This window comes from Adiantum capillus-veneris, chromosome 7 (assembly GCF_014529385.1).
Source record: "Adiantum capillus-veneris isolate H3 chromosome 7, ASM1452938v2, whole genome shotgun sequence".
NCBI classification, from domain to species: domain Eukaryota; kingdom Viridiplantae; phylum Streptophyta; class Polypodiopsida; order Polypodiales; family Pteridaceae; genus Adiantum; species Adiantum capillus-veneris.
In genome coordinates, this window is record NC_140937.1 from 18,331,239 (window position 1) to 18,475,417 (window position 144,179).

Consider the following 144,179-nt stretch of genomic DNA (forward strand, 5'->3'; position numbering starts at 1 on the left):
GGCCCTCCATAACTCCCACATATTATCTCTTATTTGAGTGGAGATCATATATCTGCAATTTGCATGTCGAGCTCTTTCCATAGATATGCTACATGATATGTTTTTTTTTCCCAAGAAAAAGATCCTTCTATTAGTTACTGAAAGCTACCTGTAGGGCTACAACCACCTTTGCAAGAGAGGGCTACAACAAACATGATGGGGAGACTCTCCCAATGAAAGAACAACATATATACAATGAGGCTAAGTCAAGGGATGGGAGGAGGGAAGAGCCACACAGGTGGTTGGTAGTGCCATCTGAGCACACCCTGGACAATGGTGTAGAAAGGCCCAGGACGCCAGAGTCGCAAAAAAGCCTCGCGGCCCTCCCGCATGCGGTCGGAGCTGCCCTGTAGTCCCTCAAGCTGTCCTCTGAGAGTATGGATCATCTCTAGCCAAAAGTCACGAACAGTCTCTGTTGGTGGCACAGAGCAAGCCTCAAAAATGCGAAAACAGCGGGCCCGCCAGATGAACCAAAGTGTCAGGCCACTGATGAGCTCCCAACACTCCTCTCTCTCACTGTACCACTCCTGTGGAGTAAGCTCTATAGCAGGCTGGAGTGTAGGTCGCCCCCCCTGTATCACTATCATCTTGCTGGTGGAAGATAGCTCAAACTGAAGTGCCGGGCTCGTGAGAGTGGACCAAGCCGCTACCCCCCAAGTGTACTGTCTAGCCGTGGAGAGAGTAGGCATTAGCCGAAGAACTCCTAGCCACACCTGCTGGGCCGAGGGACAGTCCCAAAGACAATGACGCTGACTCTCCACCAACTGGTCACAGGCTGCACATGTGGCCGAGAGACCACTATGCACAAGCCAGCTCCCTACTGCTGTAGCTCTGTGTGCAACCAGCCACTGAAACAAAGTGACGCACCTCGGCTGTCTGGAGTCCCACAGCCTTTGCCAAAAGGCTGCCAAGAACTCGACTGTGAGGCCCTCCTCCTGCCAATGACGTGCTGCAGCGGAGCGGGCCTCTCTCTGTGTTGCAAGTATATGACGTCCAAGCCGAACAGTGTACTGAAAGAAGGGGACTCCTGGGTGGTCTGCAGAAGAGAAGGGGTCCCTCCATAGCCACTCACCAGGGTCCCACTATACTCGTGCCAATGGACAACACTCCCAAGCCCATAGCCTCCAGTGTCCAGTCTCAAGAGTTGCTGGGTCAAGGTCTATGACGCAAGTCCTCCTACAGATGCCCACAACTCGGATCCTCTGGAGAAAGCACTTTGCTACCTGCGGGGCCTCTACTGCAACTTGTTGTAATCGTCCCCCACCCTGAAGCTCGAAGAACAGGGCTGGGACAGTCTTTGAGCAGGCCCTGACTGAAATGAGAACCTCCAGTCGTGTGAAGGCTCCCATCCACCGGGGTGCTACTGGCTCGAGAGATGTGACCCACTCAGCTGGAACTGACTCTGAGATGTCCTGACACATGCTCTGCACCCCTCTCATGCCCTATAGGGCTGGAAACCCTGCAACTCCTCTCAGAAACCTGTGAACTCTAGCCAGTCACCTAGAGAGCGCGCTGGACCTGCTGCCATGGGACCCCAGGAAACATGAGGCCGAATAGCAACCAAGTGGCCTCTCTGAGTGCTAACCATGAGGTTCCAGACGAGGGGCTGCCGTAGGCACTCCTCCGTGCACATCGACTGTCTCTGCTCCAGGCCACGCCGTAAGAGCTCCCAAGAACGAAGCAAACTCACAGTGAAGCGGTCCTCTAGTCTCCTGCTCAAACCAACTCGGCGCATCTCTGTAAAGATCCATTTGTCTGGTCGAAGGTTGACAAGGGCCTCCTGACTGAGGCACCCTGGCACGAAGCCTTTGCAGCAAGAACTCCTTCCAGGGCTCCTCACCTGGAAGAAGTCCTCTGACTATGAACTTCCCAAGAAGGGCTCTGCTATGCTGTGTTGGATCAATGATCCCAAGCCCTCCCTGAGAACAAGGAAGCGTGATGACCGACCAAGCCACCTTGTCTCGGGCCATCTGCGTGTCACGTCCTGACCAAAGGAAGTTCCTGATCAGCCTCTCTACCCGTCTGATACAAGAACTCGAGAAGATCCAGCAGGAAGTGATGTACACATAGTCGCCAACAGCACCTGGTTGGCAACTACTACTCTACCAGCCAGCGAAAGTCGTGTTGAGCTTCAATGTAACAGCTTTCTCCTGATGGACAGGAGAAGAGGAGCAATCTGCTACTGGGGAGACAAGTACAAACCAACCTGACAACCCAAGTACCGAATTGCAGTCCCTAGGGGAATCCACCTGAAACCCTCTCCTGGCATCCAATCTGGCACAGGAGCACTACCAACCGAGAAAGCCACTGTCTTTCTCCAGTTGATCAGTGCGCCCGATGCACAACAGAAGGTCTCCACAACTTGCTCACATCTGTGGAGATTGGCCTCCTGGCCATCTAAGTACAAGGCTGAGTCATCGGCAAACTCAGTGTCCAGTAGCTCATCTCCCCAAATAAGGAGTGCTAAGCCCCGAAGACCCAACCTGCTGTGACACCAAAAATCTGCTCATCGCCTCCGCATAGAAGAGAAAGAGAAAGGGGGCAAGAGGACAATCCTATCTGACCGAGTGTGTGAACATGAAGCGCTCACCTCTCCCTCCTGCCAAAAGCACCTGACTGTGAGCCTATCTGCACAAAGCTGACACCCCTCTAATCCAAGCATTTGAGAAGCCCATCCTGCGGAGAGTGCCCTCTAGAAAGTCCCAGTCAGCTCGGTCGTATGGTTGCTGAAAGTCAAGAAGAAGAATCACAAGGTCCTCACCATGGTGTCGTGCCAGGGCAGAAGCCTCCCAGAAAGTAAAGATGTTGTCAAGGATACTGCATTCCTTGACAAAACCTGTCCGAGTCCCATGTATAAGGCTCTCTAAAAGTGGTTGAATCCTCAAACTCAGAGCCTTGGCAAGAATTTTGTAGGCTGGGTTGAGGATGGTGATGGGGCGCCATTGTCGAATCTCATCCAAGGAGCCACTCTCCTTGGGAATGAGGTAGATCAGGCCCTCACTCATGCTGTCAGGCATCACTCTTGTGTGCAAAATGTACTGAAAAGCACTACAAAGATCTAGGCTAAGCAGGTCCCATTACTCCAAGAAAAATCTGGGAGTCAACCCGTCCTCACCTGGACAGCTACCACGAGGGAGGTCCCTAAGAGCCGTGTGCAGCTCCTCAAGCTGAAGTGGCATCTCTAGCCTCTGGCGCATCTCCTCTGTCACAAGACATGGCATCTGTGCCCAAACCTGCTCCCTGCATGCATCCTTCCGCTCTAACTGAGGCTCAGCTGACAATAACTCACGGTAAAAGTCAGTAGCAAATGCATGCATATCCTCGGGCTTACACGCAACTGACCCATCGGGCCTCCTCAACTGAATGACCTTGGCATGCGAGTGCCGAGGTCCCACTGTCTCAAAAAAAGCACCAGTCACTCTACCACCCACCTGAGTCCACTGAGATGCCTGTCCTCGGTGAAAGGCAAACTCATGATGCCTTTCCTCTGTGCTAGCAAGCTCCTGTCGAGCCTGCTGTAACTGCTCCTCCAACCATGGACTGTCTGGATGCTGCTCATGCATCCTCTGTAGTGAAGCAATGCCTCGTCTGAGACGCTGCTCCGCCTCTCTCGTTGCAGTCCGATGAGCCAGAGACTCCTGAAGAAAAAAGTGGCTAAGCTGAGCTAGGCTTGATGCCACTCTGTTTGCAGGTGAAACTTGGCCTCTACCCTCTCTTTGAGTGTTGAGTCCAACAAGACCCTCTCTAGGATGCGAAGCATCGTGCTCCCACTCCTCTGCCTATCTGCCACTGTGAGGATCACTGGTGCATGGTCCGAGAAGGATGTCCCTACCAGGATGCCCACTAATCTCCCCAAGTCACTGAAGTGGTCACTAGTGTAGAAGCGATCTATCCACGATAGATTCACTCCTCCCACTCTACGGTCCCATCTAGAGAAGGCAAGACTGTCTGGGGGGCCTCACAAAACCAGATTGCGGCCATGTATCCGAGACCCTCAAAGTCATACACAACCTCTCCCAAGTTTCCAACTCGACTCCTGCACAGTAGCATGGCTGCCACCAATCCTGTCAGAAGGGTCCTCCAACATGTTGAAGTCCCCTCCTATACACCAACGATCGGTCTGCCGCAAAGACTCAACAATCTGTGACGAAAACTCTGCACGAGCACTCACCACATTGTGCGCATAGATGTTCAGGAAGCCCACAAGGCCACCCTGAACCTGCATAGTAATCCACTAAGCCCTACCTGGCACAATAATCCCTCTACCCACAATGGCCTGCTGCAATGAGTCCCCAATAGTCATACATACCCCACCCTAGACGCCTCCAGGTCCAAAAGCAGTTGACCAAAAGGTATCATATCGTCCACGCAAAATCTGGCCACATTGCCAAATGCGTCTCTCACATAGATGGTGCTCCTGAAGCATAAGGAGATCAATCTCTCCTCCCACAAGGCAACGCTGAAGCTCCAGGTGACGCAATCGGCCCCGCTATCGCTGAAAGTGGGGCCCACCTAGTCCGTGCACGTTCCATGAGACCATCCTCATAGGGAGAGAGAGAGAGAGAGCAGATGCTGCCGCAGCAGCAAGACGGGCTATCTTCGAGGCTGGCTTGGATGGGGAGTAATCCGCATCCGAGCGTCCTCTAGATAGGCGTGACTGCAGTGAGTGCCTATCCCAAGCCCAACCAGAGCGATCCATGCGTAAAGCAACCTCCTCTGTCCAGGAGTCCTCATGAATGTATACATAGCAAGGCAAAACACTGCGTATCAGCAAAGAAGTACACCACAATGTGCCTACATCTTGCTGAGTCTAGGGGTGTCACCACAAACTTGGCCAATGGCCACAAAGTCTGCAACATATCTGTAACTCCAAGTTCTCCCATGTGGTGAGAGAACTCTAGGACCTATGTATGCAACCATCCCACCACTGAGTCGAGGGACCACTCTATATCGGCCCTAACACAGAGGGGGAAGGAGAAACCAACTGCTGAGTCCAAGGCCTCTGTCCCCCTAGCGGCAAGGAACAAAACATGGACCCTGAAGCAGGTTGCCTCATGGTTTTTTGCGGAATCGCCGAGAAAACGAGTGAACCCGTAGTCATAGAAGTCCCAGCGGCGTCAGATATCAATGCTCGTCAGCCCATGAGGGATAGCTGCAAGGGAAGATGTCTGAATCTGCAAAGGGGCCCGCAAGAAAGGCTGACTGTCTCTCGCTAGGCAACTCATGGAAACGGCGCTGCCAAGAGATATCCTAGCTGTCGGAGAGGGACCTGACTCCTAAGCCGACTGTGAAGATGGAGCAGGAGGGGGGGGGGAGAAGGAGGTGGGGGGAGCGGAGGAGAAGAGGGGCGCAATGGGGCGACAGAGGTAGAGGGGCGAGGTGGAGAGGCGACGGGAGCAGAAGGCGGGGAGGATGAGGAAGAGGGGGGGAACTCTCGGGGGGGAGCGGCTGTCGAGGGTGAAGCGGAGGTGGGGGCTAGTGCAGGGATCTCCTCCTACTCAAGAGGACCAAAGCGGTTCCCCGTGGGAACCCACTGATGTTGAGTAGGCACTTGAGGGCCACTCTGAGTGCCAGGCTGACGCGTGGCCCCTAGCGTCATCGGCTGCGGGCCTGTTGCCACCCCTCCTCCGCTGGAGCCCTAGGCTCGGAGGGTGGCTCTGTATGTGTGCGCTGTGCCGCTGGATGTGGCTGCGGGCCAGCCTTGGCAGGCTGGGGCTGAGGCTTTGGTGCAGGTCGCGGCCTCCTCCGTGGACAAGCCTTCGCTAGATGGCCCATGTGTCGGCAAATGAAGCACTGGTTCGGGAGGCCCGAGTACTCCACACTCTGTCTAAACCAACCCCCACTCACCCGAGGCAGAAGGATAACCTTCAGGAGTGTGTGGGTATCTCTGACCAAAACTCAAACTGAGGGGATGCCTGCCACCTTGGCAACTACTGATGCTGCCATACGAGGTGTCTCTAGGACAGTCCCAATGGTGGAGCCAATCCTAGAAAGAAGTGGTAAGTACTCCCGCCGTAAACCGGAAAGCAGACTGAGATGGGGATGTCTGCCTCCTCTACTAGAACATCTGAAGCCGGGTCAAAACCATGTCGCCCTATCGAAAGTGGACGCGTGATGCTCGGATGGCTAGTGGACTCATAGCTATGACCTTGGATGCCATCTCGGAGGTCTCTAACTCGATCTGATAATAACCCCGTCCGAGAATCTGGACATCCAATATCTTCCCCACCTCTGCCAGAAGGCGGGCCTGGAGAAGGTCTCGCAGCTCTCCTCTGCTAGGTCGGGTACCGAGAATCTTGCAGATGACCGAGTCGCCTGCAATCGCTCTACCTTTGCGGCAAGGCTCGCTTGCTCTGTCGTCGAGAGAGCAAGTCAAATGGTGGGCTCAGCGGGGTCGAGCGAGGGGGCTTCTGACGAGTCCCTCTGTGGCAAAGCTGGAGCCTCCATCTGTGTCTACTGCTATGGCGTGAGAAGAGGGCGACGCGAGGATGCTGCAATGAGGCGCACTAAGCACTGCCCCAATGACTGACGCAGTGCTGGAGGGTCCAAATTGCAAGGAGCTCCTTGGAGGGAGAAAAAAACACAGTGGGCAACGGGTGGGAGGGGGGGGGGGGGGGGGGGGGGGGGGGCGGGGAGGGGGGCTAAAGCGTTAACACTGGCAGCAGCGTGAGGGAATGGAGGGGGCGGCCACGATGGGTAGTCAACGCGGGTGGGTAGACAGGGCAGGCAATGGCGGGTAGGAGGCAGCAAAGCAGGGCAGCGGGTGGGTGGACAGCGAGCAGCGCTGGGGGAGGGGGGGGGGAGCAATGGCGTAGCGAGGGGGGCAGCAACAGTGAACGCAGGTGAGGATGATAGTTTGACATAAAGATTTTTTTTTTATCGAAGAGTAAGATCACATGATATGGTTTTACCCACTAGATTTCAAATTCCATTTTGGGGGAAACTTTGAATTCAAATAAACTAGCCGTTTTTCCTGTTTAAATTCAAAAACTATCCTTTGATTACTTTCTTACTACTAAAGGTTTGACTTCCTTAAACTGCCAAATAAAGAGGCCCTCCTATACCCATTCTCTTCCTAATGGCAGCATGACAGTGCACGGAAGGAATGTGTAGCAAATCACTGGTGATGTCCCGCGCAAGCAGAGTGGGGAGGAAAGAAGGTGTGCGTCGAGGGAACATGTAGTGGATGACACGCGTGTGGGTGCAGGAGGCTCGCGAGGGCCAAGTAGGGGACCAGGGTCAGAGGTGAATATTTTTTTTAACAAGGCCGCACCGATGCAATAGAAACGGTTAGTGGCCTTACTAGTCAGTTCACCTCCCAGAGAGGCAATTGCTACGGTGATCAAGTTCAAATCATCATGCCATTCAACTTTTGATTACATCATTCCAAGGTGAGATCTATGGGTAATGTGTGTGGTAATTTGTAGAGATTCTCCATAGTATAAGTGAAGAGATGTCAGTATGGGGTACCAACTAGGAAACAAGCCGAGAAGTGAAGTTTAACTTCACAAGGGCCTTCCATGTGTCAGTGGTAAGATAATGTAAGTGATGGAATGATCATACCAATAGCAATAGTTGTCCCGCATGAGAATTCGTTTACACTTGAGTTGATCCAAATGTGATCCAACGTTGAGTAATTTATTGTTGTTGGTTCTTTGATTATTTGTCTGAATCCATACAGTGCCATGTAATGTTGTAGAGAGATAAAGCACTTATTGATACTTCTTACATCTATGTTGAAATCTCCTGCGATTATGGTTTTTGTGGTCATGTCTAATGCATGCAAAGTTTTCTTTAGTGCTTCATAAAGGGACAAGAGTTTTGACAAAGGATGTCTGTATAATGAAACAACGTTTAATTTCTTGTTGCTCGTAATAGACATGTTCGACAAAACAATTTTGATCCCATCTGATATTAATTTATATGTGTCTATTGGATAGAAATGGCCACGAATGTGACTAATAAGGGGCTCGTTTGACTAGAGCAATTCTGGGATGGCAATAGTAAGTGCTAGAAAACTACTGACTCTTTAGCCATCCAATTTGAAATGAATGGCGTTGAGATCTTACTAGTCTACAGGGTGATGAAAGAGCTTGATAAGGTTCTGATGCCAATTTGTGAATCCAACTTTTAATGGGACGCTTGAAAATGGCCCAGGAGTAGCCTCTTTTGGAAACCACATTCTAAAGGCATTTACCATGCATTAATGCACGAGGAGAATTGGTGTAGCCCCCTCAACAAATTATGGAAGAGGTAGTGGACGGAAAAACGGTGGGAGGGAGTCATGGAGAACATCTGGAAGCCAAGGTGGTCTCAGTATATGAAGATATTTCTATGGAAAGTGATTCTGGGTGCTCTGCCGACGGACGTAAAGATACAAGAAAGAGGAATTGGGTCCGATCGTTGCTCGGGGTGCAGAATAGCTAGTGAAGACCTAGCCCACATTTTCATGGGATGCCAGGAAATTAGTGGCATGGATGGGAAAATATGCAAGTGGACTCAAAGGACATGGCGAATGAAGTTCTTCAAGATTGATTTGTTCTTTTGTAGTAAGAGGTTGGGAAGTCCTACTCTTCTTGCCTGCACTCAAATAATCAGGTACTACTTCGTTCACCATATTTGGCAAGCAAGGAACCGCCGCGTGTTTGAGGGGGATCTGGCTATGGCAAGCTTTTGTGAAATCATACAAGAGAGCAGAGTGACGATCCACATGATCGGAGGTAAACAAGCCTCAGAGGCCTGGTCTAGAACAATACATGTCATGATGACATCTTGTAATAAGTAAAGCCTTGAAGTAGTTGTGGTTTCTTTGTCAAGCAGAAAACTTGTAATCCTTGGACCCTCAAGGCTCGGTCTGAGCTCGAGGTTGGTGTATATTTTTGATGTTCTTGATACTATCCACTCACAATTGTGAGTTTTACAAAAACAAAAAAGAATACCTGCTGATCCTTCAGAGGATATATAATCAAATCTGGGAAATCTATTTCTTGATTTTTTTTTGTGCATTTTTTGGATACACAGAATGTCCGATGACATAAGGCTAGTGTCTTTCATAATGTCATAGTAATGCGCAGGTATGGACACTGTTTATGGATTGAATGATGATATTGTTCTCTGCAAAGACTATCAAGTTTTTGTTTAGAGTTTTCCATGTTGCTTCTTGCTTCTGGCGTTCTATTTCTTGTAGAACTATCTTATTTGTTTTTTTTTTTTGGATCAATTCTGGAGAGGAGAAACAGGTTTTGGGGATTTTTAATTCGCGACAACGCTGTATATATCAATCCATGGTTTTTTATTTTTAAAGGGTGGAAGACCAATGTGTGAAGTGTCAATCCTTAAGATCTATGAATAGTTTGAGTTGATGCATGATGGAAAGGATATTGTGTTCTTGATACGATATTCAAGAGATTTTTTCTGACTTGAAACTCTCTTGTGATTTTTCTTATGGGAGTCCATTTTCATGATATAGATTTTGCAAAGAGATGTTGGTTCTCAAATCTTGTACATTGACCTACTATGACGTTGTAAAATTAAATCCAAATTATTTTTCGTTTGCCGATGTCTGTGAATGGCTCTTGTAAAGTCCATCAACTCCATTTACAAGTCCATCTGTAACGTTTAAGTTTCTGGCACATAGTTCCACGACTAGGTTTGGCTTCAAATGCAAGGTTTTTTGTAGGCCTCCGCATTGTTCGAATCTTTTGGAATCTTTATATATTTGTGACAACTTTTGGATTTTTTGTCAGTAGCTTCAAATATAATTGGTATTCCTTGTGTGATTTTGAATATGTATTTGTTGTACGCGTCTTTGCTTTTATTATCGTAAAATAAATAAGAAAGTTATTCAATGGAGGTGGTTCACGGCAATAAGAATCATTCAAGTGTTTGATACTTCCTTTGTGTGCTGACTTTTATGTATTCGATTTAAAATTTCAATGAATCTTATACTTTCTTGTTGCATTTGCTGTGTTAGTTCGTAGCATTTGATATGTGAGTGCCAAAAAAAAACTAGCAATGTGTCGAATATGTTTTTGTGGTATGAGAAGATCTAGTTGTCACGAATAGGACTCGCTTGATAAAGATCTCCACAAAGGATAACATCTATGCCTGCAAATGGTTTATCATGTATTCTTTTTATAGTGCGAAGTCGTGCATTAGCTTGTTGGAAAAGACTTTATCCAACAAGGGAGATCTCATCAATAACCACTTATTGTAAATTCGTATATTGTGAAGAGAGTTCATCTAATTTTTCTACACTCAACGAGGTTTGGTCGCTCGCTATCAGTGGGAGACGGAGAGCAAAATGTATTGTGGTTCCATCAATATTGAATGTTTCTTTTCGAGTGTACGCTATTAACAAAATTTTAGTAGATTCAATGTTTGTAGGAAATTTAAAATTGTAGTGTCGCAGTAAGCCTTGAACCAATAGTAACAGTAGAAATATTTTACCAGTTCCAACACCGCTAGTAAGAAATAGGTGTATTGCTTTGTCTGATTTTTTTTTGTTTTCTCAGCATGATATCATCGAACAAAAGACGTTGCTAGATATTAGCATTCGTAAGGCTTCATGAAATTGTTTATTTGAAATCACGATTAGCTTTGTTATTGCTAGCTTTCTATTGTCGGTAGTGTTCAAGTCTGAAAGATTTGAAGCGATGTTGTCGTGCATGTTTTCATGTGAAGAAGCAAAGGAATGTGATATCGATGTTATTGTAGTTTGCGAGATACTATTTTTGTCTACAATGTCTTCGTTGAATGTTTTCTCGTTGTAGGACACAAGATCTAGATGATGTTTATATATATCTTCCCATGTTTGAGAGCAATGAAGATGCTGGTTCTCATTGTTGTGCCAAGTTAAATATAACAAGCATTGTTCTCGGTAAAAGTTGTCAAGATCTTTATGCTTGTCGTATCGGACATAACGAATGATTCGATTATCTCTCAATGAAACAATTTTATGTCCACAGTACTTGTAGCATGAGAAAAATTTTGCCAAGCAGATATTGAGCAAGTACCTTGGTCTTTTGCTATATTTGTCAACGATGTTCTCAAAAACAAATGTTTGTACTATTTGGATCTAATTGTTTGAGTGTTTCTTTTCTTTTCAAAGTGAGTGAACGTTGGTCTGGAGGAATTGTGTTGATGAAAATAAATTCTTTAGTAGAACTGCGTAAAGGCGAAGAAAAAACAATATAAGCAGCTTGTTGTGCACTTAATTGATACATGTTTAAGATTGTGTTTCCAATGCGTAGTAATCTTTCAACAATGTTGGCATTATTGGTGATACAAATATCTATCTCAGCTTTAATCTGTTATTAATATGCTATCCATTTTTGTTATGATGAGTAGTATGCAGCAGCTCCGTACGCGTTCACTATGTATTGGATGTCAGTGTTAGCGTTCCATAATTCTCAAATTTTTGGATTGAAAGTGTTTGTAAAAATGTCTTCTGTTCTTTGTCTCATTAGCACGGTTGGTGTTGCAATTCTCGATCGAATTGCCAATATGTAATCGTCAAAAGGAAGATCTAATTTTTTGAGTTAATCCTTAAAATCAGTTGGTAATTCTTCGGCTTTGGTTGTTTCGAGGAATTCTGTGATTTTCTTAAGATTTCTTTTGTGTTGTTTGTTATTCTTTTCTTCTTCTTGCAATGGTCTAAATATACAAGTATAAGGCATCGAATATCGGGGAAAATTAGAGTGACATCTGTTTCTTTTTTCAAGCAAGTTTTTCGATGTGAGTGTTGTTGAACATCTCTCAAATCTTCCCGAAGAAGGTTCTTGTCAGTGCTAATGCATTTGTCAATGAATGTCGTTACGCTATTTGCTTCTATATCAATTAGCTGAGATGCATTTTCAATCCATATTAGACCATGATCGTGTTGACTACCATGACTTTGGAATTCGGTTACGAAAAAGTAGTCTTTCACTTTTCCTCCTAGTATGTTGTTGTCTTTGTTGAGTAATTTTTTCAAGCTTCAAAATGTGTGCAATAATATCTGGAACATGTTATTGGGTCCGATCGCATGAGACGTCTAATGTAAGAATTTTTTGTTTTGTTGTCATCTTTGGTTATAGGAGTGAGTTCTTCTAATCAGTTAATTAGTTATTTCCAGCATCTCTCTGCAGCCAAGAAAGTGACAAAGAAGGTAGGAGGACCTAGCTGTCTTATCATTGCGAAGATATTTTTCTTTATTTTTTGTTTATAATCCAGAGAAGTTCTCAAAGATTCGTAGTCTCTGTAACCTATCCTTGATCAAATAATTATATCAATGTTTGTATTGTGCAACACATCTCAGGCATAAAGAATGGTCCCTTCGAGCTTGGCCTTTCTTAGACATTATTTTCATCTCTTTAAAGAATAAGTTTTCTATATCAATGTTTGTATTGTGAAACACATCTCAGGCGTAAAGAATGGTCCCTTCGAGCTTGACCTTTCTTAGACATTATTTTCATCTCTTTAAAGAATAAGTTTTCTATATCCAATGAAAATCATCTATCACCATGAAGTAATTTCCATTTTGTAATTTTATGGTAGTTTTTAACTAGTAGATCATGATACTTACGTGGTTCGCTGAAGAATATCCTTAGAAAAACTAGTTCTTCATAGAATGTGTCTTTTAATAAACCAAGTGGATGATTTCATTCACAAGGTGCAATGTGTAGGATCTTATCGTTGTGGTCAATGATTTGTTGTGCTGATGTGAACTGGTGAATGAGAATATCGTGATAATTCTCGTCATCTTCGTCCTGTCATTGCGCATTGCAAGATGCATGGAATGTGCCTTTTGCAAGAGGGTAATATATTGCAACCAATCTTTATTTAAACTTATGCTCTCTTTTGAGTAAAGATCGGAATGTAAAAGCTCTTTCAGCGCTTCAAGAGTGAGCAGTGGGCATACTAGCTCGCTCAAAGAACAATGGTTGTATTCTAGTTTTCTCTTTAAACCTATAAGAATCGTGTTTTCCTCATTGATGAATCGTGGCAAGCTTCTTTGTGTTTCGATAACGTTCGCCAGTACATTCACAATGCTTCCACGTAAACCATATTGTCCGTCATATGTCAACTCTTGTATTTTTAGAACAGTATTTGAGGTGTGATTAGATTTTCTTCTAACTTGTTTAGTTCTTGTACAATTTTGTTCTTGTCATTCAATCCATTTTCTTGTAAAGATTTGTAAGTTACTGCTAGTTTTCTTCTCTTTCTTTTGCAAGCTTCACAAATTTGCATAACAGTGTTACTAGCTTTCTTTCGTTTTGTTAACGTTATTTGGTAATTGAAAAGCGGTCTATTGCAATGCTCGCACAAGGTTGAAGGACTATCCTGTATTTTCTTTAAATATATTTCTATAGATGTATCACTGGAATGTAATCTCTTTCTCGTATGATTCGTTTTCTCAGGGAGGAATATTTTGATGTGATTATCTTAAGAGTTTTCTTTTTGTTGTTATCGTTGTTTTCGTACGAGCTGTGTTGGTTTCTTGACACAAATACTCTTCGGTGACACGTTTGTTACTATCATTAGGATACAAAATCAACAGTTTGTGAAGTTTTGAAACCTCCGAAGGTGTTCAAATTTCAAAACTTTTTGAGCCTGATGCAAATTTGCACATAGGAAACATGTATAAAGTTCCATCAATGTGTGATCATTATTCACTGTTTCATACCAGCATTGCTGCATGCACTGACAATAAATTTCTTTTTCTTCTTCCACTGTACACTTTGTAAAGTCACTTGAATGCACAAGTGATTCGCTCCACAAAAAAGCTTGATCATCTCAATAGTCAATGTCAATGAATTGCAAGAGGTTTTTAGCAACCTGTAGACTCTATCGTAAGCTATTTCGTTTGCACTAGTGTTATTCCTAAGAGAGTGTTAATTACGTTTGTCGATGTGGTTTGTAGTCCCATTTGAAACAAGGTATAAGCAACTAAGTTTGCCAGAAGATCTGTTGGTGCAAGTGTTGTTTCTGAAATGTATTGAAAAACAATGAATATATCAACATCTAGACCGTATGTACGCAATAAATATTCATTGGCACCAAGGTTTTTTAAATTGTCAACAACGGAAGCATGCATTGTTTGAGTGAATTGAACGAGCAGAGAGAGAGAGAGAGAGAGAGAGAGAGAGAGAGAGAGAGAGAGAGAGAGAGAGAGAGAGAGAGAGAGAGAGAGAGAGAGAGAGAGAGAGAGAGATGCAAGAAGGAAACCTTTAAAACCTTATAATGCTGTTGCAAGTGTTTTTACATAAGTTTTGTTTACAAGGCTTTTTTTGCAGGTTGTTTTGATACATTCAAGACTCTACTTTATGCAAACCAGGAAAACTAGCTTGTGACTCTTCAAGAGCTTTACCAGTATTATTTATATATAATGGTAGACCCCTATTCTGCTTCCAAGACCTTTACCCTAGGTAAATAGCAGTCAGGTTTCGTGCAAGATTGATTTTGAATGTGCCGGTGCGTGTTGTCGATGCCAAGATCTCTCTTGCAACAACTATTGGACTTTTAGAATACAAGCTTTGAAAAGTCTTTCCCAAAGCCAAGACCTCATAGAAAATGAGACCAACTAGTTGTGCAGAAATGACAGGGCCTTCGCTTGGCTTGATCTTTACTTGAAGTTTGGGAATCTTGTAGCTTGTAGTCGTCTTTTGGCAAGTGATATAGAATAAACCCTCTGTGGTTTTATGAACCTTATTCGATTTGCAAATGGCACACAATGTCTCCAAGAGAACACCATTTATGTTAGAGAAATGCAAGACACTAAACACTTGCAAGTCAAAAGTACAATTAAGAAACACAAAGGAAGTCAACAACACAGTTTCTTGGTAACTAAGTTACCTAACATTACCTGCTTCCCATAACCGAGACTCTCAATTTGTGTCTTGTAAGTCTGTAAGAGATCAGATTGCAGACGCTTGCTGTGGACAGGCACCAAGATTGTAAGATCGAAGACAGATAGCGTATTCTCATGACCTAAAAAAGCCCCGACATTCCTTGCAACAAAAGTTTCACTTCTCCATTGTCAATATCCCTTTTGATAGACTTGTACTCTTCTTTGTGATCATTGACAAAAGTCGACTGAAACAAGCACATGTTAAATGTTGCATTTTTTTTTTAACCCTAAAAAGTGCGAAGGGTTTTAATATGTGAGGCTTACAATTGCTCAATCCTTGGGAGTAGAACTGCCAGCCACTAGTAGCTCTCCACGTGTGGAGTTGGCGTAGATTTCAAAATTCTCACTCTTAATAACAACAAAAGCAAGCATACCCAAGTAATTTTTTGCACCACCTAGACCCTCACTTGCCGCCTCATCTAAGAAATTTCTTATCTTTGTTTCCAGGTAAAAGCTCAAGTGGATTGGAAATGAAGCAATGCAAGTGACGATCGAGGTAGCATCCAAGTAAAGAGAGAAAGGTGATGTTCCACCATCTGCCTCGTCCTTTGTTTTGATTGTAGAACCCTCTATCCGCGAAAAACTACCAACACTTAGAAAGGAAGCAAATTGACTTATTAGAGATGAACCAATGACGACAGTGAGACTATGTTGGAGTTATGTGAATCCACAGGGTGAAAGCATAAATAGGTGGAAAGCTATATATGTGATATAATTAAATAGCATAGCATGACATTGGGGGTGTGGTCACTGGTGCCATATTTCAGACGTCCAAATTTATATTCTAAAAAATGTTATACTTAAAAATTCACCCTTTACACACCCACTTTCTTTCTTGAGTAGTTGGCAGTTTCAAACACCGTGCCCCCCCCCCCCCCCTCTCTCTCTTGCGCACGTGCGTCCTCAAGGTCTACTATGCTTAGAGCTTCTATTGTGCAAGCTTGGCTGCTTCAAGGACGATTGCAGTAACCGCCCTCTTCTCTTCGAGGTATGTCTCTTCCATTGAACATGTACACTCTCTACTGCTTGAGCACGTGCCCCCCACCTAGGATAATTTAGCTACATGAAGCTGCATTTGGAGCTGCATGAGTGCCACACCTTGCTCATTTGCAATAAGAGGCGAGAAAAACCTAATTCTGTTGCTGGCTGCATGAGAGGACATAGACTCCCGAGGTAATTTGCTAGTCCACAAGCTGCATGCAATCTTGGGGCAAATCCCATAGCACATCACTTTGAATGCCCTGCTTACAAGAGTAGGCCCATGAAGTTCTTGTTTCTTTTTAGCAGGGATGATAAGCGAGGGCACACCACGTCTCATGAGTTCATTGGATGATGTGCAAGTATATTACTTGAGACTACATCATGGCACCTTCCTCAAAGCATCCGATTCAAGCAAGCAACAGTCTAGTTAGGAACATCAAACCACCTCTACAGACGAAGTTTTGTCGTCTTGCCGAGGAATTTCATATGGAGCGTGGATTGCCATTGGAGGGAGTTGATCCACATAGGTTGACAGGAAACAATGACATCTCTGAGGAGGACTGGGAAGATATCTTTATATGCCCAAAGCCTGTTCCGGGTAGCCAGAAGAAAGTGAAGGCATACCATGCTCGGACGGAGTTCTTACAAAATCTTGTGTGGAGACACTAGGATGTCTACCAGGAGGGTCCCTTGATGTATGAAGTAGGGACTCAATTTGCAAAGGCCTTTGCATTGGAAAACTGTAGTGAATCTGGGACATCAAAATTCTTGGGCTATCTTTGCAGAGAGGGCGATGAGAGCCTCAGAAGAAAGACACAACTTGCAAAACAAGATCAAGAGGTGGGAAGAGCAGATGAGTGGTAGAGGGAGAGGTTCCAAAACCACAGCTGTCTCTACCAGATCATCATTGAAATCAGAAAGTACGTCTGTACCATTGTCAAGCGTGCCTATAGGAGGATGCCTCGTACAATTGGAAGAGGAGGATAGCAGGGCACTTGCAGAAATGAATAATATTGCAGAGGACAGATTTTAAGACTATAAGTCAAGACTAGTGAAGGAGTACGAGCGGAAGTGAGACGCGAGAGAGAGAGTGCGAGAAGACGAGCACGACGATATGGTGAACTCGCTCTACTGTAATGTGTAGAGCATAGTGAGTTCTTATTAGGTTTTTACAGAAGAATATGTGTACATACCTGGCGGCCCGCCCACTTACCTGGGTGACCACATTGGGCTTTATACCCCAACAAACTCCCACTTAAAGTCCAATGTGGTACTTTAAGTGTGAGAGAAGCTACTATACAAGCTAATATACAAGAGATGTAGAGAAGTGATGTACTACCCTACACGCCCTCACACCCCCGAGGGTTTTCATCATTTGCAAGTATTCTCTCTCTCTCTCTCTCTCTCTCTCTCTCTCTCTCTCTCTCTCTCTCTCTCTCGGTGTGTAGGCTTGCGGTGTCTATATCATCCTGGGTTTTGCGCCCTAGCCGCTCAAAGCTAGGTGGTGCCCCGTGTTCGCTTTACCGTGGCAGGCTCGAGGCGCGCCATTCGGCCTCCGACGTTTTAGAGGCCGTCGGGGTTCGGGGACGCTTTGCGTCCAGCTTTTGGTGGCCCCACGGAGGAGGGCTTTTCTAAGACCCTTCAGTTTACAATGTTGAAAGTGACGCCCACTATCAATCATGGATGAGTGGCTGAAGGAATTTTCTAACTGGAGGACGGAAGAAGAGGAGCGGAAGGAGGCACTAGCTGCCTTTATTGAGGTGCTATTGCCAGGCTGCAATGTCATCAGCGTTCAAGAGGTAAATTCTCCATCTCGTGTCGCTCGTTCTAACTATAAATCGAAAGCATCAGGTGGGAGATTGGTGAAGTGCCATCACTATTGTCAACCAAGGCACACGGTTGATGAGTTCCAGCAACAAAGGCAGCGGAAGAGCTGAAGTCATCTACATCGACATTCATCTCAAAGAAGTCATTCACGTCAAGGAAGGGAAGCAAACGGTGAGGCCTCTTTTCCCTAAAGAAACTGCAGACAAAGATATCACTCCAAAGTGGACTAAAGGGTCTGCTCGAGCCAAGGGAAGGGAGAAGATAGGCTAGCCTGGAAACACATGACCCCGAAGGGAGAGGCATCTGGCCAAGCAAGTGCTTCAAGCTCAGAGAGCCGGGTTGTACCCACTTTTTCAAAGAAGAAGTCATCCGAAGCTAAGCGGTGGAAGGTCGCCTACCGATTTGCACGACGCATGCGAGCGCTACCAATCCACTTCGACAATCCAGAAGAAGAAGTGGTGAGAAGATTCCCATGTCCTAGGGAAGAGTGGTTCGGCTACTGCTCTCGCTGTTTTGGGAAGCGAGTGGAGGACCTTCCTCCTCTCCCTGTACAACTTATCTTGAAGAAGCTCTCTACCACGGGAGAGACCCAGTGGGCTGGAGACGAGCTGCAGCTAAATGGAGTAGAATTCATGCAACACGCCGATTACAGAAATTACTTACAATTGCTGTTGGCCAAAAGGCTGGGAGTGGTCAGACGGGTCGCCATCACCCCGTACGTGCTAAGCAATGAAGGAAAGGTAGAGCCCATGAAAGGCGACGACCTCTTGTGGATGTGCCGACTCATCAACACTGGCACGGTAAGAGTATAAGTAAGTATTCCACCCTCTGTGCATGATGGAAAATGGGCCGACATCATTCCCGTTCAGATTCCTGCAACATATGCATGTGAATATCTATGTAGATAGGAAAGTCTTCTACCAACAGAAGATCGTTTACCTATTCGGTGCGGCGGTACTAGGAGAAATCCTCAGTTCCCCGAACCCTATCATTCTCCGCATATTAGATTACCATCATTCCTTTAATATCTCTATTTTTATCCTGTTTTAACCTATCCATCCACCCCTGTAAAAAGCCGCTATGAGTCGCTGCTATTGATGTAAAAAAAAAAGGAAAAAAAGAGAAAAAGAAAAAGGTTTGTAATTTCTCGAGTCACCACCATGGCAAGTGTTTCTTTCCCCATGTTCAGTGGAAAGAAGGGAGAGGATCTCACCACCAACTTTTTGGATGATTTCGACATTGCTTGTGTCGTCTCCAACAAAGATGACGACGCTTCATGACTTAAATTTTTTCCTCTATTAATGAAAGTAGAGGCCAAGTCCTGGTATAATGCATTGCCCCAGGCTACCACTATGAGAGATCGTGGTGTTTACCGCGGGCCATTACCGCAAAACAAGAGAGAGGAATTCAAAATGAGGAGAGAGAATCGTTTTGATGCAGAAGCGGCACTTTACCGCACATATTACCGCACAAATATCCGCGATTATTGCCGCAAACATTACCGCTAAGACAGGCTAGACTCCCTTCCCCCTTCCTCTCCCGCGGGTTTCCATTTAAATCCAATACAACTCCTACACTCTCCAAAATGCTTGCTCACTTCACTTAATCTCTCTTTCACTCTAAAAATTCTATACATAAATCATTGAACTCACAACAAAACCATTACAAATACTATTCATAAGCACATCACGAAACATTTGCAAATTAATCATATACTACACCAAGTGAAAGAATGGAGAGTTTTTTTAATTCTCATCTTTTATAAGATCTCTACAAGCACTAGGATCCATATTTAGACCCATAGTATTCAAATCAATAAACAAATTTAGAGATTCTTCCTCCTCTCCATCACCTCCTGTAGAATCATCATCGCTTTCTCCCTCTTCCTCCTCCTCAAGATGACTATTTGCAAGGCTTGGCTGACCTTCTTCAACTTCTACTACATCTTCCTCTGCATCTTGTGGTGATGGTATGATGGGATCAATTACTGGCTCAATGTCTGTCTCTGCAAAGATAGATCTACCCCGCGGCGTGACTGGAATGACATACCAAAGTCTTCTTTGAAATATACATGGCACATAAAAGACCTGTACGTCACACACTAAGAATAAGCTGATATACATAACTTAAATGTTTAATTTAAGTTAATTGCACATAGCCTAAATTACCTGCTCGCAACTACTAGGATACACCAAGTTGTCAGTTTTTCCCCGATGGAATTGGGTGGAATCCACCATAATGAGCCCATTTTCATGTCTTTTGACCTCACCCGCAAACCATCGACACTCAAAGAGGATTTTGTGAAAAGATCTGAAATCCACTTTGATTATTCTCTCTATAGTACCACAATATCTGACCTCATCTGTTGTTGTGTCAAAGTTTCCCATCACGCCATAATCATTAGTGGTCCGATGCTCATCTATCTTGTGGGTGCGAAAATGTCGGCCTTCGGACCAAATGGAGTTGAAAATGAGACCCTACAATCACAATGCATAAGAGGTTACATCGCATTTCATTAAGTGATTTTCATACATGCATACATAACATATACACACTCACCTTGCGCAAGCATCCTCGCGCATACTCCCATTCTTTAGGGCTTATTTGTTCTCCTTGTGCTTTGGCATTGGTCATGGCATTATGGATCCACTCTACTTGAATCAAGTCAGGATATTTTGCAAGCTCTTTAGGAAAAGGAGGTGCATGTCTACCTCCATGGGACCTCTTCCATGCATCTCTATCCCTTTCTCTAGCTGCGCGGGCTTCCAAGTACATATTGACCCATTTGGTCATGATAGTGGCATTGAGTAAAGAGTAGTTTTTGACTATGGCATGAAACTCTCTATCCATGACCAAGAGTGAGCCTTTTCCACTGGGAATGGTTGAGTGCTTCCTAGGATCCTGTTCTTCACTCCACAGACGAGGCAATGATGGATCCACTGTGATGAGATACTGTGAGACATACACAAATGCCTCTTGCACCACCCAACCTTCTGCCATGCTTGCCTGAAAACATTAAAACCACATATTTTTATTAGTAACTTCATAGCGTTTAAATGCTATCTATATTGTATTTATTTTGCATACCTCCGGTTGTGACCTCAATCTAACAAAATCCTTTAAAGTCTTCAAGAATCTCTCCAAGAAGAACATCCATCTAGAGTGAACCACCCCACAAATGGCAATCTCCTCAACAAGGCGAAGCAATAGGTGTATTTGGCTAACAAGGATTGTACGTGGGAATGCATCCTTAATAGCACACACTGCCTCTACTGCTAGCTGATGGGCTACTGGTATGGCTTCTACTTCTATCTCCTTGGAGCTCAAAAATCTACAGGGCAAACGTTATATAGTAGATGAAAAAAAAATCCAAAGTTCATGCATGCACAACATGATATAGTACTTGAAAAAAACCCATTACCTCACAATCTCACCCACTTTGAATATTGCAGCCTTCACCTTAGTGTCCCCATAACCACTAATAGTTATGGGAAGTACAAACTACAAGCAATAAAACATCTTAGTGAATGTCAACCTATATATAAGGACACATAGACACCACAAATTGTTCTACTCTTACCTGAAGGATTTTATGCCAATCATGAGATTTCAATCCATACAATTGAGTGGAGCCACCCTTTTTGCTTTTTGTGAAAGCACCTTTGAGTGACCGCATATATCCCGTTGGAGTTCTGATCGATGCAATAACTTGCTTTGTCCGCTCTTGGTCTGCCTTTGACATTATCCACGGTGCTTTTGGGAGAATCATCTTTCCCCGCTCCCCCATGCGGGGCGTGGCTGAAGGGGGGAGACATCTAATGGCTCTTAGATCTTCCCTAGCACCCAATGAATCCTTCTTGCCAATTATGTGATCCCATATAGCTTGCCCAACATTTTTGAATACATGCATAGGGTCCAATAAGTGTTGAATTTTCAACGAAGCCCAATAGGGGAGCGACAAGAAGATGGAGTACCTCGACATACCCTTTGGCAACCCATTGGGAGGCGGTGAGGTACCATGATGCTCCTCCCAATGCTTCGCCCAATCAGCCATGTTCTAATGGAACGGCTACACTCCATTGATAGGGGGAGCATATCTACGATGTGAAGGAGGTAGGAAGCGATGGTGGTTGGGATAGATCACCTTCCCAATAAGAGGAGGTCTCTCTGTCACAAGGGAAGGGCCACAAGTGGGACACGTACTATGTCCAGATGTTGCCAATCCTGCCAAGAGGTAAACAAACGTTACACATGAGATGATAAACCTAAAGCAAAGAGTACAATTAACATGTGCATACTTACCAGATACCTCTCCAAATCCTGGGTAATCATGCATGGTCCACATGAGGATGCACTTGATGACGGCATTGCGGTCTCGTGGTGGCCGTGAAATGTCAATGACATCTATGCCTCTCCATAGTTCTTGAAGCTCATCAATAAGAGACTGCAGATATACATCCATGTTTTTTACCTTGTGCTTTCCTGGAATGAGAAGTGATAGTAAAATGTTTCCCTTTTTTGTTGCCTCCCAAGGCGGAATATTGTAGTTTACAACAACCACCGGCCAAGTGCTCCATGAAGTAGAGCGGTGCCCAAATGGATTCACTCCATCACTAGCTAACCCAATCCTCAAGTGACGAGGCTCATCTCTGAACTCTGGCCATGTGTCCTCTATGTGCTTCCACGCTGGTGAGTCAGCTGGCACTCTCATAATACCATCTGTGGAGCGGTTTTTTGCATGCCAACTCAAAAGCTCGCTCGTACCCTTCGATCTAAACATGTGTTGGATGCGAGGGATGAGTGGAAAATGCCTCAAAACTTTACGTGGAATTCTGTTGCTCTGCATTCCTTCTTTGAACCTAGGCTCCCCGCACGATGGACATGTGTCACAATCGGCATGCTCATTACGAAAGAGCACACAATCATTCACGCAAGCATGAATGCGATCATAATCCATCCCTAATGCAGTCACCACTTCGCGGGCTTTTTGTATGTTCTCTGGCATGTGATTGCCAGCTGGCAGCATCTTTCCTAGCAACCTATCACAAGAAGAAAGTACATTAGAAGCTAATGTATGCACTCCACAAGCATCCTTCACAATCTGTAAACATACCTCAAAAGTGCGTCGACACTAGCATTGCTCCATCCAAACATCGCCTAAAGGTTAAGGACTTCGAGAGAAGCCCTTAAAATGGAGTAAGAGCATCTATCATATAGTGCGGTGTGTGCCGAATCGAGTAGCTCACTCCTCGTTCGCTCGGAAGCTTCTTCGCATGCACACTCTGGTTCATGCTCCTCCTCTCGTGCAAAGAGATCCTCAACCATTCTATGCAAATAGTCGTCTTCTGCATCCACGTAAGGAGATGGGATGTGGTCACTCGCATAAGAGGGAGCAACAATACTTGGCTGATTTGATGTGCCTCCTCCCTCTCTAATGGATTCCTGGCGCATGCGCTCTTCCACCCTCCTTTCCCCTCCTCCACAAACCACACGCCAATGTGGGGTGATGTCAATAGCCGCAACAATTCGCGGATCGTTTGTTTCCATCCGTGCACGCTTGCGAGGATCGTCCCATAGTCCATAATCTTCTACATGGCTCAAGCATATCCGTCGAAGTCGAGCAATGGCGCATTTGCATCGCACGCATGGGCATGGTAATCGCTCGGCCAACCACCGTGATCTATCCAGTTCAATGGACGGGCCAAAATCATCCCAAGCAACCTACATTAATAAATTACATACACTAATTAAAATCAAATTACCAAAGAATGGTAATAAAATATCAGTAAAAAGTAAAAATTAACCATTTAGGTAAAAATGTCAATTTCAAAGTACTAGAAATACTTTCATTTTATATATATTTTATAAAAAACATAGTACCAATATATTGTGAGGATCAATAGTAATAATGTCAGAACGTGGCCATCTGTTTATTTGGTCCGAATTTGCGCCGCGGTAATAGGTGCGGTAATAAGCGCGGTAAGGCACGCGGTAATGCTCACGGTAATAGGAGCAAAAAATCAAATTTCAATTTTTTTTATAAATAGGGGCACCCGCGTTCCACGCGAAGTTCAAAACCCTAAAATTTGAATTTCATCGTCTTCTCCACAGAAGCCAAGATCGCGAACCTCACAACTTTGAGCTCTACCTCCATCTCTACTCTTCTACTCTCCATCATCTCTACTCTTCCACTCTCTTACCCTCTCCCAACAAGCGCTTCAATTCCATGTAAGTTTTGTTGTTATGTTTTTTGATTTTTTCACACGCATACACACACACGCATACACACATGCATACACTCATACACACGCATGCACACACATGCATACACATGCATACACATACACTAATTACACACACTAATTAGTGTATGTGTACGTTATTTACACACTAATTACACACACTAATTAGTGCAGGTGTACGTTCTTTACACACTAATTACACACACTAATTAGTGTAAGTAAAGACACACCAAAACTTAAATTTGTTAATTATTAGTTACTTTCAAAATCTAAACTTGTTAGATTTTATTACTTGCATAACCTAATATGTTAAATTTGGGATTGGCCATGCACACACTAATTAGTGTGTGATTAGTGTGTGCATTGACCAATGTGATTGGTCAATGCACACACTAATTAGTGTGTTATTAGTGTGTGCATTGGCCGATGTGATTGGTCAATGCACACACTAATTAGTGTGTTATTAGTGTGTGCATTGGCCAATGTGATTGGTCAATGCACACACTAATTAGTGCTCATTAACACACACTAATTTGTGTGTGATTAGTGTGTGCATTGACCAATGTGATTGGTCAATGTACACACTAATTAGTGTGCTATTAGTGTGTGCATTGGCCAATGTGATTGGTCAATGCACACACTAATTAGTGTGTTATTAGTGTGTGCATTGGCCAATAGGGTTGTCCGATTCACACACTAATTAGTGTGTGCATTGACCAATGTGATTGGTCAATGTACACACTAATTAGTGTGCTATTAATGTGTGCATTGGCCAATGTGATTGGTCAATGCACACACTAATTAGTGTGTTATTAGTGTGTGCATTGGCCAATGTGATTGGTCAATGCACACACTAATTAGTGTGTGCATTGGTCAATGTGATTGGTCAATGCACACACTAATTAGTGCTCATTAACACACACTAATTTGTGTGTGATTAGTGTGTGCATTGACCAATGTGATTGGTCAATGTACACACTAATTAGTGTGTGCATTGGCCAATGTGATTGGTCAATGCACACACTAATTAGTGTGTTATTAGTGTGTGCATTGGCCAATGGGGTTGGCCAATTCACACACTAATTAGTGTGTGATTAGTGTGTGCATTGATCAATGTGATTGGTCAATGCACACACTAATTAGTGTGCTATTAGTGTGTGCATTGGCCAATGCACACACTAATTAGTGTGTGCATTGGCCAATGTGATTGGTTAATGCACACACTAATTAGTGTGTGATTAGTGTGTGCATTGGCCAATGTGATTGGTCAATGCACACACTAATTAGTGCTCATTAACACACACTAATTTGTGTGTGATTAGTGTGTGCATTGACCAATGTGATTGGTCAATGTACACACTATTTAGTGTGCTATTAGTGTGTGCATTGGCCAATGTGATTGATCAATGCACACATTAATTAGTTTTGGATTAGTGTGTGCATTGGTCAATTGGATTGGCCAATACACACATTATTTAGTGTATGTGATTAGTGTGTGCATTGGCCAATGTGATTGGTCAATACACACACTATTTAGTGTGTGATTAGTGTGTGCATTGACCAATGGAATTGGCCAATGCACACACTAATTAGTGTGTGCACAATCTAATGCACACACTAATTAGTGTATGTTAAAACACACTAATTAGTGTGTGCACAAGCCAATTACACAATCCAATGCACACACTAATTAGTGTATGTTATAACACACACACTAATTAGTGTGTGCACAAGCCAATTACACAAGCCAACACTAAAACACACACTAATTATGTTAAATTAAACAACAATCAACACAAAAACAAAAACATACCTCCATGATTAAGTCGTAGGTGACATATTAGGCCCCAATGACTGTCCAAGTGATCACGCAATCGATCACACTAATCATAAACACAATAATCTCTTATTAGTCAATACACACACTAATATCTTATTAGCACTCGAGGCTTTGCAAGACTCTTTTATAGGTTGTAGACACACATTGGATTCTTTCAACATTGGATACTATAGAGAATCCAATGTTAAAAAATCCAATGTTTGAAAAAAATCAATGTGAATTTTTAATCATATATTCAAATTTTATACCCTAGTTTAATCTTTGTCGTAATAAATGCAGACCATGTCTTCTTCTTCCACACCACGCTTTCGCAGCATTGAGGATTTCATGGCAGACGAGATGTCATATCCCGACGCTCTCTTTGCCTATCATTCACAGCCGTCGCCTCAGCAGTCATCATCAGGGTTCGGCTGGTTTCGAGACGCTCTAAGTGGGTCCACTGCCGTATCTATGACCGATCCAGATGTGGAGAGGGCATTGCGTCTTCGGGCTGAGTGGTTAGGCTCACAGCAGACCCTTACACAGCGCTATTCATCGGCGCAGCTAGCAGCTTTTGGATTATCAGAGGTCTCTACTCCGACTGGTGGCACTCCATACCTGCAGAGTTTTCCAACTACAGCTCCAGGTTCAACTTTTCCTTCACAGGGTCCAACGCCCCAGGGTCCGACGCCGTTGGGTGCGACGCCACAGGGTCCGACGCCACGGGCGTCCACCTATCCATCACCTATCCCACCTTCTGTCCCAGATTCACGTCGGCGCTCTTCTGGCAGTCAGCGTCAGGGCAGCTCGCGCGCTAGCGCCGGTCGATCTCGACGAGGGAGCGGAGCTAGTTGTTGTTTTTTGGGGGGGGGAAGTACTACAGATTCTCCTCCATAGTCACCGCTCCCTACTCCAACAGAAGATGAGGACCATGACATGCCTTTACCAGATGCTCGCGGATTATACTACCAGGTTCATAGAGGAGGTATGGTGGATCTCGGGACAGCACAGGGCAGGAGATTCCGCACACACGTCAACCAATTAATCCACTCCACATATATCAATTGTTTTCTCAAATTTGATCAGCAAGATCCCTACAACCTCACATATATAGAGACAACCATGCACATGCGTTTCCCCAACCCTGAGGGGCAACAATTCTCAAGGCAATGGTTGCAAGAGCATGTCAAAACATTTCTGAAGAACAAAAAATCTAGTGTGAAGAGAGCGGCAAAGAAGACAATGGAGTCTCCACGGCATAGCTATCGGCCAGGAAATGTCCATGATGTGGAGTGGGAGACCGCTATGGGCGAGAAAGAGGACGAAAGGGCAACCGGTGCGAGGATGTATACGCGTCAAGTTGAGGCCAGATCCCATCAGACTCCTACGTATTATGGTTCGGGAGGAAAAACGGCTTGGAAAGACAAATATGTAAGTAAAAATATTAGTTTTATTGTAAAAAATCTAATGTTTTTCATTTAATTAATTGGTTGCTATTTTTTGTCAGTATAACATTACCATGAGTCGCCTGACCAGAGAAGTGCAGAGATATAGAGAGAACCATACCGAGTATCAAACTTGGTGTTGGTTGTTTGAAAATCAAATGATCTCTCGAGAGGAGTTCAAAAATGCGTGCAGAAGTCTGCAACATGTAAGTTTAATCTTATCTAAATAATCAAATTGTTCCACGTGAAATGCCGCCAACTCCCCCATGAGCATCCTCTATTTTGTATACGCGGGCCCCGTTTGCCCTATCCCACATGACCATACTCTATTTTGTACACGCGGGCTTTTTTTGCCCTTTATGTAAATGCAATACCTATCATTTTTTGGCTCAATACCTCCCCCAATTGTAATTCCACTTATGTAAATGAAATTATCAATCTTTTTTTGGCTCAATGTATTGTCCAATTGTCATATTTTGTTGTAATTAATAATAATTTTGTAAAATAACTAAAATAAATAAAAAAATAGATGACCTTTTGGATGGTCCTACAAAGGCCAATCCAAACGGTCATCTGTTTTTTTATAATAAATCCCTTCGCGGTAATGCTCGCGATAAGCATGACGCGGTAATATGTGAGGGTACTGTTGCAGCAAAGCACGCGATAATATTGGCGGAAATATTTCCGCATCCATTACCGCATCAGTTACCGCTAGACCATTACCGCCAGCTTTGCCGCAGTATTTGCCGCGTACGAGAATTTTTATATTTCAAGTTTGTTTGTTTTTTGCGGTAATGTGAGCGATAATACCGCGCATATGTTATAGTGTACCAAGAATGCATGGGATGTGTTAAGGACTTCTTTTGTAAAGAGGTTTGGTGGAGGCACAACCTCGGAGAAGCTATGGCAGCTATTGACAGAATTAAAGCAGGGAGGCCTGCTGGAGTATGCCACCTATGAGTCAAAGTTTGTGGATTTATCGGAGATATGGGTTGCCACACTGGAGGAAGGCGAAGGAGCGCCTAATTTCCTAAAGAAGGACCGTTTCATTGCTGGTCTATGGTCTCCGCTTAGAGAGAAGATGAAGGGAAGGTTTCCTGCAACATATGAGTTGGCAGTCGAAGTAGCCTGCCTTAAAGACAAGAAGCTTTTCATGCAAGCAAGAGTAAACGAGTCAGAGGAAACAAGCTCAGATGACCAACCCCATTGGCTGCAACAATGAATCATAGAGTCCAACCACAGGAGGCATCAGAAGAACAACAAGACCTGCTGAGTTGCATCACCACCCGCATCACCACCCAAGTAGAGAGTTTATCTGTGCATCTGGTGTAGCAAGGGCATGCATCTGGCAGAAACCTAGAAGAAGGAAGGGGACAACGAAGGCAGAATCCAGAGTACCACTGTTACAACTCGGGAGAAGACGGCCATGGAATGTACTACTGCCCACACCCAAGGAGGCAGAATTTCAATAGAGGGGGGAGACAAAATCAGATCTCTCCGCCAAGAGCAAGACCACCACCACCTAGGCAGCCGGGACCAATTCCACCGGTCCAAATCCTGCAACCACCTGTACAATAGCAACCAGCACCCCAACCTCTCATTCCTTCACTACCCCCACCACCTGCTGTGAACCAAGCGGTGAGTGTTATTAGCTTAGAGGCTAAAGGGAAGGCGAAGGTAGAAGAGTCAGCTCGAGAGAAGCACAAAGGAAAAGCGAAGATAGAAGAATTGGATGCTATGGGAGTGAAGCGTGCGAGGCACGAGGAGGCATCTCAAAAAGAAGAGAAGATGAAAGGGAAGGCCAAGTCTAGCAAGCAAGCAGCTAAACTACGGTGGAAGATAGACATCGTGGAATTCTCACTAGGTGAGGATGCACAACCCTATGACTAAGTTATGGATGTGTTAATGTAGGGCCCAAAGATAACTTGGCCCCAATTACTCAACCTTGCACCCAGAATGAGGAGGCAATGGACGAAAATGGTAAGTACCAGGAAATTAGGATCATGGATAGCTGGGGCTATCTCTGGGAGGGATCTTGACGACATCCTGCCAACCACGCACGCTCACATCAAAGGGCAGCGGATTTCAAACGTCTACATAGATGGTGGCGCAAAAATATGCGTCATGAGTGAAAAGATGATGCACCATCTAGGTCTAGAGGTAAGTAGGCCGGCACCCTGCCGAGCCAAGATGGCAAACAATGTAAGAGTAAAATGCGTAGGCATTGTAAATGCGGTCAAAGTAAAATCATTCAATACAGAAGTGGAGGTAGACATCTTTGTCATGCCACACAAAGGGGAGGGCTACCCCATCATTCTTGGAAGGCCTTGGCTTAAGGCTATGGAAGCTAAACAAGACTGGAGCACCGGGATGATCCATATGAAGGATGCCAAAAGGAATGTCCATATTTTACGACATGAGGACTGGAAAGTAGCGCAATATGATCTTGGAGGCTTCAGAAGACGAGTCCACCAGCGACTACTCATCTACCTCAGGAGAAGACACAACCACCACCGACAGGAGTGACAGTAGCATGGAAGTAATGGGATTCATTCTTAAAAACCCAGACAGATTAGCACAATCTGAAGCAACCTCGGAAAACCAAGAGGGATCACCAGGTATGCAGTCATTGGAGGATGCAGGTGAGCTACAAAAAATGCTCTCAAATGAGTTAACCAATGAAGAAAGGAAGGAGTACGTCTCCATGTTAGGTAACTTCACTACTTTGTTCATTGATGGCTATGATAAGATCACAGGAATTACAGTAGTGCAACACCACATAAAGCTCAAGGAAGGTAGTAAACCCGTAGTACAAAAGCTCAGAAGACTTGGAGTAATCCAACAAGAGGCATTGCTTAAAGAAGTAAGAAGTTTGCTACAAGCAGGTTTCATCTACCCTGTCGAAGACTCAGAATGGGTCTCCCCAGTAGTAGTCACACCAAAAAAAAATGGTAAGTGGAGAGTCTGTGTCGATTACAAACCTCTCAATGCAGCCACGAAGAGAGACCATTTTCCCCTCCCATTCCAGGATGAAATACTCAATGAAGTGGCAGGTCACGAATGCTACACAGTATGCGATGGCTACTCAGGATACTTCCAGATTAGCATTGCGGAGGAGGATCAGAAGAAGACAACTTTCATCACCCCTTGGGGATGTTTTGCCTACAGAGTGATGCCGTTTGGCCTCACTAACGCCCCAGCCACATTTCAATGCTATGTGACTTTTGTTTTCCAGCCTTAATTTGGAGCATCAATACGGGTTTTCATAGATGATTTTTGCATCTATAGCTCACGAGCCCTTCATTTAAGCAAAGTCTATGATGGCTTAACCAGGCTGCAAACCTTGGGTGGCCAACTCAACGTGGACAAGTGTCACATTGGTGAGAGAAAATTCACTCTCCTTGGTCATGTAATTTCAGAAAAAGGGATCGAGGCTGACCCTAGCAAGATTCAGGCTCTGATATCTTTATCATCACCCACCACTGCCAAGCAGCTGGTTTCTTTCCTTCAGAAGGTAAGATACTTAAGCAGGTTCTCAGTACCCCCCCCCCCCCCCCCCCCCCCCCGCCCTACGAGCATTGGATAAAACCCCCTCTCTCTCTCTCTCTCTCTCTCTCTCTCTCTCTCTCTCTCTCTCTCTCTCTCTCTCTCTCTCTCTCTCTCTCTCTCTCTCTCTCTCTCCCTCTCCCATTTTCCCTACATACCCCTTCCCTAATATCTCTCTCTCTCCCAATTTACCCTCCCCGGCCAGGAAGAGGCTCTGAAAAAAATCCCCGACCCCTCTCTCCTGCTCCCTCTGTGTGAGCCGCATGGAACCCCCCCCCCCCCCCCCCCCCCCCCTTCCGCTCTCCATATTCTTACACTCACACCCTCACCCTTACATTCCCCCTCACATTACCCCCCCCCTACCACTTTTCCCCACCTCCCTTTGGCCCGCTAATATTCCTCCCTCTCCCCCACCCTCCCTCGACCTCATTACCCTCCCCTCGGCCTCATTCCCCCCCCCCCCCCCCCTTGGCCCGCAGATATATTCCTTCACTCCCCCCCCCATTGACTTATCTCCCCTTCCTCGTCCTCAAGATCCCATGCAAGACAAACCCCCCCCTCTCCCTCTCACCCACACATCTCCCATACCCCACAACCCCCCCCCTCACCCTTTCCCTCACACACACTCGCTCTCTCTCTCTCTTATCCCAAATCCTCACCCCTCCCTCTCCCTCACACTCTCCCTCTCAAAGCTCCGCGCGGACTCTCTCTCTCTCTCTCTCTCATCCGGGCACTCAAGCCACGCAAGCAAGGAATCCACTCTCCCTCTCCCTCTCACGGGCAGCGCCTCACACACCATACCCACACACCCACAATCACCCCCCCCCCCCCCCCCCCCCCCCCCCCCCCCCCCCTCCTCTCCCCTCTCTCCCCTCGTGGTGTGCGCAGTAGTATCACACACTCACCCACCCATTTCACCCATTCACTGTGCGTAGCTGTCCACAGTCCACGCACACACACACACACACACGCCCTCAAGGGCAGCGTAGTCCGCAATACACAAATACATACACACACAAACACACACACCCTACCTACATGCACACACACACACACACACACACACACACACCACACACACACTCTCTACCTCTATTCTACCCCCCCCCCCCCCCCCCCCCCCCATCCGCCTTGCGCAGAAAAATAGGCCGCTGGCAATCCGCTAGAAGAAAAAAGAAAAAACAAAAACTATATATACATTATATATATATATAGCCCCCCCTTCCCATGCACGTTTTCGCACACACATGCCTATACAAGACACACACACCCGCCCTCATGCACGAATATATACACACACACACGCATATACGCACCGCACCGCAAATACGAAGAAAACGGCTACGACATCAATAAATAAAAGAAGAAGGATCCAAAGCACGCGCCGCCAACAACAAAAAAGAGAAAATGCGCCGAAGGCATGCCCCGGCCGACTCCGAAAAGAAGTACGCTCGACACCGACGCACTCGCAACACACAACCACGACGCCATCCCAGTAATTTATAAGTTATTTTCATCATTATCTGCAGTTTTCACCCGAGCCATTGTAAATTTCCATTCTTTGTAAATATCCTCTCTCTAGGTGATGGTCACAAAGGCCCACCTAGAGATTCCCCTCTTTTAATAACCTCCCCAAAACAAAGCAAGGGTCAACCACACCGGGCCCACCACTTGCTTTGTCTCCCCGATTAAGATTACCCTAACCACACTGGGATTACCATAATCCAAGCAGCGAACACCTATAAATTGGCACTGAGAGGTCACTATCGGGGGGGGGACAATTCATGAGGAACCAAGCATTTGGTAGAGTGTAGTAGGAAGGATTGACACTATCACCATCACGGGGAGGGGGCTTGTGTGTTGGGTTTGCCTTGGGATTTGCACCATGCGAAGGGAACCACATCCATCTCTCGACTCCAATGGTGGTCGATGCACACACGTATGCACGCTCTTGGTGGTGAGTATTCACAATCATTGAGACGCCTTAGAGAACGCACCAAGTAGGTTGCACTACCTCCTCCCCCTACCTCTCTACCACCACGGCATGCCGCCTTGTAAATATTGCAGAAATAATTCGCCCTCACACTCCCGAGGGTTTTCATCATTTGCAAGTATTCTCTCTCTCTCTCTCTCTCTCTCTCTCTCTCTCTCTCTCTCTCTCTCTCTCTCTCTCTCTCTCTCTCTCTCTCTCTCTCTCTCTCTCTCGGTGTGTAGGCTTGCGGTGTTCGTATCATCCTGGGTTCTGCGTCCTAGCCGCTCAAAGCTAGGTGGTGCCCCGTGTTCGCTTTATCGTGGCAGGCTCGAGGCGCGCCATTCGGCCCCCGGCGTTTTAGAGGCCGTCGGGGTTCGGGGTCCGCTTTTCCTCCGTCAATGCAGAGGAGGCAAAGGATACACATGCCGCTCTTGAAGATATGGGAGGCTTGGGTGAGGAGGACCTCACTAAGAGAGTACCTGGAATAGGCTCAACAGTGGGTAACGGTGATGTCGCGGCTTCTGCCGACATGGCTGAGGTAGGTGATAGAGCAGTTCAATCGGGAGAGGCAATGGGAGAAGTTTTCGTGGCTGCTACGGACATGAAATAAGAAAATACACATAATACAACTGGCATGTATAGAGCAAAAAAATGAGGCAGGGAAAGGCACAAAGGTGCCCACTAATAGAGCAGCTCAATTGGGAGAGGCAATGGGAGAACATTTCATGGTTGCTGTGGACACGAAAGAGGCAGTTACACATGATACAACTGAGTCTTGTATAGATCCCACTGTTGGGAATACCAAAGATAAAAGTCCCTATGGGTCAAGCGGTTGCTACTACACATACAAATGAGGCAGGTACAAAGAATACTGATAAAGAGGCCAAAAATGGACATGAATATGAGAGGCAAGAGAGGCCACAGTGTCTTGTGGTAATGCCAGTACAGATTGTTGCACTGCCTCCCGCGTCTTGTGAGGACAAGAAGAGAAGGGACAATTTATGCATCATACTGGATGTGAATGGGCTTCTCATAAGGAGGTATAAGGTCTCCTTCTACAAAGGAATAGTGAGAAGCAGTACTCCTGATTGGGCAAGATCAAGGTATCAGGTAGTCACTGGGCCAAATGATACAGGAAATATGCAATTTTAATATGTGGTCAGGCCCAATGCATCAATCTTTTTGCATTCACTGCTGCAAAGAGCACAAGTTGCACTATGGAGCTGCATGACCCAGGATAATCTAGCACTTTCTTTGAGTGCATGCTTTCCTAGGCTGAACAAACAACTTTTCCTCGATATTATCGGGGTCAAGAGGGGTGTAGAGAGGCAAGCTTCAAGATAAATGAAGTTCCTAGGATCCCTCCATCTAGAGATAATGCAAAGTCCATATTTTTCAAGTGTTTGAAAGACTTTTGGAAGCACTATCCTAAGTTCAACTGTGATAATACACTGGTGGTGGATGACACACTCTACAAGTGTCTTCTCAACCCTCCTGGGACTTGGGTCTGTCCTGCTTCTTTTGAAGCAGCAGAGATTTGTCAATCCCCAATTTACCTGGTTAGCACATTGTTCCCTTGGTTAGTCAATTGGACAGTCTCACCCAGCCCTAATGCTTATGCAAAGATGAACCAGTTTGAAAATCCTTCAGACATAGTGTCTGCTCGTGTCATCAACCACTATATAAGTCAATGAGAAGTATGTAGGGAAGGCTGATTGTGATTATGGAATCATGTATATAGCATTTTGCGCACTGAATGTACTTGCGATTACTATACAAAAAACCGACCTGCTCAAAGTTCTCTAAACTTAATGATTGAATGATGTAATTTTATTTTGGTGATATAAAGTAATTTTATTTTGGTGATATGATGTTGTCATACTCTGATAGATTCCTGTTACATGGCACACGTAATAGCATAGACATGACCATCGGGCTATTATTACACATAATTACGCTATATAGCACTCATATTGCAAGAAATACTATGACATAATTATGCTATATAGCACTCATACTGCAAGAAATACTATGAAATAATAGCATAGATAGGGAGATTGGCCTCTTATTACACACACTTATGCTATATGGCACACATAGTGCTCTCAATATGTAATATAGCTCTTTCACATACCACACATCATATCATAGATAGGAACATTGTGCTATGTGATACACAGACTTTTACTATATAGCACACATGTTGCTATCTTACTACAATAGAGTCCTTTTACATGGCACACTTATAGCGTAGACAGGGACATTGGGCTACACTTGTGCAATATAGCACAAATAATAGCCTAGGTAGAGACAATGGACTATCTTGACACATTATTTGGCTACATATCACATATAGTAGCATGTACACAACTCCATAGAACCCAATGCCTAAAAACTTGTGCGTAGTGGAAATTAGCATGAACATAGTGGGAATTTCATTAGAATAGAATCCTAATGAGAATTACAAGAGTGCTTGGGTGGAGAGAGCAACAAAAAGCATAACACCTAGTTAGATAGCATGAACGATACTTTCAAAAGAGAGAGAAATTAAGCTATTGACAACAGTTGAGGACCGGATTTACATGGAGCCGGTCCCCCCTCCAAAAGTCTTTGTATTATGGTTTCTCCCATCAAGAGAGACATTGTAAAATACAATTCTTTGTGTTCCTTCAAGACTAGCTAGTGCAATGAAGATGAAAGCTTCATGCACTAAGCAAAACACTTATCAAACACAACATCAATTATCTCCGATCTCCGACCCAAGACCTCACACACCTTTGAAGATGGCGAGAGCTAGCGGGGTATGAGAGTAGATTGAGAGGAAGAAGGAGTATTCTTATGAGAAATATGTACATCTCCTCACATAATCACTCATATTAGCATAGCTTAGCTTAGTAATTAGCATGCTAGAGGAGATGAGCATGCATTGGCTCTTGGTTGGATTTGCATCACAAAGCCAAGAGTTGTTGGTGTAGGCCTCCCTTCTCACAAGCTTGGAGTAGGTGGTAAGCTTTCCATTAAAGCTTGAGGAGGAGAGAGAGTCTTCTTTACTTCACACATGAGATTGTGTGAGTGTGTGTGTGATAATGCCTTGCAAAAATCAGCCCCCTCTCTCTCTTGGTCGACCGCTCTTGCTATTTGCTCATGCTACCCTCTCATTGGACCTCCCTAGGGCTAGCCAATGACAACTAAGCAGCATAAGTGATAGCCTTATGACATGTATCCCCCTTTCCCCTTTTGTGAGAGCTTTAGGTAATTTAATAATTCAACTCTCATTGGACCCCTTTGCCTCCTGGCCAATAGGAATCAGGCAAGCCATTGGGCTGCTGAATGCTCATTGGACCCCTTAGGAGACTGTCCAATAGTCTTCTAGAGGGCTTAATTCTCATTGGTTCTTTTATTAAGTGTTTTTTAATTAATTACACTAGATTTACACTAGACTAATTCTCATTGGTCCACCTCCAAGGCCATCCAATAGGAATTGGGTACACCTTGTGGGCATCTGGTCTAGGGAGCTGACATGTGTCCCTCATTCCCTTTGTGTAAAGGGAGCTTGTGTGTGTGTGTGTGTGTGTGTGTGTGTGACTTTATCTCTAATCCCCTACAAGCAAGGCTCGCCCCTCCTATGTAGGGATTCATAAAGACTTTTGGGACACACACAAAGCATCCAATTCCCCCCATGGTTGACCTTTGGACACAACCTTTGAATTTTGGAACCTTAGCATTTTGGAAGTCTTAATGGGCTGAACCTTAGGGTCTTTTTAGCCCATTGTTGCACATGGATCTTTTGTAGATGGCCCCCCCTTTGGATCCCTATTTTCCCTCCTATGGATCCCTACTGTTTGGCAGATCTGCTAGCTTAACCAATATTCTAGCTTTTTCTCCCCTAGCACTTCCCCATATTAAATGATCAGTTTAACATGAGAAAATCATTTAGGAGAATTAGATATTGATTATTATGACAGATGTAACCTGTCATCCATTTTCTCTCTGTACATCTCAAAAGAAAGAACTCTACACCTTCTGCATTGCCAGCGTCTGCATTGACTGCAAAGTTATCACCTTCAATGAGATACTCACTCAGCATATCATGGGATCCCTCAAACATTGCAGCTTCATCTTCTGGTACCTCAAAGAGTGGTTTCAATGACTTATGTGTCTACTTTCCTGCATATGATTTGCTGGAACAAGTCCTCCAATGGCCCTTCATGCAAGCATCACAAAAACAAGAAAGCCGCTTCGTCCTTAATTTAGTAGGATCATGACGACAAAAGCCTGAAATGAAATGGAATGATCGAGATCCTGATACTCTCTCACAACCCCATAGATTAGACCTGTCCACTTTTGTCTCTTTTACTAGCCAAAATTTCTTGTTTATAGTAGGACCTACTCTAGTGGATTGTGCATAAGAGCTACATGAAGCATTGGACATTGTTCTCGTAAAAAATGCAACCACATCTACAGCTTGCCTAAGAAAAACTCCATTACTCTTGAGTTGTTCATGTGTAAGGGCTTTCTTTATCACAGCGCCAGCGTGATAATGCTCCCCCTTGCCATGGCCAGAGCCAAAAAACTTCCATGTCATCTCTGTATCCGTTAGTTGGTAATATCTAGCAGCAAAGTAAAATGGCCTTGCAGCCTTGAATTGCGAGGCTACACCGTCTGACCACACCCAGTGCTTCTTGAAATTCAGCCCCTGGTCTTTAAGCCATTGATCACAAAGAAGAAAAAAATGTTGACAAATAGCGTATCGTGTTGCCTATCATCGGAGATGTAGAAATGCATATGCTTGATAATACTGTCATCTTCATTGTCACGCATGTACGTTATGTGAACAAGGATGTTGAATTGATCTGTATTCCAATGCATGGATTGTACTTCATTTTGCTCTTTGAACGAGTAATTTTCAGCAAAGTCTAAGTTGCAGATATGATGGTATCTGAAGGAAACACCTTCAAACATTCTCTGTATTGATGTGACTTCCATCTGTAAGTGAAATTGTGTTGGATGAAGATTCTGATGTCATCTTTTATCCTCCCTGTCAGCTCACTTAAAGCCACTTGTTTGAGTGACAACATCTTTCTCTTACTTAGACCATGCTTAGTTTGAACTTTAATGTACTCAAAGACTTGCAGTGGAGCTATCTTTGTCATTTCTGCACGTTCTCATGGACAAAGGCTAAGCTTTTCCACACCACAGTTTTTGCATTGGCCCATCGAGCAGGTGTGTTTATGGAACATATCCCCCTCAGCCTTTGTACATACGCATGATTCCCACAACTTCGTGATCCTTGAAAAGGAGTGCTCAACAGCAAGACATTCTGTATTCACCCCATCTGATTTGCAAACATTGCATTTACATGTACATGACCTCCCATGAAAACCAAAAGCAAATGAGCGCATAACATTAAACACATCTTTGAGATACATCAGTCGTATATGATAAACACAACAGCAAGTATTTCGATCTTTCAACTTTCACACAAACCAAGGCTTCAATTTCTCAAAGGACCGTTGCCCAATTGTCACATGTAGGTGGCTATCTTTAAACTTCAAGAAATACTTTGTCTGCTTGAAAGAGAAATGCATTAGAATTACATTTTTCTATATATCACACATAATAGCATAGCTACAGATGCATTGGTATCAATACATATATCTATGCTACATAGCACAGATAATAGCATAGATAGATAAGTTAGCTTTCATTAGATGCTCAATTTTGCTATATAACACATAATAGCATAGCTACAAATGCAATGGTATAAATACATATATCTATGCTACATAGCATAGATAAATAACTCAACTTTCATTACATGCTCAATTTTGCTATATAACACATAATAGCATAGATAGGGATTTTTAGCTGTTATTACACACACATCACACACGTCTGCTATATAGCACACATAATGCTCTCATATTATAACACAGTTCTTCTACATAACACACAAAAGAGCATAGACAGGGATATTGTGCTATTATTACACATATCACACTTTGCATAGCACACATAATAGCATAGACATGGATACCGTGCTACTATTACACTAACATCTGCTATGTAGCACACATAGTGCTCTCATAATATTATATAATCTGATAGCACACATAATACCATAGATAGATATATTGTGCTATTATACACACATGTCTGCTATATAGCAGACATGATGTCATAATAATCAATATCTAATTCTCCTAAATGATTTTCTCATATTAAACTGATCATTTAATGTGGAGAAGGCCAGGGGAGAAAAAGCTAGAATATTGGTTAAGCCAGCAGACCGGCCACAGTAGGGATCCAAAGGAGGGAAAATAGGGATCCAAAGGGGGCGGCATGTGGATGCAAATCCAACCAAGAGCCAAGATTCAATGCATGCTCATCTCCTCTACCAAGCTAATTACTAAGCTAAGCTATGCTACATATGAGTGATTATGTGAGGAGATGTACATCTTTCTCGTAAGATACTCCTTCTTCCTCTCAATCTACTCTCATACCCTGCTAGCTCTCACCATCTTCGAAGGTGTGTGAGGTCTTGGGTCTGAGAACGGGGATAATTCAAGTTGTGTTTGTTAAGTGTTTTGCTTAGTGCATGAAGTTTCCATCTTCATTGCACTAGCTAGTCTTGAAGGAACACAAAGAATTGTATTGTACAATGTCTCTCTTGATGGGAGAAACCATAATACAAAGCCTTTTGGAGGGGGGACCGGCTCCATGAAAATCCAGTCCTCAACTGTTGTCAATAGCTTAATTTCTCTCTCTTTTGAAAGTATTGTTGATGCTATCTAACTAGGTGTTATGCTTTTTGTTGCTCGCTGCACCCAAGCACTCTTGTAATTCTCATTAGGAATCTATTCTAATGAAATGCCCACTATGTTCATGCTAATTTTCGCTACACATAAGTTATTAGGCCATCAAATGTTACATTGGTATCAAAGCTCAAGGTTTCTCTTTTCTTGCTCAAGAAGGGAGGTCCTCAAGCTAGCTACAAATGGTTGGTATTATTAATTGCCTGTGAGTAAGTAGAATAGGGATTTTTCAGCCTTGCAGTGCGCCTGCCTTCGTGCAGTTAACGGGGCATCACCGTCGAGAGCTATGGTCTTAATAGTGGAGTCCTACGGGGCTTGCCTACGGCTTAACCACTATTGAGCTATTAGAAGCTTGACAGGAGTCGGTGCTGTTTTGGTGTCGAAAGACCCTCTCTTCTATTCCTTGCAATTAATGGTATTCGAGCCGCGGGTACAGTAGCTTGAGTGCTTTTTCTAAAGGGGTAAAGAGGAGTAGCAACTAGGGCTTGAAGTGCCAAAGTACACTTAAAAAGTTTACACCTAAAAGTTGTTAGAATGGCTAACAATAGTAAAGAGAGTGAAATTAATGTTGATAACTTTGATTTTTCTCATGAGCAAGCTACTAATGATGCTTCAATGCTTGTTAACTATCTTGTTTCTAGGCTTCAACAAGCCATGGGAAATCCATCTCTCCAAAGTGAAGTGCAACGGCAGCTCCGTGCTCACAGGATTCTCCAAGCTCATCACCATGACGAGAGAACACCTAGGAAGCCTCCTTGTGAGACTACCAAAAGAGGTCTCTCTCCGATTCGGGAACAAGAAGAGAATCCATATGAAGGGCTCAAGAATTTACTTCTTGATGATGCATCTCCTTCCCAAAGGAGAACTCAAGAGCCTCCACCGAAGGAACGAGAAAGAAGCGAGTCTCCGGCCACCTCCGCGGAGATGGCTCCACGAAGACGGCGGGGTAAACGCTCTTCATCACCACCAAAGAGGAGAAGACCATCACACTCTTCTCCATGCCATAATTCAAAGAGGGATGATAAAAAGCAAGAGAAGAAAAAGGCAAGAAAGAGGACACCCTCTTCTCCATCTTCTTCATCCTCTTCCTCTTATGAAAGCTATGGTGAAGACAACAAAGATCAAGACAAGAAAAAGGTGAGAAAGAGGTCACCCTCTTCTCCACCTTCTTCAAATTCTTCACCTTCTGAAGAAAGTGATGGTGCAACCTTTGAACCATCAAAAAGAAGAGGCCATAGGAAACCCTATGCCGCATGGAAGAGGTCGTCCAAGTTGAAGAAATTCAAAGAGGGAGGGAAGAGCATCTCTTTCCTTACCTATGATGGTACCTTTGGTGCTACGGACAAAGTCTTGGCCTTTATCCAACAATTCGATGCGGCGTTTGGAGATGAGGGCTTCACAGAGTCCTCTAAGCTACGCCATGTAGCTATGCACTTTCAAAAGTCCGCTAAACAATGGTGGTCTAGCCTACGAGCCAACAATGAAGCTCCACGAACATGGAAAGCTTTAAGAGCTTCCATTATGAAGCAGTTTTTGGCCACCGATGCCAAAGACAAAGTACTCACCGAATGGCGAAGCTTAAAGCTCTCTCCCAATGAATCTATCCACAAATATGTAGACAAGTTTTGGGACCTACAACTCAAAGCCACTGTCTTCAAAAAGTTGGATTTTGGAGAGCAAAAGCAACAATTTTGTGCGGGCTTAACCGAAGAAATGGCGGAGTATGTCAACTCCCAAAGACCACGTACCATATCGGCGGTAATACACCACACTATGGTCGCCTCTCGAATCAATTTCCAAACGGGGGCAAAAAGAAATAATAAGCCCTCGGAAAACAAGGGTTCCAATGAGCCTAAAGGGAAGGACAATGTCCAAAAGTCTCCTAAGGGAAACTCCAACAAAGCTAAAGAGAAGGGAGTTTACAAAGGTAAGAATAAACTCTCTCTTGAAGAGCTTGAGCGTTATCGTAAGGATAACCGGTGTTTCAAGTGCGGCGAACAAGGGCATGCATACCGCGCTTGTCCCCAAAAGAATAACCGCCAAGATCCTCCTACAGCTTCCTTGGTCGAAATCCAAGAGGAGGAGACTCACCAAACTCACCACAAAGGATCTCTTCTATGCCATGCTTGGGGAAAGGTAAGAGAACATGATGCTTTTATTCTCTTTGACCCTGGTTCTACTCACAATTTTATATCTATAGAGTTGGCCACCAAGCTAGGGAGAGTCGAATGCTCGACCCTGTTGAGCAAGCTCTAGGCATATACGAAAAGGAACTCCTTGCAGTTCTACATGCCTTAGACTCATGGAAGCACTATTTATTGGGGACTCCTTTCATTCTGCGAACGGATCACCAAAGTCTTAAGTACTTCATGACGCATATATAGCAGACATGATGTCATAATAATCAATATCTAATTCTCCTAAATGATTTTCTCATATTAAACTGATCATTTAATGTGGAGAAGGCCAGGGGAGAAAAACCTAGAATATTGGTTAAGCCAGCAGACCGGCCACAGTAGGGATCCAAAGGAGGGAAAATAGGGATCCAAAGGGGGCGGCATCTGCAAAAGAGCCATGTGCAACAATGGGCTAAAAAGACCCTAAGGTTCAGCCCATTAATACTTCCAAAATGCTAAGGTTCCAAAATTCAAAGGTTGTGTCCAAAGGTCAACCCTAGGGAAAATTGGATGCTTTGTGTGTGCCCTAAAAGTCTTTGCACATCCCTACATGGGAGGGGGCGAGCCCTAAAGGTAGGGGATGAGAGAGAAAGCCACACACACACACAGAAGCTCCCTTTACACAAAGGGAATGAGGGACACATGTCAACTCCCTAGGCCAGATGCCCACAAGGTGTGCCCAATTTCTATGGGATGACCCTTGAAGTGGACCAATGAGAATTAAGATAGAGTAAATCTAGTTTAATTAATTTAAAAACATTTAATAAAAGAAGCCAATGAGAATTAAGTCTCCTAGAAGACTATTGGGCAGTCTCCCAAGGGGTCCAATGAGCATTCAGGAGCCTCATGGCTTGCCTGATTCCTATTGGCCAGGAGGCAAAGGGGTCCAATGAGAGTTTAGTTTAATTATTTAATTACCTAAAGCTCTCACAAAAGGGGAAAGGGGGACACATGTCAGAAGGCTATCACTTATGCTGCTTAATTGTAATTGGCTTGACTTGGGGAGGGCCAATGAGGCTTCAACAAGAGCAATTAGCAAGAGGGCTCGCCCAAGAGAGAGAGGGGGCTGATTTTTGGCAAGGCATTATCACACACACACACTCACACAAGCTCATGTGTGAAGAAAGAGAAGACTATCTCTTCCCAAGCTTTAATGGAGAACTCATCACCTTCTCCAAGCTTGTGAGATAGAAGCCTACATCAACACTCTCTTGGCATGTGGATGCAAATCCAACCAAGAGCCAAGATTCAATGCATGCTCATCTCCTCTACCAAGCTAATTACTAAGCTAAGCTATGCTACATATGAGTGATTATGTGAGGAGATGTACATCTTTCTCGTAAGATACTCCTTCTTCCTCTCAATCTACTCTCATACCCTGCTAGCTCTCACCATCTTCGAAGGTGTGTGAGGTCTTGGGTCTGAGAACGGGGATAATTCAAGTTGTGTTTGTTAAGTGTTTTGCTTAGTGCATGAAGTTTCCATCTTCATTACACTAGCTAGTCTTGAAGGAACACAAAGAATTGTATTGTACAATGTCTCTCTTGATGGAAGAAACCATAATACAAAGCCTTTTGGAGGGGGGACCGGCTCCATGAAAATCCGGTCCTCAACTGTTGTCAATAGCTTAATTTCTCTCTCTTTTGAAAGTATTGTTGATGCTATCTAACTAGGTGTTATGCTTTTTGTTGCTCTCTCCACCCAAGCACTCTTGTAATTCTCATTAGGAATCTATTCTAATGAAATGCCCACTATGTTCATGCTAATTTCCGCTACACATAAGTTATTAGGCCATCAAATGTTACACATGATGTTGTCATACTCTGATAGAGTCCGGCTACATGGCACACATAATAGCATAGACAGACCATCGGGCTATTATTGCACATAGTTATGCTATATAGCACTCATACTGCAAGAAATACTATGACATAATAGCATAGATAGGGACATTGGCCTCTTATTACACACACTAACGCTATATGGCACGCATAGTGCTCTCAATATGTAATATATCTCTTTCACATACTACACATCATATCATAGACAAGAACATTGTGCTATTCTTAAACACACGTTTACTGTATAGCACACATGTTGCTATCTTACTACAATAGAGTCCTTTTACATGGCACACTTATAGCATAGTCAGGGACATTGGGCTACACTTGTGAAATATAGCACACATAATAGCCTAGGTAGAGACAATGGACTATCTTGACACATTACTTGGCTACATATCACATATAGTAGCATGTACACAACTCCATAGCACCCAATGGGTAGCTATTCATAAGAGTGATATGTTTCACTTGAGAGTTATTCATTGTAAGAATGAGACATGTTTACCTGAGATTCATCAAGTAAGTGTATGGGATGCTCTTGATAATTTTTTCTTCCCAATCGTTTCCGGCAAATATCTTTCTTGTTTGGAGACACCCTACTGTGCTCTATCCATAATGTAATAATTGTCTGCTTCAATTCCTCCGATAAGGACCCATCATTTCCAGACTTCCTTTTGCATAAGTCAAACCTCAGCGTACTTGATATAGGATCGCTGTCAAGTCTACTCAAAGCTGAATATAAATTCCTTGGATGCACATTTAATAGATTTTCCACTTTATGTAGAGTAACACCTCTACCTTGGCTCCCATTATCATGCAGTAATCCATTCACTAGCATGCTGAATGTGCTTCGTTTTAAAAACATCTCGTCAGCTGATTTTGGAATCTTTAATTCTTGTAAGGAGACCTTGAGTGCAGAAATAAGGCCATTGCAGGAAGATACAAATCTTCACAGAATGGCAAGATTCTATCATCATTGAAAACACCTTGAAGAATTGCATTCTTATCTTCTTTCCCGTAACTATGCAACTGTCTCACAATGTGTTGAACAGTATGTTGCTTATTGTCTTCCTTTGTGTGTACATCGACATCCTCCCTATGACAATCTTCCCTATGACAATCTTCCGCTCCAATGTTGACGCTTGGTTGTACTTTCTTTCTTGCACGACATCGCTTTCTATACTCACGTTTAGCCTGTGCTTCATACTTCCTCACTGCAATAATTTCATCCTCATTTAGACAAGCCTTTCTCTTGGAGTGCACCTGCGTATTAACTATATCTATTCCATGTGCCTCATCATAAAATCCTTCGTCCACCATCCTGGAACAGTCTGCAGTAGTTTGAAATGAATGAAGTCGTACAAAACTTCCTGATTGTAATAGTGAACTGAAATCCATTTGTGTTGCATTGTTGAGTTCAAGAAGCTCCATTGCTGCTTGTGAGGAGGTATGAGCTGGAACCAAAGCGAGAGGAAAAGAGTCTCCATCATCCATATTCTGAACACGAGAGTAGGAGAGATAAAGAGAGAGATGGAGATGGGCATTGGAGGCCATCTGAGAGAGAGAGAGAGAGAGAGAGAGAGAGAGAGAGAGAGAGAGAGAGAGAGAGAGAGAGAGAGAGAGGTCCATGCGTGCTAACCGCTCCATGTCTTTCAATCCGAGTAGTGGAGTCGTGAAGTCATTTACTTTACCTATATTCTTTTACCAATATTCTTTTAAGAGAGAGAGAGAGAGGGAGAGGTTCACGCGTGCTAACGCTCCATGTCTTTCAATCCGAGTAGTGGAGTCGTGAAGTCATTTATCTTATCTATATTCTTTTACCAATATTCTTATAAAAATTATTGACTTAAAAGCCCAGCTATGTTGCCATCCATAGCATCATACTTGATGTCCATGGACACCAAGTATTTAGACACCATTCTATGCTTTCACCCCACAAGATTGAAAAACTACACAATTTTGGGATATAAAATCTTGTATGTACCATAATTGTTTAGCACATAACCCTCAATTGCAAATCTATGAGTGATGTCAGAGAGGCCTATTATATGCAAAAAAGGCACATTAAGTTCTTCAGTAGGAGGTTCTTGTTGTGAAAAAGGGTTGACTTTCACTTCATCGTCTTCAATATCAATTAAAACATCTAGAAAACAATATATAAGAACATGACAATCTATTCACATCAAAAGATAGAGGTAGATAGTTAATGTTTTTGGTTTCATAAATACCGTGCCTCTCAATCTTAACAATAGCCATCTTTGCTTTTTGCGCTTTGGAGCATCCAACTTGAGCACCTATTATAAAAGATGGGGAGTTATAAACTTGCGAGCTTGTGATTTCGAGCCTTACAATTCCTAGTTAGAGCTTTTGCATATTTCATCATATATAATGAGCTTTTCATCACTTAGTGTAAGGTATTAAAAAAACACTAACCACAAAATATGGATATAATACCCAACATTAATGGTTCAAGATAGAACCGTTGTTGCTAATAAGGCCACAAATACAAAGAGTCCTTCAATACATTTATTAAAATTATTTTAATTAGTAATAAGAATAAAACATGCTTTATAAATGTGATCCGAAAATTAGTAGAGACAACTAAAATGCCAAAACACTTTGTAGTGAAATAAACCACCACTAAACCATGTGCCCAACACATGGACCTGCCAATGTGGACACAGTACCTTAATTTAATACTTCATTTCTCTCAGACAAATAGAGCTCAAAAAAATCTTTCTTGTTAAAATTTCACCGGATATCATAATGGGTTTCACAAAAAAGTTACAACAAATTAGAATTTACAATGCAGTTTGGTAATTAGTAGGGGAATCCAAGTTGCCAAAATACTTTTTGATGGGATAACTTTGAGCATCTGTTTGAGATCGCATAGCTATTCACTATCTTGAAACTGGAGTTAGAAGACGAGGTTGAGCAAGTATGAAGGCTAAATCTTGCTTAGAGAGCAGTGGTTGATGCATTGCCATGTGTTGATTGCGCTCCAAACCCAGGACATATATATAAACATAGTAAATATGCTTACATGCTAGAAATGCCTTCTTATCTTTCTCCCTCTTTTGAAAATCTAAACAAGTGCATGTAGGATCTTCTCGTATATGGACATCATAGCATTCACTAGTAAGAAGACGAAAAACCACATGATTGTGTGCTACCATTTCTTTTTCCTCTATCAATGTTGCACTTAGACTCTCAGCTGCAGCCAACCGCTTTTCAGCTTCTTTTGAGATTCCATGCCTCCATTTTTTACTCCTCTTACATGATGGAGAAGTGGTTATACATTCACCCTCTCTTGGCACTATTACACACCGTAGTTGAAAACCTGCCTTTGAAAGGCCTGCATACTCCTCCTTTGAAATCATGGTACCAAGTTGAATTGGCCATGTTGTAGGTGTATCTGGCTTGTGTTTGACTTGTTTGTCAACATTCCAAGTGTGTTCAACATTGTGGTTACAAAACAACATCCATTGAGCAAATGTTTTTCCATCGTATGTGCGCTTTGACCAAAATGATGGTGCGACCAACCCAGGACTTCGACTCTCAATTACATTCATACATTTTTTTCCTTTTTCTCTTCCAAAGCATTTTCTACGACAATGAATTGGCATGCGCCTAAGGGCCCACATTGATCTGTGTATATCCTCTTCCAAAATTTGAGCTGCACTGTCCACACCACCACCATGACCATCTTTATTACCAATGCTATGATATTTTGTACTTTCATTGTAAGTTGGTCCTTCTTCTTCGACAAAAGTTTCCTGCAATCTAGCTGACTTATCCACAGTCACATTGTTCATATTTGTGAAGTTAATTTTTCATGGTCGTCCGCGTTGGCAGCGATCTCGTGACTCCATGATATACCCTAGTCTGTGTGAGCTATTGCCAAGGTTTGACCTCTTCTTTCTTTGCACCGATTCTTTGTCGCCATGTAAAATTGGATCTTGGAAGTTAGTTTCATTATCATTCATCCCATGCAGCACACGAGTCACCGTAGCCGGGGTTGGAGTCAACCTTGATTGTGCTCTATTCAAGAGATAGTGTATGTCTCGTCCAGTACCTATGTATCGTCCAGTCAAGTATCCCAACTGCTTTGCACATTGAAGATAGGAGTTGATGACATCTGTAACACAAGCATCATACAATGTGATGTTTTTTTTCCTCCCTCTCCAGAAAGCCAACTTGCATGTATACTCTCTTGTGCGCTCCTTGTCGCACTGTCGAAGCAAGGGACTTGCCAATACACCGTATGCGAGCCACAAACGGCTCCAAGCACACAACAAGCCTAAACTAGCAAGCTCAAGAAAACAAAGGGTGTGTCACTCACCGCTCTACGCTCGCCTTCGTGGTGGATTCCTCGCCGCGATGAAGAAGAAGCTGCAGTCGTGCCGCGCTCAACCGCTTCGCCGCCGTCGTGCCTTTGTAATGCTCAATCGCACACACACTCTCCCTCTCTCTCTCTCTCACACACACACACACAAGGAGGTGAAGAAGAAGAAGATGGAGATGGAGCAAGAGCACTCTTCAATTGCACAAATGAGAGAATGAGTAAAAATTAGGTTTAGTTGGCTTTTATAGGAGCTCACCCCATTCACACTTGGGCGCCCATGCTTAACCAACTAATCCCTTGAATGTCCAAGTTAAAGTGCGCCTCTCATTGGCGATCACTCTACCTTTCCCTATTGGACCGACAAGCCCGGTACCTGACTCTAAATAATACAACGTTTATAGATCATAGGGTGTCCGTGTGCCGTGAGGGTTAACATGCCCCCCTTCCTGATGTAGATTCCGTCCTCGGAAGCTATTGAGTTGAAGCTGGGTCGTCGAGGTGGAAGAGCATTTGAGATGAATGTCCTTAGCCTTCTTCATTCACTGCAAAATCAAACAACATTGGCACAGTAATTGCATTCTCTTAAAAAGCATATGCAGTTTTAGGTAGACACATTGATTGGTAAAAGAATTTCAAACAATTTGTTAGCAATGAACATTAAATTGCAATGTAATCAAATGCATAAACAGATGTAAAGGCAAAAAATTAAACAAGTCTGGGGTCGCTAATTTGACGGTCGAAAAGCACTAGAGATCAAATATTAATACCATGGGTAAGCTTCTTAATTTTCTGTGGTCAATTAAGTTGTTTAATCGCGAGAGCCAAGTATTCATGTTCGAGGGCTGACTAGAGGCTATACCTAGAAAACCTTGTAGTTAAGCTACCATAAAAGGAATTTCTCATGAAATCATCACCTGACTGATTACTTTTTCTTTGACCCCCCAAGGTCTTTTCACAGTGATTCAATTATGATGTGTGTGCTTATTTTGTATGCCTTGGGTTTTTTGCTTTTCAAGGAAAAGCGCCCACACTGGGAACCTCTAGGGCTCTAGTACCATAGGCGATACATGTGAGTGAAGTACCAAATCAAGCTGAGATTTCTCTTCCAGCTTAAAATTTTACATTGTGGCACTTTGATTTTTTGTTTGTTCATTTTCATCATTTTAATTTTGTAACTTTGGGAGGTCATATAACACTGATACACTCCCCAGGCTCATCACATTAGTAAACTCCCTTTATAATACTTAAGCTAAAGGTCGATAGGGTTAAGCCCACTAGAAAGCCCTAGTACATTTCATACAATGCTGCCTAAATCGGATTAAGAACCTAAGTAACCATTGTTTATTAGGAAGGCATTCCCCATGGTATTAAGAGAAGATCTCTAACACCTAGCTTGGTCAAACTAGCTTAGTCGGACTGCTTGATTTTTACACCTAAACAAGTGATTATGACAAAACATTACATTGAATTAAATGTTCGATACCAAGCAAATGCACTGAATATTATGCTACCAATCACAATCAAAGCGGACAATCATAGATGCACAAAAGATAAGGGCAATGCTAATGGACAAGAAACACCTGTTTGTGTTGATGGTCGCGCTTGATTTGAAGGTTCCATGAAGGTCCAAATCCTATCAATAGCAACACGCTCCTGTACACACTAGGAAACAAAAAGAATACCTCCAGGAGGCACATCAGTGGGAAAAGAGAACTTTTCTAATCACTCAACTCTAAAACAGAAACACTCCTATCGTACTAATCTTACCTACCCTCCATCACTCAAGTGATGAGGATCAAAGGTGTTTTATGGCATAGGTTTCCGTTTCACTGTACCAGATGTGACATGTGTAGGTCTGAGTCAATGTTTTGACTTTAATGTGCATACTCGTTTGCTAATTGCTCTTGCTCTTTTTTTTTAAAATTGTTTTGTGAGTATAAAGCTTTATATGTACATTCCCTAAGATTGGAATTGAGAGGTCAGGGAAAAAGGTTGAGAGGGAAACAAATGAATGATGACTGTCAGCAAACACTCCCCCCTTCCTTGGGTAGATCATACCGTTTGAAATGAGCTTGTCACCCTTTGAAACCAATTATTCCAATTGGTAATAGGTGAGGATTTTTGCCAGTAGTTTGTTATTACCCTAGGTGCCTCGTCAAGTTGCAAGGGTGGTAAGGTACTCTCCCAGGATCGAACTTGAAGTGGTTCATTAGGTGATTCTTGAACACTGGGAGGGGTGGATTCTTTTGTAGCTTCATGGAGGTCCACTACTATAGATGGAGGCTGTGTAGAAGCTTTTACCTCTATGGATGTCTTACATGAGGAGCTAGAATCTTCATGGGACTCCCCCCTTCCTGAGCTAGGTGGAACAAATCGTTCTTTCTTTGGTACCCAAACTAGCTCGGGAGCGGGTGTGTAGCATTCTGTGATTTTTTTCTTTCCATGATCATTGATTCGTTTTGGAGCTACGGGATTGGGCTCACTTGGGTCAGGTGATAGGTAAGAGCACAATCTACGTTTTGGCACCCAGATTTGATCATTTCCTTGATAGTAGCCTTGGGCTTCCAATAGTCGTTTAGGAATCCAACGCAGCGTTTCTTTACATTTCTTGGAGTGAGTGGTACGGTTCTTACTAGGTTTCCGTTTTTTTGCACTAGCTATGGTCACTAAAGAAGCTTTAGGGACCCACTTGTATGTTTTCTCTGTTACATTAGGATGAGTCTTGTCGGAAGCGATATGCATTGCTTGTAGCATATTTAAGGGTATAGGCATTTCATCCCCCTCAGGTGTTATCCAGGTCGTCCCCCTATTTCCCCAAGTGTCTATGGTTGATGCTAGGTGGACCCAATCTACGTTGTCTGATTCTGTCATACCCGGTAACACATCCATGTAAGGAGAATCTTGGCCAATGTCTGTATCCTTCTTACAAGTGTAACAATATTGTAGTGGGGCCGAGTGAACTGTGGTGTCAGAGCGATGATCAATAATGGTTTTACTCCCTAAGGGGTGTACCTTACCAGTCACCAAATCCACTCTAAGGACAGAGTCTTGGAATTGCAAATAGACATGATTTTTAGACCAATCGTGAACCATTTGTGCTTCCCTCATGAATGGTCGTCCTAAAATCATTTCATATGACATAAGGTGTTTAGAGAAATCCATTACAATGAACGTATGTCGCACCTTGTATCCTAGAACTTTGATCTTAAGATCCTTGAGCATCCCCATAGGTTTGGCTATGGTACCATTTGCCATCTTTACCACAATGTTAGTAACACTGAGGCGGGGTTTTCCCATGGATTCCCAACAATCTTTTGTAACGATGCTAACTCCCGCACCACCATCAAGAATTCCCTTTATAGTTAATCCCTTGGTAGTGATGGGTAGGGTCGCATTAGACTCGTCGCCTTCAAAATACTGCCCTAATTCGTTAATGGGTACCTCAATCACAGACTCGTGTCCATCTAAGTCAAGTGATTGCACATGATTTTCCTCATCAATCATAATCGAGTCAGGCCTATTTGGTTGCGCAAACTGCGGTAATCCCGTTCGTAGCTCTCCGTTAAGGAATGCTCGAAGTGCAAGGAATAACTCAGGATCTCCATACAGCTTTGCTATGATCGTGGTTCGGACCTCAGAAGACATGAAGTCCACTAGTTTGGCAACATTCATTGGCGTTTTGCAGGGTGTAGGTCCTTGACTAGGAACTGGTGAGGATGGAATCTCATATTCCTCAATGGGATCAGGTATTCCTTCGTGAAACATCCTTTCCAACAAGAAAGGTGTATGCTCACTTTCTGATGTCCTGTCCTCACTCCCTTCTTGGATGATACTAGATATGGCTAACGGTCTATGGTTCATGTGGGGTGGATGAACTTGCGTGGGAAACACTATGTCATGAATTTTGACCTGCATGGGTTCTAGTTCTAGTTTCCTTTGAGTCTCCTCCACTAAACCTCTTAGATGTTTCACCTGCTTAATCTCGTCTACTGGGTTTGGGTACGTCCCAATCTTCTTTTTACGATTCTTCCCTTTTTGCCCCTGCGATTTATCTTGGGGGTCTTGGATTGGATTTGGAAACACTTGTGGAGTTTTCAGAGGCTCTTTATGATTGTCTCTTATTCGGTTTTCATTTGGTTCCATGTTACGGTTTTCTTTGTCGGTCTTTCCCTTTGTGGTATTGGTTCTAGTCTCCATTGTCTCGACTGAATCTGAATCATCCTCGAGGTCATTCATATACACGGGGTCATCTCCTGTTCCTATGTTTGTTTTGGAACTTGGCTTTGAATTTTCCGTATTCTGCGACTTCTTCCTTCGTGTCTTCTTTTTCTTTGCTTGGATAACTGACGCGGTATCTCTCTCTTCGAGGATATGTCCTGGCCCTTGAAGCATGGACCGTGTAATCGCATAAGCGGGTGCGACGGGTGGCATTGGTGATGTCACACTAGCAATTTCGACCAAATTCAGGGGTGTGATTTTAGGTGCATTTGGGTTATAGGGGCATTGGGCAATCAAGTGATCTATGCCACAACGATTACATGTGAGTATTGGCATTGCAGACGTGCTCCCTTGATTCACTTGCATCTGTGCAGCATTCTTTTGCAGCCTAATAGGGCACTCCGCTACTCGATGTGGTCCACCACACTCGTAGCATTGAAGAGGTGGCCTCCTAGCCTGGGTGTTGATATTTTGACCTCTGGATGCGAGAGCAGCAGCTTGATAAACCGGCTTGACTTGTCCCCAACAATCTTCCATGTAGTATATAGGACTCTCTTCCAATGTATCAAGTCCATAGGCAATACTAGTGTCTATTTCCTCCTCACAACCATCTGCATAAGCATTAGATGGCTCGCAACCCACTTGGTTCATAGGGGCGACTCTTGGATGCGGGTGCTGCGGTCCTAGCACAGGAGGTGGTAGCGGTGTAGCTTGTACAACATTTTGAGATCTAGGGACCATGTGTTGCGGTAGTTGCTCAACAGGTGGAGTAGGCATCAATACAGGAGCTCGAGGCGCATCCGTCCAGGCTACAGGTGGTCTATTTGCCATCATACGTTTGATCATTAAACAATCCTTAGCTTGGTGACCATACCTACCACATGCGTTGCAAGTTCCATTAAATTTTACTCTAAACGTAGGGCACTCACTAGTGCTATGTGGACCTAAGCAAATGGAACACCATTGTTGCTCCCTTCTTGGATACATGTGACTATTTTGAGGGGGTCGATTATCCTTAAGAGACTCTTGGATTGCCTTGGTGAGGTCTGTCAAGAATGTCTCAAATACCTTTGGCTCATTGGCAATGGGCTTTGCAGTCATGGGTTCATACTCAATGGCTTGTGAGCTAGTGGATCTCGTGTCAGTAGACACCCTCATGCCTGCTATCATCAAGTTGTCCTCTAATTGGATTGCGTTGGCAGTGACATCTTCCCAGGTTGTGATACCTCTAATCACTAGTCCATTATAGATTCCTTCATTCCTCAACCCTCGAATGAATCGATCAAGCAGTTGGTTATTGTTGAAGCGCTCATTTACAGGGCAACGAGAGTTTAAGTGCTTTAGACGACTAATGAAGTCCCTTACTGACTCTCCTTCCTTACGTTCGGCCTTCTGTAGCTGAGATGCTACACCCCAAAGCACACCTTCTCGTATGTACTCCTTTAGAAACAACCTTCGAAGGGTAGGGTAGATTGTTTTCTCGTCCACCCTTAGGGTCCTATACCAATCTCCAGCCTTCCCACTTAATGTCAAGCTTAAGGCATTGCACTTATGTAGTTCGTTGCGTTCCCCTAAGGAATCACATACTTGTTCAAACACTTCAATGTGTTTCCTAGCATCTTCGTCCCCATTGAATTTTTGCGTGAGTTTGGCAATTTGTACTGCCTTACTTCTAGGCTCTCTATCAGATGCATGACGCATATTTTCCGCGATAGATCGACCTATGGTTTGAGCAAACGCTGCCAAGTCACCTATGTGAGGAGGTAGGGCCGGTGGAGGTACTCTTGGAATCATATGTGGGAGAGGAACGGGTACCGGTCTTGGCATATGTGTGGATGATGCAGGATATGGAACATAACCGGGCATAGGTCCACTCGGATAAGAGCTAGGGAGCGGCACTCGAGGAGCATAAGCAAGTGGTACAATTGGAGGTGTGGGGGCCATGTGTGCATAAGGGGCTAGAGGCACATATGGTCGAGGCCCCATATTAGGTACTACGACACTAGGTAGTGGCACTGCGCTAACCGTAGATGTCATCGGTACATTCTCTGTAAGGCTTATCCCTGGAGTGAGCACTGTGTTTTCCTTGATAGAGGGTTGAGCCAAGTTAGGGAAGCTAAAGTTTTCGCTCGGAGGCTCAGATTGCATAGAGACCCCAGGTGAAATGACGTAAGATGGGTCCATGGGGCTCATTAGAGGAGTCTCCATTTGAGATAGAGTAGGCTGTTGAGCCTTGCTCGTATCCAGAAATCTCATGGGGCCAGTTGAGAGTATATTTACCCCTCGGTTTTGCCTTTTTGATTGAATAATGCCATGGATAACATTACAGATCATTTTCTGTTGATCTTCGATGCTCGTGGCACTAGAGGTGGATTGTACAATCTCTATCCATCCTACATGGTAGGCGTGGCCAGAGTGTAGATCCGTCAACACCTCAGTGTGGAGGTCGTATGTCCAATGATCATTAATGAACAATCCTTCTAGAGTCGACGTGTTAACGGTTTCTTGTGAGGTAGAAGCAATGTTGCTCCCCGTGGTTTTACTTGTCACCAACGGTACTCTAGAGGGAACTTCTGAAGGAGGCAGCTCAACAGGGCCTTCTTGGTAAGAAGTTGGTAGGATATCCACATGGACACTCTTTGGGGGTGTGGGGTCCACGTGCGATGTGAAAGGAGATTCCACTTCCCCACCCCCTTCGTGTGCTTCATTTGCATCAGGTTCCGAGCGAGTAGCTCTACCTAATGTTTCCATGAAACGGCTAAACATACTAGTACTAGGCTGTGGAGCTTCGGGAGGTGCATGTCCTTCTCTCTCAGTGTTTTGGGTAGGGTATGCTTCCATGATTTTTGAGTCGGAGGAGGAATCACTAGCGGCTATTTTAGGGTCTTGGGTGGTGCTACCTTGTGTCCCCGCTGAGGGTCTAGAGCTTATCGTGGATGGGTAATGGGTGTCCGTATGAACAGAGGCACCCTCAATATGCTCGTGTTCTAGCACCCGCCCAGAGCGTAAGTGCATGTGCTTTTGATACCCTAAGGTGTCAAAAAGCTGCTCTAGGAGGCCTTGTGACTAGTTTTTAGCGTGTTTTTTGTTTGTTTTTTTTGCTAGATTTTTTAGAGCGTGTCGTGGAATGGGCCGTGTGATAGCTCGAAACGAGCGTATCGGTCAGAGGGTCGTGCCGTGCTTTACAGCCCTCCGTTTGGTCACTCTATGCCCTCGGAATCCCTAAAACTGTCAATTTCGAGTAGGGAACTAGGCCCAAACTAGAAAGTCTAAGGGTGCAAGTGGGAAGAGAAAGGAGGAGAGTGGAGGACTTGTCCCACATGCTCTCATTCTCTCTTGAGGGAGTAGGGTATATATATAAGAGTGAGTCTAGTATATATCATAAGACTGAGGACTGAGGCCTGGGCCTGGGCTTGGGCTTGGGCTTGGGCTTGGGCTTGGGAAAATGATCCCGATCTACCTTTTATACAAACCAACCCGTCCGTTTTAAGAGTCACGTTTTTTATTTTCGAAAAATATCGCCGCCCGCTCGCTCGCGTTTTTAATTTCCGATTTTTTTCCTTTTAAATATTTTTTTTTCAAAAAAAAAATTTTTCCTCAAAAAACTTTTTTTTTTTTTTCTTGTTGATGCAGAAAATACAGAAATTGAAAAAAATGCAGAAAAACGCAGAAAATGCAGAAATTGCAGAAATTGCAGAAAAAACGCAGAAATTGCAGAAAATGCAGAAATTGAAAACGCCGAACTTGAAAATGCAGAAATTGCAGAAATTGAAAAAACGCAGACAATAGCAGAAATTGAAACTTGACAGCAATTGCAGAAAACGCAAAAAACAGAAATCTTCCACACACTCCTTCCTTGCCTTTCCTATGATAGAAATTGCACCACAAGGAAGCGTAAAGTGCTAACCGAGCTTAGTGTAGGGCATATCCCCGGCAACGGCGCCAAAAATGTGCGCTCCTTGTCGCACTGTCGAAGCAAGGGACTTGCCAATACACCGTATGCGAGCCACAAACGGCTCCAAGCACACAACAAGCCTAAACTAGCAAGCTCAAGAAAACAAAGGGTGTGTCACTCACCGCTCTACGCTCGCCTTCGTGGTGGATTCCTCGCCGCGATGAAGAAGAAGCTGCAGTCGTGCCGCGCTCAACCGCTTCGCCGCCGTCGTGCCTTTGTAATGCTCGATCGCACACACACTCTCCCTCTCTCTCTCTCTCTCTCACACACACACACAAGGAGGTGAAGAAGAAGAAGATGGAGATGGAGCAAGAGCACTCTTCAATTGCACAAATGAGAGAATGAGTAAAAATTAGGTTTAGTTGGCTTTTATAGGAGCTCACCCCATTCACACTTGGGCGCCCATGCTTAACCAACTAATCCCTTGAATGTCCAAGTTAAAGTGCGCCTCTCATTGGCGATCACTCTACCTTTCCCTATTGGACCGACAAGCCCGGTACCTGACTCTAAATAATACAACGTTTATAGATCATAGGGTGTCCGTGTGCCGTGAGGGTTAACATCTCTCATAAGTTTGTAGTAGGGATATCAACACGACCCCATGGGCTCAAGTCATCCTGAAAGATTAGAAACATTAGTTCACAACATTAGCTCACAATATTTACTACATAATTGTGAGATTTATACAAAAAAAAAAACTCACATTTATGGCAATGCCCCCCCAATGTGATATTCTATCTTCCCACCAAGAGAACCAATTTTTCAAAGGCACCGAATTCTCTATTGGAACACCATTCTCATACCACCATCTCTTTATTGACCTAGCTTGCATTTGTGCTTCCAAGAAGTGTTACTTGTTCGCCATTTTCCACACAAAGAAATATGCTCCATTTTTTTTTTCATTTGGAATGAGTGCTCTTGTTTTCTTTTGGAGACTTTGCTCCCAATGGAACAAGCATGATCTTTCACGACCTTCCATTACATTGTCTGCTCCTCCATTGTAGACTGCTCGAATAGCATTCCAATTGGCACCTGCCTCATCTGCCATAAACCCAGTGAAATTTGCAATTGAATATCCATTCTCAACCATAACAGAATTGAGACTTTTCCAAAATAATATTTGTGACTCTGTATCTTCCTCCTTGGTCTCACATATTGCAATAACCATCAAGCTCTTCATGCTGAGGCAAAAAGTATGCATGGTAAGACATATTAGTCAATGATTAAATTATCACTTTTATATACATCTAGAAATTTATCACCTTGGGTCATAAACTGAGCATGACATGGTTGACCATCCTTCAACACGATGCGTATAGTCAAAATGGACCCAAGCATTATGTAGATCTCCATGACCAGAACGATCCATGCGTCTTATTAAATCAACTCCTGAACTAGGACCTTTGGTGGACATCTTAAAAACAAAACATTTATCATGAAGTCCTCCTTGGCCAGGAAAACGACTCCCATGAAAAAATGGGAACAAGCATTTTTTCTTCAGTAAGAGAATATTGTCAAATCCATCTCCCACTACAACTGACCCTTGTTGTTTTTCTGAAGCAATGATACTCTTTAATCTGTTATGCATTAGAAAAAATAATTTTAAGTACTATACTGATAAATATTAACAAAAATAATGTTTCCTTACCTTTGGTTTTGCACAAGTGGCATCATCTCTTCTAGAAAGTTTTTAAGTTCTGCATCTCCCATAGAATGTCCCTTGTCAAGAATGAGTGAATCCATCAGAACTTGACAAGCCACAAGCATTTGAATTTTTCGAGGACCACTAGACCTATCAATCTTCAACACTGTTTGGACTAATCCTCGTATTTTTTCTATGGCAGCACGAGATGTACCTTTCTGCACATCATGCTCATGGTGGCCTACATGCACTACCAATCTTGACATGTTTCAATCCCTTGGCAGAACATAGTAAATTATGCATGGACATATAGCTTGACAAGTGACAACCTTGTCGCAATAATGACATGTAATCGTTGTCTTGTCTTGCTGAGCACGGTAACCTTTTCCTATTGGTTTATCTAAATATCCATGAAAATATGCATTATTGAATTCTTTATTGTTTAAATAGTACTGAAAAACATTTCTATGACATTCCAAGGAGCCCAAACAATAACTCATCTGAACTGGACACGCAATGGACATGTTGGTTGTTTGGGGGCGCGTCCATGTATGTCCATCAAATTTCTGCTCCATGCCACTCATTGACTTACATTTGCCAAAAGTTGATGGAAGTTCAAACACAAGATTCCCGTTGTATTCTCTAGGTAGTTCTTCCACTTTCACAGGCCCATGAGATTGTTTCATTAGGTCTTTCAATTGGTGAGATGTTGAAAAGGATAATATCCAGTCCACCACACTCTTAACCTTTTTTGACAGTTTCTCATCACCGCTGCTGCTATCGAGGACAATATAATTCTCCTGCTGTTTTTGCAAATTTGTGTGCAAATATCCTTGGGTTGGTATCTTGATAGCTTCAACATAGAAAGCGCTTGCATTCAGTAAGTTTGTATCCTCTGAGTCTTCCACATCATTGGTTTCCTTCTCTGTATGCATCATAGCATATCTTTTTGATAAAGAGGCATCAAGAATGAAATGCTGATGGCCATCCATATCAAAGTGAGATGGTGTTTCAACAAGGGTGACTTCAGATCCAAACTGTATTAGTGCATTCAATGTTTGAAATTTTCTGTGAGGTGGTAGTAGACTTTGCAAGAAATATGCACTAAGGAGGAGCTTTCCATCTCTAAGTTGAACCTCTCGTTCAAGTTCTTGATCACCTATTGTCCAGGTGATGATGGATGCTCTTTCATCCATGCTAACAAGGTGGAGAAGACAGAGAGAAATAAGCAGTTAGTAAAGAGGTCAATATCTAGAGACGGACGTGGACAAATGGTTTTTAAGTAAGTTTTTATGCAAGTGGCATAATTGTTCATTATTATGTTTTTTTATTTGTTAAAAAAAAAAGTGGGCCGAAAAAACCCACAGTCGAGATTGTCAAGCAGTGGTTATAGAGCTCGCCTCCTTATGAGTGGTGTATAAAGAAACCACAATGTTCGATAATATTTGGCACAAATCTCAAGTTTTTTAGTTAATGAGTTCATCTTCTTATGAGTAGGTCAAAAGACAGTGTATTTTAAGCGTGTGAAATTGTAAAAATACCCCTTGGATTTTGAACACTGAAATTTTTAGATTTTAAAATGTCGTTAATCATCGAAAAATTTACACAATATTTTAGTGTGATCACCGACAAAAGCTTCAAATTTTGACCTGAAAGCCGGGAGAATATCAAGTTTGCCCTTATTTTCACAGATTAGGTGCAATGTTCGGAAAAAGTGTGCCTTATCAAAGTAGCCAGTTGAGGGGAGTGCAAGAAGGAGAAAATTTCGCTTAAAATACATGGAAAATAGTGTAATTTTGCAAAAACACTGGCTAGTAATGTAAAATTTCCGGTTCAGATTTGTCTTGGAGGGATTTTTATATGTTTGTGAAAATGAAAATTTTTAGATTTTAAAATGTCGTTAATCATAGAAAAATTTACACAATATTTTAGTGTGATCACCGGTTCAGATTTGTCTTGGAGGGATTTTTGTATGTTTGTGAAAACCGAAAATTTTAGATTTTAAAATGTCGTTAATCATCAAAAAATTTACACAATATTTTAGTGTGATCACCGACAAAAGCTTCAAATTTTGACCTGAAAGCCAGGAGAATATCAAGTTTGCCCTTATTTTTCACTGATTAGGTGCAATGTTCGGAAAAGTGTGCCTTATCAAAGTAGCCGGCTGAGGGGAGTGCAAGAAGGAGAAAATTTCGCTTAAAATACATGGAAAATAGTGTAATTTTACAAAAACACTGACTGGCTAGTGATGTGAAATTTCCTTGGTAGATTTGTCTTGGAGGGATTTTTGTATGTTTGTGAAAATGATTTTTTCCGAACACTGATTAGGTGTAATGTATTTTTCTAGCTCACATAATTGAAGTAATTTTTAATACAAAAGGGCAACTTTTGTGTGCTGTGCTTTTCTTGGAGCTCCTGCTTGGTGGTCTTGCTGCATCTCCTGCGTGAAGTGAAGCCGTGAAACAAGGTACGATCCCCTCCTCCTCCCCCGCACCCATGCTCCCACAACTCGATAACCGTTAGCGTGCGCGCTGACGGTTACCGAGTTGTGGGAGCATGGGTGCGGGGGAGGAGGAGGGGAAAAATAATATATTGTGAGCTACTCATGCGTGAGCTCCCCAATCGTAAGCACGTGCGCTAACGGTTGAGGAGCTTCACTTGGTTGACGCTTAATCCCTCCAGCGGCAGCATTTAACAGGCGCACCTTTTACCACATTTGACAGGCGGACCAGTGCGCAGTATTCAACATAGGCAGTATTCAACAAAGGCCACCATCGAACAGCAGACCTGCGAAGTTCAACACCGCGGACAGCGGACAACGTACCTGCAAACCTGCGAAGTGGAGGTATTTTGGCAATTATTTGGCTAAATTTTGAGTTATAGAAGGGCTTGGGATTCATGTTAAGAGCATATTGGTAGACATTTAATGCAATGAAAGTATACTGCTCAGTTTTATTTGCTCTTCTAAGTGCCGTAAACAGAGATTAGAGGCTGATAGTTAGCATCTTGTGAGTAACCTTGACAAAGAGGTCAAGGTCATGCTCAAAATTGGCATTTTTCAGCCTGCACACACATGACCAGTTCTGTGCTGTATTCTTATAGAACAACCCATCAAATACAGTCTCCACCTCCAAGATGCTCCCACATTTACTGTACATATCCACAAGGATACTACCCACAAAGGGATCACAGTGCACACCATGGAGTTTGGCATCAACATGTAATGCTCTCCCAACTTTGAGAGGAGTCTCTTTGACTACAAAGCCCTCAACAAATGCGGCCTGTTGCTTCTCTGCAAGTATGGAACATACTTGACATGCAACTACAAATGTTATGTTATTGGGCCTCACAGTTGGTTCCTCGTGCATCTTGCTTCTTCCTGCTCAACATTTGCAGAAAGCATGGCATTCCATGAGACAACATCCTGATGGTACATCTTACAAAAGACGCCGCTTCAGCAAGATCCCCGAACATAGCATACACGGTCACGAGGGCACTACTCACATAGACACTTGTGTGGCCACTCCTCAAGATATCATCATGTAATGCCCGGGCAATTTCCAACGACAACGTTCTTGAGGATATTCCATAATTGAAACTAGGCTCTTCTTGCTCCATAAGGGTGCAGCAAGCTTGGATCATGATTGAAAAGGTCCAATCACATGGAGCAATGCCATGTTCTAGCATTAGCTTAAATACGTGCCAAGCTGTTTGCCTTTAACTGTGCTCAACATTCACCGCCCTCAGAATTTGTCTTACTCAACATCCAAGGTGCGCGGTCTCATCCAGTCTATCATCCCAGCACAGTAGCACAAATGACGCAATCTACTTGCCTACAAGAGCTAGATTACGTGTGTGTGTGTGTGAGAGACAGTAGACATATTTGGACAGCGGACCAGTGTTCGATTTTTTTTTTCAAAATCTTGGCAAACTAGAAACAATAGAGGTACATTGACAAAAATTTGAAGGTTTTTACATCAAATTACACTAATTTTTTCAGCATTTTGTAGGTTTTCTCATCTTCAGATATAAACTTTAGAGGTAAATTTCAAAATTTGTAGGTGGGATTACACTAAACTTAGGTTTTTTATTAGCACTGCAACAGACAAATCCGAAGAGCGGGCAGCAAATTTGGAGATCGACATTTGGAGCAAATTTGGTACACTCTATCAAGTTCAAACAAATTTAGGCCGGAGCTTTTCAAATGCAATGGAAGTTCACTTAAATGCGTGTTATTATGGTGTTTGGCATGAAATGTAGCGGCATTAACAAGTGGTGCAGATTGTAGCTATTGTTTGAATGATGATGATGTATAATGCTTTTTCAAATCTTTATTGATGTAGACATTTATGGCTCCCAAAAGACGAGGCAGCAAGTCAATCAAGAGAACGTTTGATTCTCCATGCATGACCTTGAGATCTGGTCCTTCCAAGAGAAGGCATCCACTCGATCAAGAGGCATCTTCTCATGCAATTGCTACTCGTAGTCCTCATTTCAAACGAGGGGGAAAGAGACGTAGGAAATGCATCTTTGTTGATGATGAAGCTGCCGTGGAGGAAGGTTCTAACCATTTTGAGAGTGGGGATGATATAAAAGGAGATGAGTCTCGAGAGCTGACAGTGGAGGTTGAAACAGGTGAGGATGTTGAAGATGAAGATTTAATAGAGTCTGATGGGATAGGTGAGGATGATGTGGCCCAACATTCTGGACACTTGGGGAAAAAAATCCCGTTGGGGATTATGAAGGATGTGTTAAGTCAATTTTACTTGAAACGAAGAAGCAACCCTCCACTTATACCTTTATGTCATTTGGTTGCTCATGAAGCTGTACGAGTGGCTACAGATTCTGCATCTTGGTTGATTACTAGTTTTGACAATGTTGCTTACTTGGATACAATGGGATCTTTTTTGGTGTCGGTGAAAGATTCCTTCGGCTCTTACATGCCTATCACTCCTCTTGTGGAAGGTAGTTGGGATCCTATTTGGCTAGCTAAGAGTGTTTCATTTGATAATCAGCTCAATAAGGAGTGGCAAGAGCTTCGAGGGCGTCTGTTTTTGGTATGGGATGGAAACCATCGGCTGAAAACATGGATGCGACGCATAAAAGAAGGTAAGAATTAACATCGATGCACTAATTGTTTGCTAGATTTAGCTGTACCTTCTTTTTGGCTAATTTGGTGTTCTTTTGTCAAGTAAGGCATGATAATGAGGAATATCATGTGAGTGTGAGATGCCAATTTTTCGAAGTAGAAAAAAAAAAGAGGCCAATCTATTGCTTGCTCTTGACACCACTAATGTGTAAGTTGTAAATTTGTGGTCTTTTTGTATTTCTAAATTAATCTCTCTTTAAACTATTATTTTTCATTTGTTTATATATTTATTATAGCATTTCACGATCAAGAGTGAAACCAAATCTTGGGCATGAGATTTGGTATCGCCAAAATTTGGTATCGCCAATAAAGAGAGAATTCTTGCACGTCTCACTCAAGAGGACAAAAAGTGGGCTGAGATAGAGATGGCAGTTAAGAGTAGATTATATCAAGGAGTTCCTCCTTGGTATAATTCTCCTTGTGTGTTGATTTCTCAACTAGTTTGGAAGGTGAATTGTTGAATTGAGTATTAACTATATATATATTTTAAGATTGTTTATGATTCATTCATTGAATGTAGTTGTGGTTATGAAGGATGATTTTAATTAATGCATTTATTTCAAAGGAAACTGCAAAATTGAAAGCTCTTGGATTAGATAAGGTGGAGTTTGAAAGGCGATTGCAAAAGGCAACTAAACAAGAAGAAGCTCGATTGAAGGATAGAGATTATAAGTTTTTGACAATTGCCAATCCAGTTCATGGAGAGGAATTTTTTGAGTTGCTCTTTGATGTGAAGTGGGATGATCCATCCATGGTAAAAATCACATGAGACAAGTTAAATGCATTGTGCTCCTCAAAACTACCTTCTGAAAGGTATCACACTTTTCATTACTTTTTTACTAGTTTTTTGTTTATGTTTTTCAATTCTAATGAAAATAGTGACATTAAAAGAGAGTTAAATTTCTACTTGAGCAAAAAATTTCTACATGAATGGTATATGAATATACTTATATAAGATGGTGTTTAAGTTTTTAATATATTTTTGGTCTATAATGAAGGAAAAAATATATATTGGAGATGATGAGTCTTACAAAGGCCAAAGATCAAGTCTTTTCCACTTTGGTGATGTGAAGCACTTTAGGGCTTACATTAGAAAAGAATTTTATTGGGCTCACATGCATGATGAAGCTTTGTTGATAATAAGAAGGTTGGAGGTTGAAGAGTTCAAATTGCGAGATGGATTTGAAGCTTTTTTCAAGGTTGTTTTCTAAACTGGTCACTTTTTCCTAATAAATGTGGATTTTATTGCATTGTTTTATGATTTGAATGACTACCATAGGTGCAATTAAGAAATCATGGCTTGCAAGCTTTTCCTCAACTTTTAGGAGATATTAAAAGTGCCGGGGACTCGTCCAAAATGCCTGAGCTACAAGAGTCTTGTAAAAGGATTTTATACAGGTGCAATTACATGATCCAACAAAGTCTTTGGCTCTTATTAAAATTATTTTTCTCAAGAGATTAAATGTTGTTATGGTGTAGATGGATGTGTGAATGTGTTTTAAATGGTACACTTGCTACTATGCCTATGGTTACTGAAGATTGGTCAAAGCTAGAGGATGAAAATACCATGTATCCCGGTTCTATGGTAGAAAAGGGTATTTCTATGTGGGAGTGCAGAATTTGCCCATGGTGGTTGGACTACCCTTTGGGGGTGATCCCAAAGCAAGAACTAGACTTACATGCAAGTAAGTATAATACTTTTTCTTTTTACATGAAGTTAATTCTCATATTATTATTATTATATTATTCTATTATGATATTCAATTTTCCTATTATCATTTAAATCCACCAGCCTTGAACTCGTTAGCATTTGATCTCTCTCTCTCTCTCTCTCTCTCTCTCTCTCTCTCTCTCTCTCTCTCTCTCTCTCTCTCTCTCTCTCTCTCTCTCTTTCTCATGCATGAAAAAATGCATAAGAAAGTATGTTCTAGTTTTTTATAAATGACTGAGTTTGTAAATGCTAAATTAATTTTCATTATATCATTAAAATTTTCTTGTGGTAGAGTTTTTGGAAGAGAATAAAGACAACGATAAAAACCAATCTGCTTCTTTAAAGAACTTAGAAGACATGGATCACAATCATGACTTGACCATGGATGGGGGCTCACAAAGAACACAAGAAAGAAATCACTCACTACCTCTTCAAAGAGAGCACCAAAATCATGCGAGTGGGTCAAACATGGGTGACCACAACAAAACAACCTATCCATTAGGAGGGCTAAAGATTGACATGCCTAAAGAAAGAAGTGAAAAAAGCCTTTCAATAGTGGTTGAGTCAGTTATGGAGCGACCAACTTCATCAAGGCGACCAACCTCATGGAATACCGGTAAGTTTCTACTGGTAAATATTTATTTTTTTGATAGTGCAAAACAATTCTATATTACTTGTAATTAAGATAAATTTTTAATGAAAAATTGTAGGCTTTCAATTTTTGACTGTGGTAGATGCTCTTCTAGTTGATATGGCTAATGTTGATGATTTTTCCATTCAAAGGTAAAAAAAAGGTTTTGTGGCTTGTGTTATCAACATCAATAGAATGTTCAAGGTGGATGGTGTACTAAGCAACAAACGTTTTGTGTGTAGCATTAAAAAAATTTTGAGCACTCAAAGTCTTGGCTTGTATCACCATTGTGGAGCACCTTGTCGTGAGGTGTTTCGTCTTATCTTTGCCTATTTCCCTACTTCTTTGTTGGTGGATTTTTTAGTCCCAATTCGAGCAGGTTACTCAAAGTTTTTGTTTTGATCCATATCACTTGAAAAACTCATTCTAAACATCTTTTCAAAGGTGGATTAAGCAAAAAGATTCCATAATGGAATATATTTTTGCCTTCTCTTGTGCAAGGTGTGATGGATGTAGCAGAACCTTTCTTGGCAGATGAAGGTTTTTTCGTGACTCTATGTCTTGCAATACATATTGGAGAGATTATTACCCATGCTATAAAGGCTGGGTTACGACTTCATCGCACATGGACTCTCATATGTAATGGGGGATATAGACACCCAGATACCCTAGAGGAGGTGAATCAAAATACCATGTTGTTGTGAAAGATTGCATTATTAACTTGATTTTGATTCAAATGTGTACAATGTATGCTTATATGTAGGTAATTGATCTCACGGTGGGAGTTTTTTGTCGAGTGGATGTTGCTATACCCACATACAATAGGGAGGCAGGGGAGAAAGTCTCTCCTCGCATGTTTCCTGCATCACGAAGCTTTTTAATGGAGGAGCATCAAGAACGCACCATTGTTCTTGATATGCCTATCAGAGGTGGAGCAGAGAGGTCACCCGACTTCTACAGGTGAGAAGACAATCATTTTAATGTAAATTGAGCTTTAATTTATAGTTTAAAAATGACTTACATATTTTAAATTTTCATGTGTAGATGGCTCCTTGCAACCTTCACGGATGACTCAGATTATGTACTAGATGTGTTTTCAGGATGTGGAGGTCTTGGCAAGGCATGTGGTGAGGTTTATGGATATTGTTTGTGCTTGGAGGGGGATGACATAGTCTATGAGGAGTGTCTCAAAAAGGTGGTTTGTGGTCCATATGTGGAAAAGAGAGTTTAGTATCACATCCATAGTTTTTTGAAACAATTATTGAACACGCTCTCTATTTTTTGTTTCAAGAATGTTGACATAGGACATCTAGGGTTTTATTGTGCATGTTCTTGAAGTGATCTTGATTGCAATGCTTTTGTGAACTATCTACTCTTTCTAACATCCATACCAAACACTAATGCAGACACCTTGTTAAGCTTTGTTTTGAATAGGGATTTCTTTGAATGCTCTCTCTCTCTCTCTCTCTCTCTCTCTCTCTCTCTACACTAGCATATTTAAAGAGACTAAGTCTGAATAAGGATTTCTTTGAATGCTCTCGCTCTCTCTCTCTCTCTCTCTCTCTCTCTCTCTCTCTCTCTCTCCTTTCTATAGCCTAGCATATTTAAAGAGAGTAAGTTTGAATACGGACTTCTCTGAATGTTCTCTCTCTCTCTCTCTCTCTCTCTCTAGCCTAGCATATTTAAAGAGAGTAAGTTTGAGGCATTTAATTATTCAATGTGAGGTGATATTGTTCTATTGAATATTTCTAAGTGAATTGCAAGAATGTAAAAGATGTTGAAACAAAATGGAAAAATGCTTTAAATAAAGCAAAAAGCTCAAAATAGTTTAACATTTCATGAAAAAGCTCGAAATGAAAAGCTCGCAAAAAAAAAGCACTCTAAAAGATGGGACATTTCAAAATACAAAAGATAAACCAATCTTGTATAGGCTTTCAAAGAAGGTAGAATTTAATGTACTGCAAGCTTGCCCTTTGCCTTTTGAGAGAGATGGTTGGTCGATAATGAAGTTCGGTTCACTGTACACACTACGCTTGCAAGAAGTTCTCGGCGTGCTTGCAGATGACTCACTCACATCAATCCGTACACATTTACATTTGTAAGTTCCACTTTTTGGATGTACAAAATGTGCAAGGCTAACATTTTTTCTTGGCTCTACGAAACGAATATGTTCAAGTAAGAACACCAAAAGCACGAAGAACACCATAACACCCATACTCCATACCGTCAATCTCCATGCTTTGTACGCCACCACGGCTATAGGCCATATTTCAGCACGCTTATTTGCTTTGTCTACATGACACAAACAAATATTAAGACTGAGAACATTTTGCAACTATGATTCTATCACCAATCATCCAAACTAAATTTACAAAGAAAAGGGGATCAGAAAAGGGAGAGGGGGGGGGGGGGGGGGGGGGGGGGGGATTCAATGAAATTTTGAAGCAATAAGAAACTATATTGCAGCACCGATCCAACATAGAGTAGTGACACATGAGACAAATAGTAATGGAGAGAGCACGGAAAGTGAATGTCATTTTCTTTTAGCAGACTGGCTATATTGCACCACCAACCCACCATAAAGCACGAGACTATAAAGAAAACCAATGATGCACAATTTACATCTTTTAAGATCAAACGGAGTTAACAAGGAGAGAGAGAGAGAGAGAGAGAGAGAGAGAGAGAGAGAGAGAGAGAGAGAGAGAGAGAGAGAGAGAGAGAGAGAGAGAGAGAGAGAGATGGAGATGGGGGGAGGGGTGGCAGAAGAGGGAGGGAGGGGGGAGAAAGAGCGAGGACAGGGGAAGACCAGTGCAAGATGTAAGGTTGCAATGCTAAAGGCACCGAGGTAGAGGAGAGAAAATTTCACTTAACACACACACACACACACACACACACACAGAGCGGGGAAGAAAAAGGTGGGGGGTGGGGGATCGACACTGGGAATGCCTCAAGAGGCTCGTGACACACGGTGAACCAACATTTTTGAATCACACGAACATTTTTTAGACAGAGAAGAAGGAAAGAAGAGGGACAAGCAGAAAGAAAAAGGGGGAAGGGAGTGCTCAATGTGAGCTGAGCATGTTCACACATAGCGTACATGACAAAACCCCACCCTCAAAGTCCCTTAAACAAAAAACACTAAGCATTGCACACGTAAAAGATCATGCACAAACGAAGGGACACAAACCAAGCGGACACACAATAAACAATGTCCCGCAAAAGAAAACACATGACTAGAAGTCCTTCAATCCACAATTGCTGCATATCTCAACCAGCCCGCCTTTAGATCCCTTTACCACCCACTCAATTGTCAATGGCCACATAAGCAACATATGCAAGTGATAACGTGAGACAGAGTAAAACCTAACGATACAACCATCAGCAACAAACCTCTCCAAACACGACAATAAATGAAAGAAGAAGCCCCAAAAGCCGAGATGGACCACGTGCCCATGCATCGAAGTAGTGGACACAAGAAGTACTAGCCTACAAAAGCAAGAAACTTATCACAACATACCAAAGTTAGGATGTCCACATGTCCCTATTAAAATCCAAAACAGAAAAGCACATTCGTGCCATCTATAAATCTTTAAGCATGCTTCAAAAACTATTAGAATGCAATCAACAGCATGGAATCACACTGAGATTTTTATAATAGACTATCTATACACATAAATATATAAGCATTGTATGCATCTTTCTGTGTAAAACATTTTCATGTATTTGTACAAGTAAATGCACCTCATCGTCAGCAAAAGAACACATTCCTGCCATCTACAAATCTTTGAGCATGCTTTAAAAAAAAAAACAGAACACAGCAAACAATATGATTCAAAACGTAGTCAACAGCATGGAATCACACTGAGGCCTTCGGCAAACCTTTCACGTAGCAATGCACCTAACCACCAGCAAAAGAAAAAGGGCAAATGCATTACGAGCACAAGCTCGACTGTAGGTTGTCCCACTAGAGAAATAAGAACCATGGGACCGCCGTTCATGCTGCACTTGAAGTGTAGCTTACAAAGAAATCCCGATCGTCCACCCCTTCCTTCTCTAAGTGGACTATGTAGCCTACAATGCTACTTGAATGACAACAACTTTGACACCATTCCGTGGGATTTCTTCAGCAATCTACCAAGTGTCAAGTAGTTGTGCATGCACAAAAACCTGCTTCTCAATTCCTCATCTGCCGAAGGAGGTTGGTCTCTTCCTACACAGTTGCGAGCATCGATTTTCCTCACTAATCTTGCCCTCACTCATACAAGCTTGGTGGGTAAGATGTCTTTATTTCTAGGTAGCATGAGTAGCTTGAGTGTGTTGAGCCTTGCCTATAACAAGCTAGGAGGTGGAATTCCGAGTGCCTTAGGCCCATCGAGCTTGCAACGATTCCAAGCAAATAATCAATTTGGATCGAGGCTCTCAGACAATCTGAATGACGTTGGAAACATGATATCAAGTATTATTCCTCCAAATTTGACAAAATGAATCCCATCGAGTGATCTCATATTGAGCGACAAAAATTTAGTGGGTCCCATCCCCCCTTCATATATACGACACTACCCCTCATCATTTTTGATGTGGAGAACAATTAGCTTGATGTTACGCTACCGCACATAGGGGCCAAGTTCACATTCCACAACAATCTGTTTTGCCAAGAGACGATGGGGGTGGAATTCCTAGGTTTTCACATTTCTTGATTTCATTGGTTCTATTAGTTACCCAAATAGGTAAGCTCTTGGAGTGGTGATAATCCATGTGCATCCTAGATCAACATTTTATGCAACTCTAAGGGCAATGTTGTGGTTATTAACCTGGCCAATTCTGATGTAATTAACCCAATCATTGCATAGCTAACATCCCTCACCACTTTGAAGCTGAATGATAACCACCTCGTTGGTGCGGTGCCGTCGGCTCTTGCTAGCCTTTCTTTCTTGAAAACCTGGACGTGAGCAACAATAACCTCACTGGTCCATTACCAAAATTCACTCACAATGTTGCCATTAATACTGTAGGGAATCCATCCATCAACATGTCCATTTCTTCTTCATCTAATGGACCTGCAAGTAGCAACAAAGGCAAAGGAAAAAAACATGGTTGCCCAATGCCATACCCATCGCAATTGCTATTATCATGACCCTTATTTCTCTAGCCTCTATGATGGTCTGCTACCATTGCAAAAGAGGAAATGATGATGAAAAGAGGCCCACAAACTCCAAATGGAAATCATCAATTTTAGCACAGAATTTTACTTGGGAAGGGGAGGCTTTGGCTCTGTGTACAAGGGGCGTCTTGATGTCGGCACGGTGAAGAGAATGGAGATAAGTGTGATGGCTTGTAAGGGGCAAAGGGAGTTCCAGTCAGAGGTGAATTTGTTGTCTAAGCTATAGCACCGGCATATCGTTGCAATACTTGACTATGAAGGGCCATGGAGACCAAGGGCCATGAACTTTCTAAAACAAGCGGTGGGTAGCTAGATAGAAGGAAAAACCCTAGCTCTTTCTAAAACAGCTCATGCAATGTTATTTGGAGAAAAAAGAGATTGTAAAAAGGCCCCTTGATGGCGGGCCAAAAACCATGAGATGGCACCTCGAAAATACAAAAAAAAAAACCTTATGGCCATTAACTCGTGCCAGCCACCTCAATTTACGACCGTGAGGTGGAGGTCCTCAATGGAGTGTTAAGTGGATGAGGGGTAGAAGCATAATACACAGGAATGGTCTCTATTGAACTTTAACTACACGTCAAGTATTCATTGGGCAATCCCCTTATAGCCATGGGTGCAAAACTCCTCCCCATAGTCCTTGCCTTAACGACAGTGCCAATAAGGGCGGGTTCAGACAGCAACAACGGAAAGCGCTCCCTTTTTTCCACGCTACTGGGAGTTTGTCCACAATAGGTAGACAAAGACAATGTAGCATCAAATGAGTTACAACGTGAAGGTTTGATGCGGGCCTTTCACGTCGTTGATGCGGGTTCAAGCTCTAATCTCTAAATCTATGCTGAAAAGTGTGCCCAATGCGCATGTGACACGTGGAACCACGCCCCTTTGGAGATGCCTTTTGTCGGATCATCTAAACCCATCCTAAGGACAAAATGCATGTTCCTGTAAAACTTGAAGAATTTTGTCTATTCTTCTTCAAAGAAAGATCAAAATCCAGCCAAAAACTTTCAATTTTAGTTGGTTAAAAACACATTAAACCTAGTGTCTTGAACTACTCATGCTTGGTTGGCCTTGTCGTAGCAAAAAACAATTAATTGGTTTGCATGCTTCACTTGGCATAATTCCAATCATCCATCAAAAGAGGCTCGGACGATGCAAATGCATGCCATGCTTTTTTTCATTGCAAGTGTCCATTGTCCAGTGTGTAAAAAGCTTTTTAAATCTTGGGCTAAATATTGCACAAACAGAACGGCCTTCCCTATGCTTTCAATCCGTGATGACAATGGCAGAGTCAAATATATACAAAAGGAGCTTGGCTATGAAGCTAAGTTGAAAGAATATAAACAACAAAGAAGTGGTAATGGTAGACATGATAACAGAACTAAACACGACAAGTGACACGAAGGAGCTTGGCTATGAAGCTAAGTTGAAAGAAGATAAACAACAAAGAAGTGGTAATGGTAGACATGATAACAGAACTAAACACGACAAGTGACACGATGGTAGAAGTTGTTGTGAAGAGATGTTGATCAAAACGATAATGGATATTGCAGTAGACATGATCCACATGAGAGAAGGTATAAATGACTAAGATACTATGATAGAGAGGATGAATATAAGGGTTCCTAACCACTAAAGAGAATGGGTTCACTTGAGAGGTGGGAAGCTAAGTAGCTAATAGCGCAAGGGGTCTTGGATGATGCAAGCTTTTCTCTTGAAGCATTGCTATACCATTGAAACCATAGCTTGGTACATAGCATAGGACACTACTTGTTGTATTTGAAAGTGGAACAATAATGTTAGCAACTGATTGTGAATTAAGGTTTATAGACATCTCCATATCTTAAACAATGAGTAAATCTTGTTCCATTTCCATTTTAATAATCTACACCATGTAGCACCAAAGGAACAAGGTTGCAACACATAATTACTCTTTGTGCCTCACACATGTAAATATTGTTAAAACATGTTGAGGGGTTATAATTTATAGTTGTCTGTAGCATGAATTCATATTTTTGAAATTTAACTCGGATCTTGAGTCATTGGAGGATATAGATAAAGAAAAGAAACAATACTTTTAATATTGTTAGAGATTTGAAGGATCTTTAAAGGTGATTATGAACTTCAAAACCAACAAAAACCAAGGTACTAAATAGTCACCCAATGGAACTTTGGTATAATGACTGTAGAACATGCACTCTAAAAGCTCACTCACATCTTTGATTGAACTCGAGATCAATAACATCCATTTGAGTCCAAATGAGGCCCAGCTGAGTGAAATTGAAAGCAATTGTATCCAACTAAGTGTTATTGAGTATTTTGGTGGATTTGGGAACAATTAAGCACAAACAAACCAATGTGGATGACAAGTAGATCTAACTAGATGAGTCTAACTAAGTATTGTTAGAAAAATGAGTGCATTTTAATTCAGTTTTGTGTAATTGAGGTCTTATAAAATGTAAATTAAGTCTTGGTTTTAGTGTGCTCAAATGCGGTTGGGCCTAGTTGAGTCTATCTAGGTCCATACCATGTCAACATTGACTCAATTGCACCCAAATTAATGCAATTGAGCTATGTTGGACCACACACTTGCAATTTTGTCAACCAAGGCAATATCTTCCTCCCATTTACATCAAGGCAGTGAAATTGAGTCCAATTTCCACATTTTGGCTCATTTACTGCAATCGAGTACAACATTTGGGTGTAAATTGACTTCTTGAGAAAAATAGAGTGGGGTGCAATGAAATCTAGCTAAGTGCAACTAGATTCCATTGAATTGAGCATTGAATGAAACTTACTACATTACGGTGATCCATTTGCATGCAATTGATTGAAGTGATTACATCGGTGCAATATCCAATTGCAATAGTGTGTAGCTAAGGTTGCATCTAGTATCATTGAGGGTGAATGATGTTTTATCAAGTGTAATCAAAATCTAGCAAAGTACATCATGTATTTGATAAATTGTATTATTTTGAGTATCGGTCATTTGAGAGAATTGGATCCACTTGATTACCATTGGCTCAATTTAAGTCTATTTGGTCATTGATAAAGTACATCAAAAGCTAACTTATAACCACACAAAATATTTCTTTTAACACTATTTGTTTCCAAGACAAACAAATCGTCTCACTTTGTAAGAAGTCAGTAAGTGGCTTTTGGCACTGCTCAAACAACATTATTCTTGAGACATTGTCACCCATTGTCCTTGACGTTAAGACCCTAAATACAATTGAGTCCAATTTGGTGCAGTAAATTCTATTTGGATTCTTCTAAAGGGAGTTGTATATATTACTCATTAGATTCGCTTAACACACAAGATAAAGGTAAGTTTTATGTAATGAACACTCTAGAATTATCCAATTTGGTACATCAAGAAGAAATTCGACTGCAATGGTTTGCAATTATCTACATTTTCACCTAAATAAGTACAATGGTTTGGTATTGGATCCAACTTGAGTTGATTCTATTGCAAATGGGCCAATTTGAGTGTGATTGTGTGACATTATGCCCAATTGGGTACATCTTTAGGAAATTTGTATCCTATGTGGTCAGTATGATGCAATTCAATGCAATCACACGTAATTGATATGATTTAGTGCTATTAAGGCTATTAAAGCCCATAGGTATATGTATGATGTAGATGTATGAGTATCGTGATTCATGACTCGTGATTTGATTTAATTAACAATGACCATATCCAAACAATTGTAATCAAGTGCCATTCAATCCAAACTTGTCTTTTTGATAGAAATTGATTTTAGAATTAAATCAATTTTGATGTGAATATAGTTAATGTGTACCACTTCGAGACTCAATTGGACCAATCTGATATGTAATTTCGGGACTAATTATCACAATGACTCACAAATGTGTGCAAGTGGGATTTATTTGTAGTAAATTGAATTCAATGCAAAATGAAATCAATAATTCAAAAAGTAGGCACCAAGTTCACTTCAAAAAGGCCCTCAATTGGATCAAAGTGCAACAACTTAGAAACAAGAAAGTCTCATTATCATCAAATGGGCACAAACAAGGGCAATGAAGGAAAAATTGATTGAAATAGTGCTTGTATGCAAGTTGGATCACAATATTTCATCTTATTAATGTGCACCATTTTCACTCATTTCATCAGTTTGAGAACAACTCGGCCAATCATTTGAGGAAAAATATTGGGGGAAATAAGGGGAAACAAAGTCCGAGAGAGGTGCGCAAAAAAGGTAATATGGTAAAAAAACTTTAGTTGCCTAAAACTTATAGATTTCATGCATCAATGGCACAAATTATAACATTGAAGTTGATTGCTATGAGTCATGGCTTGATGCAAGTGAGATTCATTTTTAGTGAATTGAACTTGATGCAAAATGAAATGCTATTAAGGTCAATTTGCACTTAATTGTGCTCAATGCACAAAACGGATACAATTAAGCGTACTTACATCCATTTTGCACTTGATTGCATTTAACTGGATCTGACAAAAGTTCCGCTTTTATACCATCTAATTTTTTTTTGCATGGAGTGTAAGTGGGTGTGGAATTACACCCAATATAGTCAACATTGAGAAGATTTGGGACCATGTGGTGTGCATTTGTATCTTGTTTAACTTTGTCACACTAAAACAAAATCAATATAATCGATTTGTATCAATCATATGTATATTGAGTCATTCAAGACTTCAAATAGAATCCAATTGGAGGAAAAAGTATTAATATATGATAGAATTCTCTAAATTGGATGAACTTAAGTAGAAGCAAGCCATTTTTATAGCAATTTCATCATTTTCAACTTGTACCATTCTTTTTTCTTGAGCCTAAACCTTGTATATGTCTTGTTCATGGACTAATTTCGCTAACAATCTTTAATTGGTTCAACCATATTTACTGATCATAATTGGAATACCTTCTCAATATTAGTGTATTGATGGTATTAAACTGCTTTATGGTAAGTGCATGGCATCTGAGACTCAACTAGTTTCAAATAGCAATGAAAGTGATTGGAAAAAACAATATCGCTACTTCCACCTAGCTACTACACTTAGCTACCATATGGTAACTCCATAGGGAGGATGAACTTGCTACTTCCACCTACCAACTATGCTTAGTGTTGGAATTAGGGTTGCAGAGAAACGCACACATCTTGGAGAAGACAAAGGAAGTTCAAGGCACACAATAGAGAGTGTGTTACTTAGTGTGCAATGGAAAGATAGATAGCCCTAGAGTGATGGGCGTATAAACAATGCTCGGGGGGAAAAACCTCCTAAAGAGGGAAAAAAATGCCCCGGCAGTCCTAGTGTGTTCACACACATCACTACCACATGTATATGGTAACAAATCTCCCCTGAAGTGATGCAGTGAACGAGAGCTGGCACATGAGTAAAGGGAAGTGCCATGCCCTGAGGACATGATCATCCCACACAGGGGAGTAAGCCCAAAGCTTTGCGGAAAGCTTCAAGCTTCTCACGAGACAATGCCTTTGTGAAAATATCTGCAAGGTTGTCCTGTGTTGGAACATAAGCCAAGCTGATCTCTCCTGTTGAGAGCCTCTCCCTGACATAGTGGTAATGCACCTTAATGTGCTTTGTGTGAGCATGAAAAATTGGGCTCCTTGCAACTGTCAATGCGCTCTGACTGTCAGTGTAGATAGTGTTGGCAGTGTCCTGTCCAACACCCAAATCATCCATAAGGCGTCTGAGAAATACACACTCAACCGTAGCTGTGAAGACTGCCCTGTACTCAACCTCACAACTCAAAGTGGCCACAGTAGGTTGCTTCTAGCTCATCCATTATATGCATGAACTGTTGAGCATGAAATAAAAAACAGTCGTGGACACTCGTGTATCAAAACAACTAGCCCAATCTGAGTCCCAAAAAAGCATGTAGATCTAGTGGCAATGATCCCCCCTTGGGATAAAACAAGCCAAGATGTAAAGTTTCACTCAAGTAGCAAAAAATTCATGTTGGCAATCTGCCAATGCTTAGACCCTGGGCTATGCATAAATCTACTGACATGTGAGACTGTAAACTGAATATATGGCCTTGTGTTCCATACAGAAATAAGGCATCCAATAGCAGTTTGGTAAAGAGTGACATCAGCATCATGAATACTTGATTTCAAACCTATTTCCATGGGAGTGGCAATAGGTTTGCAATCCTGAAGTCCAAACTTACATAGCAATGTCTGTATGTAACTTTTCTGACACAAGGTAATACCACCATCACACTGCTTAAACTGTATACCCAAGTAATGATGCAACAGCCCCAAATCTTTCATCTTGAAAGTAGCATTCAAATCAGCCTTAAAGTCAGCAATATGTCTCTCATTTGGTCTAGTGATCAGCAAATCATCGACATAAAGAACCACAATGAGAAGTACATCACCCTCACGCTTTACATACAATGTGATTTCTGTTGGACTGTTACGAAAGCCTCGTTTGACCAAATGAGTGTCAGCTTTCTCATACCAAGCACAAGGAGATTGCTTCAACCCATACAAAGCCTTCTTACATTTGCACACTTTGTCCTCTTGTCCTTTTATGACAAAACCGCGAGGCTGCGTTACATAAACTTCCTCAAATATGTCACCATCCAAGAAAGCAGTAACAATGTTTGATTGATGTACATCCCAACCAAAATGAGCTGCCAATGCACATAGAAAACGCACAGTAGTCATACGACAAGTGGGAGCAAAAGTCTCTTCATAATCTATGCCTTTTTGTTGTGCATAACCCTTTGCAACAAGTCAAGCCTTATGGCGGATCGATCTCACCATCCGGCTTGCATTTGAATTTGTAAACCCACTTCATACCAATGGCCTTCTTGCCACGAGGCAAATCACATAAAGTCCATGTGTCATTTTCTATAAGTGCATCATATTCTGATTGCATGGCAGCCATCCAATTTTCTGAATTCTATGCTTCATAAACAAACAGAGGTTCCTCAACATCATGTAAGCTAGACACAGCCAAAGCATAACAATCTAATGCATAAGATGCATGGCGAGAGCCTGAATGAGTACGACTAGACGAAGGTGCATCCAATTTACTGTCACACAAAGTGTGCACCAGCCATTTTGGCATACCTCTAGCCTGCTCATTTTTCAGCCCTTTCCTCATCAAGTACATCATGTACATCTGCATCAGTATGTGCCCACGATTTCTTAAAAATCGTGGATTAACTGGAATCAAAAGAGATCGCAAGCAGCGCAGCAAAAGAAAGAGATCGCAGGCAGCGCAACAAAAAGTAAATGACTGGTAGTGATTCAGGTAGCACAACAAAAAATCGATGTGACTTCCAGTGATTGCATGGAAGCTTTGTGGTGTCTGGCATCTCAAGTACATTACAAATGAAATACAAATCGTAGGTTTGCAGGTCAAAGGCAACGGTGACAGTAGTGCAGCCATCGCCAAGCTCTCTCTCTCTCTCTCTCTCTCTCTCTCTCTCTCTCTCTCTCTCTCTCTCTCTCTCTCTCTCTCTCTCTCTCTCTCTCTCTCTCTCTCTCTCTCACACACACACACACACACACACACACACACACACACACACACACACACACACACACACACACACACAGGGTGGTATGTACCTACGATCGAGAGATGTAGGGTTTTATATTTTCTTGTTGAACAGAAATTTGCAGCACCTATGATTGATTTCTGCAGTTTTCCATGTGTGCAGAGAATGTGTGTGTATGTGTTAGTGAGAGAGAGAGAGGGAGAGATCAAATTTTACTCGCAGAGTATGCGTATGATTGATTTTTGCAGTTCGTCCTGTGTGCAGAGTGGGTGTGTGTGTGTGTTAGTGACAGAGAGAGAGGGAGAAATCAAATTTTACTCGCAGTGTGTGTGTGTGTGTGTGTGTGTGTGTGTGTGTGTGTGTGTGTGTGTGTGTGTGTGTGTGTGTGAGAGAGAGAGAGAGAGAGAGAGAGAGAGAGGGAGAAATCGATTTTTACACCAGCGGTACTGTGTGCAGAGTGGGTGTGTGTGTGTGTGTGTTAGTGAGAGAGAGAGATAGTTTGAGAAATCAATTTTTACAGCAACGGTACCATCGCAGAGTGTGTGTGTGTGTGCGTTAGTGAGAGAGAGAGAGAGAGAGAGACAAATTGGTTTTTACATCAGCAGCTCCGTAAAAAGCTTTATGTGTGTGCTTGCTTAAAGCTTTATGTTCTTTTTTTGCTTTAGTTAGAGAGAGCACGCATACACGATGGCTTCGTTGAAAAAGAGTGCGAGAGGTGCGTCCAATAGCGTGGGTGAAGAAGGCGTCCCCGTTAAGAGGAGGGGGCGTCCTCGAATGACCGCAGAGGAGAGGTCCTCAAACGAGTCGAAGAGGCCGAAGAAGTTAATGGAGGCGAGTGTGACAATCTCTGTGACAAGGGAGGACATAGATACATGTCTTCTTCCACGTGTTGACGAATTCTTGTAGAAGGAGACATTAGCGGGGATGTGCGCAGTGGAAAGAGGAGGCAGTGTATTCCATTTGCATTTTCAGATGGTGGTTCGTATGCTGTCGTCATCTCTTATTGCCATCAACAAGAAGCTGAAGTCATACTTGGGTTGGGACAAGGAAGGTTCGGCAGGTGCGAACATCCTATGCAGAGCTCTAAAGCAGAAAAATATGCATACCTTCCAGGGGATGGTAGGCTATTGCATGAAGGATGAAGGTGAGCCGCACTTCCAGAAGCTGACTCACAATGTCACTGTTGATGATATCAACAAGGGCGTAGAGTTGTATACCCTTTACGGTGTAGACGACCTCACGAACAGGGTATGCCTAACTTCAAACAATATTTTTGACCGTGCTGCAATGTATTGGAAGTTCAAAATGCGGCACCCTCTAGGGAACGATTTCTTGTCCACCTTGCACATTATGGTGCGTACCGGAAAATACTACCCTTCATCGTCATGGATCATTCCTTACCAAGGCCGAGGAATGTACCTGAAAAAGATAAGAGTGATGTGGTGTTGCATGGCTTTTCCCTCAACCGTGACTTACCAGGACATAGTGAGCATTTTTGTGGCCAATGACTTGTACGCCAATGCACAACCACGAGCCGATTGGTTTAGGTCCCAATGGGAGGCTATAGAAAGGTTAGCATCATATTATTCTGCTTTCTTTTCCATGCGTTCATTGCTTTAGGTACTTGTCAGTGTCTGTGATTAACAAGGAGCTTACCGATACGACCGCATTTAAAGAGACCAACGTGGACGATCCAAAAGCAAATGTTGTTATCATTGATGACAGTGATGATGACGACGAGGGCACACAGATAGGCGATGATTTCATGCCTCTCGTGCATCGCACAGAGGCAATACTTGTTGCATCTTGAACGTTTATAATTCATGACTGTTTCTTTTCGTTGAACCACATTTTTTTGCCGTTGGATTCTAACTTGTTGGGCTCATTCTTTGTTATGCAGATCGTAATGGAGGAGGGGGGTCATTTGAATGCTGTGGAGGCCACTGACACGCAGGACACGTTCGAGGGAGTAGAGGAAGATCTTGTTGAAAGATTAAAGGAAATCCTGCTACAGATTTGGACTGAGGTCCATGGCCATGACAATGGCACCCTTAAGTTCTTCATAAAAGAGTCTGTAAAGTCAATAAAAAACGTAGTTCAAGATTGTCAAGTAAATGTAGCGGATATCAAGGTAGCTGACCTAGAGGAGCAAATAGTGGCATTGCGGGAGGTTTCATCTTTAAAAGTGCAATTGAATAAACTGAATGCACTTGTGATAAGACTGAATAATGTAATCGGACGTTTCCGTTCATGAATTTAATGTCATTGCTTATCCTTATCTATAGGATGCGTAATTGTCTTTTCTGTTTACTTGTCATTACAAATGAACTTCAATTTATGCCTTACCAGTTTTTATGAATTGTTGTTTGTTATGGTGTTCCTTCATAAGGTTGGATCTCATGTATCTGCTCCATGTGAAATTGTCGCAAATCTCGAATGACTAGTTTTAATGCCTACTAATATATACTCTTGTGTAAATTGAATGGATTGTCACAAGCCCACTCTCTCTCTCTCTCTCTCTCTCTCTCTCTCTCTCTCTCTCTCTCTCTCTCTCTCTTCACCTTCAAGATTCCTTGGCATCTCCAAAGAAATGAACTCTTTTACAAGTCTACCAGTATGTACCAGTAATAGGCTAATTTGTAACATTTTCAGAAACCCCCATAGGCTGTACATTTGCCTCATTGGAACTTACATTCGTATTTCCACCACTAGAAAGAGGCAACATTAAAGTGCCATAAATGTCCTGTGAGCTTACATTACTGTCTCTAGTACATGAGAGCAAGGGCTAAACAGAATCTTCCACAAACACTACATCCCGTGAAACCAGAATACGCTTTGTTTACGGATGATATAACCTGTAACCTTTGCTTTCAACAGTATAACAAAAAAAAATACATTTGACAGCCTTATCATCCAACTTTCTGCGATGTGTTTGTGGCACCAAAGCATTTGCCAAACAGCCAAAAACACGCATGTGCTCAATACAAGGCTTTCTATCGTGCCATGCTTCATATGGAGTAATAGACTGCAAAGCTTTCGTAGGACACCTGTTTAGTACATAAGTGGCACACATGATGGCCTCAAGCCAAAAAGAATGCGACAAAGCTTGACTTTTGACCATACATTGTGCCATTTCCGTAAGTGACCTATTTTTCCTCTCAGCAACACCATTTTGTTGAGGTGTATAAGGCACTGCACATTGGTGTTTTATCCCATGACTAGCCAGAAATGCATTAAATTCATGAGACATATACTCTCCCCCCCTCGATTGGAACGGAGGGTGCCCATACTACATTTCGATACATTTTCAGCCATAGCCAGAAATTTTTTGAAGCACATAAAAACTTTGGACTTATCTTTAAGCGGAAATACCCATGCATGCCTGGAGTAATCATCAATGAAAGTCACGAAGTACAGGTAATTACCCAAGGATGGAGTTTGCATGGGCCCACAAACATCACTATGCACAAGCTGTAACCTGCATGTGGCCCGAAATGAACCATCCTTTGGAAACTTAGAAAGTGCGGCATCTTACCTAAAATACAGCCTTCACAAACATGTTTGACAGGTGCTTCAAGAGGCGGCAAAGAAGCAACCATATCAGATTTTTGCAAACGCAGCAAACTGGCAAAATTCAGATGACCAAAACGTGCATACCAAAGTTTTACATCTGAAATAGCCCTTGAATATGCAATAGCATTTGCAAAATTTTGTCCACACTTGCCATACAAAGTGAGCTTATACAGCCCACGGCACAAAAGGCCAGATGCAACAATTTCATCACCAAAACTGAGATCATGAACTGTACATCTGTCATCCACAAATTTGACTACAAGTCCAAGTCTAGAAAGTGTGGATACAGACAAGAGATTCTTCTTGATCCCAGGTACATAAAGAGCATCAACAAGTGTGAAGGAACTGCCATTTGCAGCAGTAAGCACAATCTTTCCAACTCCCTGAACCAGATAAGAGACATTGTTGGCACAAGTGACTGAATTCCCATGAGGGACAGACTCGAGAGATGTAAACAATTCACAATGTGAGGTAATGTGCTTTGTAGCACCACAGCTGAAATACCACATATGTGAATTTGCAGCAACTGACAAGTATGCATCATGGACAACAGGATTGTAAGTGCACTCTATGTTAAAAGCCCATGCAGCATCAACATCAGCAACACAGTCTCCTTTCATAGAAGACTCAACAATGGCTGCTTTTATAGTGGAACCAACATTTGCAGTGGAACCACCCTCTCTCTTCTTAGCCTCTTTGGCCTTCAACTTAGGACACGACTTGATCAAGTGATCATTAGCTTTACAATAATGGCAACGCATCTTCTTTTTGCTCTTATCACCAGAATTGCCAGACGAAGTGTGCCAGCAGAAGCATTGGGAACAGAAGTTTTTCCACTCGCAACAGAACCATAAGAAGTGGCTGCATTGCTGTTACCACCCTTTCTTTGACAAGCAATAAAAGCCTATTCAACTGCACGCTGTCTAGTCCTGTTTTTTCTGGAAAGTGACTCTTGCAATAGCAATGTGCATAATGCATCAAACTTGACAACTTCTAGATTTCCTTGGGTCATAAGTCTCCAAGTACTAGCAAAAGTCTGGTAAGAATCTGGTAAGGCATCAAGAACAGTCTGCACAAGGGAACTGTCTAAAATAACTTCACCTACAGAAATAAGCTGCTCATTGATATCCTTGACACTAGCAAGGAAAGTTTCCATATCATCTTCCTCGTGCATAATCTTCGACTCCAGCTCTTTACGCAGCAAAGCAATTTTAGCCTCATTGCGACTTGCATAAAGACCAGTCAAAATATCCCAAGCTTGTTTTGCAGATTTTGTTGAACAAATGTCAGGAACAATGGTGCGCTTCACAGACAACACAATCAATGCATGAGCTTGCATATCCTTTACATCCCAACGAGCTTGTTCTGTTGTAGGCAAAACAACTCTAATAGCAGCAATCCTTGCAGCAAGACCTGCAACATCCTCAACATCGACTACATCCTCAGAACCAGGACGTACATCAATGCCCTGCACAATATTCTAGACACCCTTTGACACAAGAACGTGTTGCATCATATAAGCCCACATAGGGTAATTGTCCCCATCCAACCTGTCCTCAGTAGCAAACATCTTGAAGACGTCTGTGTTATTGTCAGCCATGGTAAATGTGGTACCTGATGTGAAAACTGCTCGAAAATAGGAGAAACGGAGCGGGAACAACACGTGCTATATAGCACAAACCGTAAAGACTATGAGGCACCTGTTATGCAGAAAACGGCACTGACACAAATTCTGCACAAAATGACAAAATAGCTTGTGCATAACTACTTGTAGTGGAAATGGAGGCCGAAATGGGCCCGAATTTAAAAAAAATTGTCGACCTGCGAATGCTTGCCACAGCTCACTGAAATCGGAGAAAGTGAGCAGGCGTGTGCTAGAGCAGTTGGCGACTAAGCCCGGGAGGACGCAAGCTACTCTGATACCAATTGTTGGAATTAGGGTTGGAGAGAAACGCACATAGCTTGGAGAAGACGAAGGAAGCTCAAGGCACACAATAGAGAGTGTGTTACTTAGTGTGCAATGGAAAGATAGATAGCCCTAGAGTGATTGGCGATATACAATGCTTGGGGAAAAAAACATCCTAAAGATAGAAAAAATGCCCCGGCCTTTGCCTGCATATCAGTTCAGAAGAAGTTTAAGAACTTTTTCCAATTATCTTTCACACATGGTAATGTCAATTTTAGGAGGGTATTCTATTAATTCCATGTGGGAGAAAGACAGACAACATGGCACATCTTCACCTGCATATGCTTGCAATGTCTCTACATAAGCCTCCATACTTCCCGTCATTATGGAGAGCACATACTTGCATCTAGGCCACAATTTCTTGATAATGCCATTCCAAGCACATTGCTGGCTTGCCGCTTCACATATGGCCGCTACTTGGTTGGCGCGACGGGCATTCCGGCACATTAAAACTTTGTCCTTCATGATGGCTCGAAGAGAAGGGTCGATCACTTTGCTTTGATTTAGGTGGCCGAATTTGATATCATGGCAAAGGTTCTTCCAGTCAACCTCAAGCATTCTAAGGGCCTCCACTAGTGTATATGCAAAAATGGCAGTCAATACCTCCACATCATCTCTATGCACAAGGGCACACAAAAGGTGGCAATACACGCCTACACCAACATTGTAAACAGTTGACATTAGCACAAAAGCTTCAAGTACCATGAAAGACATGACTGCGTGCTAAAATTATACAAATTGTAATGACCAAGTCGTGCTCTTGAATGATGAGTGTTTCCTTGAATGTATAACAAGAAATGGTAGAAACTCATAGAATTTCTCTAGAAAAGAGCTGCCACCCTCACAAACTAAAGGCATCATGGGGATAGCAATGAGAGCATTGTGAATGGGAACATCTTCTTACTTTTGATGGGTCACTTGGGATGACTAGCAGGTAGAATAAAGGCAATGAGTGTGACCCCTAGATTCTACAACTAAAAATAGTAGAAACTCATAGATTGGCCATGAAAAAGAGCTATCACCCTCCTACACTATAAGATGTCATGCGGATATCTATGTCAGTAGACTTGGTGAAAAATTATCGGGTATCATTTGGATATAACACAAGAAGATTTAGAAATTTTCTCATGTAGGAAAAGGGAGCCTTTTTCAGTGTTTTCCATATAATGCATAACATCATGAGCTTTTGCTTAGGAGGCACCGCATACCTAGCCAGGTACGGTTGGGGGCAGGGGACCGCTGGCCCCCCACCGGTGCCGATGGTCCCCTAACCCCAATCGTACCTAGTTAGGTATGCCTCCCTCCCTCCCAAAAGCTCGTGATGTTGAGTTAAGTCATAGTGTGGGAATTATTGTGAGGGTCTGTCCAAAACTTCTTGTGTATAACAAGAGAGTAATTGTTACCTAGGTTCGAAGTTGAGTATTAGCTTAAACATTAATTACGTGCCTTGCTCAAAGCTACTTGCAAAGACCACCTCATCTGGGCAGCATGAAATTAAGCCACGTATCTGTTGTCGCATCTGGTAGGCATCATCATAAATAAGGTGTGTGGTGGCAGTTGCCAATTGAAGGCCGCCTTTGGTGGTGCTCAGTTTGCAGCTGAGCTTATAAGTGGGTAGGCCCTAAATTTATACAGAATTGCAAGTGTTGGATCAATAACTAGAATTTGAAGGGCCAACAAGCTGTAATAGAAGGCATATTAAACAAATTTGAAGCTATGAGAAAACGGATGATTAATTACCGATTTAGATATGTACTCGCAATGTGTGCCACCTCCAAGGTGCCAGTTTTGAGACCGTCAAAGTAAGAAATGTACTTTTCAAGACCTTCGCTGGTTCCGGAGCTGCATTCCACACTTGCATATCAGCTTTGCTTGTGTGTGTGCATGCACGCACGTGTGTGTGTGTGTGTGTGTGTGTGTGTGTGTGTGTGTGTGTGTGGAGCGGGGCCGGGAGAGCTGGAATTTAGTGAAGTTCAGAGTAAGGAAAGACATAATAAGCACATTGACGTGAAAAAACACAGAAGTTTGACAGAACAAGATCACGGTTGCGATGTTCGCCATCGCTGATTAGACACGTGAATTGGGGGCCATTGCTGGTTGTGGCGAGTATGAGGCTGCACCTTATTGCTGCTTTCTCATCATCACCTCCATGGCGTCTCTCTCCCTCCGCATGCCTGGCCCTACCTCACGCACTGCACACTGGCAGAATAAAGCATCCTTTGCTTGCTCAACCAACAACCTCTCTCATCTGCTGACGTTGCCCGCTGACGTAGAGCAGGACTTTGCTCCACGTCTCGCGTGCCATCATCAAATCATTTTCAGAATGCTCGCGCGCGCGCGCGCGCACACACACACACACAGAGAGAGAGAGAGAGAGAGAGAGAGAGAGAGAGAGAGAACATGAAAGTGGTCGCTCGCATGCAGCATATCTATAGAGAGAGAGAGAGAGAGAGAGAGAGGCACTTTAACCTTTGCTTCCGAGTCCTTGCATGATTCTGAAATCTTTTATTTTTTGAAATGGGTGCCACATATTGGCTTTAAAAAATGAAAAGGTATTCCTAATTCACACCCTTCACTTATGCATTTAATATGTTTTGAGAATTTTTATTTTTTTAAGATTGGGGAGACCTAATGGTACTTTGTTGAAAATGGCTTAAAATAGTTTAAAAATAATACCATAAGTTTTTGCATACTATAGATTATTTCATTGAAGGATGAACAACTCCACCCCCCCTAAAAAAAAAAAGTTTCCACGGTTTTTTACCAAAAGAAGGCGGTGATTATATTAAAAAAGGACACACTTTACATCAACATGTTCAAGGAAGGAGGATGAGGATTACCTAGTCTCAAAACATCCCTCGATTGAGAAAATGTTCACAACGATTACTAGAAGAAATCTTGATTTTTGGCTGAGAAAAAGGTAAGGTGCCAAGGTCTCGTATGCCCAAAAAGCCATTTTGCATCTATACTACTTATAATGGGGGGAGGTGTCATAATAACTAATATCTAATTCTCCTAAATGATTTTCTCATGTGAAACTGATCATTTAATATGGGGAAGTACCAGGGAGAAAAAGCTAGATTATTTGTAAAGCTAGCAGACTGGTCACAATAGGGGGCCCAGAGTAGGGATCCAAAGGAGTACCATCTGTACAAGAGCAATGTGCAATGTGCAATGAATGAGCTCCAAAGACCTTAGGGTTCAGCCCATTAAGACTTCAAAAAGGTTAAGTTCCAAAATTTCAAAGTGTAAAGTCCAATGGTCAATTGTAAATGGAATTGGATGCTTTGTGTGTGTGCAAAAGGCCAAGAGGACAAAAGCAAAAACGTTTTGGGAAGATGACAAAGCTTAATAAGGACTAGACATACATACACACTATACACCTAAGCTTACCCTTTACACAAAGTAAAGAGGACACATGTCAGGCATGCAAAGAAACCTCCAATTCTTGTCTGAATCCTATTGGATGGGCACAGAGGTGGACCAATGAGAAGTTAGCTAGTGTAAACTAAAATTTTATTTTTATAAATGCTCAAAAAATAACCAATAAGAAATAGTCTCCCTAAAAGACTATTGTACAGTCAAAAGGTCCAATGATAATTAAGGAGTTTCTAAAATTGCTTAATTCCTGTTGGCCAAATGACTAAAAGGTCCAATAGCAAAGCAGATAATTAAATTAATTATTTGGCATTTACAAAATGGAAAAAAGGATGGACACTTGTCATAAAGCTCTTGACTGGGCCTCTCAAAGGCTTTTGGCTAAATTATTTACGGGCCAATAGGAAGCCAGCAAGAGTAAAACTCATACTCAAATACTATTGGCTAGGCTTTTCAAGGGCCAATAGGAATGCAGCATGAGTAATTGGCAAGGGGGGTCAACCAAAAGGAGAGAGGGGGCTGTTTTGGAAGGGCATTCTTCCACACACACTCACACACCTCATGTGTAGAGCAAGAAAATCATCTCCTTCTCCAAGCTTTAATGGAAAGCTCATTATCTTCTCCAAGTTTGAGAATGGAGGCCTACACCAACAACGCTTGGATATGGAATGAAAATCCAACCAAGAGCTAAGCTTCAATGTCATGCTTCTCTCCTCTATTATCTAATTACTAAGCTAAGCAAAGCCACAAGAGTAATTAACACTAGGTTGGTAACCTAACAAGACATAAAAGTGTCTTTTCAGGGTTTTGAAAAAAACCTCCAAAAGCATAGTAGATCCCCTCATTTTGTAAAATCCATTCATGAGGTTATAGTTCAAGGCCTCCTACACATGGAAAAAATAAGAAACTTGTAAATACTTTAATAAATATGCCAAGCGTGCGTAGCACTTGAATTTTAGCACAAGGTAAAGAGGTTAAGGATGGGGCTATGTTAAAGGTTGAGAGGGAAACCAGGCTACTTTTTTTTGGGGAGAGACCTCTCCCTTAATACTAGCCTCTACCCTCACCCCCTTCCCCTTAACCTCTCTACAATTATTCTAAAATACAAAAACCTGTAGACACAATTTCCCAAACAAACACCCACCCCCCTCCCCCCCCCCCCCCCCCCCCCCCTCTCCTTGTCATTCCCCAAACCACCTCCTATATAAACTCCCCCTCCCTCTTTTGAACTCCCTTTTAAAACCTACTACCACCTCCTACCACTGATGAGCTCCTCACGGAGCGAAACGCGTTTGGTTTCGCTCTCAACCTTTAGCATAGCCCCATCCTTAACCTCTTTACCTTGTGCTAAAATTCAAGTGCTACGCACGCTTGGCATATTTATTATAAAAGCCTTTGGTCACACCAAGCCTCCAAAGTTGATGGACCAGTACATTTTCATCAAAACAATCATTTCGTACGTTTTGTTACATAGAAATAAGATTAGGGATTTTTGTAGGACTTGAGATAAATTCACTAGTTAACTTCAATGGGTTGGTGATCAGAACATATGATTGCTTCTCACTCACTATTTTTTGTATTGCCAAAAAAAATAGGTACAAAAAAGTTGAATTTGTACCATTCTGCAAACCTATCATCAAAGTTTCTATAGCCACGCTCAATACAAATAATATATGCATGTTTTCTTAGTTCCCTATTGTCCTTTAGGTTCATAAGGAGCCATGGAGCATGTCAAAAGAATAATACATCTCTTACCAAGGGGAATCTTGGGGACAAAGATGAAGTGCTAAATACAGCAAACATGAAAAAATTGGGTTCAACATTATGAGTTGTAGAATCCCATAGAAACTATTCAATATCTAGCCAAATTTGATCCTTATGACTAGATATGGTTACTACCTACAAAATGCATGTAGTTGTCACAAGAAACTAACAATATTGAAAAAGCTATACTTGATATACTAGAATGTTTCGTTTTCTTCTATAATTAAAAAAATCAACCATCGTTGTCTACTATGCAAAATAGGGTATTAGGTGCCCCAAAACTCAAGGAATATTAGCTTTATGTTACAATATGCGACATAGAAAATCAAAACTGCATTTGGATATCATGAAAGCCACCAAAAAAATCATAGAAGAGCTAAAATTGGCTAAAAAACAGAATTTGACAATTTTTGTAATCTGGTCATAACATACAACTTTAACATTTATTTCTCCCTAGAAGCATCACGACATGTTGAGGACTACTAAAGATAGTTCCTTAGCATTATAGACCTCACAAACATGAATTCTAGAGTGGTATAGTTGCAAAAAGTTGAAAAAAGCCAAAAACAGGTACCGTTTTTTCACACAGTTTAGGTTGTGAAATGTTGTGCAAGGACAAGGTTAAAGATGGAATTGATATTCCAAAAAAATGTCGAGTTTTTTTCAGCTCATGAGACAACTTTCTAGACAGATAGCACCTCAAAATCCATTTTGAAACTCTTGACATAATTCAAGGAAAATGGTCACTTAACAGGACATAAAAGTGTCCCATTACCAACCTAGTGTTAATTAAGTGAGGAAATACTTCTTTCTTGTAAGAATACTCCTTCTTTCTCCAGATCTACTCTCATACCCCACTAGCTCTTAACATCTTCGAAGGTGTGTGAGGTCTTGGGTCTGACACCAACGAGTAACTTATGTTATGAGTTATCGCATGTAAGTTTGGTGCATGAAGCTTCCATCTTCATAGCACCGACGAGTTTTTACCAAGGAACACAAAGAATTGTATGTTAGGAAATAAGACGTAGCTAAATAGATAATTGAGTAGATTACTTAATGGAGAGAGATTGATTTACATACACTAGATTATAGAGTAGAGAGAGAGAGAGAGAGAGAGAGAGTACACACGATATACGTGGTTCACCCAATGTGGGCTACGTCCACGGGAAAGCAGCCACTCAATGGCTTTAGTACTTCAAAACAAAAAGTAGTTTACAAAGGGATTATACCCTTAATGGAGCTCCCGCCTTGCTTCACTCTCACCACCTCACACTCACCTTGTTGCATCAACTTCACACTATAAAATGTGTGTAGAAATGTCCTTCTTTTATAGGCCAATAGGGTTGCCCTCTCTTATGAGAGGCAGCCGTGTGTAGCCGCCCTTGTGTGAATAAGTCCAAATCGGACCCTCCAATCCGCCCATGTGTGGCTGCCCTTGAGAAGACAAATCCGCTTTTGAATTCGGCCACCGGCCATTGACTACCGGCCACACCGGCCAACCGACGGTTGTTTTCCGACCACTTTCCGTCTGTCGTCCGGCCATAATATTCCGACGAAAAGGAATATTCCGATGAGGCCTCTAAAGTTGCCCCTGCTTTTTGACTGTGAAATTTTTGGTTTCCGGTAAGTGATTTACCTTCACGCACGATTGCTTCTCCTCATAATGGGGGCCTTACAAATGTGCACTTTTACCACAGAAAATTACAAGGGTAAATTAGGCTCCATACTTAACAATCTCCCACTTGGAGAGTGATCTCCAAACCAAACCTGTGACTGCTTTCCATCTTGGCTTCTTATCCTTGAATGCCGATTGAAGATGAGCAAAAGCTCAACTTCTCCTTGTTGACCACCTTTGTAAACATGTTTGCAGGATTTTCACTCGTATGCACCTTTCTTAGCTTTAGTTGTCCCTCTTCCAAAGCAGTGCGTATGAAGTGATATCTCACTTCAATGTGCTTTGTCCTTGAATGAAAGGCTGAGCATTTGTTGTTGTCCCTTTTAGATACCTAAGTATCCACTTCACAGCTTGCCAGTGCTCTTTACCTGGGTTATCCATGAACCTACTCACAACTCCCACTGCATGTGCAATGTCTGGCCTTGTCCAGACCATAGCATACATTAGAGAACCTACCGCTGCAGCATATGGAACTTTAGACATATAAGCTATCTCCTCTTGTGTCTTTGGACACATATCCTTCGTTAGTTTAAAATGACCAGCCAAAGGTGTAGAACTGGTTTTGCATTTTGCATTGCAAACCTTTCTAGTACCTTCTTGATGTAATCTTCTTGAGATAGCTTTATTGTCTTCTTCGTTCTGTCCCTTGATATTTTCATACCAAGTATCCTCTTTGCAGCACCTAAATCTTTCATTGAAAAATATTTAGACAGTTCCTCTTTTAAGTCTTTGATGTCCTGCATATTAGCACTTGCAATCAACGTGTCATCAACATACAACATTAGGATGATAAATTTCCCATCTCCCAAATTCTTCGTGTAGACGCAGTGATCCGAGTTGCATCTTGTGAGTCCATGATCCAACATCCATCAATCAAACTTCAAGTACCATTGTCTTGATACTTGCTTTAAACCAGACAAGCTCTTCTTTAATTTGCAAACCATTTTCTCCTTACCTTTTACTTCATACCCCTTTGGTTGAAGCATGTAGATTTCCTCCTCTAAGTCACCGTGAGGGAATGCCGTATTTACATCCATTTGCTCGAGATTTAGATCATGAGCATCCACAAGGCTTAAGACAAGCCTAATTGAGTTCATTTTTACAACAGGAGAAAATATTTCATTGAAGTGAATACCTTTCTTTTGAGAAAAACCTTTTACCACAAGCCTAGACTTGTACCTTTTCTTCCCACCTTCTTCTTCCTTTAGCCTGTACACCCATTTGTTTTGAAGTGTCCACTTACCTTTAGGCAACTCAACCAACTCCCATGTTTGGTTGCGATGTAGTGAGTCCATCTCCACTTGCATGCTCTTCGTCCATTCTTCTTTGGATTCATGTTGCATAGCTTCTTCGTATGATTCTGGCTCTCCAGAATCTGAGATCAAGAGATGGTTGAAGAAAGGAACAAACCTTTCTGGAGGTCTACTTGCTCTTGTAGATCTTAGGGGAATAGATTGAAGCTCCTCATTTGGTTGACGTTGTTGCACATTGTCACCGTTTGCAGTCCTTGAGTCTTCACCGTCCTCGAGCTCCATGTACTCATCACCCATTTCTTTTGTTTGTTTTCTTTCCAAGTAATCTTTGTATATATTTTGTTCGTTAAAAATTACATCCCTACTCCTTAAGATTTTACCATCTTCAGGATTCCATAGGCGATATCCAAAGTCACCTTCTCCATAGCCAATGAAGAAACACTTTTTGGACTTTGCATCTAGCTTTGATTTTAGGCTTCTATCTATGTGCATGAAAGCCTCGCACCCAAACACTTTGAGAAATGCATAATTCACCGGTTTACCTGTCCATGCCTCTTCTGGAACTCCCCCATCCAATGTCGTTGAGGGTGACCGATTGATTAAGTACACAGACGTACTTACAGCTTCCGCCCAAAGCTCAAGCGGTAGGCCTGCATGTAGCTTCATGCTTCGTGCTCGCTCCATGATTTTCCTGTTCATCCTTTCCGAAATAACATTTTGTTGAGGTGTCCTTGGGGTTGTCCTTTGCCTCCGAATGCCATTGCTAGCACAAAAGCTTTAAAAGCTTGGCTGCAATATTCACCTCCATTGTCGGATCTGAGGCATTTAACCTTGGTACCTGTTTCATTCTCCACAAAGGCTTTCCACCTTTGAAATATGGAAAATACATCGGATTTATTCTTCATGACATAAACCCATGTTTTTCTAGTCGCATCGTCTATGAATGTTACATAGTACAATGAGCCACCAAGTGATGGTGTACTTGCAGGACCCCAAACATTAGAATGAACCAACTCAAGTTTTTTATTTTTTCTTTCATTTCCTGATTTTTGAAATTTTACCCTCTTTTGTTTACCATAAACACAATCTTCACAGAACTCTAAGTCCACTTCTTTCAAACCTGGTAGAAGCTTCTTTGTTTGAAGGATTTGCATTCCTTTGGCACTCATATGCCCAAGTCGGTAGTGCCACACCGCACTGTCAACTTCTGTAGTTGCTGCACAAGCTGAAGGTTGTGTGCTAACAGTACACAAGTAAAGTGTACCAACCTTTTCTCCCTTGGCAACCACCAAAGATCCCTTTGAGATCTTCCACCGTTTGTTTCTGAATGCAATGTTGTGACCTTCATCGTCCAATTGTCCTGTAGAGATTAAATTTTTGCGAAGAGAAGGAACATGCCTAACATCTTTAAGCTTCCATTCATTTCGGTTAGCAGTTTTGACAGAAATTGTACCTTTGCCGACAATCTCACAAGCTTCATCATCTCCCAAGTATACATACCCAAAATTACCTTTGGTATAGTCTTGGAAATGTTGCTTGTGTGGTGTCGCATGGAATGAAGCCCCGGAATCTACTATCCAGGAATTAGACACATTGTCTAATGAGAGAATTAGAGCATCTTGCTCTACTTTACCTGCCACACTGGCCTCCGATGTTGGCTTGTTGTCTTGAGACTCTGCCTCCTTCTTCTTCTTGGACCAGCAATCCTTCTTGACGTGGACCTTCTTGCCGCAGTTCCAACATTCAAGAACTAACTTTGTGCGTGACTTGCTCCGCCTTGAGCGATCACGACCCTTTTGGTTTTTGAACCTCTCCTTAGGCCTTCCTCTTGTTTCCACTGACAATGCAGCACTTGATGATTCTCCTGTGCTTCTCCTTCGTATTTCCTCGCTTAGGAGAACACCCACAACATCATCAAACTTAAGAGTATTTGTGCCAGAAATAGAATTACTTACAGCCATCACAAGGCTGTCCCAACTATCCGGTAGAGATAATAGTATAAGGAGAGCTCGCACTTCCTCATCGAAATTTATTTTCACCGATCAAAGTTGACTTATGTTTGTGTTAAAGTCATTTAGGTGTTCTGCAAACTGAACCATTCTCTGTCATCTTTAGATTGAACAAGCGCTTCATAAGAAATACCTTATTGGATGCTGATGGTTTCTTGTATAAGTCGTCAAGTGACTTCATCAAGTCCTTCGTGGTCTTCATCTCCGAAACATTGAAGGCCACCGTTGACGCCAAGCTTAACCGGATTGTTCCCAGTGCCTTTCGATCAAGGACAATCCATGCTTCATCTGCCATTGTTGCGGGCTTCTTTGCAAGACCGCCTAGTGGCAAATAGAGGTCCTTCTAGTAGAGATAGTCTTCAATCTACATCTTCCAATGTTGGTAGTTTTTGCCGTTGAACTTCTCAATCTTGAGCTTCCCTTCCTCCGCCATAACTCCCACTCAATTCAAGGAATCCTTTCCTTGAGATAATTTAGCTACGAGCAAACCTTGCTCTGATACCAGTTGTTAGGAAATAAGACGTAGCTAAATAGATAATTGAGTAGATTACTTAATGGAGAGAGACAGATTTACATACACTAGATTATAGAGTAGAGAGAGAGAGAGAGAGAGAGTACACACGATATACGTGGTTCACCCAATGTGGGCTACGTCCACGGGAAAGCAGCCACTGGCTTTAGTACTTCAAAACAAGAAGTAGTTTACAAAGGGATTATACCCTTAATGGAGCTCCCGCCTTGCTTCACTCTCACCGCCTCACACTCACCTTGTTGCATCAACTTCACACTATAAAATGTGTGTAGAAATGTCCTTCTTTTATAGGCCAAAAGGGCTGCCCTCTCTTATGAGAGGCAGCCATGTGTAGCCACCCTTGTGTGAATAAGTCCAAATCGGACCCTCCAATCCGCCCATGTGTGGCCGCCCTTGAGAAGATAAGTCCGCTTTTGAATTCGGCCACCGGCCATTGACTACCGGCCAACCGACGGTTGTTTTCCGACCACTTTCCGGACGCCGTCCGGCCATAATATTCCGGCGAAAAGGAATATTCCGGCGAGGGAAAAAAAAGTATCGGGGGATTCCGTCCCCGAGGCCCCTAAAGTTGCCCCTGCTTTTTGACTGTGAAATTTTTGGTTTCCGGTAAGTGATTTACCTTCACGCACGATGGCTTCTCCTCATAATAGGGGCCTTACAAATGTGCGCTTTTACCACAGAAAATTACAAGGGTAAATCAGGCTCCGTACATAACATTGTATTGTATAAAGTCTCTCTTGATGGGAGAAGTTATAATACAAATGCCTAATGGAGGGGGGACCGGTCCATGTAAATCCGGTCCTCAATAGTTGCCAATTGTTCTATTTCTCTCTCTCTTTCAAGTATTGTTATGCCAAACTAATTAGGTGTTATGCTAATGTTGTTATCTCCAACCAAGCACTCTTGTATGCTCATTAGGAATTTGCTCTTAATGAAATTCTCACTATGTTAAGTTATTTTTCGCTATTTACAAGCTTTATAGACCAGTAATTGTTACATAGGTATCAGAGCTATCGGTTTCTCTTTTCTTAATCAAGAAGAGAGGTCCTCAAGCTTGCTACAAACGGTTGGAATTATTAATTGCATGAGGGTAAGGAGAACAGGGATTTATTATCCTTGAGGTGCGCCTGCTTCGTACAGTTAACGGGGTATCACCGTCGAGAGCTATGGTCTTAATAAGGGAGTCCCAAGGGGCTTGCCTACGGCTTAACCATTATTGAGCTATTAAACGCTTGACAGGAACCGGTGCCGACTGGGCTATGATAAACCCTCTCTTCTATTCCTTGCAATTAATGATATTCCGAGCCACGGGTATAGATGCTTGAGTGCTTATCTTTGAAAGTAAAGAGGAGTAGCAACTAGGGCTTGAAGTGCCAAAGTACAAGTAAAAATTTACACCTAAAACTTAGTTATAATGGTTGACAATAGTAGAGAAAGTGAAATTAATGTTGATGGCTTTGATTTTGCTAATGGTCAAGCTACTAATGATGCCCCTATGCTTGTGAACTATCTTGTTACTAGGCTTCAACAAGCCATGGGCAACCCATCCCTCCAAGGTGAAGTACAACAACAATTATGCATCCATGGGATTCTCCAATCTCCTCACCTAGAAGAGGGAGTGCCTATGAAAGCTCCTAGTGAGATTTCTAAAAGAGGGCTCTCTACGATGAGAGAAGAGGAGGACCCATATGAAGGACCCAAAAGCTTACAAGTTGATGGGGAAACTCCCTCACCAAGGAGAGCCCAAATCTCAACGGTAGAGCCCCCACCGAAAGAACGAGAAAGAAGTGAATCTCCCGCCACCTCGGCGGAGATGGCACCACGAAGAAGGCGGGCAAAACGCTCTCCAACACCCCCTAAACGGAGAAGACCATCGGATAGTCCTTCTCACCATAATTCAAAGAAGGAAGAAAGGAAGTATGAGAAGAAAAAGGCGAGAAAGAGGTCACCCTCTTCTCCATCTTCATCATCCTCCTCCTCTTCTGAAGGAAGTGATGGTGCGGCTCCCAAAGAATTCAAAAGGAGAGGCCATAGGAAATCCTATGCCACTTGGAAGAGGTCATCCAAGCTCAAACAGTTCAAGGAGGGAGGAAAGAGTATCTCTTTTCTTACCTACGATGGCACCTTTGGTGCCACGGACAAAGTCTTGGCCTTTATTCAACAATTTGATGCGGCATTTGGAGATGAGGACTTCACGGAGTCCTCTAAGATATTTCATGTAGCCATTCATCTCCAAAAGTCTGCCAGGCAATGGTGGTCTAGCCTACGAGCAAATGGTGAAGCTCCACAAACATGGAAAGCTTTAAGAGCTTCCATTATGAAGCAGTTTTTGGCTAGCGATGCCAAAGACAAAGTGCTCACCGAATGGCAAAGCTTGAAGCTCTCTCCCTACGAATCTATTCACAAATACGTAGACAAGTTTTGGGATTTACATCTCAAAGCCACTGTCTACAAAAAGATAGATTTTAGAGAGCAAAAAAAACAATTTTGTGCGGATTTATCTGAAGATATGGCGGAGTATGTCAACTCCCAAAGGCCTCGCACTATTTCAGCGGTCATACACCATACTATGGTGGCTTCACGAATCCACTTCCAACAAGGGGCTAAGAATCGAAAAATCTTAAACCCATGGAAAGCAAAGACCGTAATGAGCCTAAGGGGAAGGACCATGTCCAAAAGTTTCCCAAGGGCAACTTCAACAACAACAAATAAGGAGAAGGGAGTCTACAAAGGCAAAAATAAACTCTCTCCTGAAGAGCTAGAGCGTAATCGCAAGGATAACCGTTGTTTCAAATGTGGGGAGCAAGGGCATGCTTATCGTGCTTGCCCACAGAAGAACACACGCAATGAACCTCCTAGAGCTTCCATAATTGAAGTTAAAGAAGAAGATTCTCATCACAAAGGATCTCCTCTATGCCATGCTTGGGGGAAGGTGAGAGAACATAATGCTTTCATTCTCTTCGACAATGGCTCTACTCACAATTTCATATCCACGGAGTTGGCCACTAAGCTAGGCATCCAAGCCTTTGAGATGGGAAATCCCCTACCAGCCGATAATTCTTTCAAGGGAGAAGAAGTCCCAGTTACTCCCTTGATTGGGAAATTGAGGCTTCATGTCCAAAGTTATGTGGACAAAGAGGATTTCTTCATCTCTCCCCTTAAGCATGAGGATGTAATCCTAGGGGCACCATGGTTTGATCGCATGGCGGCCAACATCAAGTTTCCTGAAAGGCAAATTTACTTTAAATACAAGGACAAAGACATGTACATATATGCTAATGAGTCAGGTAACACTATACCTCTTGTACATAAGCAAGCTTTTGATAAGTCAATAAAGAGCTCTATTTCCGTGTACATGATATTTGTAAAAGACTCTCAAAATGAACCTAATGTTCTGTCAAATAAAAATAAAGGGAATAAAAAAGAATTAGGGTTATCTAATTTCCTTAATGAATTCCAAGATGTTTTTATTGACGACATTCCTAATGAATTGCCTCCAAAACGAGGGGATGATGACCATGCAATCGAGCTTCTTCCAGGAAGCTCACCGCCTAATAAACCTCCTTATCGAGTTTCTCAAGCTCAACAAGAGGAAATTATGCGGCAAGTGCATGAGTTGGTTGAGAAAGGAATGGTTAGGCCTAGTTCATCTCCATTTTGTTCACCAGTTTTATTAGTGCAAAAGAAAGATGGCACATATTGTATGTGTGTCGACTACAGAGCACTAAATAGGATCACTATCAAAAATAGGTTTCCCGTTCCGCGGGTAGAAGACCTATTTGATAAGCTACAAGGATTGACCTACTTCAGTAGGATTGACCTAAAAGTGGCTATCACCAAATAAGGATTGTTGATCAAGACAGTGTAAAGACCGCATTTTGCACTACGTTTGGTCTCTACGAACTCATTGTCATGCCTTTTGGCTTGACCAATGCACCAGCTACATTCAACCGCATGATGGAGAATCTCTTTAGGCCTCACCGCAGTTACACTGGAGTGTTCTTTGATGATATAATCATCTACTCCAATTCCTTGGACGAACACAAACAACACCTCCAGGTAATTTTTCAAGTTTTGCGAGAGAATAAGCTTTACATAAATCAAAAGAAAAGTGAATTTTTCTTACAAGAGATTCAGTATTTAGGTCATATTATCTCTAAAGATGGCATCCAAATGGATCCATCAAAGTTAGAAGTAATAAAAGCATGGCCTAACCCAAAGAATTTTCATGAATTAAGAAGCTTTATAGGTATGTGTGCATACTATAGACGCTTCATAGAAAAATTCTCACTCATAGCAGGACCATTGCATGACCTAACAAAAAAGAACGTTAAGTATGCATGGACTACCAAAGAGAACACTGCTTTTGAAAAGCTTAAAGAGAAGCTTATCTCTCAACCTGTGCTTACACTACCGGATCTCTCAAAGCCATTTGAGGGCCAATGCGACGCTTGTGGTGATTGCCTTGGAGCCGTGCTTCTCCAAGAAGGGCACGCCATAGCATATGAAAGTCGAAGGCTCGACCCAGTTGAGCAAGCTCTAGGCATATATGGAAAGGAACTCCTCGCAATTCTACATGCCTTAGACACATGGAAGCACTACTTATTGGGGACTCCTTTCATTCTGCGGACGGATCACCAAAGCCTCAAGTACTTCATGACGCAAACCAACCTCTCCGACAAACAAATGAGGTGGGCAAATTTCCTTTCGCAATTTCATTTTCATATTGCTCACATTGCTGGCAAGCATAATCAAGTAGCTGATGCACTCTCAAGACGTCCGAGAGTGAATGAAGTTTCCATAGCAACTCACAATGATCTATCTTCTATGATAGATGAGTACGCTATTGATTCCGATTTTAAAGATGTGATGTCAGCCCTTGCACTAGGGAAGAAAGAGGAACCATTTACCTCACAAGATGGTTATCTTCTCTATGGTAATAGGCTATGTGTTACCAACTCACTACGTGAGAAAGTAATGTATGAATCTCATGCTCCTCCATATGCGGGGCATAGAGGGATTCAAGCTACCCTAAGAGGGATAGAAATGTACTTCTATTGGCCTACCATGAAAGCGAACATACAAGAGTATGTTTCAAAATGTGTGGTTTGCCAAAAGACAAAGTTTGATAGAGGGAAGAAACCTGGTTTGCTTCAACCTTTGCCAATCCCTAATTCACCCTGGGAGAGCATATCCATGGATTTTATCTTTGGATTGCCTAAGTCTATCCATGGGAATACGGGAATATGGACAATAGTAGACAGGTTCAGCAAACAAGCGCATTTCATACCTGTCAAAAAGACTATTAAGGCCCATCAAATGGCAACCCTCTTTATATCACAAATCTTTAAGTACCACGGCTTGCCAATGTCAATAGTGTCGGATAGAGATCCTAGAATGAACAACAATTTCTGGAAGGGTCTCTTTGAGAATTTAGGTACAAGGCTAAATTTCTCTTCGGCCTATCACCCGCAAATGGATGGTCAAAGTGAGATAGCTAACCTAAAAATTCTTGATCTACTCAAACCTTATGTCACTAAAGTAGATCAAAGATCCCAATGGGAGAAGTACTTACCTTTAGTGGAGTATGCTTACAATAACACAGTACATACATCCACAGGAAAAGCACCTTTTGAGGTAATCGAGGGAAGATAAAAAAGTCCCCTGCTACTTAAGGTACATGGGAAGATCTTCGCTTTCTGCAGATGAATATAGCCGCGACCTACAAGAATCTTTCCAAAAGATTAAAGATGCTATATCCATCTCACAGCAAAGGCAAAAGGCTGCTGCTAACAAGCACAGAAGAGCCCTAAACTTTAAAGAAAATGATTGGGTCTTTCTTAAATTTCCCAAGGCTCGATTAAGACACACGACGGGTAAGAATCCTACGGGACACCAAAAATACTATGCTAAACTAGCAAAAAGGTACTATGGCCCCTTTCAGATTCTTAAGCCAATCAATGAGATGGCTTATCAGCTCAAGTTGCCTAACCACTGGCTCATACACAATGCTTTTCATGTGAGCTTGTTAAAGCCTTACCAAGGAGAGCCACCCCAAGAAGCAACCATAGAAGACCCACCGGAGATTGAAGACCAAGAAGAGGTACTGCAGCCAGAGTCCATTCTCCGACACGAAGACAAGGTATTGAGAGGTGGTAAGATTATCTGACGGTATCTTATTAAGTTTAAGAATTATCCTTTTGAAGATGCTAGATAGATGCAAGGCATACAATTAAAGGATAACCTAAACCTTGTCAATGCTTACAATGATTCCCTAGAGTAAGCAAATGTAAATATGTTTTAAATGATCAATGTTTCTGTCTTATAAGACTCTTTTTTTCTTTATTGTGCACAAATGTTAAGAAGTATGCACGCTTAGGATCAAGTTTGTGGAGACGACGTCTCCCAAACACCAAGTAGAGCTTGTCACTCTACTATGGAAGATTGATAGGACTAATGTGCAGACATGCTTGCGGCAGCTTCGGCTCTCAAGCTCCAAATGGATTAGTCATCCATTGTGGAACGGTGTCGTAGGGTAAAATAGGGATCCTATACCCGCTAAGAAAAGGACTAATGACTATGCTTTATCATCTCTACCTCATAGTCGAGGACGACTATGATTTCAAGAGAGAGGTAATGTCATAATAACTAATATCTAATTCTCCTAAATGATTTTCTCATGTTAAATTGATCATTTAATATGGGAAAGTACCAGGGGAGAAAAAGCTAGATTATTAGTAAAGCTAGCAGACTGGTCACATTAGGAAATTTTGGAGGTCATTTGGAGGGCCATATGAAGAGAGAGAAAAATAGAGCGCGTCCAATGAGCATGAAGGCTACGTTACGTAGAAAAGTACCTGGAAAGACTCAAAAAATAGGAAAATAGCATAAAACTTTCACGAAACTAGGATTGTAGCATAGTAATTTCCTTACTTTTACCGAGCTTTTAGGTGCTTGCGTGTGGTCCCACTTCTGATATTCTCTCATGGTCATTAACGTACTGGAGGGTGACCATTAAGCCCGCACAAGATATTGGAATTTTAAAACACTTTCCCTCCATTAGAATGCTTTCAAAGTGAATCTCCCTCCACTAAAGCTTTTCTCTGAGAGTTATGGCATCCACGTCTTCTCGCCCAAGAGCCTCAAGGTGTTTACTGTCTCTCACACCAACAAACAACAACGGCACTTTGCCTAGAAGGCCAAGTAGTAGCATATCCTCAATTACAATACCAGCTTCAATAAGTGCAGACAACCAATGGGTTGGACAAAGGATAAACAAAGGTTCATGGGTCCTCATGCAACCAAGAAGACCCAAGAGGTCTAGTGGTATCAACGTTTACCGCTCAGCATGGAAGGCCAGGGTGTTGGATTTCAAAGTTGAGATCGGCAAAAGATCTGTAAAGGAAGTTCTTGTTCAGCATGTGTTTACCCATCCAGAGGTGATAGCAAACGGTGGAAATGTATCAAATATACATCAACCACGTTGCAATTGTAAGTACTCTTGACATGTGAACTTACTGATACTCTCATTATAACTTTTCTTATATATTTTGCAATGTTTCTCCCGCTTGTTATGAGTAATGTCTCTACTCTTCACAACTCAATTACATTAGATTTGTCATTTGTACTTATTGATACTCTTAGTTTAACTCTTCTTATATATATTGCAGATGTTTATCCCTCTTCTTATGAGCAATGGGAGCCTGTGGAGTGCATAATAGGCCTCTTCCATGTTGTACATGCCCATATTGGTTCTCTACAGTACTCAGAGAGGAGCAGCAAAAGATTGGCTGATGAGGGAATCTTTTTTTATGACCACTTTTACCAACTCAGCTCAGGCAATAAGAATGGCATGTTGGTGAAACTGCCTCTACCGACCGATTGGAACACTGTGGATTGGCCAGTTCCCGAGGAAACAATGGTGGAGGCAATGCGAAGTAAGCTCTACAAGGATATACAAAGGTCTCTACGTAGCTCTATTCCTACCAAACTGGTTCGAATTGCAAACTTTTGTCCTGTTGCACTCTTCATAGAGCTGTTTCATAGCTACAACATCAGAGTTACAAAAACTATGTTCATGTGCAAGTCATTTCAGCAGTCATCCTGTGACAAACTTCTTGACAAAGGATGGTATGCAAAGGAAGATATTGGTTTACGGTGCGAGGTCGCGCTTGATACTCTAGTTGTCAAGTACATGATTGCAAGCCAATCACTATTACTCTCATTTTGGTATATGCGATCACAAATGCTACACGGTAAGTACATTCCTATGGACCAAGTTTCTGCAGGTTTGGAAGATAATCCTACTGTGGATGTGGAAGTGATTGATAAAGAGAATGGCCTACTATTGGTGGTTACAATAAGGGAGCTATGCAGTCTTCAGCATTTGCGAAATGACATCATTGAAGAGTCAATGGACAAGGAACTATCAGATTTTTCCTTTTTCTTAGCTGGCCGTAAGGTGATGCGGCGAAGAGAAAAAGATATTTTGTGCAAAGAGTTGGATGGTCGGGTTGAAGTAGTGTCAATGTAACAGATATTCTTGTAAACCCAAGTGTATACAAATGACTTTCAAGACATGAAGTTTATTGATCTCATTTTTCAATTGTGCCCTGTGAAAAAGTGTGCTTGAAATACATTTCTTTACCACGTCAAATCTCTCTCTGTCTCTCTCTCTCTCTCTCTCTCTCTCTCTCTCTCTCTCTCTGTCTATATATTATATATATATATATATATATATGTGTGTTAGACAAGACAAAGACAGATAGAAGAATCATCTTAATTCATTAGAAAGTACAAACTCGTCCGTGAACAATGGACTGAGATACAATTTCTGTAAGTATGAAATCAGAATGTCTTCAAGGTAAAAATCGAAGGAATGCCCCTCGAAAAAAGGTGGTGAGATAGTTGTTCCCGGCGGATTTAGTTCTCCCTTTTCGGGAGTATCATCAATTAGTAGTGTATTAGTTGCATCAAAGGGTACACCGATTTGGCTAAACGGTTTGTACAAAAGAGGTAATCCTGGTCTTTTAGGGTGGTAGTGGCCCTCAACGGTAACGCATTTTCTTTGATCATACAAAAAGGCAAAATCTGACGTGTGAGCTTGGCATACACTGCAAACTATTGCAACTAGTGGCGATAAGTTTTGCCTTTGCATTGAAGACCATATGCCAACTCTGAAGCGCGGAAGAAGAAACTCAATAAACTCCTTGGTTCCTGGACGAACCACGACTCGACAAGTTCCCATCCGAAACGTTTGCAAATCCTCAAAGGGTCCTCTGTCACCGAGAGGCACCCGCATCAGCAGCAATCCATTGACGTCCAAGATAATCAACCTCTGTAAAAGTTGACAAGTACATATAAGTAGTTAGAAGCTGAACATATTTTGCCATACTTGAATAGACATTACCGGAACAACCGTATCTACAGGTAGCAAGGGTCCATACTGGGTCTCTGTAGTGTTCATGTCGTTGTTGCTCTCCTCCGCTTTATCTTCATAGTCATCATTCAAATCTTCATCAGGGGTCTCCCCCATGGCCCTTTCTGCCTGATTCAAGGTTGATCGGCTTGCCTCATACATCCTTCCCTGATCCATATCATTTTGCTCATCCCTAGGCCTGCTTTCCTCATCCATATCCTTTTGCTCATCTGTAGGCCTGCTTTCCTCATCTTCGGTTTCAGCCATAGGCTCTTTTGGCTGTTCCACTGGCTGACTTGGCTCTTTCATTGTCTCCTCCGGTTGAACCTTAGCAGCTTCCATATGCTCATTTGTCCTTTCCTCATCCTCGACTCTTTGATCTTTTGCTGATATGACACCCTCGGCCCGATGCGATTCCACTGTATCGGATGTAGGGGTTTGTCGTGGTGGCACGTCATGTTTTGTAAGATCAATAGTGCGCTCATCCAAGCCGCTATCTTCAAGCTCTCTAGGGCTAGACATAGTAAGCAGGTGTTGTATTAAACTTACCCGGTATCTTTGCAAATAATCATATGTGTAGTTTTTTAAAGCACTCTGCAAAATTGAAAGACCACATGATGAGAATTCTTTTATAGACTAAACCAAAACTAACTGAATGCATTGCAAAATAGGTACCTTAGTCATGAAAGGTTTTAATGCAAAGTAGCTTTGCAGGACATATTCTGCATGGAGAAGACATCTCCAGCCGCAAGAATTCCCATCGGTTTGATTTGGGACAGGTACTTCTTTGATTGGGGCCTTGTATAGTTCATACCTTCCACATAGCTTGCCATAGGCAAGCAACAACCTCTTTATACAACTGCACAAGGCAATGTCGAGATGTTAGCATGAGGCTTCAAATTTACATGGATATCTATAATAAACACTTTCTGACACAAAACACTTACAACCTAATTTCAGGGTGGGTTCCTTTTATTGAATTGAACACCCACACTGCTGGTTGGTCAACATCAAGGCATATGAGACTCCAGTGATGGTTGTTCTCATATGGGAAGATGATCACAGTAACTTCCAGCATAGCACAGTGGCGAAACCAGCTCTCAAAGGTCCCAGATGGACTATTCTTTTGTCTAATAATTACAGACATTTGTGGATCAAGGAGAAACACCTCTGTGTGAGTGTGCAATGGGAGTTGACTTTTGATCAGGCTGCAGAGACTCTACCTGAGTTAGCAAACCTATTATCTGAGTTTTCAAAGCTAGCAAGATAGTAACACTTACTTAAGACAAGCATAGATAATTGTGTCTGAAATCTGAGCATCTGGATTCTGCAATAAATCAATGTCCACCTTTTCCAGAGCTAGGTTTCTGGTTCCATCTACAAATGGTATCTCTGCAAGCAAACCATTCTTCATTGAAAGTAGAGTTTCTTGATTCATTGCCTCTATAGACAGGGTCACATTGCACTCTGTTTGTTTCTGGGACTCCACTGCTACTTTGGCTTTCTCCTGAAGCTCTGCTTCCCTCATTTCCTCTGTTTGGCGAGCAATAGTCTCTGCCTTTGCCCTTGTATTCACATCATGTGTGACATCTACAACTGTGAGCTGAGGCACTAGCTCCGGGGGGTATAACAAAATTTCTCTCATTTTCTTATCCTTGCAGACATTGGGGACCAGCAGTTTGTCATACCTCCACCTTATTCTTTTCAATGTCTCACTATCTTTGTCCATTATAGTAACCCTGTGGGCATGGGCTGCAACAATGGTCATGTCACTGAAGTACTCCAGTAGGAAGTCCTCAGCTGCTTCCTGTAGAGCCATTAATGCCACCACCTTCCACCTTTTGGTGCCCCAGGTAGCTTCATCACATATGGACCTCACCATCCTCTGGAAGGGCAGCTTTGGTATGCATAAATCTACACATTTCTGTGCCTTTCTGATTTCTCTGAAAAGTCCCATGCAGGTTTGGAGCTTCTTCATCCTTGGCCCTTTCAGAATTTTATTTGGTTTTCCAAGTCTTTTCTTTGGGGTTGCTGATCTACCACTTGCTTTCGATGCTAATCCTGGACCCTTGCCTGCCTTCCTTGCAGTGGCTTTTGTTCTAGCCATCTTACTGTACACCAAAAGAAGAGTCTCAATCCCCTTCTCTCTTTCTATTAATCTCTCTCTCTCTCTCTCTCTCTCTCTCTGACTCTCTCTCTCTCTCTCTCTCTGACTCTCTCTCTCTCTCTCTCTCTCTCTCTCTCTCTCTCTCTCTCTCTCTCTCTCCTTTCTATAGCTTAGCATATATAACTAGAGAGAGAGAGAGAGAGAACCCACATTACTAAAGGCGCGCACAGACCACTTTTTAACCTCAACAAGCACGTCCGCGCGCCGTTAGTATAGGTTAAAATAACACACCCATACTCTCTCTATCTCTCTCTACTCAATGGACAGTACTAACGGCGCGCATAGACACATGCACTACGGGTATGACTCTCTACGCGCGCCTTTGGTATAGAGAGAGAGGGAGAGAGAGAGAGAATGTGTGTGTGTGTGTTTGTGTGTATTTTTAAGATGTGTGTCTATGTGTAAGTGTGTGTGTTTGTGAGTGTGTGTGTGTGTGTGTGTTTGTGAGTGTCTGTGTGTGTGTGTGTGTGTGTGTGTGTGTGTGTGTGGGTGTGTATGTGTGTGTGTGTGTTTGTATTTTAAAGATGTGTGTCTGTGTGTTTGTGTGTTGGTGACAGAAACAGAGATAGAGAGATTTAGGCAAAGCCAGAGGGAGAAGCAGACCTTCGTTATGTCGCTGCGTGGCGTTGCTGTCGGAGACGCAGGCGATGCTCTTGCACACTCTCTCTCTCACTCTTTCACTCACTCACTCTCTTTCACGAGGTGTATTTTTTCTCTCTCTTGACCACTTTATATGGCGTACAAAAAGTATACGGTCTCAATAATGACCACACGTGCGACCGCATGCAAATATATTTTAATTTATTGTGACACGTGGGGCGCCGCCGTGTGTATCCGTTATAAGTGTGATTTTGAGAGAGAGAAAGAGAGAGAACAATAGAGAGAGAGAGAGAGAGAGAGAGAGAGAGAGAGCGAGAGAGAGAGTCTTAGAGAGACAGAGAGAGAGAGTGAGCAGATTGTCACAAAGAGAGAGAGAGAGAGAGAGAGTCTCAGAGAGAGAGAAAGCGTGATCAGCTTGTCACAGAGATAGGGAGAGGGAGAGACACAGATTGAGAGAGAGATAGAAAGAGGGAGTCCTTACTCTCAGAGAGAGAGGGAGAGAGAGAGAGAGAGAGAGAGGGAGGGAGAAAGACAGACTCCGCTTGACACAGAGAAAAGCAATAGAGGAGACACCTCCCTTTGAGTTCCTGCAAACCCCACCAAAAAAAGGTGATCTCTCACTCTTTCTCTCTGTATTTCTAGCAGTTGGTACAAATTGTGTGTGTGTGTGTGTGTGTGTGTTGTTCAACACACACACACCTCAATACCCATAGTTCCATAGACAGAGACACAGACACATCCTCTCTCTCTCTCTCTCTCTCTCTCTCTCTCTCTTTGCATTTGTCTATTGGACTAAAGGCGCGCAAGGAAGGGAAAGTTCCTTTTGCAGCTCTCTCCGCGCGTCGTTAGTATTGTTATTGCTCTCGCAGTTGTACTTAAGGCGCGCGGAGAGGTTTGCAAAAGGCACTTTTCCTTCCTCGCGCGCCTTTAGTCCTATAGACAAATGCAAAGAGAGAGAGAGAGAGATAGAGAGAGAGAGACTTGGTGTGTTTCTGTTTGTGCTTTGGTGAGAGACAGATATATATATATATATATATATATATTTTTTTATTTATTTATTTATTTATATTTATAGATATATTTATATCTATAAGGGGAGAGAGAGAGATCATGATGGTTTGGTTTTGGAAGAATTGTCATGTTTCCTCATGGTTTTGACTTGTTATGTTTCTTGATGATTAGGATTAAGGTCCAGTAGGCAGAAGAGGCTGAAACCAGATCCAGGGCTTGTGCCAGGATTTCAAACCTTGGAGGCTCAGTTGCTTAATGTATCTGCCAAAAGAACTGTTGACTTTTGTCAGGACATATCTGAGGAAAAGTCGCTTGGTGAAGATCAATCAGAGAGGTCACCAGGGCAAGAAGATCCCTCACCCTACAAGGGTGTGGTGCCCTGTAAAGTACTTCTCAAGAAAAATACCAGAAAGAGAAATATAGACTTCTCAGATGATGCAGATGTGCTAGAAAGTACAAAATGTAAAGAAAAGGAGGATGTGTCTTCTCTGGAAGACCCAGCTGCAACTGATGAGAGGCTGTTTGATTTTGCAGCATCTTGTGGTGCTGGGGACAAGTATGATCTAATTCATTCTATGTTTAATCCAAAGTTTGACATTGAAGACCTGTTAGCTCAGCACAGTAATTTCTTGCAGTCCTACAGAGATAAGTTTGAGGTGATGGTGCAGGTAGGAAGGGTTGTTCTGCCTACTATGACTCTTGTGCATTTAAATGATTGTGGTGGAAAGGGACAGGGAGTGAAGAAGTATAGGGAATTACCACCCTCTTGCCGACATTCAGTCTGCCCTTTGCACCAAAAAGAATGCAAACTCATTTAGGAAGCCTTTGGCTTTATGATTTACCTCAACAGCCTGTTTGGATTCCTCATGCAGAATCCTGATGAGGTGTTAGAGGAGCAGGATGCAGCACCAGAAGAGGAATGCGAGGAGACAACTCATATGCAAGAAGTCGAGGAGGTTGAAGACACAGTCGACCTTGAGGTTGAGGCAATTGAAGCACAAAGAAGTAAGATGCTCTCTGTGAAAACCACAGAAATCAAACTTCCATTGGATGTCAGTAACTTCACTGAGAAGCATGCTCAGATGATGTTGCCAGCTGTGCCTGACTTCAGGATTGGAGACAGGACCTATATCTTCTTACATGATGTGCAAAGTGTGTTTTATTTAAGGGAGGATTTCTCCCTAGCTATTATTTCCAGATTCCAAGAGGAGAGGAGTGGATTTGTTTCAGAGGATAGTAGTGATGATGAGGCAATGGAAACATCCAGCAATCCAATGGAATGCCTTCGAAGATGCTTTGAGAAAGCTGAAAAATACAAGGAGACACTACCTGATGAAGCCACCTTCCAAGCAATAAGACAAAGCCTAAGACCATCGAAAAGTAACAAAGAAGTGGAGGATTGGTTTAACCATTCAGGTCAGGGGTCAACTACATCTGTAGACCTATGGCAAGAAAACCTCTTTCTGCAGGATGAGAGCTTCATGGTAACTCTCTCTCTCTCTCTCTCTCTCTCTCTCTCTCTCTCTCTCTCTCTCTCTCTGTTTGTGTCATTTCTGACATTGTATGTGCAGTCTTGGATTGCTGACAAGGATGACTTCCTTCGGCGCCGGACAAGAGAGTATCGAGGAAGGGATGCTGCCCTAGCACAGTACCTTTCAAAGCTCTGCGAGTCGCCGATAGTAGTTTTTCACAATTCCATGTCACAAGAGGGTTCAATAGCAACTTACACATTCAAGACACTATCACGCTTCTTGGGTGGACCGGTGCTGCCCAAAAGTGCAGATAAAGTCATTCTTGTGGACAAAGTGTTTGCTAGAGATTGTTTTGGTTACTGCCCAGGCTATACAGGTGGTCGGGCAGCGTATTACTACACCTACACAGCAATGGCACTAGCTCTTGGTAGACAAAACCCAGATGAACTTTTAGAGTATGGCAAACATCTCATGATTCGTTACAAGGGTGACGTGCCAAAAAACAAAATTGAACCTGCAAAATCTTGATACACTTCAAGTACCAATTGTATAAGATCATGTATTACATAAATTTTGTACAATGTCATCCACTCACAGTATCTTTCTCCACTTGTGATTCACATACACCATTGTCTCTCTCCACCTTCGTTGACTTTCACGAGCTCCGGAGTTGTTGTATGCCATTGATCTTTTAGCTTTTTGTTGTTGTAAATGTCTGATGGCTTGTGCTGTTGCTGAATTTGCCAAGACTTCTTTTGCCTGCATTCGATGAATGATTCTACGATAGAACCATTCAAATAGTTCTCTCAAACTGTTAGCCTTGATTCGAGAGCCACCATGTCGTGTGTGCCTGAAATAAGCATTTCTCGCCATGTAATGAGACTTTTCCATCCCTTGGGTATTCCATATTGCCGGGTTCCCATACTTCTGTATAAAATATGGCAAATGATTGAAGATGATGTGCTGGATATGAAAACTGATTAGTTAGAATGTTTTACACTCACATATTTGCACATAAGAGAGAAAGAAATACATGATAATACCATGTAGTGAGTAATCTGGGTGTCTGTCCATGCTGTCTTGAATGATTTTTTCAGAAGGTTGAGATTTTCCTTGAACTTGTTCATATCACCTTGTGACCAGTCATCTTTGTCGCACATCAAAAATAGGATGTCTATTGATCGCCAAACCTCAGCCTTCGCGTTACGAGTAGTTGGTTCGTGGTCTTTGACTGCAATATGTAGCTTTTTCCAGCTCCGATACTCTACCTTGCTAACATAAGATGTGTTATATATTTTTCCATGTTTTGTTAGCTTTGGATCTCTTGTACCTTGGGGCTTAGATAAAAACCTCCGTGCCTTCACCCCACCGATGGATGGTTTGCATGGGACATCCTTCTCAGCAGTTGATCTCTTTTCATCCCGCTGGATTTTCACATTGCCACCATGAAGCCCCATATCCGACAGTACCATTTCTAAGCACTGCAAGGCTACTTGTCGTTCTGCAGAGTTCTTAATCTTCCAAGCAAACCCGATGTATAAGTAGACCAATTTCTCTACAATTCTACAAAGGGCATGCATTGTACAAATGTGGACATTCACAAGTGGTATTTTCAAAACTGGTCGAAAAGCAGGATCCTCAATGTGATGTGTTGGAGCTTTTCTCCACCACTTTGGGTCCATGACCTTTGCAGGCTCCATGCAGAACAAACACGGTGACTTTGCCATTGCACCCATTCCACAATTATACATGCACTTTAATGTTTTAAGGTCACCTGCAAGATGCCACTGAACTTGAAAGTCTCCCCTTCCATCTAGACGTAGTACCTCTCCCTGGTTAGTCTGTCGATCAATCAGCTCCGGAATATTAGTTCGATGGAATACCCAATATAGAATCTCATGATCTTCTTTCTTTACCTGCAACACAAAATAAATGAGACTTAAGTAGATCTGAACATTTGAGCTTACTTGAGAATATCCCTTACCTCAAACGCACCAAGCCACCATATGTTAGATTCTGATTGAACACTAAAATATAAAGGATCATCACTGGGACACTTTGAGAGGGCTCTATTCATTAAAGTAATAGTAACACGCTCTAGCTTTTTCTCTTTAACAAGCTCACACTCATCCAGTTTTAACACAAAATGTAATAGTCCACGTGACTCTTCAAATGTGATGTTGTAAAACTCCACCATTCTCTTCTGTAGTATCCGCAGGTCCATAAAAATATTGTTGAACTCATCATATGCCATGTTCGCTCCATGGCCACTGTAAGTTGCTTTAATATGAAAGGGCTGTCCAAGATAGTCTCCCTGTGCCTCGTTAAGCTAAAGCCTCTCTTTCCAAACACTTGAGGCTGATGGTAGAAGTTTGGATTTTATACCCTTCCTAACAAAGATGGATGAGACAGACTTTTGTATAGCCGAATATCCTCTTTTTCTTACACCAAGTGAATCAAGTGTGCCTTGTATCTCTTTTGCAGGCACTGAGTTCTCTGAAATAAAGCGGTCCACTACATTTCTTTGTAGAACCTTAAACTTCTTGTCATGTACTATATCTGCTGCCAGGCTTCTACTTATAAGTGGCTTCAATCTCTTTCCTATATTAGCTTTGGGGTCAATGTTTTCCTTGTCAGGATAGATTGAGTCTCTACATGAAGACAATGCATAAGTAAATAACAGAAAATTTGCTTCACTAACACTATTTAGGCACATGAAAACAATGCATAACAAGAAAAAACAAAGAGATTACTTAACTAAGACAATGTAGCCAACCAAGAAGCATCACCTTAATGCTCGGATTCTTTTCTTGAGACCTCCTGATGCAACCTGCAATGTTTCAAGATTGCGCAATTTCTTCTTTCGGATACGACCACCCAAGATGGTGTCCTTCATTTGACAACTTCGCACCTTTCCTTTCAGTTCTTGTACCTCTGTTTTATGTTGCAAAATGGTAACCTGATCTGTAGAATGTAAATGTGAAAGGCGAACAATCTCACATTGTTGAGCTTGGAGAATGCTCTTGTAAGTTCCAGCTTCTCTTGTAAGTGATTTACAATAACCCAGAAGGCCGTTTTCTCCATCACCAGCAAAGGTCAATAAGCTTGTAGGATTGACAAACGGTGGAGACGCATTAGTTATTGGATTCTTAGGGTAGAGAGAGCCTCTCGTCCAGATATCTATGTGTTTAGCTCCTTGAGCTCTGAGCGTGTCTATGGAGGTGGGAGGTATATGTGTGTTTGTTTTACTGCGCTTAATCAATGGTTGGTACTCATTGTCCAAATCAATGTGAAGGTGATATTTGGCTCGTTTGTGGGTAACATTTGTGCCATTTGAGGAGTGCGCCATTAGCCAAATGTGCAGGTTTAATGGAAAGTGAATAGCGGCTGCGGATTCGTCCCTCCATGCTAGCCTCATTCCCTCCGTATTGACGTTGTTCATTCAATGCAACTAAAAAGAGGATTATCCCTCAATCACTACGAACGAATGTTCAGAGGGGTAAGGAATCTACTTAAAGTACACTTTTTGAAGTTTTACTATGAAAGACCCAGCTCTTTTATTTGTCATTTTTTCTAGAGAGAGAGTGCAAAAAATACATTTTCTTAGAAGGCCCTCCAAATGACCTCCGAAATTTCCTAATGCAGTAGGGGGTCCACAGTAGGGATCCAAAGGGGTACCATCTGCACAAGAGCAATGTGCAATGTGCAATGTACAATGAATGGGCTCCAAAGACCTTAGGGTTTAGCCCATTAAGACTTCCAAAAGGTTAAGTTCCAAAATTTCAAAGTGTAAAGTCCAATGGTCAATTGTAAATGGAATTGGATGCTTTTTGTGTGTGCAAAAGGCCAATAAGCTAGAGGACAAAATCAAAAACGTATTGGGAAGATGACAAAGCTTATTAAGGACTAGACACACACACACACACACACACACACTATACACCTAAGCTTACCCTTTTCACAAAGTAAAGAGGACACATGTCAGGCATGCAAAGAAACCTCCAATTCTTGCCTGAATCATATTGGATGGGCACAGAGGTGGACCAATGAGAAGTTAGTTAGTGTAAACTAAAATTTTATTTTTATAAATGCTCAAAAAATAACCAATAAGAAATAGTCTCCCTAAAAGACTGTTGGACAGTCAAAAGGTTCAATGATAATTAAGCCGTTCCTAAAATTGCTTAATTCCTATTGGCCAAAGGACTAAAAGGTCAAATGGAAAAAAGGATGGACACTTGTCACAAGGCTCTTGACTAAGCCTTTCAAAGGCTATTGGCAAAATTATTTACGGGCCAATAGGAAGCCAACAAGAGTAAAACTCATACTCAAATACTATTGGCTAGGCTTTTCAAGGGCCAATAGGAGTGCAGCATGAGTAATTGGCAAGGGGGGTCAACCAAGAGGAGAGAGGGGGCTGTTTTGGAAGGGCATTATTCCACACACACTCACACAACTCATGTGTAGAGCAAGAAAATCATCTCCTTCTCCAAGCTTTAATGGAAAGCTCATCTTCTTCTCCAAGTTTGAGAATGGAGGCCTACACCAACAACTCTTGGATATGGAATGCAAATTCAACCAAGAGCTAAGCTTCAATGCCATGCTTCTCTCATCTATTATCTAATTACTAAGCTAAGAAAAGCTACAAGAGTAATTAAGTGAGGAAATACTTCTTTCTCGTAAGAATACTCCTTCTTCCTCTAGATCTACTCTCATACCCCGCTAGCTCTCACCATCTTCGAAGGTGTGTGAGGTCTTGGGTCTGAGACCAACGAGTAACTGATGTTATGTGTTATCACATGTAAGTTTGGTGCATGAAGCTTCCATCTTCATAGCACCAACGAGTTTTTACCAAGGAACATAAAGAATTGTATTGTACAAAGTCTCTCTTAATGGGAGAAGTTATAATACAAATGCCTAATGGAGGGGGGGACCGGTCCATGTAAATCCGGTCCTCAATAGTTGTCAATTGTTCTATTTCTCTCTCTCTTTCAAGTATTGTTATGCCAAACTAATTAGGTGTTATGCTAATGTTGTTATCTCCAATCAAGCACTCTTGTATGCTCATTAGGAATTTGCTCTTAATGAAATGCTCACTATGTTAAGTTATTTTCCGCTAGTTACAAGCTTTATAGACCAGTAATTGTTATTATAGGAGGGATTTCGCCCCCCCCCCCCCCTACCACGCATCAAAAGCTCCTTCAAGCGACGAGTGTGGCCTGCAACATCGGAAGCACAGCGACGGAGACACACAGAGACAGAGACAGAGATAGAGACAAAGAGAGAAGCCCGCCGGCTATACTAGTGTGGATTATATTCACATTCACTCTTGTAGTCAAAAAGTAAATCTTCTAACAAACCTAAGTGTCATCCTTTGGCTCAATATAATTTTTTTTCTATTCTATATATTAAAGGTAGAATGGGAATCTAGAATATACATAGGAGTGTCAAGTCTTGAGCCACAATCTACAATCTCGCTTTCTAAAACAAGAAGGGGGTATGTGCCTGCGGGTCAATTTCTTTAATGCGAATCAAAGAAGATGCTCTTAGTGGCTCATGAATGAAACGAAAGGGAGAGATAGCTAGCAGGAGGAAACAAGGTGGCAATAACACACGAAGGCAAGTGCGAGGGAAGAAGTGACGCTCATGTATGCATTGGTGGTTGACGCAGGAGGCACAAGGTGAAGCCCAATCCCATGGAAAAGGAATCTCATGTGATTCGCACATGAGATATCATACATTTGAAAGTTTTCTATTGCTTTACTTAGTTTGTTAGTGGTTACTTTCATTTCATAGCTTTGATTATCATTTCTTCCTATTCTTAGCTTCACCTTGACCTAATTTTGCATACCAAGTAATGAAATCTCTATTGTTTTTGGCATGTTAAAGATCTTAGTGCACTATGGGTGAAGGTAGTTTAATTTTCATTGCTTAACAAGTGTCCCTAAGCAAGCTTAAAAGTTTGTGAATGACAAAAATTACGGTCTTAAAAATTTAAATGCTATTTTTTAAAGTTGCATTTATTTTGTTAAATTAAAAGTGTATTTATAAGAGTTTGATTCAATGATCCATGATGTAAAATATTAATAAAAGGTCTTTTGATTTAAAGATTTTATAAAGATTTATTTTATTATTTTAACATTTAATAAATTTATTTTTTTAATAAAATTATTAAAATATTTTTTAAATTTTTTACTTTATTTCTTTCTCATTTTATTTTGTTTCAAAATTTTGATGTACAATGTGCACTTTTCACATTATTTAGGTGGGGTCTTTCGTAATGTACAAACTATTTGTGATATATATGTATAATAGATAATGCAATTTTATATTAAAACATAAAAAAATTTACATATCATTGTAGGCAAGTACTTAAACTTACTCTCCCTAGTCTCTCCTTAATTTAGCAAACCTTCTTGCCTCTTCACCTTGTTATTTTGGCAGTTTGTCACCTTGTTTTAGAGCCTCGTATGACTACCTTTTCATTTTATTGTTGTAGAATGCCAACGTGATCCTTTACCTTGCTTTTTCTTTCTTGTGTGGAACTCCCTGGACCAAAGAGTGAAAGTGAGTTTTAACCAAAGAATAATCACTTTTTGTGTCTTTGTGCGTGCGCGTTCTGCTCATGGATGCATATATTGATGCCTTTTCTACTTCTAACTAGAGAGAGAAACACATGCATGCACAACGACACACATGATATATATACACATGCGTGCACACACACATGTGTACATGTGTGTGTGTCGAGAGAGAGAGAGAGAGAGAGAGAGAGAGAGAGAGAGAGAGAGAGAGAGTGTTTAACGTCGTAGAAAACTATCCAAGAGACCTTAAAGATCTATCCGACGAGGCAAGTTGAACTCAAGATTCGTTATTCAATAGGGGAATGGAATAACCAATCTACTACACTTGGGTGATAGAAACGTTATACCATTTTTCTCTTTTTATTAGTGCACACACACACCCGAGAAGAAAAGTATTTTAACATCGTAGAAAACTTTCCCAAGAGACCTTAAAGATCTAAGAGAGAGAGAGAGAGAGAGAGAGAGAGAGATTTCTTTTGAAAAATAAAAGTTAAATTTTATAAGCATAAAACATGAAGAAGCTAGAGAAAATATAGGAAACCCATTTTAGCATTCTACAAGAAATGTGGATGTGGATGTGCATGGGATGAAAGAAGAGAACCTCAAGCTTATTGCACTTACAGCAGCACACGTCAGAATTGGCGACGAATCACCATTGAGAATGCGAAGGTTGCATTTGAGCATACGCGACCACAGGCACACATTCTTTGAACCTCATTTCCAGAGTCTTATCATCCATACTTGCCAACTCTGTAGATGTGCCCACACCCAATGTGTGTAGGTATCCACATGTTGCATTTTCTTCTCCTTTGCTCGTGACGTACATTCTTGCTTGTCTCGTCAAAGTTGGGAGCCATGTTAGATACCTCTCTTTCAGGAACCCTTACACAATGTATGCTTGGTTTGGGAAGAGAAGGCGACTGACTCTCTATTTATAATGAAGGCAAGCAATGAGCTAGGCCCACATAGATATTGATAACATTGCACTCACACAATCAGAAATGCATGTGTGAAAACGAAAAAAAGTAACAACCTTCAAAAGAAAAATGAATGGTTTCACAAGCCCTTGGTAGTTTCTTAGTGAATTTATCAATATGCAAGCTTCATGGCATATAGCTGTGATGAGTCCCCTTCGTTCTGAGGATGGGGGATCATGTCCCTGTTTGATTACAAAACCATACATGTACGCTAACACCGCCGCTTGAGATCCATTTAATCTTGTGCCCCTTGCAATGTGCTATAATTATGGAATAAAAATCTCAAAGTTGCATTATTATTTCACATGTAAGAATTCCTTTGCAATGCAGTAAGTTTAAAGGGCAGGGGATATATTTTCTTTATGCTACCTATTTCATCAACTTAATGCAGGGTCGAATAGGCCTATGTGCTTTTTATCAAGATATTTGTTAGCACTTTAACTAGATATTTTAAAGTTAAAATGACGTGATTGGTCCATTACAAAACACGCTAATACCTTTCGAAAGGACATCAAATAGGGTGGTAAAAAGAAAAAAAATGCTCAAGAAGGCATACATAGGAGTTTGAGAGCATGATGTGAAATATTGATACATTGATATTTTTTTAATATTTTAGATTTAAAAAAAAATCCTTTCAATCAAAAACCTCATAAAGATCCATTTCATTGAATTTTTAGATATTTTTTTACGCTTATTAGACCTACCCTTTCTTATGGAAGCATTAACTTACTCTCTTGTCTCTTTATAATATGGTTTTTATTCTACTTCTTCATCATTTTGTTTTGTTTTATAATGCCAAAGTGAGCCCTTTCAACTTGCTGTTTTTGTGATTATATGTATATAAGGACAATACAATTTTATTTGAAAAACACAACGAAAATGAAGTGTGACCGTAGGGACTCATTCACACCTACTTCAAGTAGTCCTTTGTGATTCCTCACCTTTTTCAAAAAGATGGTGGTACATTGTCAAGAATGATCGAGTCCATGCAAATAGCAAATATGTCACAACTCTTGCAGAGAGATGTATAATCAAAGAGGAAGATTCCTATAGTCACATGCTTCCAAAGAATGTGGTGAAAGGCTCCTTTTTATTAAATCACAACGGTCCATTGTCACGAACCTAATCCATGCAAAATATGTCACACTTCCATTAGGAAATTTCGGAGGTCATTTGGAGGGCCATATGAAGAGAGAGAAAAATAGAGCGCGTCCAATGAGCATGAAGGCTACGTTACGTAGGAAAGTACCTGGAAAGACTCAAAAAATAGGAAAATAGCATAAAACTTTCACGAAACTAGGATTGTAGCATAGTAATTTCCTTCCTTTTACCGAGCTTTTAGGTGCTTGCGTGTGGTCCCACTTCTGATATTCTCTCATGGTCATTAACGTACTGGAGGGTGACCATTAAGCCCGCACAAGATATTGGAATTTTAAAACACTTTCCCTCCATTAGAATGCTTTCAAAGTGAATCTCCCTCCACTAAAGCTTTTCTCTGAGAGTTATGGCATCCACGTCTTCTCGCCCAAGAGCCTCAAGGTGTTTACTGTCTCTCACACCAACAACCAACAATGGCACTTTGCCTAGAAGGCCAAGTAGTAGCATATCCTCAATTACAATACCAGCTTCAATAAGTGCAGACAACCAATGGGTTGGACAAAGGATAAACAAAGGTTCATGGGTCCTCATGCAACCAAGAAGACCCAAGAGGTCTAGTGGTATCAACGTTTACCGCTCAGCATGGAAGGCCAGGGTGTTGGATTTCAAAGTTGAGATCGGCAAAAGATCTGTAAAGGAAGTTCTTGTTCAACATGTGTTTACCCATCCAGAGGTGATAGCAAATGGTGGAAATGTATCAGATATACATCAACCACGTTGCAATTGTAAGTACTCTTGAACTTACTGATACTCTCATTATAACTTTTCTTATATATTTTGCAATGTTTCTCCCGCTTGTTATGAGTAATGTCTCTACTCTTCACAACTCAATTACATTAGATTTGTCATTTGTACTTATTGATACTCTTAGTTTAACTCTTCTTATATATATTGCAGATGTTTATCCCTCTTCTTATGAGCAATGGGAGCCTGTGGAGTGCATAATAGGCCTCTTCCATGTTGTACATGCCCATATTGGTTCTCTACAGTACTCAGAGAGGAGCAGCAAAAGATTGGCTGATGAGGGAATCTTTTTTTATGACCACTTTTACCAACTCAGCTCAGGGAATAAGAATGGCATGTTGGTAAAACTGCCTCTACCAACCGATTGGAACACTGTGGACTGGCCAGTTCCCGAGGAAACAATGGTGGAGGCAATGCGAAGTAAGCTCTACAAGGATATACAAAGGTCTCTACGTAGCTCTATTCCTACCAAACTGGTTAGAATTGCAAACTTTTGTCCTGTTGCACTCTTCATAGAGCTGTTTTATAGCTACAACATCAGAGTTACAAAAACTATGTTCATGTGCAAGTCATTTCAGCAGTCATCCTGTGACAAACTTCTTGACAAAGGATGGTATGCAAAGGAAGAGATTGGTTTACGGTGCGAGGTCGCGCTTGATACTCTAGTTGTCAAGTACATGATTGCAAGCCAATCACTGTTACTCTCATTTTGGTATATGCGATCACAAATGCTAAACGGTAAGTACATTCCTATGGACTAGGTTTCTGCAGGTTTGGAAGATAATCCTACTCTGGATGTGGAAGTGATTGATAAAGAGCATGGCCTACTATTGGTGGTTACAATAAGGGAGCTATGCAGTCTTCAGCATTTGCGAAATGACATCATTGAAGAGTCAATGGATCGGGAACTATCAGATTTTTCCTTTTTCTTAGCTGGCCGTAAGGTGATGCAGCGAAGGGAAAAAGATATTTTGTGCAAAGAGTTGGATGGTCGGGTTGAAGTAGTGTCAATGTAACAGATATTCTTGTAAACCCAAGTGTATACAAATGACTTTCAAGACATGAAGTTTATTGATCTCATTTTTCAATTGTGCCCTTTGAAAAAGTGTGCTTGAAATACATTTCTTTACCACGTCAAATCTCTCTCTCTCTCTCTCTCTCTCTCTCTCTATATATATATATATATATATATATATATATATATATATATATATATATATATATATATATATATATATATATATATATATGTTAGACAAGACAAAGACAGGTAGAAGAATCATCTTAATTCATTAGAAAGTACAAACTCGTCCGTGAACAATGGACTGAGATACAATTTCTGTAAGTATGGAATCAAAATGTCTTCAAGGTAAAAATCGAAGGAATGCCCCTCGAAAGAAGGTGGTGAGATAGTTGTTCCCGGCGGATTTAGTTCTCTCTTTTCAGGAGTATCATCAATTAGTAGTGTATTAGTTGCATCAAAGGGTACACCGATTTGGCTAAACGGTTTGTACAAAAGAGGTAATCCTGGTTTTTTAGGGTGGTAGTGGCCCTCAACGGTAACGCATTTTCTTTGATCATACAAAAAGGCAAAATCTGACGTGTGAGCTTGGCATACACTGCAAACTATTGCAACTAGTGGCGATAAGTTTTGCCTTTGCATTGAAGACCATATGCCAACTCTGAAGCGCGGAAGAAGAAACTGAATAAATTCCTTGGTTCCTGGACGAACCACGACTCGACAAGTTCCCATCCGAAACGTTTGCAAATCCTCAAAGGGTCCTCTGTCACCGAGAGGCACCCGCATCAGCAGCAATCCATTGACGTCCAAGATAATCAACCTCTGTAAAAGTTGACAAGTACATATAAGTAGTTAGAAGCTGAACATATTTTGCCATACTTGAATAGACATTACCGGAACAACCGTATCTACAGGTAGCAAGGGTCCATACTGGGTCACGAACCTAATCCATGCAAAATATGTCACACTTCCCACCATAGAGATGTACAATTGAGGAGGAGGATTCCTATTGTCACATGCTAATACCTCCTGAAAAGTTTCAAATCTGACAAGCCCATTTGTGCACGAATAGTATTGGGATGGGTGATCTCTAGAAATAAGTAAAGCTGAATAAATCACTATGAATAAAGTTGAAACCAATGGACAAAGTTATAGTCATCTTTTCAAGGCCATGCAAGGTGAGACTATGAGTATCATACCTTACTTGAGTGCTCAGCTTTTGATCACATTACATTTTAGCCTAAACTATGGCCTACATTCTTTCTCTCATAGAAAATTAACGAGTTCTATTTTTTAATTGCCACCATTATATCCATAGTCTTCCAGCATGCTACATGTATTTGGTCCCATAGGTCAATCTAGCCTTTAAGAACACACACTTTCTCTCTCTCTCTCTCTCTCTCTCTCTCTCTCTCTCTCTCTCTCTCTCTCTCTCTCTCGCACACACACACACACACATACACATTGAGGTCATTGTGATTGATTCTACTATATTAGAAATCCCACCCCCTCCCTCATTGAGAACCAAAGATTTATCACATATGACTTGAGGCCTCATGGTGTTGTTCTAGTAGAGTAACTATGACATTCAAAATTTTTATGCTCCCCTCCCCTCTACACACACACACACACATTGCTTTAATAAATGAAAAAAAATCTTGAATCAGGCCGGCATTTCAACATCTCAGCATTTAGCATCATTGTATCAAGATTTGTGCAAGTAATAGACGAAAGTACTTGCTCTGGCAACAGAGCAAGCGGGCCCTTAAGGGTGGTTGGGCCCGACATGTGATGTCGTCTCTCTTTCCCTCCCTCTCTCTGTGTCTCTCTCTTTTCACTCTTTCAGGAGCTTGTGAGAGCCGCATTCGGCATTGTGGTCAGATTCTGCGTGGTTGCTATGAGACCTTTAGGTCAACTGTTTTTGGGCATGGAGGCATTCAGAGAGGTGTATGTAGGACTATTGCGGACTCATGGCAGTAGGCAATTGTGGGCAAAGGTATTATTGTGCCAGGCAGGGCCCAGTGGATTACTATGCAGGTTCATGGTTGCCTCATGGGCTTCCTGAAGATCTATGTGCCCAATGTCGCAATGCACGAGTTAAGTTTTGGTCGCATATTGTAGAGACTTTGCCGCATGTAAAGGAGTGGTGTGTCGAGGGAGATTTCAACATGTTGGAGGACCCCTCAGATAGGATTGGAGGTAGCCACGCTACTGTGCACGGGGCTGAGTTGCCAGCTTGGGAACGCTTATGTATGACCTTGAGGATTTCATATGTTTGGCAAGATGCAAGCTTTGTGTGGCCTCCAGACAGCTTATCTTTCTCTTGCTCTGACCCAATTGTAGGAGGAGTGAATCTATCTCGGATAGATCGCTTCTACGCCAGTGACCCCATCTGTGACATGGGAGGATCTGTTTGCATTCTCGCGGGGACTACTTTTTCAAATCGTGCATCAGTGATTCTTATTATGACAAACAAATAGAGGAGTGGGAGTGCGATGTTGCGCATCAGTGAGAGGATTTTGCTTGATACAGAGCTCAGAGAGCGGGTGGAAGCAATTTGAACAAAGTTTGGGTACTCACGACACCCCTACTAGTAGAGTGGCCACTGGACTTAATGAGCTTAGTTGCTTCTTCTCAGGAGTCTGCAGTTCACTTGGCTATAGCCAAGGAGGAGGAAAAGCGTCTCAAACGGGGCATTGTTTCCTTACAGCCGATGCAGGAGTGCGACCCTGACAATCTTAATTTGGTTGGAGGAGCAGATGCAGTCATCGAGGAGCTAACTACCATTGAGGAGTGGCAACATGAGTGCCTTTCATCGACGGGCATCTCAGGCCGACATTGCTTGGATCCCACCACACCTGACCCCTTGTGCATTAATCGACCACTTATTTGCTCAGAGTTGTCCACGTTTTTCTGCCATCACCAGCTTGCGCTCTGATCTCGGCTTGCTGATGCACTACGGCTTGCCTTCGACAGTCTATAGCCCTTGCGAAGCATTTTTTGTGCTGAGACCCTCTGGTTGCAGCTGCAACAAACTCAGTTTTTGAACTGTTGTCACTTGCTTGCCTAGCTTGTTGCCAGGTTACCATTCCCGCACACCTACTTTGGGACACATCAGAACCAAATTCATATTTATTGGCAGTCAGCAAGGCCATTTTTCATTGTCGCTTGCCTAATTTCAATTTCTCAGCTGCTGTTGCTCTTCATTTGATGCCAGTTTTGCTCCTGCTCATTGCTAGATATTGGCCAAATTTTGATGACATTGCTCGCTTCGTACATGCAGCCGATCACATGACCCATCCTCGGTTGCTCGGCGACCCTCAGCCTACCGCCATCCGCACCCTGTATTGTGATGCTCACATCTCTTCTTCTTGCACTACAAGTTTTAGACCTTTTGTTACTTCGACAAAAAAGCCTTTTTTTTAACCCTCTTTCACACCTTAAAGCGTAAAAAACTTGAGCACGTCACAAAAAATCCCAGCCGTTAAAAGTTACTTTTTACCAGTAGCGTTGGCGCCACTGCTCTCTTTTTAGCAGTAGCGCCAGGCGCTACTGCTACTTTTTAAACCTGCGAAATATTCTCACGTAGAAAAAGCAATAGAAAAGTCGCCATTCATACTTGCGAGAACTTGTTTTTCTACTGCGGACTAACAAAAGCCATATTCTCACTCAATTTTCGCAGGTTAGAATATGTCTAAAACTTGTAGTGTTATCGTCAATTGGTGCCTCCTGGTGCAGTGGAAGCTCGCAAGTTCGCTCATTTCCCTCGGATGCCAACTAGCCACCCACCTACCTGCACCTCATCGTCGTCATTTCCGTCAAATTCTGAAGTAAATTTATTGGAGATTAACTTTTATTGAAATTCATATTATTTTATTTTTAGGCCAAAGTTCCCACACAGAACAAAGCAGCTTCTCAAGTGCACCACATGCATCAAGCCCCTTATTAAGGGACTATTTCACAGGTCCCACCTTTTTCCTAGCCTGGTACTCCAAAGCATCTAACCCCTGCTGAGCGAGCTTTGTCGATGTTGGCACCCACTTACCCAAAGGCAATTCTTGCCGGTAAAAGAGTAGCTGAAGCTAATCATCAATGCACATCTTCAAAGCATCATCAAGCTTCAAAAAGCATTAAAAGAATTTTCAGAGGCTTCAAAATTTTCCAAGCTTTGTGAAGAGGTGTTTCACAATTGTGAAAAGTGACTTCACACTTGTAATTCATTGAAAAATTAGTGCACAACCTTGCACGAAGACTAGACACTGCCCAATTATTTGAGTAAGACCTTTCTCTCACCGCACACGAGAGTGCACAATCATGGGGGGAGATAAAAACATCGACAAATTCAACGGTCATGGTTGTCACACATGGTAGGCAAAAAATCAATAGTTAATGCAAAAGCAAATATGATATGTCATTAAGCTGGTAAGTGATGGTGACAGTGTAGAAACACGACAAAGCTTAAGACAATTCGCAGCCAAAGACAAGCAAGCTCTCGGCATTCTGCTCACCTCCAAAAACTTTGTGCATTATTTAGATGATTACACCACTGCACACAAAGCATGGATAACCTTAGAATAACATTTTGGCGCTATTGCCAAGCATTCTAAAATTGCATAAAAAATGCAACTCTATGGATTGCTTATGGAGCCTCGAGAAGATGTGTCATCTCTCGTCAATGGGCTCAAAAGTATTTGCACACATTTGACATACATAAAATGCTCAATAGAAAATGAACACCAAATTGTCGTGCTTCTCAAAGTTGTGCCTGATGCAGATTTCGGACAAACTGTAACAATGCTTCAAGAGAAAGATCCAGTCCCTAAACTTTGAAGAAGAACGAAAAGAAGCTCAAAGGTAATCAATCACCGATAAATGGCGCTTTTGTTGTCTCATCCAACCGCTGCAATTGGAACCACAAAAAGAACTTAAAGTGCACACACTGTGGCATGACAAATCATCTTTCAAAGGATTTCTATGAAGTCAACCCTTGCCGCATTTGTGGCAAGAACAACCATGCTACAAAGTATTGCAAGTTCAAAGATAAATCTTCACAAGTTACCAATCACAAGGAGCATTTCAAAGATAAAGCAAAAATTAATCTCTCCACCACTAAAGATTCTGACGACAAGGATGACAAGAATGCTGGCTTGGTATATCATGATATATTGTGAGCATTCTCTCTTATGTACCTTACCCTGTATATCTGCAGGGGAGGATTGTGTGTGCCTCCACCTATTTTTGTTCAAGGGCAGGCTTGTGTTTTGTGTGGTTCACCCTGGTGTTTTTGAAAAGGGGAGGATAATCTTATGTGAGTAATATGTAACCAAAACCCACATAGGGGAGGATTGTTGGGAGGTGGGCTTTTGTTGCATTTCTTGTGTGAACAACCTCTTTCACTTAGAAAAGTGATGTGTCAATAACCCATGTGAATAAAAGGCACATTTTCTTGTCAAAATTTAGAGAATTTATAGATTTTTAAGTATGGCCCTCAATTTAACTATAAAATATAAAAATTAAAAAATCCTAGAACTGCTAAAAGGTCCATCAACTAGGAAATCTCTCTCCCAGTTTGCGGTGTCAATGTGAGGGTTGGTTTTTATCTGGCATTTTATCCATTTTCTACGAGTGAAAAATGTTAGCCACCTTTTTGAAAATACACTATAATTCCAAGATAACCATAATATCTAGGAAATTTGAAGGGCTTGAAGGGTGCCCTTGGTGAAACGGAGCCCTATGAGCTCGATGGTAAAATCTCTTTCTCTCTCTCTCTCTATATCTCTCTCTCTCATGTATACGCGCATGCACACATAGACAATGCGACGGTCTCTCTCTCTCTCTCTCATGTGTACGCGTATGCACACATAGACAATGCGATGGTCTTTCTCTCTCTCTCTCTCTCTCTCTCTCTCTCTCTCACACACACACACACACACACACACACACACACGCACACACACACACACATGTCACTTCCATGTGTGGGTTTTTTGAAAATGAATACTTGTTGATATTTAATACTACATGGATGGTAGGTATAAGTTAAAAAAGTTTTAAGTAGGACATGGATAACAACTTATAGGTTCGTTGACACATGTAATACATATTCAAAGCTAATGAATCTATTGTTTTGTTTATATGAATGCAAGTAAGAACTCTATCTTTACTTGGGATGTTTTTGGCTTTGCTGCTATCTATCATTGTCGGACCAAGCCTCTTTCACTTCACAATAAGATGTCCTTGACTACCTTATATACAAAACGCTAGAATGATATCTCATTCTCACTGGGATGTACAAAAATGAATCAAATACTGAGTTGTGTTTGTGATAATCATTGTCCCTCTCTCTCTCTCTCTCTCTCTCTCTCTCTCACACACACACACACACACACACACACACACACACACACACACACACTCACACACACACACAATGCATAAAAATATAGACAACGTGATGGTCTCTCTCTCTCTCTCTCTCTCTCTCTCTCTCTCTCTCTCTCTCTCTCTCTCTCTCTCTCGTGGTCAATAATGTGGATAACGACCCCCTTCATGTTTACGCGCATGCACACACAGACAATGCGACGGTCTCTCTCTCTCTCTTTCTCATGTCTACGCGCATGCACACAGACAATGCGATGGTGTCTCTCTCTCTCTCTCTCTCTCTCTCTCTCACACACACACACACACACACATACACACACACACACACACACACACACACACACATGTCACTTTCATGTGTGGCTTACTCTTCTGAAAATGAATACTTGTTGATATTTAATACTACATGGACGGTAGGTATAAGTTAAAAAGGTTTTAAGTAGGACATGGATAACAACTTATAGCTTCGTTGACATATGTAGTACATATTCAAAGCTAGTAAATCTATTGTCTTGTTAATATGGATGCAAGTAAGGAGTGTATCTTTACTTGGGATCTTTTTGGCTTTGCTGCTATCCATCACTGTCGAACCACACCACTTTCACTTCACAATAAGTTGTCCTTGACTACCTTATATACAAAACACTAGAATAATACCCCATTCTCATTGTGATGTACAAAAATGAATCGAATACTGAGCTATTTTTGTGCTAATCATTCTCTCTCTCTCTCTCTCTCTCTCTCTCTCTCTCTCTCTCTCTCTCTCTCTGTCTCGCACACACACACACACACACAATACATAAAAATATAGACAACATGATGGTCTCTCTCTCTCTCTCTCTCTCTCTCTCTCTCTCTCTCATGGTCAATAATGTGGATAACCACCCTCTTCATTTGAATGCATTTTGTCAAAGCCAAACAACCCCAAGTCAATGCCACACAAGCCTTTTTCTTTTTTTCAATCTCTTAAAGAAAACAAACTCTTGTTTTTTAAAATTTTTATCAATATTAATATTGAAAAAAACCCTTGAGAATATAAAGTCAGATCTATCTTTAAAAATCAAATTCTCATTAAATAATAAAATCTCCACTAGATTTATCTCTTTTTTGTTAGATACATTTAAAGAGGTACATTTATTTTATGTAAAGTAGATAGTCTTTTGACTTTTAAATACTAAAAAAAAACATTCTTTTGACTCTACACAAAAAAACAAGCCTATCGTTTCTTAAAATCTTACTCTTCACATTTGCATTTTAAATCTTATCCTTCAATTTTGCATTTTAAATTAGATGTTTTGTAAGTTTTTTTAAAGTGAAACAATGAGTGACAATTGGAGGTCCTCTCTTTTTTTGAAAATTTTAAGCTCCAGCAGGTTGTACCAATCTTTTTTATGTCTCATTTGAGAGTATATTTAGAGATCTGTTTGGTTTAATAGAAGAAAAAGGCGAGGGGGGAGCCAGGTGGTAGCTCAAAGCAAGAGGTGGATGTTGATAGCACTTGCCACGAAGCCACTTGTATGCGCTTAGCAAAGGCAACTTCCGCTAGTCTCTCTCTCTCTCTCTCTCTCTCTTTATCTCTCTCTCTCTAGTAGGCAAAGCCTCAAATTCTTTCTCTCTCTCTCTTTGGACGTCTTCAAGGATGCATCTCCCTCTGGGAAGTTGTCTTTTGAGATAAAGAGACAGAGAGAGAGAGAGAGAGTGTGTGTGTGTGTGTTGGGGGGAGAGTTTGTTTTGAGAATCAAGGAGATGGAGGTGGTCATGAACAAGCCTATTAGAGGCTGGGAGCGCCTATCGGAGGCTCTCTTGAAAACAACTATGTGTATGTATGTTGGGGGGGAGGGGGCGGTGAAGCCGGGGAATGTCCAGTAGAAGCACCAAATGTGCCTCATGGTATAGTGCATGGTATGTCTTGCCTCCAATTGCAAGACAGGGCGAGGACGATTATGATGAGCATGCAAGGGATCGACACTACCAACTAAATTTCTCTTTCTTTATTTGTAGTGGGAGAAGCATGGAGGGGGAATATTAGATCAAAATTAATGGGTTTCCAAAATGGACCCGGTAGAGAGGATAGTATGTTTAGAAGCCCTCATCTTTAAAAGCTTCAATGAACAAGGTGAGGAGGCAAGAAGGCCTACGAGGTTAAGAGGAGATGAGAGAGACTAAGTTTAAATGCATGTCTACAATCACATGGGATTTTTATTGTGTTTTAATATAAAGTTGTATTATATATTATACATATATAATCACAAATGGTTTGTATATTACAAAGGGCCCCACTTAAATAATGTGAAAGGTGCACATTGCACATCAACATTTTGAAACAATGTAATGGAAATGGTCTATGAACTTTGAGAATAGCGGATTTAAGAGAATTAGAGGGAGCATTTTTGTGAGATTACTTTGAGAACATAGAGGGTGAACTTAATTGATAGTAGCAACATAAACATAGTACTTAATTAACTTGGAATGAACAATACTTTTGCAAGAGAGAGAGAGTATTAGAGAACATGAGGATAGTTGAAGACCGGATTTACTCGGTCCTCCCATCAAACAACGTTTGTATTATAGATTCTCCCATGAAGAGAGACTTGGTACAATACAATCTTTGTGCTCCTTGTGACCTTGGTGATTCTATGAAGATGGAAAGCTTCATGCATCACAAGCATAACATAGAATTTGCAAAAAGCATTAACTATCCCAAGCCTCAGTCCCAAGGCCTTAAACACCTTCAAAGGTGGAGAGAGCTAGAGGGGAATGAGGGTAGGGAAGAGGAAGAAGAATCATCCATAGGAGAAATAAATAGTTCCTCACTTATCATCATTCTTCTTGCTTAGCATAGCATAATAGCATAGTAATGAAGATGGAGAATATGAAAAGCTTAAGCATTGAAGCATGGCTCTTGGTTGGATTTTCATTCCATAGCCAAGATTCTTGGTGTAGGCTCTCAACTTCTCAACAAGCTTAGACAAGGAGATGGAGCTCTTGCACTTTGCACTTCACACAATGAGAGAGAGAGAGAGTGTGTGTGTGAGGGGGGAGAGTATACCCCCTCTCATGCCTGGTCCACCTCTCTCTCTCTCTCTCTCTTGTATTATTTAATTATATCATTTGGACGTGTGTCCTCTTTTTCCTCTTTGAGAGAAAGAACTTAATTATTTATTTTTATGCATCTAAATTCTCATTGGCCTATCCAATAGGATGATTCAAGAACATCATGAGGGCCACATGTCGAGGATTTTGATATGTTTCTTTTATGCTTCTTAAGTCATTTGGTTTGAATTGAGCACTTCAAGCACTTAGTCAATTAAGAATTAAGCATGGGAACGGTTTATGACTCTTGAGAGTTTATCTTTGAATTGAATACTTTAAGAACTTTAGTCATTTAAGTATAAAAATCACCTTAAGTTTTGGACAAGTTTCCCACAAACACTTAAAGTACTTTAGTTAGCAAGCCGACAAACATCTCATGCTTGGGTAGGATTCCCACCTCAAGGACATGCTTAGCTTGCCTAAGGTCAAAGAACTTTTTAGCACTAACTTTTGAAGGTCTTTAATGAAGCTAAACCTTAGGTCTTCAAGCTCCATTAGGTAGCATTGCTCTTTAACTGACCATCTCTTATTTGGACCCCTTTAACATTGGCCCCATGTTGAGACAGATCCATAAGCACATGTCTATATTCTAACCCTTGTTCCCATTTATTCTCCCACACTAAATGATCAGTTTAATATAACAAAATCATTTGGGTTGGTTAGATATTCGATTTTATGACAAACAAAATAAAATGAGAAGGAAGTAAAATAAAAACAGTAAAATTTAAAATTTAAAAATATCTTTTAGTGTTTTTGTGTAAGAAAAGATAAAAAATAATAGAACAAAATAAATAAAATAAATCTTTACGAAGTCCTTAAATCAAAGAACCCCTTATCAATACTTTACATCATGGATCATGGATCGAACTCCTATGAATACATTTTTTAATCCAAAAAGGTGAATGCATAGCATGATTTCTTTTCATGCATAAACTTTTAAGCCTCCTTGGGGACACTTGTCAAGCAATGAAAATTGAACAACCTTCACCCATAGTACACTAAGGCCTTTAGCAGACAAAAAATAAAGACTTTGCAAAGAGCTATGATTAAGTTTTCCTAGTGGGGGTTGCAATCTGCGAGCTCTGTGTGGATTGGGGGGCCCTTTGATGAAGGCTGCAAAGCAGGGCAACTCCGAGAAAGATGTAAGCATAAGTTTTTTTTGGAACTCGGGCGCCTCTCTCCTTAAGGCGTGGAACTTTCTCACTTTCTGGGTGGGGATGAAGGCTTTAGATGGATCCTCCTTCGAGGGTGGTTGTGGATCCTCTAAGAGCAGGCAATGCTGAGAGAGTTCGCGCAGACAATCTTACAACCCTCGGGCCGGAGTGGGGACCTGTCTCTACTGACGCAGGGTCTATTACATCTTGAAGAAGGGTGTCGTATGCCATATCTCACATTTAGGAGGTATGTCTTGTTGTGTGTGTTGTTGCAATGGATAGTGGATGTTTCCATTGGTTTTGCTTTGATCTTGTTGGGGAGGGGAACCGGTGGCAGCTGCTCCTTTTTTGGTGGTCTTCAAGATCCTTGGCACTGCGGCTACGAAGGGTGCATGGCTCACCCAAATTAGCATGGTTTCCCTATGGTGGGTCTTCACAGTCTTCGAGTCTTTTTTTGGTTGATTCTCTTTTGTGGTCGTGTCTACCAGTTCGGATCCATTGTTTCTTTTGCTGCTAGGTCCTTTGAGGCATGTTGATGGTTGGTGGCGACGGCTCCGATGTGGTGGATTCTTGAATCTCATCATGGGTGACGGGGACTGTAGGGCCCCACCCCTTCTTCAAAGCTATGGAGTTTTATCTTGGGCAATGGTGGAACCCTAATCAATTGATGTATTTGGTATGTACTTGAGTTCAGTTAGGCCTCCTTGTAAAGGCCAGGAACTGATGTTATTTTGGTTGTGCTTATATGATGCCATGGATCACTTTTTGCATGGCTACTCACGTTATTCTTTTTTTTGAATTAATATATAGTATACTCACTATTGTGAGTACTACAAAAAAAGTTTATGAGCTAGGCCTAGCTCATAAAACTTTTTTGTCTAATTAATACTATACTCACTATTGTGAGTACTACAAAAAAAGTTTTATGAGCTAGGTCGAGCCTGCTATTGGTGTGGGATATAGGAGACAAAAAGCGCTAACTATCTCTTTGTAACTGCAATTATTTTCTTTTTGAATTGCAGCCACTTTATCTCGGTGCTACCCTAGCTAAGCGCGCTTATTTAGTTTCCTTGTGGTAAGATCTTGTGCACACACGTGGTTTTCTTGTTGATTTCTCTATAGAGGAGGGGTGGCTCTATTTTCCTTCCTTGCATAGGCTCGTTCTAAGCTATATGATTAGGGACCTTGGCTATGAACCTTGACAATGAAGGTGGTTCATAGCCAATCGACATGAACTTTGTGTTCACAAAAGAAGGTAGGAAGAGGGAAAATGAATTCCAGGCTGACGCCTCCGATTGTGAGAAGGTCATGAAGCCATTATCCTTTGGCGTGTGCACCATGACAACGGCATCCTACATGGGGTGATTTTGGTTAGCCTGAACAAGGTTCAAGATGGTTTTGTGATGTAGGTCGACTTTAATCTCGAGCTTGCATTGCAGGGCCTATAGTCATGTTGTTCTCACTCGATTGTTCTCTACTTCATGGGCCGGCGGATGTCTACCTAAGGATTATGGGATTGGGCAGCAATGGCGATGACCACCAGGAATTCCTTCTATCATTTTAGAGTGGTTGGCAAAGGATTATATGTGGTTGAGTGTCTCTCTGAGCATATAGGACCTTGTTATCAAAGGAGGTGTCTAGGGTGCCTCATATTTTGTGTACATAATGCCTTGGACACCTGAATTTTTCTCGAATGAAAAGTTTATGAACTTTTGTCCAGTGTGGGTGACGCTTAAGACCCTCCCTCTCGGGTCTCATGGCCATGTGGACACTATTGCCAAGCTAATGGGCAAGCTTCTTTTCATTTCCAAGTTGCAGCGGGTCAGGATGCTAAATTATGTATACTGTGGGACACGAGCAAGCCCATACCCAAATACTTGGATCTCAACATGGGAGACTTTGGTGCCTTTCTTCAAGAGCTAGCTTTTGCCTTGTTTCCGAATGCATGTTACAAGTGTCGGAGAATTGGCCATTATTCTAGGAAATACCTCCCAATGCGGTAGCTACAAGCAACCCAATGTGCAAAATGACTTGGAGAGAGAGTGTCAATCACCTTAATGAATAGAGATTTTACAATGCGAAGGAAGAAAAACCCAAAGAATTTTAGTGTTTAGGTAGAGAAAAAAATTTGGTGGTTGGGTGCCTATGAGGTTGACCTAAAAGATTTTAGTGCTTGAAATGCGTCATCCATCACATCAACATACATAAGTACATTAGAGCCAAAAGAGCTGCGATACCAAATATTTAGCACACTGAGCCTCGTCATGCACTTCAAGGTTGAGGATCGCAATGCCCTCTTGCTCCTTAGGTCTCACAACTATTTCCTAGTTGACCCACTTCCACGGGAGTGAAACTTTGGTGCAATTATTCCAAGGGAATTGTTTCATCGGTTTCAAAAACTCCTTCGAGTTGTATTTAGCTATTTTCAAGAGAGGACCCATGAAGGAGATGTATGGGATCATAAACAAATCAATCACTTGTATTCTACACTGGAAGGGAAGGAATACATACTGCTAGCATAGCTAAATAGATATTTGAGTAGCTTAATTAATGCAGAGAGACAAATTTTGACACATGAGAGATTATAGAGGGGAGAGAGAGAGAGAGAGCACCCGATATAAGTGGTTCACCCAATGTGGCATGGGCTACATCCACGGGAAAGTAGCCACTTAGTGGCTTTAGTACTTCAAACAAGAAGTAGGTTACAAAGGGATTATCCCCTTAATAGAGCTCCCACCTTGCTTCACTCTCACCATCTCACACCCACCTTGTTGTATCAACTTCACATACCAAAATTTCCATAGAAATGGCCTCCTTTTGTAGGCCAAAAGGGTTGCCCTCTCTCATGAGAGGCAGCCGTGTGTAGCTGCCCTTATGTAGACAAGTCCAAATAGGACTCTCCAATCCACCCATGTGTGGCCTCCCTTGAGAAGACAAGTCTGCCTTTGAAATCAGCGACCAGCCATTGGCCATTGACTTCCAACCACCGGCCATTGGCCAACCAATCGCCCGTATTCGGGCCATTTTTTGCTGAAATATTTTGGCGAGTGATTTTTCTTCACGCACGATGGTTTCTCCTCATAATGGGGGCCTTACAAATGTGCGTTTTTAAAACAAAAATTTACAAGGGGTAAATTAAGCTCCATACTTAACACATACTCTCACAGATGCATCTTCCTCTGCACTCTTTTGAAGATTCATTAGAACCTCTGCTTGTTAGTGATGTTGACCCAAAGTGGTGCCCCTTTAAAGGGTCGAATGAGAACTCTTTAATAGAAAGATAAGTATTGATTTTTGAATATTAAACTTTGACCCTGAGGTAGTGGAAAATGTTTGAACGATCTTCAAAACTTGTCTAAGGATCTGGGGATTGGCTTTCAAGAAGAGCAAGGACTCATCAATGAATTGCTTGGCCAAAAGCTATTTGTTGCTAGGTAAGGACAAGCCTTGAATCTCTCCTCCTTCCGCACTGGCTTCTAGCAGGGTGATGTGACTCAATGGTGAGAAGAAGTGGGGCTAGAGCAAAACCCTATTTGATTGATCTTTTGACTTCAAAGGCACCCACAATTCTACTATTAAAGAACAACTCTGAGTGATTGTCTGCCCCAAGGGTGTGCACTAGCTGACAAAGCCATGTTCCAAACCCCAATGCTTCCATGGTAGCTTCAATGAAGGACCAAGTGATTTGGTTGTATGCTTTATCAAGGTCAAGTTGTAGAAGGATACATTCTTGGTTCTTGAAGTTTTCATATTTGATGCCGACCATGGCTGATAGTATATTGTCATTAATGGACCTTTTCTTGATACATCCATGTTGTTGTGATTTACCACTTTATTAAAGATGGTAGAGAGCATGAGGGTATCAAATTTGGTGATTATTTTATAATCTATAGCCATTATGATAATGGGCCACTAATGATTTGGTTAGGAGCATGTCAGGCCTAGGGTAAGACGGGCCAGGGCCAAGGGCTAGGACACACATGCAGTACAAGGGAGCCTACATTAAGCACATCAAAGGACTATATTAGGCATGGTTGGGAGGGGATTTTCATGTGCTAGTCCTCAGTCTCTCATACTGCTATCAGAGCCAACCATGGAAGAGGGGAAGAAGCGGATGGAGACGTACGAAGAAGCATGGTCTCTCTCGGCATGGTCTCTCTGTCGAGCTCTTTTTCCTTCCCTAAGAAACATGGAAGAGTGGCCGTGAAAATTTTGTTTTTGGCTAGTGATTTTTGTTCACGCACAATGGCTTCTCCTCATAATGAGGGCCTTACAAATGTTCGTTTTTAATACAAAAAATTACAAGGGGTAAATTAGGCTCCATACTTAAGAATCTCCCACTTGGAGACTGATCTCCACACTAAATGTGTGACTGCTTTCCATTCTGGCTTCTTATCCTTGAATGCCAATTGAAGATGAGAAAAAGCTCAACTTCTCCTTGTGGACAACCTTTGTAAACATGTCTACAGGATTTTCACTCGTATGCACCTTTCCTAGCTTTAGGTGTCCCTCTTCTAAAAGTGCGTGTATGAAGTGATATCTCACCTCAATGTGCTTTGTCCTTGAATGAAAGTCTGAGTTCTTTGCAAGATGGATAGCACTTTGGATATCACTGTACAAGACACAATTGTCTTGTTTGAATCCAAGCTCTTCTAAGAATTTGTGAAGCCACAACATTCTTTGCTTTCCTTTGTCATTGCTACATATTTTGGTTCCATAATAGAAAGTGAGACCACTTTTTGTAGCTTTGAAGCCTGGCTTTGTTGTGCCTCCAATTGTGAAGACATAGCCAAAAGTGCTCCTTCAAGTATTTTTGTCGCCTTCCATATCTTCATCAGCATACCCTTGCAAGAAAATATTAGTGCCTCCAAAATACAAATCATTTGTTGTTGTCCCTCTTAGATACCCAAGTATCCACTTCACAGCTTGCCAATTCTCTTTACCTTGGTTGAACCTACTTACAACTCCCACTACATGTGCAATGTTTGGCATGTCAAGACCATAGCATACATAGGAGAACCTACCGGTGCAGCATATGGAACTTTAGACATATAGGATATCTCCTCTTGTGTACTTTCTAGTACCTTCTTGATGTAATCCTCCTGAGATAGCTTTATTGTCTTCTTCATCTTTTCCCTTGATATCTTTATACCAAGTATCTTCTTTGCAGCACCTAAATCTTTTATTGAAAAAGATTTAAACAACTCCCCTTTTAGGTCTTTGATGTCCTGCATGTTAGCACTTGCAATCAACATGTCATCAACATAAACATTAGGATGATGAACTTCCCATCTCTCAAATTCTTTGTGTAGATGCAATGATGTAAGCTGCATCTTGTGAATCCATGATCCAACATCCATCGATCGAAATTCAAGTACCACTGTTTGATGCTTGCCTTTAGACCATACAAGTTCTTCTTTAATATGCATACCATTTTCTCCTTACCTTTTACTTCATACCCCTTTGGTTGAATCATGTAAATTTCCTCCTCTAAGTCACCATTGAGGGAATGCCATATTTACATCCATTTGCTCAAGATTTAAATCATGACTAGCCACAAGGCTTAAGAGAAGCCAATTGAGTTCATTTTTACAATACGAGAAAATATTTCATTGAAATCAATACCTTTCTTTTGCAAAAACCCTTTTACCACAAGCCTATACTTGTACCTTTTCTTCCCTCCTTCTTCTTCGTTCAGCTTATACACCCACTTGTTCTCTATGATGCCCACTTATCGTTAGGCAACTCAACCAACTCCCATGTTTGGTTGTAATGTAGGGAGTCCATCTCCACTTGCAGACTCTTCATCCATTATTCTTTGGATCCGTGATGCATAACTTCTTCGTATGATTACGGCTCTCCAGAATTTGAGATCAAGAGATGGTTAAAGGAAGGAAAGAATCTTTTTGGAGGTCTGCTTGCTCTTGTAGATCTTTGAGGAATAGGGTGAGGCTCCTCATTTGATTGACGTTGTTGCACATTGTCACCGTTTGCAGTCCTTGAGTCTTCACTATTCTCAAGCTCCATGTACTCATCACCTATTTCTTTTGTTTGTTTTCTTTCCAATTAATCTTTGTACATATTTTTTTTGTTAAAAGTTACCTCCCTAGTCCTAAACATTTTACCATCTTCACGATTCCATAGGAGATACTCAAAGACACCTTCTCCATAGCCGATGAAGAAACACTTTTTGGACTTTGCATCTAGATTTGATCTTAAGCGTCTATCTATGTGCATGAACTTAAACACTTTGAGAAATGAATAACTCACCAGTTTATATGTCCATGCCTCATCTAGAACTCCCCATCCAATGCCGTTGAGGGTGACAAGTTGATCAAGTACATAGACATTGTGAGTGGGATGGAAACACACACAACATCTCTATAATTACCCGACACATACCCTTGGGATAATACACACACACACACACACGCACACGCACACACACACACACACTATGGGGCGCTACTCGGCTTACAAAAACCACCTGATTGAGATAGGGAGCACACGGATGGAGTGACAGAAGAGAGACTATCCATTTGCCCACTCAACACACACACACACACATCAACTTCAAGGAGGAATATTTCTAATGCTTAGATATAAATGAGCTTGGGCCGACACCAATGGGGCAAATATCTCACACAATATGGACGAAATATGCCAGATACAATCACAAATTTGAGAAGAGGCTTCGCTCACAGGAGAAACTTACACAACCAAAATAGTAGAAAAATAGAGAGAAATTTGGCAAAATTGGCGCACCATTGTGTGTGGAACGGCCCAAAACCCTAGTCTACAATATCAAAGTGCTCAAATCCGAGCTCGGATGAGCAATTTATGTCCAAAACAGGCTCCAAACACAACAAAAACTGAGTTGCGGCAGTTCGTCCTCTTCTCTCCATGTGTTTCTAGCTTTTTTTAATCAGGTTTTTTAGTTTCCACGCTTCACTTTATCTCTTGGGCACCTTTGGCCTTTTGATTGACCTCAAACGAACCCGGAACAGGCCAAAAAATGGCCATGCAGTGAGCTTTTGTTACCCTTCAACATCCATCCGCACACCTGGCACTCAACTTCTTTCAATAATGCATCCAAAAATCATGTGAAGTGTCCCCAAAATATAGTTCTCATGATGACCTTTCTGCATAATTCATCACAAGAAAACACGCCCGTTGTGTCCTCACTTACTCACGTGCAAGTCTTGATCCCATTCGACCTCCTGACGCCACAAGATGTCATCTGACGCACCTGCTTACCTCATGGCGTGAGCCCGATGATAGCTTCCTTGAGAAGTTTTACACTCCATCAACTACTCATTATTGTAGAAAACACACTTATACTCGTAATAATGAAAATTGATGTACTATGTACTCGTTATCCTACCTGTACACATGTGGGCCCCACGTAACCACTTGGCTCTGGTCAATGGGAAATTCTTTATTCGATGCACCATGCATGTGTATATACATATGTGCAATCACTTCTTCCAAAAAACTTCTAACATAATTTGCCTATCCCCTAGCGTGCTACATCATTCATGATCAGCAGTATAGCAAAAGAGATATGAGACTCGCCGCATCACATGTCTCCTCATCCCACACAAATATTACTTGTTCTGCAGACAACTCATCTTGCTCCACCATCATTAATCTAGCATGATATAATTTAAGACGCAATCCAATTACCCCTTACTTATGTAGAATCCCATCCAGGTTAGCCAGCTAATATGTACCATTCAAAAAGCACTCAACTGCCTTGAAAGGGCCTTCCCACTTAACTTGAAACTTCTTTTGGAATGTCTTGTCCAACTTACTATTGTAGCACAAAACCAAGTCATTTTTTTGATACCCTTAATTTTGACCTTTTCATTTATCTTTGCTAAAGCCTTATCTTGCATCTGCCCATAATGTTCTAATGCGCTCATCCTATCCACCTGAACCTCTTGTAATTGTAAGAGCCTCTCTTTGAATGCATGACTGGGCTGCCTAAGCAACTTCTCTAACATCTTGACCGCAGGCAACTTTACTTCCATAGAAAATAGTGCTTCCTTTCCATATACCAAATGAAATGGAGTAAACCCTATACCTGTCTTGATCGGAGTACGGTAAGCCCATAATGCACTAGGCAATTCCAAATCCCAATTCTTTCCTTGGTGCTCTGTCACTTTTGAAAGAATTTGTACCAACTCACCATTGAATCTTTTGTTTAAGCCATCACATTGAAGATAATAAGGAGTGGTATACTGGTGCCTAATCTTCATCTCCGTGCATAAAAATGTTAAGTATGGAGCCTGATTTACCCTTGTAATTTTTTGTGGTAAAAGCGCACATTTGTAAGGCCCCCATTATGAGGAGAAGCCATCGTGCGTGAAGGTAAATCACTCACTGGAAACCAAAAATTTTCCCCCTGGTCGGAATATTATGGCCGGTCGGCGGTTGGAAAGTGGTCGGAAAACAACCGTCGGGTGGCCGGTAGTCAATGGCTGGTGGCCGGTGGTCGGAAGTCAATGGCCGATGGCCTGTGGCCGAACTCAATGGACGGTGGCCGAATTCAAAAGTGGACTTGTCTTCTCAAGGGCAGCCACACATGGGCGGATTGGAGGGTCCGATTTGGACTTATTCACACAAGGGCGGCTACACATGGCTGCCTCTCATAAGAGAGGGCAGCCCTTTTGGCCTATAAAAGGAGGCCATTTCTACACACATTTCATAGTGTGAAGTTGATGCAACAAGGGGAGTGTGAGGTGGTGAGAGTGAAGCAAGGCGGGAGCTCCATTAAGGGTATAATCCCTTTATAAACTACTTCTTGTTTTGAAGTACTAAAGCCATTGAGTGGCTGCTTTCCCATGGACGTAGCCCACATTGGGTGAACCACGTATATTGTGTGTACTCTCTCTCTCTCTCTCTACTCTATAATCTCGTGTATGTAAATCTGTCTCTCTCCATTAAGTAATCTACTCAATTATCTATTTAGCTACGTCCTCTTTCCTAACAAAAAAGTCTAATAGTTTAGCTCTAAATCCTAGCCCCTTATCCGAAAGTAGCTCTAGTGGCACCCCAAACTTGCAACATATTTCATCGTACACAAACTTTGCCACATCCTTTGCAGTGATTTGTTTTACGGAGATAGCCTCTGCCCATCTAGAGAGATAGTCCACTGCAATCAAAATTTAGCTTTTACCCTTGCTTGTGATAGGTAACGGGCCTATTGCATCAATTCCCCAATTTTCAAACACACCAAATGCCATAATGGTTTCTCGTAGCTCTGGCTTCAACACTCTCTTCCCAAATGCTTGACATCTATTGCAAGACCTGCACCAATGGTGAACATCCTTGTGCAAACTAGGCCATACATATCCCTCTTGCAAGATCTTATGCAAGGTGACCTTTAGAGCAAAATTTCTTCCACATGCGCCTTCATGATTTTCTTCCAACACTCTATGCTCCTCCCGCCAAGGTACACGTCTCAACACTAGATCAAATCCTTTCATGTACAAGACATCATCAATCAATTTGTACTTGGACGCTCTATGCTGAAAAACATACTTCTTAGACTTTTGAATGTCCTTCGGAATGATTCCTGTTAGCAAAAACTCCTCTTCTTGAGCCAAAATTTCCCGGCCATAATAAAGAGGTAAATTAATCCTTAACACAAATAGCTCCCCAATCATGCTTTAAACTGCTTCATGTGCCTCTCCATTTAGAGCATGCTCAATGTGTCTAATACTCCATGCTTCAAAACTTTTAACAAGCCTTTAATTCTGAAACACATTTCCTTCAATGAGGTGTTCTTGCTCTTCCACACACCCAACACTTGCTTCATAACTAACAAGGCATCACCTTTTATGCTCAACCTTCTATTCCCATGCTTCAAAAAAATGTGTAATCCGGCTTCCAAAGTAGCATATTCAGCCTCATTGTTACTATGAACATCCAATTTGAACCCTCTCTTGCATACAAGCTTCCCCTCTGGATCGTAAAGTGTTATACCCCCTGAAGCCGCATCATGCGTCTTTCTATATGAGCCATCAAAGAACAACACATGTGCATTGCTGATCTGTAACACTTCTTCAGCTACCCTTTTCACTACCTCTTCCTTAACAAGAAGGGGATTCTCCTTGTTCCTTGTAGGTCAACAAATCAGCTAGGGTAGCTCTTGTACTGTCTTTCGCTAAAAAAGAGAACTCCAACTCTTGCAGTTCAAGTACCCATTTCGTAACCACATTTGACATGTTAGTGCTATTAATTAAATGTGGCAAAAAGGTGTAAGTTGTTAAGAAAACAAAAGGTCATGGTAGCAAGTAATGAAGAAATCATCGACAAGCAAATATTACACTGGCCATCACTAGCTCTACTTCCAACAATTTTCTTTCTGCTACCAGCTTCACTCGGCTTGTACAATACACTGGCCTCATATAATGGTTGCCCTTCCATTTTTCAATAGCATGGCTCCAATGGCATCATCCCCACTCATAGATTTACATAAAACACTTGCTCCCAATCAAGAGCCTACATGGCTGACAGCCCCCCTAACACCTCTTTCACCTCTTGAAAGACTTCTTCACATTTGTCATCCCATTGCAATGAATCATGCTTTGCCACTTGTTGTAATGGATAAAGGATCTTTGAAGACAACGTAATAAATCACGCCATGTACTTCACTTTGTGTATAAAGGTTGCCAAGTGCTTTGTGCTCTTAGGTGATGGAAGAAGAATAATAGACTTAACCTTGTCTGTATCTGGCTCAATGCCATTTTCTGACACCATATGGCCCAATAGCTTCACCCTTGGCTGTGCTAGATTACATTTCTTTGGATTTAGTTGTCCTTCACATTCATCATATCGAGCCAATACCATCTGCAACTTCTCATGGTGTTCAACACTACTGTTGTAGACACAAAATTTGTCCATAAAAACTTTAACACAACTACCAATGAATGGTGACAATACCCAATTTGCTCTCTCTTGATAGAAGGATGGTCCATTTCTCAACCCAAATGGCAATACCGTGTAGCAATAACAACCCCATGGTGTAATGAAAGTTTTCTTTGTTCGGTCTCTTAGAGTAATCTTCAATTGAAAATAGCCTGAACACTGTACCTCTCATAACCTGCCACTGAATCCAAGATCTGATGATCGATGAATGGAAGAGGATATGGTCCGTTCTTCTTAGTGGCCTAGGGTAAGACGGGTTTAAGGGTTTAAAATCTACACAAATCCTCCACTTTCTATCCTTCTTTGGGCTGACCACTACTGGACTCACCTATTCTATGGTTTCCATTGGGACTATGAACCCTGCCTTCAATAACTTGTCCACCTCTTGCCGCAAGGCTTCCATCTGTTCTTGACCCATCCTCCTTAGCCTTTGCCATGCTGGCTTAGCACCTTCCTTTGGGTCTATATGCATCTCTTCTCCTTTGAACCCTCTAATCTATTCGTATGAAGTAATGAACATGTAAGGTTTTCGGTTCCTGAAACCTTAGAAATTGTATAAAGCCTAATCAAATTGATCTGTTTGTCAAGAAAGCAATGTGGAATTGTCCTACCATGGAAAATGTTAGTATTCTTGGAATCGTAATTATGACTTTATTATGGTTAGAAATTTTCAGAACTGAATTTCAACAAAAACTGGCATAGTTATGGCCACTGGAAGTTTATAATGTTAACTAAATTGTAAAGTGTTGGCAATTATTGCTGCAAAAGGCTTGTATCGTAGAACTTTCTAGATAATTACAAGCTGTAATAGGCCTAAAAACTAGTAGAAATTGATTATGTGTATGATCTAGAGGGCTGTGTGGGGCAGTAATGAACTTGCCCAGGCTGGAATTAGTAGCAGGTGGTGCTAGGGGAAGGCTGGGGGCTACCTTGAAGTGAAAATACCTGCCAAAAAAATCCTATGAGTCTTAAAAACTTATAAATAGGTCCCCTCTCTTCACAATTGAACTCAGATTCCGAGTCTTGACAGACTTGTCTTGCATATAATAGAAAACCTCTCACAAATTACTTAGAGAGCAAAAAGTCTTTGTAATTAGTCTAATTTGGTTAATTAGAAAAATAGCTTAAGTTTTGATTACTTTCTCATAAGAAAACTATTAACTAAGCATTCTCTATTTTTATTTACTCTCTAAATTATCATTAGACTGCTGATCACTAATTCGTTAAGCACAATCAATAATCTAATTAATTAATTACTACATATTAAGCTGAAAATGATTAATTTTTAGGTTGATTTATGAAGAAAAATAGTTTTTAAGCCTAAATAACTATAGTATAATTTTTAGAGCTTGGTTATGCTGTGTAGAAGCTAGGGAAATTAGATCTTAATTTTTTGAGTAATCCACCTAATCAATTAGGCAAAAATTAACTATGTTTAATCATAAATTAAAGGCAAAATTAGTTAATAGACTTAGATAATTACCGTAATTATCAAAGCTAGAAAACCTTGTTAAGAAGGTGGGATAATTAGGCCATGCACAAAATATTATTTTATCTAAATAATTAGGCCAAAATTGTCTGGTTTTGAGCATAAACCAAAGGGCGAAATTAACTAAATCACTTAGATAACTATACAATGATTATTAGCACTAGAAATCAATGTTAGGAAGCTGGGAAAACTTAGTTTATCTAATTAATTAGGCCAAAGCTGTCTACTTTTGAAGCATAAATTCAAGAGGAAAATTAGCTAAATCACTTAGATAATTATATAGTAATTATCAAAGTTGGAAATCAATGTTAAGAAGCCAAGAAAATTAGGCCATACATAGAAAATTAGTGTATCTAATTAATTAGGCCAAAATTGTTTGTTTTTGAGCATAAATTAAAGGGGGAATTAGCTAAATTACCAAGATAATTATATAGTAATTATCAAAGCTAGAAATCAATGTTAAAAAGACATGATAGTTAGACCATGCACAGGAAATTAGTATATCTAATTAATTAGACTAAAATTGACTTTTTTTTAGCATAAATTGAAGGGAGAAATCAGCTAAATCACTTAGATAATTATATAGTAATTTTTAGAGCTAAAAATCAATGTTAGAAACCCATGATAGTTAGTGCATGCATAGGAAATTAGTTTATCTAATTAATTAGACCAAAATTGTCTGCTTTTGAGCTTAAATTGAAGGGGGATATTAGCTAAATTACTTAGATAATTATATAGTAATTAGTAGAGCTAGAAATCAATGTTAAAAAGTGGAGAAAATTAGGCCATGTGCAAGAAAATAGTTTGTCTAGTTAATTAGGCCAAAATTGTCTATTTTGGAGCATAAATTTAAGGAGAAAATTAGCTAAATCACTTAGATAATTATATAGTAGTTACCAGATGTAGAAATAAATGTTAGGAACTCGAGATAAATAAGTCTTGAACAAAAAATTAGTTTAGCTGACTGTAAATTGGAAAGAGAAATTAGTAAATTAATTTATATAACTACATAGTAATTACCAAAGATGAAAACAATATTAGGAAGTCGGGATAATTATCTTAAGCATAAATAATTAGTTTGGCTAATTACTTTAGCTTATGTTGCCTGATTTTGACTATTAATTAAGAGGGAAAATTAACAAATTAATTTATATAACTACATAGTAATTACTAGATATGGGAAATAGCATTAGGAAGTTGGGATAATTATCTTAAGCACAAATAATCAGTTTAACATATGGAAAAAATGAGAGACTTGTAATGTTTCTCATCACTTGGTCACTACAAGCCTCCAAAGTTGATGGACCAGTGCATTTTGCCCAAAACAACAATTTCTTACGGTTGATTGCATATAAATAAAAGTGGGGATTTTTGTAGGACATGAGATAAAATGCCCCGTTGACTTCCGTGGGTTGGTGACCAAAACATATGGTTGCTTTTACCTCACTAATTTTTTTTTGGGCAAAAAAAAAAGGTACAAAAAAGTTGCATTTTTTCCATTCTGCGGACCTATCATCAAAGTTTCTATAGTCACACTCAATATAGATACTATATACATGTTTTCTTGGTTCCCTTTGGCCCTTTGGATTCAAAAGGAGCCATGGAGCATGTCAAAAGGATAATGGATCTCTTAGAATTGGAACCTTGGGGGCAATGATAAAGTGCTAAATACAGCAAACATGAAAAAACTGGGTTTACCATTATGACCTCTAGAAACCCATAGAAACTACTCAATATCTAGCCAAGTTTGTAGTCTATGATTAGATATGGTTACGACCTACAAAATACACACAATTGGCCTAAGAAACTAGCAATATTGAGAAAGTTGTACTTGCTACTCTAAAATGTATCGTATTCTTCAGCAATCAAAAAACTCAACCATCATCATATACTATGCTATATAGCATA

The 144,179-nt window shown here is 41.7% G+C and overlaps 3 protein-coding genes and 2 pseudogenes across 4 annotated transcripts; 3 read left to right on the top strand and 2 right to left on the bottom strand.

Moving 5' to 3' along the window:
• Window positions 1-14,438: 14,438 nt before the first annotated feature.
• LOC147453508 (uncharacterized) lies at window positions 14,439-67,515 on the bottom strand (annotated as a pseudogene).
• On the top strand, window positions 62,107-66,479 carry LOC147453509 (uncharacterized). Its single transcript, XM_086517151.1, has 6 exons — window positions 62,107-62,437; window positions 64,232-64,304; window positions 64,386-64,475; window positions 65,904-65,925; window positions 66,012-66,208; window positions 66,293-66,479. Exons 1-6 carry the CDS (start codon window positions 62,107-62,109, stop codon window positions 66,477-66,479), a joined length of 900 nt encoding a protein of 299 aa, XP_086373277.1.
• Window positions 67,516-69,229: 1,714 nt separating the features above from the next.
• Window positions 69,230-70,722, top strand: LOC147453510 (receptor-like kinase TMK4; annotated as a pseudogene).
• An 8,170-nt stretch (window positions 70,723-78,892) lies between these two features.
• On the top strand, window positions 78,893-80,174 carry LOC147453511 (uncharacterized). Its single transcript, XM_086517152.1, has 3 exons — window positions 78,893-79,491; window positions 79,541-79,718; window positions 79,821-80,174. Exons 1-3 carry the CDS (start codon window positions 78,893-78,895, stop codon window positions 80,172-80,174), a joined length of 1,131 nt encoding a protein of 376 aa, XP_086373278.1.
• A 3,111-nt stretch (window positions 80,175-83,285) lies between these two features.
• On the bottom strand, window positions 83,286-85,642 carry LOC147453512 (jasmonoyl--L-amino acid synthetase GH3.3-like). Of its 2 annotated transcripts, none has more exons than XM_086517154.1 (4): window positions 85,580-85,642; window positions 85,200-85,301; window positions 84,906-85,080; window positions 83,286-84,112 (listed from the first exon to the last, which is right to left on the bottom strand). In XM_086517154.1, the coding sequence occupies exons 3-4, from the start codon at window positions 84,976-84,978 to the stop codon at window positions 83,646-83,648; spliced, it is 540 nt and encodes a 179-aa protein (XP_086373280.1). In that variant the 5' UTR covers window positions 84,979-85,080; window positions 85,200-85,301; window positions 85,580-85,642; the 3' UTR covers window positions 83,286-83,645. The 2 variants fall into 2 exon arrangements, with proteins under 2 accessions (XP_086373280.1, XP_086373279.1); XM_086517153.1 differs by having other exon boundaries at window positions 85,461-85,601.
• Between the last annotated feature and the right edge of the window lie 58,537 nt (window positions 85,643-144,179).

Coding starts and splice junctions, on each gene's coding strand:
- LOC147453509 (XM_086517151.1), top strand. CDS start 62,107: ATGGCTCCCAAAAGACGAGGCAGCAAGTCAATCAAGAGAACGTTTGAT. Junction 62,438..64,231: donor AATAGAGTCTGATGGGATAG/GTGAGGATGATG, acceptor CTCAACTTTTAG/GAGATATTAAAAGTGCCGGG. Junction 64,476..65,903: donor CTAGAGGATGAAAATACCAT/GTATCCCGGTTC, acceptor TGGGGGATATAG/ACACCCAGATACCCTAGAGG.
- LOC147453511 (XM_086517152.1), top strand. CDS start 78,893: ATGGTGGTTCGTATGCTGTCGTCATCTCTTATTGCCATCAACAAGAAG. Junction 79,492..79,540: donor CAATGGGAGGCTATAGAAAG/GTTAGCATCATA, acceptor TCATTGCTTTAG/GTACTTGTCAGTGTCTGTGA. Junction 79,719..79,820: donor ATCGCACAGAGGCAATACTT/GTTGCATCTTGA, acceptor TTTGTTATGCAG/ATCGTAATGGAGGAGGGGGG.
- LOC147453512 (XM_086517154.1), bottom strand. CDS start 84,978: ATGCGACAACAGATACGTGGCTTAATTTCATGCTGCCCAGATGAGGTG. Junction 84,113..84,905: donor TGCAAGTAGCTTTGAGCAAG/GCACGTAATTAA, acceptor ATGTTGGTGTAG/GCGTGTATTGCCACCTTTTG.